Source organism: Vulpes lagopus, chromosome 10 (genome assembly GCF_018345385.1).
Source record: "Vulpes lagopus strain Blue_001 chromosome 10, ASM1834538v1, whole genome shotgun sequence".
Taxonomy (NCBI): domain Eukaryota; kingdom Metazoa; phylum Chordata; class Mammalia; order Carnivora; family Canidae; genus Vulpes; species Vulpes lagopus.
In genome coordinates, this window is record NC_054833.1 from 65,665,741 (window position 1) to 65,809,919 (window position 144,179).

Below are 144,179 nucleotides of genomic sequence, written 5' to 3' on the forward strand. Positions count from 1 at the left end.
AAAGGCAGACACTCAACCACTGAGCCATCCAGGAGTCCCAAGCTCAAAGGATTTCATAAGTGGTTTTCTTCAAGACAACCATCATTCTTTGATTATGAACAGAATTGCTTTATAAATATTTCCTATTTCATTAATTTAGAATTTTAAAAAGTCAAGGCTTGAAATTAATAGAAACATTTTTCAATGAAACTGGCTTTTCCCCCCCCCCCTTAACTGAGAGTACATGGCAGGGAGGACTACCACTGCTAGTAAGTTTGTTGTTATTGTCCTGCTTTGTGCTAAGTCATAAGCAGTTTTACATGATTACTTTTGTAACAGTGTAAATGATAAAACAATGAAAGAGGTAAATAACTTTTAAACATTAAATTGAAAATAGTTTTGAACTTCTGGCTTCCCAGGGGTTTTGGACTGCACTTTGAGATTTCTGCCTCTGCCAGTTGTACATCAAATTATTAGCACTTGTGCTGTGTCAAATTTTTTAGTGGTTTATACTCCTTTAAAGCTTATTAAGGTAGGTGTTGTCATTATTCCTTATGAAGTAGGTACTGTTTTTGCCCATCTTCACATGTAGTGAAAGTGAAATAGAGATTAAATAACTTGTCCCAGGTCACACAGCTGATAAGTGGCAGAGCTGGGATTATATTCATGCATTCTGATTCCATAGTCCATGCTCTCAACCACTATGCTTACCTTGTATGACCTTCTCACCTTGGGGCTTTTTTGTTCATATCATTCCCTCTGTGTGAAATGCTCACCTCCATGCTTTTGTACCGATTAGCTGCAACACTCACCCGAACTCCAATCCTACTTTCATTTCAGCTCAGTGATTTTACTTCCTCAGAGAAGTCACCCCTCATCTCCCTAGATTTTCATCTTATATTTTTTCATAGTGTCATTTGCCTTTTATTTCTCAATACTTAATTACTACAGGTGCATTTTTATATCCATTTGTGAATATTAGACTGAATTCTCTCTCCACTCGTGCATGTGTTTTTCCCCAGTGCCTAGCACAGATCCTAGCATATGGTAGATATTCATTGGATAGCTGTTGAATAAATGAATTAAAGAGTAGCTTCGTGAAGGAATTGAATTCATTTGGCTGTATAGAATGAGGGACAGATCTAACTTAATTTTCTTCTAAATGTGTAATCAGTTGTCATAGCACCATTTGTTGGAAAACAAATTATCTTTTGTTGACTGAAATATCACCTTTGTATTATTTTAATTGTGTATGCTCTATTTAATTTCTGAAGTTGCTCTTCTGTTTCATTGATCTGTCCATTCCTTTTTTTTTTAAAGATTTATTTTTATTTATTTATTTATGATAGAGAGAGAGAGAGAGAGAGAGAGGCAGAGACACAGGCAGAGGGAGAAGCAGGCTCCATGCCGGGAGCCTGACGCGGGACTCGATCCTGGGACTCCAGGATCGCGCCCTGGTCCAAAGGCAGGCGCAAAACCGCTGAGCTACCCAGGGATCCCCGATCTGTCCATTCCTTTGACCCACCATACTCTTTAAATTATTTTAGCTTCATAAAGTAGTTACATATTAGATACAAAAATTTAATATATTAGATATATTTGAGAGGTCTAGCTTCCATCCCTGCCTTCTCTATTCTGATACTTCCCCTATTTTTATTAATACATTTTTAAATTAATATTTCATTAGTCCATGCTTGATTTTTTAAAATATAACCAAATATGTACATATATTTGTATCTCCCCCTCCCCATTTTTTCTACATAAATAGTATCAAACTATACACACTTGCAGCTTGCTGGTTTTTTAAAAATTATTTAATGTATCATGGAGATAACTTCATACTTTTTATTTTTGATAACTTCATACTTATATAGAGATCTTTCTGATTTTTTTTAAAGTTGCATAAGACTCTATTTTATGTCTACATCATTGTATATTTAATCAGTTACCTATAACTACCAGACTTTAGCTATCTCAGTGTTATATAATTTCATATATTTGCCATTGTATCCTCGGGAGATCATAGAAGATTTTTTATTAGAGATGTATTATAAAAACATTGTTAGGGAAGATTAAACTGGAAGTGGAATGCATACTTGGACATGAGTAGGACTGGATGACTGGAAACCTAGAAATCATAACTGTCCTCTACACTAAAATGATAACCAAATATTTAATACAGCAGTAAGTATTCAATTTGTTTCTACCCTCTTCTGATCTAGTGTTCATTTCCTGCTCATCCAGTGATCTATTGCTTCATCTGCATCTCTCCTTGTGTATTACATCTGGTCTTCTTTCCTCTCTTGACTATCCTGAATGAGGTCCACTCATTTTTTTCCACATATATTGTGCATTTGTTTCCTTCCATTTGCTTCCCTTTGAAAATCATCTTACAAAGTCAAATCCACTTAATCCATAAAAGCCTGCTTTATATCTTCAGTAGCTATTACAGAACAGTCATTTGTTGACCGCTGAAAGCGAAGGAAATTTGCATGTCCAATTTCTTTCAGACCTGGAATCTAAACCTGAGGGCAAAGATTCAACATCAGTGCCAGATACTTCTAAAGAAGAATCATGCCAGACTGCAATAATAGACAGACTGACAAGAAATAGTGTCTATGACTCCAACTTGGAAACAACTCTTGAATGTGAAAATTGGTTAGAGAGTCAGCAAGGGAATCAGGAAAGACACTTGAGGGAAATGTTCACCCATGTAAATTCACTCCCTGAAGAAAGAGATCATGAGCATGATATATATTGGAAAAACTTCAGTCAGAAATCTGTTCTTCTCACTCAAGACAGATCTCCCAAAGGACCCTATGCCTTTCATACACTTGAAAAAAGGTTGAAACAGAAATCAAACTTAATGAAAAAGCAAAGAACCTGTAAAGAGAAAAAACCTCATAAATGTAATGATTGTGGTGAACTCTTCACTTACCATTCAGTGCTTATTCGACACCAGAGAGTCCATACTGGAGAGAAGCCCTATAGCTGCAGTGAATGTGGGAAATCTTTTAGCCACAGAGCTAATTTAACTAAACATCAGAGAACTCACACTAGAATTCTCTTTGAATGCAGTGAATGCAAGAAAGCCTTCACAGAAAGCTCATCCCTTGCAATACATCAGCGAATTCACATTGGAGAGAGACCTTATGAATGCAATGAATGTGGAAAAGGTTTTAATCGAAGTACACATCTTGTGCAGCATCAGTTGATTCATACTGGAGTGAAGCCTTATGAATGTAATGAATGTGATAAAGCTTTCATTCATTCGTCAGCTCTCATTAAACATCAAAGAACTCATACTGGAGAGAAACCCTATAAATGTCAGGAATGCGGGAAGGCCTTCAGCCATTGCTCATCCCTTACTAAACATCAGAGAGTTCATACTGGAGAAAAGCCATATGAATGTAGTGAATGTGGAAAAACCTTTAGTCAGAGCACACATCTTGTTCAGCATCAGAGAATTCATACTGGAGAGAAACCCTATGAGTGTAATGAATGTGGGAAAACCTTCAGCCGGAGCTCAAATTTTGCTAAACATCAAAGAATTCATATTGGAAAGAAACCATACAAATGTAATGAATGTGGAAAAGCCTTCATTCATTCATCAGCTCTTATTCAACACCAGAGAACTCATACTGGAGAGAAGCCGTATAGATGTGATGAATGTGGGAAAAGCTTTAAGTGCAGTTCATCCCTCATCAGACATCAAAGAATTCATACTGAAGAGCAACTCTGAAAAATTACTGAATGTGAAGAAATGTAAGTTGACTTTATCACTGTGTTAAATACCTGAATTTTTTATGGAATACCCGTAAAATGCTGCTCAAGGACCAATTCTGTATGTGTCTACTTTTATTTGCATAGCACATAGTTTTGAGCCATAGACAGAATGCTCCTTATATCCACTGATTTGATTATTATGAAAGCTGGTGAGGGATCTCAAATTTTGCTCCCCATCCCTCACCCACCATCACTACCAAGTACCCTTTCATGGAAATTCAAGAAATCCTTGGGAATGGGCAGCAGTATTATATTTGTGAAATTTTATTCCTCCCTCTGTCACATGAAAGCCCTGTTACAACTTTTCATTCTGTAAGAAAAATCTTATTTGTGAAGTTAGGCAGAGGACGCCTATCTTTATCATCAGGAAGACAGAGTTGTTCCTCTTTGGATCCAAAGTAGAGCTCCAGATGGACAGGAAGTGTCATTTTTCCAGAGGTTTTTTTTTTTCTTTTACATTAGCTATAAAATGTAAAGGTTAAGAGTTGAAATATGCTTTGGGTTCCCTGCTTCCCCAAAGGCTCCTGTCTAATTTGATGAACATAAATAGAATGTATTGCAGGTTCTAAGTTATGTTCCCAAGGATTATGTTGGTCATAAGTTTAGATAATTGTTAGCCCTCTGCTATGTAGAGTTTCATTTTCTGCTTCCTTGGAATTGCCCTGAAGTTGAGAGTGGGTCAAAGTCTTAACTGTAGTTTTCAATTAAATGCCTCTTTTCTTATCCTTGGCATTGAAGGAGTCTTTGGTTTTTTCCATAATCAAAGTATTAGGGAGATTTCATTTCTTTACGTTATCCTGCCTTCTGTAAACTATGCTTTGTCAATTTGAGAGAAAGTCCCTAGGATGTTGAGGGTCTGAAAAGTTGATAAGTTCAATGTGTTGTTATATTTAGGGTCCCAGTCAAGAAGGAGAACTGAAGCAACTGTGAGACACAAGGACAAACCTTCATGTCAAATATGGAGAATAGTTCACAGGACAGTGACTCACTGGAGGATAAGCAGCTTCCCTCCATGAAGAAGAGGTTGCCATGCCATTTCTCTGGCTTTCATGTCTAACCACATTTTCTGTTGTTATTGTTCTCTCTATATGTTTGTTGGTCTTTCCCAGAGCCCTAAAGAAGGTAGAAAAGGCATGAAATCTCAATGATAAATTGACATAAGTTACATGGGTGACCAAAAAATCAGTGGTGGTATTGGAAACATGAAAGCAAACGTTCAAATAAATATTTAACAAAACACTATACAAATGTCATTTTTATTGTTATTCTATTTTATGAAGAGTGTAGAAAAGTTAGAAGGAAAATAGTTATAGAGCTCTAATTTTTCTCCTAAATTCTATCCTTTATGAACATTCAGCAATCAGTCCATACTCTTGCCTTCTCTCCATTTTCCCTGTTATTTCTTATAATTCCTTGTGTAAACCTTAGTTGTATTATTGAGGAGAAGTAGAGGAATAGAGTTTAAAGAAGTGGCAGTAGAGGGCAAGATCATTAAGAATAAATGGATTAAAAGAAAATGATAGGAAATGGGGCTGAAAGGACTGGGAAGAGGTTTTGGAAGGAACAAAAAACATGTTGAAGGTGGAGGTGGGTAGGTAGGCTCAGGGTCTAAGAGGTCAGGCTGACAGGAACAAGGGAAAGGCACTCGTTCTCATCACCTTAATACTCCATATTCATGCTCAAAGATAGGAACTGACAGACTGGCCACCACCCACAACCAAGTCCAGGCTTCTGACTGTTTCTCTAAATAATGTTTAGTTAGGTCTTGACCAAACTCATTCATTTACATCTGTTTGTGGTACAATGGCCGTGTCCAGTAGATGCAGCAAAGATTGTATGTCCCCAAAAGCCTAGAATGCTTGATGTTTCTCTATATGCCAAACACTTGAGTGAAAATAAATTCATCATTTGGGGGCCAAAATTTGACTTGCAAAATAAGATCCACTTGGCCTTTTCAAAGCCAAGTTTGAATTTTGCCAACCCCACTTAGCATTTATGTGATCTAACTACTTGCCGTCTCTAAGTCTCAGGGTCTTTATCTATAAGATGGGAATAAATCATCCCTTTCTCATAAGGTTGTGAGGATTAAATAAGACAATGCATATGAAAGACCTCACACACAGTAAGTTATATAGATAGCCTCTATATGTATATGTATATATATATGCATATATGTGTACTTTAATGAAATATCAATCCATTTGGGGTGCTACGACAAAATAACTCAGAGTGAGTGACTGAGTGGCTTATAAACAACATTTTCACAGTTCTGGAGACCAACGAGTCCAAGATCAAGGCCTCAGCAGATTCAGTGTCTGCTGAGGGCCTGCTCCCTGGTTCAGGGACTGCTGCCATCGTATGTCTTTGCATAGTGAAAGGGTAAGGGGGCTCTAGGGCCTCTTTTATAAGGGCAACTAACCCTATTCCTGAGAATTCTGCTCTCATGACCCATTCAGCCTCTAAAGGCCCTGCCTCCTAATACCATCACTCTGGGGATTCGATTTCAAGATAAATTTGGGGAGATACAAACTCAGTCTGCAATAAGTGGCTAAGTATCAATCAAATAGAAATTACTTAAGAATGAATGTATCTTCTGCAGCTTTTGTTTACCGTTCAAGAACTGTCAGTATCCAACTGTCTAGCGCATCATAGAAAAGGGGCTTCTCCTGCTCTTGCTTCTCTCTGGTGCTGCTCCATACACAGCCTCCTTGAGACCTTGGGGAATCTGCTTTTCTCCCTTCTTAGTACCACTTAACCAGGAACTATCTGATAGTTTCAGAGACTCAAGTTACTAATCTAATTGCAGTTTAAGTAGTGTTATGAGACTTGGTCTAAGTTAGTTTCACTGGGAACTCTGGCCCTTTACATTTCATTATTTGTTTTGTTTGTGTTTGATGTTCAGTATGGCTGTACTCCAACATGAATCTTGGAAGTTTTAATGTTCTGCTTTTCAAATGTTTTTGGTTACCTACAAACTAAATTTGACTGCTCTTATTGGTCCACTGTCAATAAAGATGTTGTTTATATATTTATTGTCAGAAATTTTGTAAACGACTTCTAAAGTTTCCTAATTTAAACATTTTTTAAAGATTTTATTCATTTATTTATGAGAGACAGAGGCAGATACTTAGGCAGAGGGGAGCCTGATATGGGACTTGATGCCAGGACCCCAGGATCACAACCTGAGCCAAAGGCAGATGCTCAACCACTGAGCCACCCAGGTTCTCCAAATTCAAGTATATCTTAAGAGGCAAAGATAAACCAACTATAAACTATTTCCATATCATTCAGAGAACCAATCACATTTCTAGTTGTTCATCTGGGCTTCACAACTTCTGAAGACATGGGTTTGGGAATTTCCTCCACAGCCCATGTCTCTGTAAGAAAGTTAAAGAGTAGGGGGATCCCTGGGTGGCGCAGCTGTTTGGCGCCTGCCTTTGGCCCAGGGCGCGATCCTGGAGACCCGGGATCGAATCCCACGTCAGGCTCCCGGTGCATGGAGCCTGCTTCTCCCTCTGCCTGTGTCTCTGCCTCTCTCTCTCTCTCTCTCTCTCTCTCTCTCTCATAAAAAAAATAAAAATTAAAAATTAAAAAAAAAAGAAAGTTAAAGAGTAGAAGAAGGTTGTTTCTACCAAATGGTGTTGAGTCTTCAGGTCAAATGAAGGCATCACTCATTTAAGAGGGGGTAATGGGGGAAAAAAGCACCACTTATTTAGCAGGGGTAACTAAAAAGTACAATTGCAACTAGATAAGATCAGGTCGGCTGATTTAGTGTAAATTTTAAATTACATCTGGCTTTTGGGAGGAAAATGTTACATCACCCAAAGTATTAAAATAGTATGCTGTATAAGAACACGAAACAGTATTCAAATTGGTAAACAATTGACTAGTTCAATTGTCCGTTAAAAGTTTCTAACAACTTTATTTTCCTAGATGAGTTTTCACTTTTTATCACAACAAGACTCAAGTTGGAAGCTCTTTATCCACACTTTCTCTCTTTCCTTACCTAATTCTTTTTAAGTCCCAATGGGGCAGTCTTGGAATCCAGAACCACAAGCTGTCCCTCACCCTAGCTTTTTTTGGCAATGCGGAAGGGTGTGCCATTATGGTAATATATATAATATGTTATCTGTGGATTACCTTGTAGTTCTAATTGATGCCCTCAAAAAAAAAAAAAAATCAGATGTTGTCATTGAATTGTTCTTTATATTTTTTTTACAATGTAACTTGTTATTTTTTAACTTGTTAGTCCATAAACCAGAAAATCTGCCCTTAGATTGAGTTGACTATACATAAAACGTGCATAATTCACTCTCTTCCCTACTCCCTGCCCCATTCACCCATAAACATTACCATAGTGTCAGAAAAGTTCACTTGTCTGAGGAATCAAAGGAGTAAAAACAGAGACCCCAGCATTGCTTGATCAAGGGCTGTTTATCTCCATTTCTGTTCTATTTTTTTCTATATGGGCTATATTCTTATAGCATTTCCAAGTTAGTGTGGTTCTAAGCATTTACAATCCCAAGGAGAATATAATCCTAAGTAGTCCAGCAAAATCCTCAAGGCTATTTCTCAGCTTTGCTTGAAATCATGCTGATCAATCACTGAACCTTTCACTGCTTTGAATTGGGATCCTGTCATTGACCATGCCTGAGTCCCTGTAAAACCCTGAGTAGGGGCAGGTGAAGCCCATCCCACTCAAACAACTCACATTGCAATGAGGAAGGGCTGCTCCCTTAAAAGAAATCCAAAGATGCTGAGAGGGGAAAACAAACATGTCAACTGCAATTGAATAGCAAACTTTAGCATGAATAAGTCTATACAGTCTACTGCTCCCAATCTGTCTCCCCAAAAGAATTGTTTTCCAAAGATGAGTGACACACTGTTAGAAAAAGGCCTAAATCTAAGAAAACACAACATTGACTTCATAGGATTTCAGTGAGGGTTGCATATGTGAAAATGCTTTGTAAGCTATAAACATGTTGCAGAGTCATATTATTAAGATAATAATTATATATAATAAGCATGTACCTCTCATCAGAATGCCAATTCTGAGTGGTAACTTGTGCCATCATGGGTTGGCAGGGAGTCTTTGCTCAATAGTTATATTCCCAAGGTGATACAGAGCAGCCCCATCTTAAGTGTTCCTTTTGCCATAGCAAAAACATGGCTATTTTATGTAAAGTTGACTCAGTTCCCACTCTTACGACCCACGCATCTTATATTGTAGTGATTTAAACTTCCTGGATTATCAAGGACTTTAATTTGTGAAAACAAACCCATTTAAAGCAAGCTTAGGGGATCCCAGGGTGGCTCAGCGGTTTGGCACCTGCCTTTGGCCTAGGGCGTGATCCTGGAGACCCGAGATCGAGTCCCACATCAGGCTCCTGGCATAGAGCCTGCTTCTCCCTCTGCCTGTTTCTCTGCCTGCGTCTCTCTCTCTCTCTCTCTCTCTCTCTCTCTCTTTCATAAATGAATAAATTTTTAAAAATCTTTAAAAAAAAAAAAAAGCAAGCTTAAACCAAAGGGCTACCATAATTTTAGAGAGTTTAAGAGTTAGACATGGCTTCAGATATGACTGCATTCAGGTGTTCAAAGGTGTCATCAGATCTGGTTCTGGCTATCTTAGCTCTTTTTCTCCAGATTGGTTTTATTCCTAGACAGGCAGAATGGCAGAGATGGCCACTGCAGCTTTTGACTTGAATTACCCTGACAGCTAATTGATTCAAAAGACTATTTATTGTCTGCGGTTCCATTAAAAGTTGCAGGGTAGATTCTGATTGAATGGCTTGGATCACATACCCATCGAACTAATCACTATGGCTAGGGGTTTCCCACAAGAATTGTTACCAGAGGGGGAGAAGGCAAAGTGTACTGAGCAGAAAAAACAAACAAAAAAACCCCCAGCTATCTCAGGATCTAGGCCTCCTCAGTGCAGAACAGAGATTTAACTTACTAATAGAGTACAGAATGAGGGCTGAGGATCTCTGGGTGGCTCAGCGGTTTAGTGTCTGCCTTAGGCCCAGGGCGTGATCCTGGAGTCCCAGGATCCGGTCCCACATCAGACTCCCTGCATGGAGCCTGCTTCTTCCTCTGCCTGTGTTTCTGTCTCTCTCTCTCTGTGTCTCTCATGAATGAATAAATAAATAAATAAATACATACATACATACATACATACATAAAATATTTAAAAATAATAATAATGATGAGGGCTTTCTGCCTTCTATAGCCCTGCAAGGAGGAAGATCAAGAAAATAAGTAGTTTAAACATGGATTACCCGACTTGTTTGTCCTTCTTCAGGAATTGAGGTTTCCCTCAGATTAATGGCAACTCAGAAGGGTTGACAAACTTAGCTTTTAATTTCCAGGGATCTTACTTCAAAGGACCTCATGTGCATGTGGACATAAACACCAAGATAGATTTTTAATGCCCACATGGAAAAGGGCAGATTTAAGTGGATTTTAGCACCCTGGTTTCTAAGTCTTTAATTATATCTCCTTTTACATTTAGAGCCATGTATGTGTAACAACTTAGCATGAGTCCCATTCAGTCATATGTGATGGTCATAATTGATGGAGAGGGAAATCATTTTTTTTAAGATTTTATTTATTCATGAGAGACACACAGAGACACAGAGACATAGGCAGAAGGAGAAGCAGGCTCCCTGGAGCCTGATGTGGAACTCGATCCCAGGACCCCAGGATCACAACCTGAGCCAAAGGCAGACGCTCAGCCCCTAAGCCACCCAGGCACCCTGGAGAGGGAAATATCCTGAGGTTTACTTGATGGTGGGGGAGCCTGACTACAGCTACTCCCAGATATCCTAAAGTAGTAGGAGTGCTAAGAAGAGGAAGGTTGTATGTGATATGGTCCACCTGAATTGAGATAAGAGAAAGCTCTCCTATATTTTCTCCATCATGTAATTGGATTGTGAGTTTAGCAAACCATGACTATATCGTTATCTGTTTTGGCCTTCTCCCTACAACATCAATTCTTGATTGCCTGTGTGACCTATTTATTTTGGGCTGGCAAGAACCTTCTCCTCATCATAATCTGATGAAGTGGCCACCATCTCAAACACTGCTTTTGCCATGCTAGAAGGAGAGGAGGAATGTAAAGGGTCTTGCACTGATGCACTTCATTTCCACTCACAATTTTATTCCCCCAAGCATGTCATGTGTCCCTATCCAACCTCAAGTGAGGACCAGGAATAATCATCTCCTTTGCAGCTCTTTGCAGAAAAGGAAACTTGCTCTCCTGCTCTCCACACGTTGTAGAACTAGAAGGTGGTATGGCAACCCTACATTTTTTAGGCCTTCCTCATCACCCCTCATATATAAACACCTTCTCCAAGCCTCTGACTATACCACTTCTTCCCCCTCTTTGCACCATCACCTCCTGACTCCCTGCTCACTTCTCCATACTCATTGAGCCTTTTGGTCTCCTCTATTTTTTGCAATTCCTCTCAATATCTACACCCATGATTATTCAGCAAGTACTTCTGAGTGACTACACTATGTGCTGGGCACTATGTGTTAGGTATGTGCTAGGTACCAAGGGATAAAATTGAGTCAGATGCAGACTCTGCTCTTAAGAGACTTAGCCAAGTCAATAAGCAATCACAATACGGTGTGATAAGAGCTGTTATACAGGTGAATAAGAGACCATAGAAGTAAAAGGACACCCAACCCAGCCTTTCTTGGTCAGAGAAGTTAGCATCCAAAACACCAGGAAGATGCCATCATAGCTGTGTCCCAAGAAAAGGGAATTACATGGTGAAGAAGATAGGTGGGAAGGGGTGATATTGTAGACAGAGAAAGCCATGTCTGAGGTGGAGGGTGATGTATTTCAGGAACTATGTATGGTTTAGCTAATTATGCCTAGAGCTTAGAGAATAAAAGCAACACTGATAACTGAGGATGTAATGATCTCAGATCTTGAAGAGTCTTGTAAGTTAATCTGGAGTTAATTCTGGAAAGTATGGATATGGAAGGGAGGGATCAAAAATTTATTGACCTCATTAATGGGAACTACCAGGTTAATAAGGCTGATTCAAAGATGGTTACCAGAGATTGTGTATATATATAGTCAATGAGGGAAAACATGTTGGGATAAGCTTGCTAAACTAGATACAAACCTGGCTAATGTCCTACAGGGCGATAAAACCACAAACTTTGGAGCTATCTTTTCTACCAAACATAAATCATTTGCGATTTATCACAGTTTTTTGTTTTTAACCAAAAAAAAAAAAAAAAAAGGCTCCAGAGTTTGGCCCTACTGAATATTAAATAGTAAGTTAAACAAAGTTATATTCCCCCAAAGTGTCAGATAACCTTTAAGTGGACTTTTAAATTAAAGTTCCAATTTGATGTTCAAAGTATATGGAATTGAACACCAATGTTGAATTTTTCATAATCTTAAACATGTGGAAGTAATGTAACTGAGCAGATAAGGAAAACTAGAAGTTTAGGTCAACTAAGCCCTCTATGAGAAGGCAAACCCAAGTATTACATTATGATTTATGATAAGAAATATATATATTTAAACTTTGTCCTCATTTCTGGCAGAGTTCCTAAAACCCTTGACATTTCCTAAGTGATAAGACTGGTGATCTTCTGTGGTGTTAATGAGATGACTTTTGGACATTACCTAAGGATGGGGGCTAGATGCTAGGAGAAATATCCTTGTGGTTAGGGACTTGAAACTGTCAGCCCCACCTCCCTGACCTTGGGGGAAGGGGAAAATGGCTAGAGACAACTGGCCATTGAATCAGTCATCAATGGCCAAAAATCTAAGCAATCAAGCCTATGTTAGCAAAGCCTCCATAAAAACTCAAACCCAGGTTGGTGACAATGTGGAGTTTTGGGGAAAGTGGTGTGCCTGCAGGGGAAGAAGGGAGGCTCTATGCTCCTTCCCTACCCCTTGCCCTCTACATCTCTTCCATTTGGCAGTACTTGAGTTATATCCTTCTATAATAAACTGGTGACCTAATAAGTGAAATGTTTCTGAGTTCTGTGAGCTGCTCTAGCAAATTAGTTGAACCCAAGGGTGGGTCCATGGAACCTCCAATCTATGGTGAGTTAGTCTGAAGCACAGGTGACAACCTGGATTTATGACTGGCAACTGGAGCGGGGGGCAGTCTAATAGGACTGAGCCCTTAGCCTCTGGAATCTGAGGCTATCTCCAGGTAATTGCATCAGAATTAAGTTAAATAAGAGAACACCCACCTGGTGTCTGAGAATTTCTTGGATATATATGGAAAAATCCCATATATATGGGATTGGTGATCAGAAACATGCTAAATCTTACAAAATAGAGAATGCATGCCTACAGTATATTCTAAATTAATAAAACTTAGGAAGAAACATCTGGCTCTTTTTAAACCAAAATCATCAAGCCAGTCTTATTTGTTTACAGAACCACCTTGATTATGGGCACTTGGGTTCTTATGTAAAAATCTCTCTATACTAGTGTTTCTATGAGAAGTTTTATTTTTGTTTTCCCAAAAAGGCTACATTCAGAGAATTAGAAGTTAGTCTCTTATTAGAGTCCTAGAGTTTCCTTATATTAATTTTTAAAACTCCTACTACTCTCTTTAAATTAATCAGAACTCCTTTACCTTAAGTGTTTATAACCTAATTTATTAATCCCTTCCAATTGTAGAGAAATATTTGAAAAACATACAGTAAGATAAAGGTCAGTGTGTCTCATTTACAGATATAGATACACAGATAGATTTCAGCTTCATTTCACCAACATTAATCACAAGTCAGAAGCTTACCTGTGCAGGTCTCATAGGACTGTTCTCCTTTTTGGTGGATAGGAGACATTTTCTTGAGTTATATGAAGTCACATAAAAACAAAGCAGAGTTTCTGTCTTCTCCCACACATCAGAGAATAGATTCATCCCCCATCACCTGCCCAAGAGATCTTATCTGAGGAATTTTCTAAAGCAGAAAAAAAACCTAGGGGTATAACGGAAGATTTATATAATGCTGTCAAAAGTTCACTGTGGAAAAGTCCTAGGAACATGAAGACTTGTCAAAAAGGTAGCTAGATAACAAGGGGTATCGTCTGATGTCAAGTTGACTTTTTTTTTTACAAAATAATTCAAACAGGAAAAGCAGCTTCAGATCAAAGTTTATTTTACTACAGAGCTTTCAGAAAAGAGTCCACATATAAACGCACATGAAATGAAGATCACAAAGAATTCTGATTTAATCATCCATATGAAAAATTACTCCAGAAAGATAGTTTTATTTTAATTAATGTTAAAGAACCACAGACCATAACTAACATTTTATTTTATATAAGAACATTTGCACTATAGAGAAAATGTGACAGTTAATTTTATGTGTCAACTTTCTGGGCCATGGGGTGTCCAGACTTTTGGTCAAACATTATTCTGGGTGTGTCTGAGAGGATATTTCTGGATGAGATGAATACTTGAATCTGCAGAGTGAGTAAAGGAGACTTGAATCTAGAGTGAGTAAAGGAGACTGCCCTCTCTAAAGTAGATGGGCTCCATTCTATCCATTGAAGATGTGAACTGAATAAAAAGGCTGAGTAGTTGGGAACTCCTGCCTGACTGTTGAGCCGGAACATTGGTCTTTTCTGGCCTTCAAACTTGGACAGAAATATCAGCTCTCCCAGGTCTCAAGCCTGCCAATTTTCAGATGGGAACTTAAACCATTGGCTCTCCTGGTTCTTAAGCATTCAGACCCAGACTGGGACTCTAGCTTGCCAATTATAGATCTTGGGACTTTTCAGCTTCCATAGTTGTATGAGCCAATTTTTAAAATAATCAATGAATGGACTTCCTTCTCTCTCTCTATTCCTTTTTTAAAAATAGATTTTTAAATAATTTCTACACCCATCATGGGGCTCAAACTCACAACCTGGAGATCAAGAGTCACATGCTCTACTGACTGAGCCATCTAGGTGCCCATTTCTCTGCTTTCTCACTGGAGCTATTTCACATCCTGTTGGCTCTGCTTCTCTGGAGAACCCTAATACAGAAAGGGGTCCTAGGATCGAGTCCCGTATCAGGCTCCCCTCAGGGAGCCTGCTTCTCCCTCTGCCTGTGTCTCTGCCTCTCTCTGTGTCTCTCATGAATAAATAAAATCTTTTTAAAAAATCATTATGATGGGTCTAGAACTCTAGTTTGAACTATAGATAGCAATACAGCAGTTGTCTACATGTTAATGACTACTGATGATATGCAAGGAACAGAGCAAAAGAGAACACCAGGAGGAGTGGATCCAAAAGAGGACACGAGCTATGAGGGTGGCAGATGGAGAACCTGCAGCCCCCAGGCTGGAAAACAGTCTTAGAGAGAGACTGCCTTCTCCTGCTTAAGGGGAGCAGCTTCAAAGAACCTGAATGTCTCCCAACTTAACCAAGGAGCTGGAAAATACTTTTCTAAGTATTGAGAACAGAACTGCGGCAGCGCCAGCAGGAATACGTGGCCCAACAGCCAAGGAAGTCCCATTTTAGAGCATGGGATGCAGACAGGGAGGGCTTTCACTCCAGGATCTGCAGGAAGGACGAGCTAAGGTCTGGGCACCATGTGCCACCACTGCCAGGAATCAAAGGCTTTACGTACGTTACAAAGGCTCTTGAAGTCTGTGTTGGTTTCCTCGGCGCCTGCCACCTTCAAGGACATCCCACGCCACACGCAGCCTGGGAGCCCAGAGGGCCAGAAGCGCCTCACCGAAACCGGAAGTAGAACAAAGCCCCGCGCTCAGGCGGGAGCGCGGTACTGCGCACGCGCACTGGGCACCCTCCGCCACCCTCGCCAGCGCCATTGTGACGAACATGGCGCCAAGTTCTGTGGATCCCATTGGTTTCCTGGGAGCCGGGTTGCCGTTTCCCGCCACCCTGCCTCTCCTGGGGCTGGACAAGCCTCTTGCCCTGCGTTGGCCGGCCACTGACGAGCGGGGCCGAGGCGCTAGAGCGGAAGTATAGGTGACTACCGTCGGGAACACCCGGAGCTCGGCGACTTCAAGGCCGGGGTGGGAGCCCAGTCCCCCAGAAGGCCTTGCGCGTCGGCCCCTGTGTGTATGGACGTTCAGCCCCAGGTAGCCGGGGCCCCCCTAGACCCAGAAGGAGGAGGAGGCTGATAGGGGAATCTCGTGGGGTCCTCTAAAGTGCAGAGGGCGGTGCGAGTGGTTGCCCTTAGAGTATCCCATGTCCAGACATGTGCTACCTAACAGGTGGTATTCTCTCTGGTGCGAATCAAGTCACCTTTCTTTCTTTCTTTCTTTCTTTCTTTCTCTTTCTTTCTTTCTTTCTTTCTCTTTTATTTCCTTCCTTCCTTCCTTCCTTCCTTCCTTCCTTCCTTCCTTCATTTTATTTATTCATGAGAGACACAAAGAGAGAGAGGCAGAGACACAGGCAGAGGGAGAAGCAGGCTCCATGCAGGGAGCCCGACGTGGGACTGGATCCCTGGTCTCCAGGATCACACCATGAGCTGAAGCGGCGCTAAACCGCTGAGCCCCGCCCCGGGCTGCCCCTCGAGTCACTTTTCTATAAGCTCATTTTAATGCAGAGTCAGGCTTCAGATAACCCCTTTTAGTTTAGTTTTTTTTTTTTTTAAGTTTTTATTCATGAGAGAGAGACATAGGCAGAAGGAGAAGCAGGCTCCCTCTGAGGAGTCCGATGTGGGACTCGATTCCAGGTCCTCCGGATCACGACCTCAGTGGAAGGCAGAGGCTCAACCAGTGAGCCACCAACATGTCCCCAGACAGTCGCCTTTAAATCTCTGTTCTGGGCATATTTATGATTGCATATACTGGGTGTTGCTGCATTGGGCTGTGGCCATGAAGATGACACAAGGGATAATCTCTTGTATTTTAGATAGCAATTCAGGTTTATGCATCACCTGATCTTGGTCATCTTGCTTTGTGAGATCAAGACTTATAAAGTTACAACACCCTAAAATATCCTGGGAAAAGAATCTGACACAGGAGAAGGAAGTAGCTGGTCATTTAGCTGGTGATTGGCAGAGGACTCTTCCTGTTAGAGGGAGAAAGAGAAACAGAATGATTTGCCCTGTTTAAAATAAGTTAACCAAAACCCCAAAACTGAAGGAAGTTAGTTGCCCAAATCCCTTTACCGGGCATCAGCACACACATTCAAGTCACTGACTGAATCACTGAGTCAAAAGCATAAGTCTTTAAACATATTTACCACCAAATTGTCTTTACAGTTGTTATACCCTTATATGTTTTCTTTTTCTTTATTATTTGTCTAGACTCACCAGCAATATTTTTTCTTTTCTTTTTTTAAGATTTTATTCATGAGAGACACAGAGAGAGGCAGAGACATAGGCAAAGGGAGTAGCAGGCTCCCTGTGGGCAGCTCCATGCTGGACTTGATCCCAGGATCCTGCTGGGGATCACAATCTGAACCAAAGGCAGATGTTCAACCACTGAGCACCCAGGTACCCCCTCACTTCCCCACATCCTGTCACATCTGGTATTGTTAGAACTTTTTATTATATCACTTCCTTAAATTAATGAATGAAATTGATTTTTATTTCACTGATGATTGCTGATACCACCTTTTCATGTTTATTGAGCATTGCATTTCCTGTTGTGAAATTTTGTATTTTTTTGCCCACTTTTCTTTAATCATTGTATTTTATACAAGATAAAAATAAAATATAAATCAGTTTTCAATTGAAACAAAACCACAGGCTTCACAGGTAAATCTAAAGACTTCTTTGATAACCACCCTTAAAATAATTTCCTTATCTTCCTCTGTGGAACTACTGTTGTCACTAGAGTATATATTTTTAGAATTTTCCAAAATAGTTTTACAGCCTGAACCTACTGATAAATCTTAGCACCGAGAAAAGACAACTAGAAATTAACCTTATGATATGCAGTAGGAAGTACACAGCATCATCTAAGAAGAATTCTGTCTAAAAACTTGATCCTAAATATGATTAGGCCTTTCTAGATTCAATTACCAGTTTACAGGAAATCCTGGAGGATAACAGCACAATGTAAACAGTAGGAAAAAGCAAAATCAGCCATATCAGAATGTGAGATATTCTTTTTTTTTTTTTTTTAAAGATTTATTTATTTAATCATGAGAGACAGAGAGGCAGAGACACAGGCAGAAGGAGAAGCAGGCTCCCTGCAGGGAGCCCAATGCGGGACTACATCCCGGATCCTGAGATCACACCCTGAGCTGAAGGCCCACGCTCAACTGTTGAGTCACCCAGGTGTCCCATAATGTGGGATATTCTACAGTAAAATGACACTCTCTCCAACAAATGATTGTCGAGGAGGGAAAAAAAGAAGAGATGATTGCAGAATAAATGAGGCTTAAGAGACATAAAAAAATGAAACTCTGTGTGAACCTGCTTTGGATTTAAATAACCAACTGTAAAAGATAACTTTGAGATAATCCGGAAGAGATATTAAAATACTAATTAAGAGAATTATATTAGGAATTGTTGATTTTGTTAGATGTGATAATGGCATGGTAATTACATTGAAGTTTTTACATCTTTATAATTTAAAGATTCATTCTCAAGTATTTACAAGTGATACAATGTCTTATAAAAATAATGGGAAAAGGATAAATAAAACAAAATTGGCAAAATGTTATTGATGTTATTGTTATTGGTACATGGAGGTTCATTTGATTATTTACTCAACTCTTGTATATCATTAAAATTTTCTATAACGAAGTATAAAAAATACTTTTACATATACTTACTCCAAAAAACACATAATATTGCATTTTGCATATAGATATATTTTTATAAAACAGTATTATACTGTGTCTAATTTGCAACTTTTTTATTTTCAAAAAACAAATTAAAAAAATTTTTTTAAGTAGGCTCCAAGATCAAGAGTCGCTTGTGTCACTGACTGAGCCAGACAGGAGTCTCTTAACTTGTTTTTTATTTTTAATATATTTTTGAGAATCACCCATGTCGACACATTTAATTTTAACATTTCTTTAGGTACAGTATGGTGTTTCACTATATGACTACACCATAATTTATTTATTCCTTCTCCTATTGACATACATTTAGTATGTTTCCATTTTTAGCCTAGTACAAACAAACTAGCCTAGCCTAGTACAGTGAACACAGGATAATGTTTCTACAGAGGTAGAAATGCAAATTAAAAGGATATACTAAAAAAAAAATAAATAGATAGATAGATAGATAGATAGATAGATAGATATACTTATGTTTGGTTTTAATAAATATTGCCAAATTTCTTGTAGACTATAACCAATTCACAAAATAAATAGCTACCTGTTCCCTTTCTAAAAAGGTAAAAAAAAAGAATAAATCTGAGGTTACCAGACTTTGTAATTTACCAGGTGATGATATCTTGTTTTAATTTTCATTATTGAATGTATTTTCAGACATTTATGGTTTTATTTCCTATTATGAGTTAGAATAGTTAAAAATAACTCTTTTCCTTACTTCCCCTAAAATATAAAATGGTAGCTATAGATACCACTATCAACCAAACAGACAAAAAAAATTAAGAGTAGCAATGGTAATATCACATATCATAGAATTAAAGACATTATAGGCATATCTTGGAGATATGGGATGCTAAGTTTCAGACAACTTCAATAAAATGAATGTTCCAATTAAGTGAATCCAATGAATTTTTTGGTTTTTGAATACATATAAATTTATGCTTACACTATAGTCTATTAAGTGTGCAATAGCATTATTTCTAAAAAAGCAGTGCAAATAGCCATCATCTGAGCTGTCAGCAAGTCCCTATCATTTTGCTGGTGGAGGGTCTTGCCTCAGTGCTGATGGCTGCTGACAAGTCAGGGTGGAGGTTGCTGAAGATTGGGGTGGCTGAGGCAATTTCTTAAAATAAGACAACAATGAAGTTGACGATATGGGTTGACTCTTCCTTTCACAATTTCATTTTGACATATAATACTATTTGATAGCATTTTACCCACTGTAGAACTTCTATCAGAAGTGGAATGGGGCACTTAGGTGGCTCACCATCTGCCTTCAGCTCAGTCCTGGGATCAAGCTCTGCAACAGGCTCCCTTCTCAGTGAGGGGCCTGCTTCATGCTCTCCCTCTGCTGCTCCCTCCTTGTGCTCTCTCTCTATCAAATAAATGGGGGATCCCTGGGTGGCTCAGCAGTTTAGCGCCTGCCTTTGGTCCAGGGCACGATCCTGGAGTCCCGGGATCAAGTCCCATGTCGGGCTTCCAGCATGGAGCCTGCTTCTCCCTCCTCCTGTGTCTCTGCCTCTCTCTCTCTCTCTCTCTCTCTCTCTCTCTCTATGTCTATCATAAATAAATGAATCTTTTAAAAAATTAAATAAATAAATAAATAAAATCTTTTTTAAAAAAAGTGGAATCAATCGTCTCCACCCTGCCACTGCTTTACCAGCTAAGTTCATGTAATATTCTAAATCTTTTGGTGTCCTCTCAACAATTTTCACAGCATCTTCATCAGGATAGATTCCACCTCAGGAAACCACTTTCTTTGTTTATCCATAGGAAGCAAAGCCACTTCTCAACTGTTAAAAGTTTTATCATGATCTCAGGGTTGTGAGATCGAGCCCTGAGTTGGCTTCCACACTGAGTGTAGAGCCTGCTTAAGATTCTCTCTCCCTCTGCCCTCCTCTTGCTCACTCTTGCTCACTCTCTTTCTCAAAATAAAATAAAATAAAATAAAATAAAATTTTATCATGAGATTACATGTTTAGGCTCTACTTCTAATTCTAGTTCTCTTGCAATTCACTCACATGTTTAGGCTCTACTTCTAATTCTAGTTCTCTTGCTGTTTCTATCTTAAGTTACTTCCCCCACTGAAGTCTGGAGTCCCTCAAAGTCATCCATATGGGTTGGAATCAACTTCTTCCAAACTCCTGTTCTTGTTGATATTTTGACCTCTTCCCATAAATGATGAATGTTCTTAATGGAATCTAAAATGGTGAATCTTTTCCAGAAGGTTTCCAATTTACTTTGCCCAGATTCATCAGAGCAATAACTATCTATAGCAGCTATAATCTTATAAAAGGTTAAATTACTCCTTGATCCATGGGCTGCAGAATGGATGTTGTGTTAGCAGGCCTGGAAACAACATAAATCTCACTGTACATCTCCATCAGAACTCTCGGGTGACCAGATGCATTGTCAGTGAGCAGTAATATTTTGAAAGATATCTTTTTTTCTGAGCAGTAGGTCTTCAACAGTGGGCTTAAAATAGTCATTCAATAAACTATGTTGTGTGAATGTGACTAGATCACCCTTTTTTTAAATCACCCTTCTTTTAAATGATTGTATATTGCATCATGTTTGTACCATAATTTATTCATCTATTCCCCTTTGATGGCAGACTTCCTTGCTTTTACACATCATGCTACAGCAAAAATTCTTCCACAAATATTTTACAAACTTGTGTTAATGTGATATAGATCATAAGATTTTTCACATTAAAGATTTTGATAGATTCTTCAAAATTTCCTTTTGGAAGATTCTCATTGAAAGTGATTAAGAATGAAAATACCAATTTCCAGTACGTGTAAATATCAACATTAAATGCTGTCAAGCTTTATCATTTTTGCCAGGCATATATTGATAAGAAAAAGTATCACATTGTGGAATTTATTTTTGGGGATCAATGAGGTAAAGACCTATTTTTCCAAGCGAGTAGCCAAATGCCTGTGCAATATTTTCTCAAAGAGTTATGTTTTCCTCAGTTATCTAAAATGCTGCCCTTATTATAAACCAAATTGATAAGATACCAGAAACATATTCTACTAGATACCTGCTAGTGCTTTAAATCTCTATTAATCAGGACAGTATGATCCTGGTGCACAAATGTGTAAATAAATGAGCCAAACAGAATAAAGAATAAAGAAACAGTACCAGGTACATAGGTTTCTGATATTTTTCTTTTTTGAATGTTTGACTATTCTAGCACACTGGCTTTACTAGAACTTTAGGTAACCCCCATACAAGTACTAACCAGGCCCAACCCTGCCTAGCTTCCCAGATCATACAAGATCGGGCGCGTTCAGGGTGGTATGGCCATAGACACTAGAACTTTATAATCAACTTATCAAGTTTTAGAAAATATGCCATTATAATTGGAATCATATTGGATTTATATTATTTTAATCTATAGATTAATTTGGAGATGATTGATATACATTAAGTCTGCACATTTGGAAACATGGTATGGGTTTCCATTTTTCAAGTTTTAATGTCCTTTTTTTTTTTTCCAATTAAAAGGTCTCATATTTTTTACTGAACCAACCTACTGGTGTAGAAGCTTAGTAACAGAAAAATCATTTCCCTGATAAAAACAAGTCTAAGTAAGGATGTTTACAGTGATAGTACAGGAGCACATGACCTTCATGCAACATAAATATGTGTGCCTTCTTATGTGCCATTCTTTTAGACCCAAGTTGGTTCTTCTCTAGTGCCTCTTCTTGGAATTGTATCTGATTTTATCACCAGTTTTCATCTGAATCCACTGTGGAATGGGATGATCCTGCTTTTATTCCTTGGCTGGGAATCACTTGATCCTAAAAGCCATGTGAGAAAACATGACAAGGAACAGTCAACCATACTCACCATGATGGCAGAGAAAAGGAAAGAGAGCTCAAGTTTTTAATGTCCTTTTTAAAAAGTATTGTAGCTTTCTACCTATATATCTTAAGATTTTTGCTGTTTTAGTATAGTCTTTGTACCTGTAGAAATTGGATCTTTCTAAAAGTTCATTTTGAGAATGGTTATTGATATTATAAATCACTAATTTTATATATATGTCCTACTGCTTTCCTGGGTCCCAGGAGTAGTCATTGCTATTGGGCTGCCACTACATCTAGGCCTATTCATGCAGAGCTATAAAGTAGCTATATTTTTTAGTTTTTTAAATTCCAGTATAATTAACATACTGTACTATGTTAGTTTCAGGTGTACAATATACTGACTCAACAAGTCTATTCATTACTAAGTGCTCATCAAGATAAAGGTCCTCCTAATTCCCTTCACCTGTTTGACCCACCCACCTCTCCTCTGGTAACCACCAGTATGTTCTCTCTAATTTAGAGTCTGGTGTTTTTGTCTTTTTTTTCTTTGTCTTGTTTCCTAAATTCCTCAGATGAGTGGAATTATATGGTATTCGTCTTTCGCCAACTGACTTATTTCACTTAGCATAATGGTCTCTAGATACAGCCTGTTACTAATAACAAGATTTCATTCTTGTATGGCTGAATAATATTCCATTGTATATATGTACCACATATTTATCCATTCATCTGTTGATGGGACACTTGGGTTGCCTCCATAATTTGACTGTTGTAAATAATGCTACAATAAACCTAAGGTTGTATATATCTTTTCAAATTAGTGTTTTCATTTTTTTCAGTAAATACCTAGTGGTGGAATTACTGGATCATATGGTAATTGTTTTTAATTTTTTGAGGAACTTCCATAATGTTTTCCGCAGTGGCCACACGAGTTTGCATTCCTACCAGCAGTGCAAGAGAGTTCCTTTTTCTCCACATCCTCACCAACCCTTGTTGTTTCTTGTGATGATTTTGATTTTAGCCATTTTGACAGGTTTGAGGTAATACCTCATTGTGGTTTTGATTTGCATTTCCCTGATGATTAGTGATGTTGAGCATTTTTTCATGTGTCTATTGGCCATTTGAATCTCTTTTTTGGAGAAATGTCTGCTCATGTCTTCTGCCCATTTTTAGTAGGGTTATGTGGGTTTTTTGAGTGTTGTTATCAGTTCTTTATATATTTTGGATACTAACTCCTTATTAGACACATCATTTGCAAGTATCTTCTCCCATTCAGTAGATTGTCTTTTGGTTTTGTTGATTATTTCCTTTGCTGTGCAGAAGCTTTTTATTTTGATGTAGTCTCAATAGTTTAGTTTTGGTTTTGTTTCCCTTGCCTCAGGAGATCTATTTTTAAAAATGTTACTATGGCTGATGTCAGAGAAATTATTGCCTATGCTGTCTTATAGGATTTTTGATTTCAGTTCTCACATTTAAGTCTTTAATCCTTTTTTAGTTTGTTTTTGTATATGGTGAAAGAAAGAGGTCCAGTTTCATTCTTTTGCACTAGCTATCCAGTTTCCCCAACACTATTTGGTGAAGGCTCTTTTTCCTATTGCATATTCTTGCCTCCTTTGTCAAAGATGAATTGGCCATATTTTTGTGGGTTTATTCCTGGGCTTCCTACTCTGTTCCGTTGTTCTATGTGTCTATTTTTGTGCCAACTGTTTTGATCACTACAGTTTTGTAGTATATCTTGAAATCTGGGATTGTGACACTTCCAGTTTTGTTCTTTTTTGAGATTGCCATTCAGGATCTTTTGTGGTTCCATACAGATTTTAGGATGATTTGTTATAGTTCTGTGAAAAATGCTGTTGGTATTTTGGTAGGGATTGCATGAGTCTGTAGATTGCTATGGGCATAGTATGGACATTTTAACAATATTTGTTCTCCCTCTCCATGAGCATGAAATATCCTTCCATTTCTTTGTGTGATCTTTATTTTTTTTTAAGATTTTATTTATTTATTCATGAAAGACACAGATTGAGTGAGGCAGAGACACAGGCAGAAGGAGAAGCAGGCTCCATGCAAGGAGCCCGACATGGGACTCGATTCCGGGTCCCTGGGATCACACTCTGGACGGAAGGCGGTGCTAAACCGCTGAGCCACCTGGCTGCCCTGTTTGTGTGATCTTTAATTTCCTCAATCAATGTTTCATAGTTTTCGGAGTACAGGTCTTTAACCTCCTTGGTTAAGTTTATCCCTAGATTTTTTTTGTGTGTGTGGTATAATTGAAAATGGGATTTTCTTAATTTCTCTTTCTGCTACTTCATTATTGGTGCATAAAAGTACAATGGATTTCTGTATATAGATTTTGTATCCTACAATTTTACTAAACTCATTTATCAATTCTAGTAATTTTTTGGTGGAATCTTTAGGGTTTTCTATATATAGTATGCCATCTACAAATAGTGAAAGTTTTACATCTTCTTTACCAATTTGGATACCTTTTATTTCTTCTTGTCTGATTTCTGTGACTAGGGCTTCTAGGACCATATTGAATAAAAGTGATGAGAGTGGACATCCTTGTCTTATTCCTGATCTTAGGGGAAATGCTCTATTTTTCACCAATGAGATGATGTTAGCTGTGGGTATTTTATACATGGCTTTGTTATGTTGAAGTATGTTCCCTCCAAACCTACTTTTTGAGGGATTTCATCATAAATGGTTGTTTGTACTTGGTTAAATGCTTTTTCTGCATTTATCGAAATGATCATGTGGTTTTTATCCTTTCTCTTGCTGATGTGATGCATTCCACTGATTGATCTGTGAATACTGAACCACCTTTGCATCCTTAAATCCCAGTTGATCATGGTGAATGATTTTTTAAATGTGTTATTGGATTTAGTTTACTAATATTCTGTTGAGGATTTTTGCATCAGAGATATCAGCATGAAGTTCTTTTTGCAATGTCTTTTCTGGTTTTAGTATCAGGGTAATGCTGGCCTCAAAATATGGATTTGGAAGTTTTCCTTCCTCTTCTCTTTTTTGAAATACTTTGGGAACAATGAGTATTAACTCATCTGTAAATGTTTGGTACAACTCACCTGTGAAGCCATTGGTCCTGGTCTTTTGGTTGTTGGGAGTTTTAAAATTACTGATTCAATTTCATTGCTGATAGACAGTTCAAATTTTCTATTCCTGATTCATTTTAGAAGGTTATATGTTTTTAGGAATTTCTCTCTTCTAGGGTGTCAAATTTGCTGGCATATAGTTTTTCATAATATGCTCTTATAACCATTTATATTTCTGTTTTGGTTATTTCTCATCTTTCATTTCTGATTTTGTTTGAGTACCTCTCCCCCTTTTTTGATGAGTCTGGCTAAACATTTTTCAATTTTGTTGATCTTTTCAAAGAACCAGCTCCTGGTTTCAAAGATCCATTCTATTGTTCTTTTAGTTACTATTTTATGTCTTTCTGTTCTAATCTTTATTTATTTCCTTCTTTCTACTGGTTTTGGGTTTTGTTTGTTCTTCTGTTTCTAATTCCTTTAATCTATAATGCTAGGTTGTTTATGTGAGATGCTTCTTGCTTCTTTTTTATTTTTTAAAAGATTTTATTTATTTATTCATGAGAGACACAGAGAGACATAGGCAGAGGGAGAAGCAGGCACCCTGTACAGAACCTGGTGCAGGACTCGACCTGGGATCATGACCTGAGCCAAAGGCAGACTCTGAACCATTGAGCCACCCAGGCACCCCTGCTTCTTGCTTCTTAATGTAGGCCTGTATTGCTATTAATTTCTGTCTTAGCACAGTTTTTGCTGCATCTTAAAGATTTTGGACCATTGTCTTTTCATTTTCATTTGTGTCTGTGTATTTTTTTTATTTACTCTTTGATTTCTTGGTTGGCCCTTTATTGTGCAGTACCATGTTATTTAACCTCCATATGTTTATGTTCTTCCTAGATTTTTTTCTTGTGGTTTATTTCTAGTTTCACAGCATTATGGTCGGAAAACTTTCATGGTATGACTTCAGTCTTTTTTTACTTGTTGAGACATGTCTTGTGACCTAACATGATCTATTCTGGAGAATGTTCCATGTAAACTTGAAAAGAATGTGTATTCTGCTGTGTCATTCAAAGCTGTTGTTTCCTTTTGATTTTGTTTTTTTGTTTTTTTTTTTAAGATTTTATTATTTATTTATTCATGAAAGACACACACACACAGAGAGAGAGAGAGAGAGAGAGAGAGAGAGGAAAAGACACTGGCAGAGGGAGAAACAAGCTCCATGCTGGGAATCTGACATAGAGGTCCATCCCAGGTCTCCAGGATCATGCCCTGGGCCAAAGGCGGTGCTAAACCAGTGAGCCACCCAGGCTGCCCTGTTTGTCTTTTATGAAAGTTTTTGTTTTAAAGTCTATTTTGTCCAATATAAATATTGCTACTGTGGCTTTCTTTTCACATTCATTTGCACAATAAATCCTTTTCCATCCCTTTGCTTTCAATCTGCATGTGGCGTTAAGCCTGAAAAGAATCTCTTGTAGGTAGCATGTAGCTAGGTCTGTTTTTTTAATCCACTCTGTCATCCTGTGTCTTTTGATTGGAGCATTTAGTTCATTTACATTCAAAGTATTTACTGATAGGTATGTACATTTTATTACTTGTTAGTTTTTTTCTGCAGTTCTCTGTTCCTTTCTTCTCTCATGGTTTGCTGGCTTTCATTTGTGAAATAGATTCCTTTCTTTTTATTTTTTTGCATATCACCACTTTTTGATTTGTGGTTACCATTAGATTTATATATAACGTCTTATGCACATAATAGTGTATATTAAATTGATGGTCATTTAAGTTTGATCTATACAATTGATTTATATAATATTAAAGTAGAAGAAAAATTAATTGGTGTACTGTTTAGAGATACATATACATTTGGTTAAACTATAAAACTATAACGAAAAGCGAGGAAATATTTAACAAAACATTTAGGACAGGTTTTACTTCTGGAAGGATAAAATCCAGGGAGGACACATGGGTGATTTTCAATGTACTGATAATGTTTTATTTTTTTAAGCTAGGTAGGCATACAATACACTGTTGTTCAATTTATAGTGGTTTTTTATAGATATTCTTCTGTGTCTTATATATTTAACAAAATATTAAACTAGTGAAGGAAGAAACTTATACTTTTCAATTTCAAATCATAAGCCAGTGACTAAATGTTACTTGAAGGGAGATTTTTATTCAGATTATAAACATTTATGCTAATCATGAAAAGCTTCTGAGAATGATGTAGGCTGTCTTTAAAAATAACAAGTTTTACTCCTTGGAGCAGTTTAGGTGGAGATTAGGTGACTACTTGCTGAGGATATTCAAATATCTTCTTAGAAATGGGACTAAATGACCTGTATGCTCCCTTCCAAATGAAGGATTTTCTGTTTGCATGAATCTCCCTATTGATACTATATGTATTTTTCTTCCCAATAAGCTATGTAATGGATAGTATTGTATTGTTATAATATACTTGATGTTTAGGAAATCAGTGGCATTCAGGAATGTGGCCATTGCGAAGGATAGAAGTTAATGGACCCTACACAAGGGAATCTATACCTAGGAATCAGGAACCTAGTCTCTCTGGGTAAGAATAGTTTCTTTTCTGTGACTCTTCATCTTCTCCTGGACCAAATGGAGCTTAGGGTCCAGGCTTTGTGATTTCTTATAGATCCTTTATGGACTAATTCTATCCCCCATTTCCAAGTAAAAACTCTGTTCTTCATAGAGTGAAAAATTTAGATTTTCAATGGCTTACCTTGAAAGTCATACCTGAGAATAATCTCAAGACTTAGGACTATCTCTACTAAAATCTCTTGTAAGAAATTTCCATTCTGCCCTTTTGGGGAGTTGACCTATATTCATTCTGTGACACAGTGTATTTCAGCATCCTAGGGAGCATAGTACTCCCCAGATACTTTTGTAATGAAATGGAACTCCTTATACTGGCCACACCTTCCAAAAGATTGATGACCTCACTGAATTCTGGAATGCCTTTTTGTTACCAACATGGTCAAGTCCCATTTCCTTTTTTCCTGAACAAGACTTGCAGTTTCCAAACCAGACATGATTTTCTAGTTGGAGGTAGGAAAAGAACCTTGGATGGTGGTGAGATGGATTTCAAAAAGCCTCTATCCAGGTAAAAAGATGAGAACCAGGATGTTAAGGTTCATTGCAAGTGACACCCTCACTTAGTGTTTAAAAAATCGTCTTTTGGAGAAAATTTTTTTTTATTTTTATTATTTTTTTTATTTTTTGAAAAAAAAAATTAACTCTTGTCATAGCTGTTTCACAGGGAAAGGATCCATCTTTTGATCTTCAATATTCTTTACTTGTCTGTATCTCACTTCATCCCATGCTGCTTTTCCTGGGTCTTTGATTCCTAGCAGAAACCTCAGTCTGATCCTATTCTGGGTATACTTTCCTTTCTGTATTCATACATGCATATAAATGTGGTGGGGTTTTTAAAAAATCTTTTTCTATTTGATGTGACTTTTCTAGTTATTTTTTGAATTTTTCTTTTGGGGGTGCCTAAATCAGTTAAATGTCTGATTTTACTGACATCAGACAATGGCTCAATCAGTTAAATATCTACCTTTAGCTCAAGTCATGATCCTAGGGTCCTGGGATTGAGCCCCATGTCAGACTCCCTGCTTAGCAGAGTCTACTTTCTGCTAACCCTCTGTCCTCTGCCCGCTAGTGCATGCTCTATCTCACATAAATAAAATCTTTTTAAAAAATAAAAACTTTTGGGAGATCCCTGGGTGGCTCAGCGGTTTCACGCCTGCCTTTGGCCCAGGGCGCAATCCAGGAGTCCCAGGATTGGGTCCCGCGTCGGGCTCCCGGCATGGAGCCTGCTTCTCCCTCTGCCTGTGTCTCTGCCTCTCTCTCTCTCTCTCTATCATAAATAAATAAATAAAAATAAATTTAAAAAAATAAAAACTTTTTAGTGTCAGGCTTCATAAGCTTACAATTTGTATCTACATTTCTGGATGTTGAGCTCCTATTCATCGTCCTGGTGTGTATTTTAATTTTTCCTTGCAACTGTTCTAAAACTCCTCTGTCTTAAAAGCCATGACTTTTCAACCAAAAGCCATTGAGCTTTACTCCTTCAAGTTTTTACCAACTTTGACTACTATGTTTCATTTTCCCTTCTCTTTTTAATTACTTTTATCTGATTATACAAATGCAAATAATTTTTTTAAAGATTTTATTTATTCATGAGAGACACAGAGTGAGGCAGAGACATAGGCAGAGAGAGAAGCAGGCTCCATACAGGGAGCCCAAAGTGGGACTCCATCCTGGATCCCAGGATCGATCACTCCCTGGGCCAAAGGCATATGCTCAAACACTGAGCCACCCAGGTGTCCCCACAAATAAATTTTTTTTTTAATATTTATTTATTTACTTATTTATTTATTTATGATAGACATAGAGAGAGAGGCAGAGACACAGGCAGAGGGAGAAGCAGGCTCCATGCCTGGAGCCTGACGTGGGACTTGATCCTGGGACTCCAGGATCATGCCCTGGGCCAAAGGCAGGCACTAAACTGTTGAGCCACCCAGGGATCCCCAATAAATTTTTTTAAAGATTTTATTTATTTATTCATGAGAGACAGAGAGCGAGAGAGGCAGAGACACAGGCAGAGGGAGAGGCAGGCTCCATGGAGGGAGCCCGACTCAGTCCCAGGTCTCTAGGATCATGCCCTGGGCCGCAGGCAGGCGCTAAACTGCTGAGCCGCCCAGGCATCCTCTGTATCTTTTATCTCAAGTGCCTCACTCTCCAAATTTTCTCATACTTGCCTTGAAGTTTCTACATCCAGAGCCACTGGTCAGTTCTTCCTTCTCCTACTAGAAATGGGGGCCTTCATAGCATCCAGACTTAACTATGCCAGACTGTGGAGTAAGAGGTGCTTCACCAAATACTCATTTGGAAGGTGTAAGTTGGTTTATACCCCTAGCCCCTGTTCTTTCAACCATTTCTTTCCCATAATATGTCATTAACTTATACTTTCAGCTTCTTCTGCTGCTGCTTTGTCTTCACTGCCTTCATTTACTGCTTTTGCACAAGCCCTTCCCTCAGACTGCTTTCTCAGAATGCTCATTTTTCTTCAAACTTTTTCTATCTCTACTGCTACTCATATTAAGTGCCAAGCAGGCACATATTTCCAGGCATTTTGTTCCTTCTGCCTGTAGCACTCTTTCCCACCAATATATTCTTGTTGGCTCCCTCACTTCCTCTGGGTCTCTGCTTCAAGGTTACCTTCTCAGGCCTCCCCTGATGATTTCGTTTAAAATTGCCAACTCTTAAGCCTCCCCACCACTCCATATTCTCTTCTTCTTCTTTATTTTTCTCCATAGTGCTTATCACCTTCTGCCATACTAGATATATTCTTGTTTGTACATTTGTTTTTGAACTCCCTTCACTAGAATGTAAGCTCATGAGAGCAAGATCTTTATTCATTTTGTTCATTGTCCTATCCCTAACACTTAGATACTGTCTGGCATATAGTAGGCACTCAATAAACAAATATTTGGTGAACGAATGAATCCTTTTAATGATCTCTCCTGTTAGGGGATGAGAGAAATGCTAGTCTTTCCCATCTTTTTTTTTTTTAACCCATGTGCAGCTCTTCCATCTTTTTTGTTTTTCTCTCTTCTGTCATTTTCTTTATGACTCATATGTAGCCCTTCATGATGACAAATTTTTCCTGTAGTCAAATACACACATATATATGTACATAAATATTTGCATGTGGGGACAATGGTCATTGTTTTAAAGAAATGGAATTATATTTTATATACCTTCATATATTGCTTTTATCTTATTTTTTAAACCTTAAAATATCAAGTATAATACTTAGGTCTTTTAAAAATATTTTGTGGCTATATTATATTCCGTGTGTAGGTGGATGTGGGAGAAAAGCTAATAAAATAAAAATTCATTGTGATGTTTCTATGCTTTAAACAGATGATTGGAAGTCATTTTAATAATAACTGTGTAGTAGAAAGCTGATCCTTTTCATTTTCATGATCATGTTTACACTACAGCAGTTAACTTTCCCCTTTGCATTGGAAATAATCTGCTTTTTCCATCTCTTTCAGGCTGGAAGATCAACCCCCAAACTAAGCAACTTGTTCCTACAACAGATACTTGTGAAGAAGAAACTTGCTAGGGGACCATAATAGGAAGATTCATTAAAAATGACCCATGGGACTCTATTTTAAGAGAATCGCAGAAAAGAGATAACAGATTATTGAGACAAAATAGTTGAGAAAATTTAGGGATGCTGGGTGGCTCAGCGGGTGAGCGTCTGCCTTCTGCCCAGGGTGTGATCTTGGGGTCAGGGGGTCGAGTCCCCCATTGGGCTCCCTGTATGGAGCCTGCTTCTCCCTCTGCCTTTGTCTCTGCCTCTCTCTGTGTCTCTAATGAATAAATAAATAAATAAAATTTTAAAAAATAGTTGAGAAAATTTAAATGGAAGAATAATCACCCATGGAAAAAAATACTCTCACTGGAGAAAGTTACTTCTTGTTGAAGTCTATTCTCTCTCAAGAACAGAGAATTCTTACAGAAGACAGTCATCACAAAAGCGATCTATGTGGACAAAGTTGTAAAGAAAACTCTAAGCTAATTATTCAATCAGGAATCTACTTGGGCAAGACAATTTTCAAGACTACTAAAGGTAGCAGAGATATGGAACCGGCCTAGACTTAAAATAGATAAGATAATTAATGGTAAAGAGGAATCTTAAAAATATAATACATGGGGAATTACTTTTAAGTTATCACTTACTCAACACCAGAGAATGCATACTAAAGAGAAACCATATGAATGTGATAAAAGTGGGAAAGTTGTCAGTCAACCAGCATACCTTAATCAATATAAGAAAACCCTATAAATGTAATGAATGTGAGGAAACCTTCACTGTTTCTTCAACATTAATTGCATATCAGCAAATTCATGCTGAAAACAACCCTTATCAGTACACTGCGGAAAAGCCTTCAGCTGATGTGTCCACCTTACCCAACATCTGAGAATTGATAATGGAGAGAAACCTTATATACCTCATGAATGTGTTAAAGCCTTCAGTCAAACCTCAAAACTTACCAAGCATCAAAGAATTCACACTGGAGAGAAGCCCTACAAAAGTAGTGATTGTGCAAAAACTTTTAGTAATAATTCATACCTTACTGTGCATGTGGACCCATTCTGAAGAAAGGCCATTATAAATGTAGTGAATGTGGGAAAGCATTCAGGAGTATCCCAGATTTTACAATACATCAGAGAATTCATACTGGAGAGAAACCCAATAGATGTAACAATGTGGGAAAGTCTTCAGGAGTAACTCAAGCCTTGCTCTGCATGTTAGAGTGCACACTGGAGAGAAACTCTATGAATGTAATGAATATGGTAAGTCATTTTGTTGTACAGAAAACCTAATAGAACATCAGAGAATCCATGCAAAGGAGAAGCCATATAAATGTAATGAATGTGGGAGAGCCTTTAGAAATAAATCAAGACTTACTGTACGTCAAAGAATTCATACTAGAGAAAAACCATATAAATGCAGTGGATGTGGAAATGCTTTCTTGTATTCCTCATCTCTTATTATTCATAATCAAATTCATACAGAAGAGAAACCATAAGGCTAAAATGAATGGAAGGAATCATTCAGGCTAAAATCATACCTAATTTTTCACCACAGAATTTGTACTGGGAGAAACCATACATACCAATGTACTGAATGTAAGAAAGCATTCACTCAAATGGTAAGTCTCACAGAACATGCGAAAGTTCACACTGGATTGAAACCATGTAAATGCACCTATTGTGGGAAATCTTTCAGGAGTAATTGTACATTAGAAGACCCATAATGAAGAAAAACCATAAATATAATGAATGTAGGAAATCTCTCACTAACATGTCTCAGCTCAGTCTGCATAAATTATCTCATACCAATGAGAAACCTTACAAATGTAATAAATGTGATAGTCTTCGCTGATAATTCAGGCCTCTATGCCCATCAAAGAATACAAATGCAGGAGAAACCACTTATATGTAATGACTATGGGAAGTGCATTCAGCCAGATGATATATGTTATAGAATATCAGAGAATTCAAACAAGAGAAACCCCACAAATGTGATGAATGTGGAAAGGCCTCCAGAAGAGGTTCTTACCTTGCTATGCATTTGAGAACACACAGTGAAGAGAAGGAATATCAGGAAAGTTTTATCAGTGTATTACAGCTTACATTTGTTGGAGAGTTTATACCAGTGAGAAGCCATATGCATGAAAGGAATGTGGGAACACCTTCAGGAGTAATTCTGACTTTACATTATAGAGTACATACTAGAGGAAAATCTTATAAATGAATGTGAAAAAGCTTTCAGATGTAGCTCAAGCCTTACCATACATCAGCAAACATAGCAAAGAGTATGAATGTAAGGAATACAAGATGTCATACGATGTCAGTTCCCAGAGAATACATGCTAACATATATTCTGTACATTTAATTACCATGGAAAGGTAAATCTTCAGGAATTATTTACAACTGATATTCATCAAAAAAAATTCTGGAGATGGGACACCTGGGTGGCTCAGTGGTTGAGCATCAGCCTTTGGCTCAGGTCATGATCCTGGGGTCCTGGGATCGAGTCCCATATAGGGAGCCTGCCTCTCCCTCTGCCTATGTCTCTGCTTCTCTCTCTGTATCTCTCATAAGTAAAATCTTTTTTAAAAATTCTGGAGAGCAAAACTTAACAACTATAACAAAGATGGGAAATTAATTATATATCAGGTTTTATGGCTTACCAGAAATTTTAGAGTTAAGAGATTAACCATAATTGACATGGAATTTTTTTCCTAATATCATTCTTTAAGTTTTCACTGAATACCAAAAACGTTTTGGAAATCAATTTTTTAGTACAACAAATGTAGCAGAGTGAACTGTGGAAGTAAGTATTCAACTTCAAAATTGAGAATTAAAATAAAAGCCTTTGGCTCATCAATCTCTTAAAGAATTACATTAATTTGAAAAATAAAAACTAGTAGATAATCTAACATGTATAGAAAAAATAAAATGTGCAAAATTTTTAAAAATTAATTTTATCTTCTAAAATCAATATAATTAAAAAAAATAAAATCTATATAATTATATTGCTAGATTCTAAGGAAGATAGAAAAAAGAAAGCATTCCCTGTAACCGAACCACCCTAATAATCACTTTATTTTTTTTTTAAGATTTTATTTATTCATGGGAGACACGGAGAGAGAGAGAGAGGCAGAGACACAGGCAGAGGTAGGAGAAGCAGGCCCCATGCAAGAAGCCTGATATGGGACTCAATCCTGGAAATCTGGGATCACGCCCTGAGCCAAAGGCAGATTCTCAACCACTGAGCCACCAGGCGTCCCCTAATAATCACTTTGTAATTTTTGTTTATTCCAAGTCTTTATAAAAATTAAAATAGCCTTGTGTTTTATTGTAGAAATAACATTCCTATTGTAATAAGTGTAAAAATAGAGAAAAATGTTAAGTAAACAATCTAAATCTTGCCACCTAGGAACAAGAGATATAACATGTTTATTCTGGGCCATATATATATGTCTTAATCTCATTACACAGATGGGGAGGCACCTGACTGGCTCCATGCTCAAGCAGGAGCATCTGCTTCCCCCTCTCCTTCTGCCCCTCCCGACCCATGCTCTCTCTTTCTCAAATAAATAACATCTTTTTTTAAAAAAAATAACAGTGATATCTAAAATAGCTTTCAAGCAAAAATTAAAAAGTCAAAATAATGTCTACTCTGAGGAAGATAAAGACTAGACAAAGCACTAAGTCTAAAGATTTTTTCATATTCTTCCATCTAGAACAAAACTCAATACATGAAGATAAATTTATGAAATATATAGACACATTTGAAGATGAAAACTTGTATTTCATTTTCAAAATGTTTATAATGGTGTACCGTTTTAAAAAGAAGATTCATTTAAAATCATCTTCAGTATTGCCTTCTTTAAACTCATAGATCCATATTAAGACAATACTTGAACATCATGGTAATGCTGCACACAGATTATTTTTGTTAAAAAAAAAAGATTATTTTTGTTACATTATGCCTAAATGCAGCTGTAGTTTGCATTAGGCCAAGAACTAATGTAACTTAAAATGATCTCATTCTAACCTTATATGAAAATATGGAATTCTTAGAGATTATTTTTTATTATATTCAAGAGTTCTGTTCATTTAAGTTCAAGAACAACAAGGCTGAGTAAGAAAACAATCTGTAAATAAAAATAAAATTTTTTAAATTCCAATTTCAGTCAAAGTAAAGAAAGATTTTTACACAAAAACAGACACATAGATCAATGGAACAGAATACAGGACCCAGAAGTGGACCCTGAAATGTATGGTCAACTAATATTCGATAAAGGAGGAAAGACTATCCATTGGAAGAAAGACAGTCTCTTCAATAAATGGTGTTGGGAAAATTGGACATCCACATGCAGAAGAATGAAACTGGACCACTCTCTTTCACCATACACAAAGATAAACTCAAAATGGATGAGAGATCTAAATGTGAGACAAGAGTCCATCAAAATCATAGAAGAGAACACAGGCAACACCCTTTTTGAACTTGGCCACAGTAACTTCTTGCAAGATACATCCACAAAGGCAAAAGAAACAGAAGCAAAAATGAACTATTGGGACTTCATCAAGATAAGAAGCTTTTGCACAGCAAAAGATACAGTCAACAAAACTAAAAGACAACCTACAGAATGGGAGAAGATATTTGCAAATGACGTATCAGATAAAGGGCTAGTTTCCAAAATCTATAAAGAACTTATTAAACTCAACACCAAAGAAACAAACAATCCAATCATGAAATGGGCAAAAGACATGAAGAGAAATCTCACAGAGGAAGACATGGACATGGCCAACATGCACATGAGAAAATGCTCCGCATCACTTGCCATCAGGGAAATACAAATCAAAACCACAATGAGATACCACCTCACACCAGTGAGAATGGGGAAAATTAACAAGGCAGGAAACAACAAATGTTGGAGAGGATGCAACCTCTCTTACACTGTTGGTGGGAATGTGAACTGGTGCAGCCACTCTGGAAAACTGGGTGGAGGTTCCTCAAAGAGTTAAAAATAAACCTGCCCTACGACCCAGCAATTGCACTGTTGGGGATTTACCCCAAAGATTCAGATGCAATGAAACGCCGGGACAACTGCACCCCGATGTTTCTAGCAGCAATGTCCACAATAGCCAAACTGTGGAAGGAGCCTCGGTGTCCATCGAAAGATGAATGGATAAAGAAGATGTGGTTTATGTATACAATGGAATATTACTCAGCAATTAGAAACGACAAATACCCACCATTTGCTTCAACGTGGATGGAACTGGAGGGCATTATGCTGAGTGAAATAAGTCAATCGGAGAAGGACAAACAGTGTATGTTCTCATTCATTTGGGGAATATAAAAAATAGTGAAAGGGATATAAAGGAAGGGAAAAGAAATGTTGGGAAATATCAGGAAGGGAGACAGAACATAAAGACTCCTGACTCTGGGAAACGAACTAGGGGTGGTGGAAGGGGAGGAGGGTGGGGGGTGGGGGGGAAATGGGTGACGGGCACTGAGGCGGACACTTGACGGGATGAGCACTGGGTGTTTCTCTGTATGTTGGTAAATTGAACACCAATAAAAATTAATTTAAAAAAAATAATAATTTTTCAGGGGGGGCACCAGGGTGGCTCAGTGGTTGACTATCTTCCTTTGGCTCAGGTTGCAATCCCAGTGTCCTGGAATTGAGTTCCACATCTGGCTCCCCTCGGGGAGCCTTCTCCCGCTGCCTATGTGTTCCTCTCTGTGCCTGTCATGAATAAATAAAATCTTTAAAAAATATTAATAAAATAAAACTTTCAGAGGTACCTGGGTGGCTCAGTCAGTTAAGTATCTGCCTTCAGCTCAGGTCATGATCCCAGGTTCCTGAGATTGAGCCCCACATTGGGTTCCCTGCTCAGCGAGGAACCTACTTCTCTGTCTCCTCCCCCATCGTGCTCTCTCTCGTTCTGTCTCTCTCAAAAGCTTTTGAATAAATAACTACTTTTTTTCTAACTCTCTTACTCCTGAAATCCTGGTGCTATATGAAAGAGTTAGAAACAAGTAATTGGATATGCATAAAAGATGTTGGACATGGTATATATACATGTATGTCATTAACAAAAGTAAAGAAATACTCTAAAAAAGAATGGTAGCTAAGGATTGCCACATTACTTTTTCCAATGAGTTCTGTTAGAACACAAAAGAAATTCCTATCATGTTTTTAATGCTGGTAACAATCATGTGGAAATAACTTCCAGGATTGTAAAGTCTTAAATGTGCAGTAATTTTTAAAGTGTACCTTTGAAAATTTTACATTGTACATTTAAAGGTAATGCAAATGGTTTTTTTTTTTCAATGTTTAAAGGTAGACTTTAAAAAGTACTGATATCATAGAACCATCTTTTTTAAGTTGTTAAAAATTCCATTTGGGGGAACATTAAGATGATGACCAGGTTGCTTTTCTATAGCTCTGATTAAGTGAAATATTCTTAAGAATATGCGGGGGTTGGGGCACCTGGCTGGCTCAGTGGTTGAGCATCTGCCTTCAGCTCAGGTCATGATTCTGGAGTCCCGGGATCAAGTCCCGCGTAGGGCTCCCTGCATGGTGCCTGCTTCTCCCTCTGCCTGTGTCTCTGTCTCTCTCTCTGTATCTCTCATGAATAAATAAATAAAATCTTTAAAAAATAAAGAATATGCTGTGGTTATAATGACACCATCGCTCAATAAAGGTGGTGAAATACTTATGAAAATGAAATCTGATAATTCACTACTTTTTGAATACCTAATTTTGAGCTAATGCAGAAATTTCTTTTTCCTATGGAACTAGGATGAAGAAAACTGACTTTCAAGCGTAACTGATTTGTATAGCATAAAAAAAGTATGTATTTTTCTACAGAATCCAGGGGGGGGCGGAAATGCATCCCCATGGCCTGATATATTCCACCATGAAAATCTAATGCCTATCTGGGAAATCAGCTTAGCAACTCTGCTGTGAGCATCCAAGGTTTCCTTGGCTAGGCATATTCTGAGCCAGCTCTGACTGCCAGGATACAAGAGAGGACAATCCTTCTGAACCTTCTGTGCCTGGCAAACCTCTTCATGCACTATCTTAACATGTTCACATCTTCAAGTAAAGACCATCCTGTCATCACTGCAATCAGAAGGCACTTGCTTGACTATATACTACCTATTGGGTATTTTTTTTCTAGATCATCTATTTTAACCCATGCTGCTTCTCATTCTTTCACTTTTAGCTTCTGTTCCAGTGTCTCTGCTTTAAATTGTTGACTGTTATCATCAAATAGTTTTTGATTCATCTTCAAAATGAATTTTATATCGACGTATTTTCTCATTCCGATGTACCTTTAAATTGCAGTACAAGGGTAGAAACATGATGGGAAGAATTTTCATTGCATTGTCACAGATTAAATTCAAATTCTGGGTTTACAGTTACTTTCATCACTTGAAAAATTTTGTTTCAGCTCCTTCTGGCCTCTTTTCTTTTTAAAGATTTCACTTATTTATTCATGAGAGACACAGGCAGAGACATAGGCAGAGGGAGGCCGGGAGCCTGACGTGGGACTCGATCCCAGGACCCCAGGATCATGACCCGAGCCAAAGGCAGATGTTCAACCACTGAGCCACCCAGGTGCCCCTGGCCTCCACAGTTTTTTAAGAGAAGTCTGCTGTCATTCGAATTGTTTTTCTGCTGCTGGTCTGTTGTCCTTTATCTTTTGCTGCTTCCAGGATCTTTTTCATCTTTAGTTTTCAGGAGTTTGATTATCATCTTAGACTACACATCTTCGTGTTTATCCTAGTTAGCATTTTCTTAGCTTCTTGAATGTGAAGATTTATGTCTTTAGTCACATTTGGAGACACTTTGAGGACTATGACACTCTAGATTTTCATCTGAATCTTATGTTTTAGCAGACCTTCCCTGACACCACTCTGGTGGCAGAAAGAAGTTCACTACTGTACTATTCTGTACAAATGGGAGTCCAAGGGACTCAGCTTCTGTTGATAGCTCTGGGGATGGGAATTTCTTGCTACTGCTGGGCAGGGGTAGAATTTCAGGCTCCCCACTAGGCCATCACCATTAAAAATACCTTGTCTAGGAGGGGAGAGTCATTCCCTTAATACTTCCATATAGCTGTTACTGACACTGTGTGTGAGGAGGCTCAATACTAGGTGGGTGGGAATAAAAGTTGCAGCTTCCCACACTGCCTTCTCTGACACTATCCCTGCAGGGAGAGGGGGGCCCATTTCAGTCTATGATGTTGGGGATAAGGTGGGACCAGTTTTTTCTTAAAGGTTTTCTGATATTCTAGGCTGCCCTTTTCTTGGTCTTTTGGTTGGAGAAAGACAGGCTTCCTCAGAGTTTGCTTTTTGTCTTTCTTTGTGTTTTGTTTTGTTTGTTTTGTTTTGTTTTGTTTTGTCTGTGCCCATTAGCATATTGGGTTGCCAGCTCCTCCAGCACCCAGGTCGGGGTATATGAGGCAAAACAAAAATGAAGAAAACTTACAACTGCGTCTTTCCTCAGGTTGCAAGATCCCTAGCTGGGCTGCTTTCTGTCTAACCTTAATATGCCTTCTCAATTTGTATTACATATATAACATCAAGAGCTTTTAGCTGTAATTAGTGGGAGATACAAAAAGAAGTGTGCCTTTTCCATCTCACCCAACTATCATTTATGACAATATTTTGGTGGGTATCAATTTCTGGGCTGACAGGTTTTTTTTTTTTTTCTTTCAGTACTTTAAAAGTGCTCCATTGTCCTCTGGCTTTCTTTCTTTCTTTTTTCTGATAAATTATCTTTGAATGCAATAAACAGATATCTTTGTTCCTCTAGCTGTTTTTAAGATTTTCCTTTATTACTGATTTGTAGCAACATGATTGTGATGTGCCTTGGTGTAATTTTATTTATGTGTTTTCTTTGAATTTCTCTGAGCTTTTTAGATCTGTGGATTTATAATTTTCATTAAATTTGGAAATATTGGGGCAGCCCGGGTGGCTCAGCGGTTTAGCGCCACCTTCAGTCCAGGGCCTGATCCTGGAGACCCAGGATCGAATCCCACCTCAGGCTCCCTGCATGGAGCCAGCTTCTCCCTCTGCCTGTGTCTCTGCCTCTCTCTCTCCTTTCTGTGTGTCTCTCATGAATAAATAAAATAAAATCTTAAAAAAAAATTGGAAGTATTTAGTTATTTCCTCAAATATTTTTCTACTTCCTCACTCTCTCCCCTCCTTCTAGGATTTTAGCTACACATAATTAGGCTACTTAATATTGTTCCATAACTCACTGTTGCTCTGTTCAGTCATTCTTTTTTTCTCCCTGTTTTTCATTTCGAACAGTTTTTATTTCTGCATCTTTGAATACATGATTCTTTTGCAGTGTTGAATCTGCTCTTAATCTAATCTAGTGGGGTTCTTTTTGTTGTTTCAGATATATTTGTTATCTCTAGTAGTTTGAAACCCAACATATTATTTTCCTTTCATAGTTCAGGAGTCACTGGGTTATGTAATACTTTCTCCTTTAAAGGTATCCACTGGCTCTTTATAATCCCAAGAGCCCAGTTTGACAATGTTCAGTTTCACTGAGCTTTCCTCCCAAATCATACAAAGAGTTAGAGTCTGCAGAGGAACAGTGTGAACAAGAGTAGAAAGACTTGGAGTTTGCCAAGGAGATAGTAGAAGATGATGATGACAGATTCCTTGAGCTCAGTGGCTGGGGAGAGGTGAGATGAGTGAGGACTGGCTCTTTATCTTTCCCCCTTGGGGTCCCCTGCCCAGGAAACTGGCCCTTTTCTGTATGTGTCTCACAGACTATGTACGCAGGTGAGGGGTGCAGGGAGCCAGCCACCCCTACCTTCACACCAAGACCCTTCTCCAGCCAATGACAAAGCACAGGGTGGGCAGGAGGGTGGGCAGGTCGCCTCCCCATGGCAGGGTCCTGGCTAGTGGTAGCCATAGGTAGGGGGCTCACTCAATGTGGGTCTCATACACAATTACAGCAGCAGACAATCCAAGGCACACAGAGTAGGAGTGGGTTAGGGAGGAAATGGTTTCATTGAGGGAAACTGCCCTAGAGCCCTTACAGAGTCTGTTTCACTATGGAAAGTATGGCCTGGATATTAAAACCTGGAATTAAAAAAATAATAATAAAAATAAAATAAATTTAAAATAAATGAATAAATAAATATCAGGGAATTGAGGCAAAGGAAAATATGCTTTATAATATATAATATGTAATAAGATAATAAATATCAATATAAACATTAAAATATCAGTATAAATTAATATAAATATTAATTATGTTTTAATCTGGATGAGCTGAGGGAAGAAACTTCTAGTTCAAAACCCCAGAGATTGGGACGCCTGGGTGGCTCAGTGGTTGGGCATCTGCCTTTGGCCTAGGGCGTGATCCTGAGTCATGGGATCGAGTCCTGTGTCGGGTTCCCTGCGTGGGGCTTGCTTCTCCCTCTGCCCGTGTCTCTGCCTCTCTCTGTGTGTGTCTCTCACTAATAAATAAATGAAGTCTTAAAAAAAAAAAAACATTATCATGAAAGCATTATTGATTTTTCAGTCAAGAACTTGAAAGACCCGCATAAGTGTGCACACGCTCTAACCAGGTCTACTGGCATCCGAGACTTTAGATAATTTACAGACAGCCTGTGTCTTCCATCAATGACTTTACGTCTGTACTCACACTGAAATGTTCAGTGTCAAGGGATAGTGTCATCCTATGCGCTGCTCCTACCTCATGCTAGTGCTTGATATATAAATGTTGCCTCTCCATACAAGTTTGCCAACTTGATTGTATTTTTTAGGTCGCCCAAATTGTCGATAAACACAGACAATTCCCTCTTAAATGCAGACAAAAAGGGAGAAAAAAATAAATGAAAAAGGAAAAAAACAAAAACCTCCGCGCTGAGGATTCTGGGCGCTGTAGTTCGGCCGCCCCGGCTGCGCAGGCGCACTGGCTTGCCTGGAGGCCAGCCCCGCCGAGCCGGCGCCATCGCTGGAAGCGTTCCCGCCCTGCTCTGCGAGTGCCCTCAGTTGTCCTCAGTTCGGCAGCCAGGTACTCGTGGCCCCCGGCGCCAGGCCCCGGTTCCCCGCCGCCCCTCCCACGGCGCTGGGCTCCTGGCGGCGTCCGGGGCGTGGCCGTTCCCTGCAGCGCCCGGGTCCCCGAGCCGACACGCCCACCCGAGAGGCGACTGGGGCTGGGCCTCCTGCCTGGCCGGCGGCGGGGGCTCGCCCTGGCCTGGCTCCCGGGCGGTCTGTGCGCTGGGCGGCGGCGCGGCGCTGGGGTCGGGGAGCCTCGGGAGCGGGGCCCCCGCCTAGGAGGGGTCGACCAGCGCCGGCTGGCCCCTGGCCTGCCTCTTCCCGGTCCCGCGCCTGGGATGGAGGGAGGGGGGTGCCCCCGGAGCGCACTTAGGGGAAGGGGGCGAGGCTGGAGGGAGGAGAGTCTCCGTCCCGGCGTCTGAACCGGCAGGGATGGCTTCACACTTGGTGACCCGACAGGTGGATGAGCGCCTGTCCTTCGGTAACGCAGGCAGCTTTTTTGTTCCCCCCTGCCTCTTTTTATAGCATGTCAGAGAGTCACTTTTAAATCGCTCGTCTCCCCTGGACGGAATAATGGCATCATTGCTGTCATTGGGAGATGCCGGACGGGTCCAGGGCGTTGAAGTTCTCAGCAAGAACGTGGACCCCCTTCATTATTTTAAAACCACAAAGCTGGCTTAGGATCCACCCCCAAGTGTAATTTCTCGTCTTGGGAAGACGGGGTTGGGGGTCGGGGGGAAGGGTAGGGGAGAGTCACACTATCCAGAAAAAAAAAAAAGTATCTCGGAAATTACGACTTTGGAGAAGTGTTGGCCTGTAGAAAGATACCTGCATGATGTTAGAGGTGGAATGAGAAAACAGTGTGGTAAGCGTCGTTTGCTAATAGCTTGTGTTCAAGTGATTTGCCGATGGATGTATTTCCAAAGTAGCCAAACCAAAGTTAGAACCTGGTGATGCGGACAGCCACTGCGGAATTTATTCCTACACCAAACTCCTATGTATACATAGATCCTTCTACTTGTCTACTTGGAAAATGCAGAAAAGTAGAAGAAAGTGTAAACATCACAGACCCAGGTCTCAGAGGTCATAGTAGAGTTTTGGCTTATTCACTTTTTTTTTTCTTTTTCTTCATGCATTATTCTTACATAGTTGAGACCAAGCTGAATATTTTAAATAGCGTTGGTTATTCTGATTATACAATTTGAAAAGATGTTTATTGCAGTTTGGTGTTAAACATATTTGGCTAGCATTATCTATATAGCATATTGCCAGGGAGGAGTTTATTAATCTTTACAAATTTATTTTAAGATTTTATTTATTTATTTATGAGAGATACAGAGACAGAGGCAGAGGGAGAAGCAGGCTCCTTATGGGGAGCCCGATGCAGGACTCAATCCCAGGATACTGGGACCATGGCCTGAGCCAAAGGCAGATGGTGAGCTACCCAGGTGCCCCAATCTTTGCAAATTTAAAAAGAAATGATAACTCAGGTCATCCTTAATTCATTTTAAAGATGCAGAAAGTGACTACTATAGTTCTTTGAAATTGAAAATGTCTTGGGGATCCTTGGGTGGCTCAGCGGTGTGGCACCTGCCTTCAGCCCAGGGCATATCCTGCAGTTCCAGGATCGAGTCCCATGTTGGGTTCATTGCATGGAGCCTGCTTCTCCCTCTGCCTGTGTATCTGCCTCTCTCTCTCTCTCTCTCTCTCTGTGTATGTCTCTCATGAATGAATGAATAAAATCTTTTTAAAAAAAAAATGTCTGAAGTCAGTCTTTATAGGTCCACTTTTGTGTTTTGGGAAAAAATGGTTTTATTTATTATTTCTCTTAGCCTATTTTTCTTTCGGCCTTGTAAAACTGGATTTCTTGACTTGAGGTTGAGTATGGGTTGGTTGGAGGTGGAAGTCAAATCTTCAAACTCCCTGAAATACTATGCAACATCATATACATGTGCATTATTCTGTGGTCAAGGTCAAATTCTTTTTTTTTTTTTTAATTTTTTTTTTAATTTAATTATGATAGTCACAGAGAGAGAGAGAGAGGCAGAGACATAGGCAGAAGGAGAAGCAGGCTCCATGCACCGGGAGCCTGATGTGGGATTCGATCCTGGGTCTCCAGGATCGCGCCCTGGGCCAAAGGCAGGCGCCAAACCGCTGCGCCACCCAGGGATCCCTCAAATTCTGAAATAGATCTGTAACTCCCAAAGTTAAGATCTACAGGTGTTGATGTGCAGTCATTGTTACTATTTGTTAGAATAGTTTGTTTTTCTTCCTTTTGTTTTTTTGGGTTTGTTTTTTTTTTTAAAGAGAGAGGGAGAGTAGGGGAGGAACAATGGAATGGGGTAAGGAACACAGAGAGAGGAAGAGAGAATCTCAAGTGGACTCCCCACGAAGCACAATCTCATGACCCTGAGACCCTTGACCTGAGCCGAAATCAAGAGTCACATGCTTAATGGACTGAGCCACACAGGCTCCCCAGAAGTTTCAATTACTGTTTTAAAACTGTGTTGGAATTTGCCACAAGTGTTGTTTGTTTGTTTCTTTCTTTCTTTCTTTCTTTTTTTTTTTTTTTTTAAGATTTTATCTATTTATTTGAGAGAGAGCACAGCAGGGGGAGAGGAAGAGGCAGACATGGGGCTGGATCCCAGGACCCTGGGATCACCAGCTGAACCAAAGGCAGATGCTGAACCTACTGAGCCACCCAAGTGCCTTACAGATGTTTCTAAACTGAAGTGAAGAGTGGTTTAAGAAGTACCAGGTTTGAGACACCTGAGTGGGTCAGTGGTTGAGCATTTGCCTTCAGCTCAGGGCGTGATCCTGGAGTCCCGGGATCGAGTCCCACATCGGGCTCCCTGCATGGAGCCTGCTTCTCTCTCTGCCTGTGTCACTGCCTCTCTCTGTGTGTCTCTCATGAATGAATGAAATCTTAAAAAAAAAAAAAAAAAAGGAAGTACCAGGCTTGAAGCAGAAACTCAGCTAAGGGAACTAGTAATAGGGCCAGCTTTGCCTGGGCTCTAGAATCGCTTTGGTGAAACATTTCAATTGTATTTTCACATGTCAAAGGAAGACTCTTTAATGTGGGGTTTGGAAGGTAGCTTTAGAACAATATTTCTCAAGGTAAAAACTTTAGGTACTTGTTGACAATGTTGACAAAGGATTTCCTTTTTTTTTTTTTTTTTTTTTTTTAGATTTTATTTTTGTATTCATGAGAGAGACACACACACACAGAGGCAGAGACACACACAGAGAAGAAGCAGGCTCCACACAGGGAGCCCGATGTGGGACTTGATGTGGGACTTGATCCCGGGACTCCAGGATCACACCCTAAGCGAAAGGCAAAGGCTCAACCACTGAGCCACCCAGGCGTCCCCAAGGGTTTTCTTTTCTAAAAGCATGCCTCGGGGCACCTGGAAGGCTCAGTTGGTTAAGTGTCTGAGTCTTGATTTTGGCTCAGGTCATGATCTCAGGCTCATGAGATCAAGCCTGGTATTGGCTCTATGCTTGGGCTCCTAGCCTACTTAAATTCTCTCTCTCCCTCTGCCCCTCGGGTCTCCACCCCCCCCCCCCCCACTCTAGCATACTCTCTCCCTCTCTCTAAAAAAAAAATAACAATAAAATAAAAATTTTAAAAAGCATGCCTAGTGATCTTTTTGCATCCTCAAATATAATTAAGATACAGGAGTTTTCTAATTATATTTAGAAGTTTTCTTTTTTCTTTTCTTTTTTTTTTTTTTTTATTTATGATAGTCACAGAGAGAGAGAGAGAGGCAGAGACACAGGCAGAGGGAGAAGCAGGCTCCATGCACCGGGAGCCCGACGTGGGATTCGATCCTGGGTCTCCAGGATTGCGCCCTGGGCCAAAGGCAGGCGCCAAACCGCTGTGCCACCCAGGGATCCCTATATTTAGAAGTTTTCTGGTAGAAGAGTCATTTTCATTAGATCTGCAAAGGAATTCATGACCTAAAACAATGTAGAGAAACACTGGTAAAAAAAAAAAAAAAAAGAAAAGAAAAGAAAAGAAAGAAACACTGGTTATTAGTAACTCTTGAGACTTCGGTATAAGAATCCTCTCAGATTTTTCATTCTTTATTCAAGTCTTCTCTTCGCAGTACACCATGTTTTTCCTCCTTCAACTTCTTATTTCTTTCTCACCAAAAAAATCTTTTCATTGTGCATAGTGAAACCCCAGGGTCATGGAACAAATTACATGTGAGGGTCTCCTGATAGGGGGATAGGGGGAGCCACCAAATGTGGGGTGACCTGATCAGGTGGAGGCCAGCTGTGAGGCCATGAAAGAATTCATCCAAGGTGGAACGAAGGAGATAGAAGTTTACTGAATGCATTGCAAAGGAGCCTGGGCAGGCAGGACAGCAAAGGGGAGACTGTCTTCCCCCCCGGGGGGTGGGTATAGTTAATGGGGAATGTGAGGGGGGATGGGAATGTATGGAATGTTCCTTTACTGGTACCTGTATCCAGGTGTAAGTACCCCATTCATCAGCCATTATTTATGGATATTTTGAAGTGGGCTGTCTATTAGGCCTGTCGGAATTCAGCCCCATGGTCACTGTGGGCTCTTATATCTCACTCAGGTTTCCATTGTTCAAGTTGGTTACCTAAAAATGGTCTACATTACAGTCTTAAGATAATCATGTTTTTCTTTTTTTAAGATTTTATTTGTTAGAGCACACACGAACGGGTACGAGCAAGAGTGGGGTGAGGGTGAGAAAATCTGAACCATACTCTGTCCTGAGTGCAGAGCCCTACTCAGGGACTTACTCTCATGACCCTGAGATCACAACCTGAGCTGAAACCAAGAGTTGGATGCTTAGCCTACTGAGCCATCCAGGCACCCTGATAATCACATGTTTTCTTGATTTAACTAATCCTTACTCTCCCCTCCTTACCTGAGAACTTCACATTTTTCTTGCATGACCTTTCATTCTACTAATTGGGAATTCAACTTTTCAGATTTAGTAGAGTCCATGTCATTTGAACAAGAAAGACATTTCTTTCTCATATAAAAGTCTGAGTTGTTAGGTTGTGGGCAGTGATAAGGGTAGGCGACTTTCATCCATTAGGTCATCTAGAAACCCAGGGTCCATTCACATTTTTGCTTCACCACCTGCTGGGGGTGTTATCTTTACTATGGTAGAAGCTGGCTCACTCTAGTCTCCTTGCATTCCAGGCCTTTGGAAGGGGAAATGAAGATCTGGAAGCCAGGCAGCTCCCTTGTAAAGATGTAACATCACCTCTCTTACTCAAATCCCTTTCACTATAATTTGGTCGCATGGGCATACCTGCCTGCATGGTGGCTGGGAAATGTCTCTAGCTGGGTGACCTTATGTCTGGCTGAGATTTCAAGCCTTTGTCAAGTGGAAGAGGAGACTGGCTATTGGAAGGCAATCTGCTACATTGGCCTACTTATGTTTCCTACTGCTTGAGTCAGTCTTAGGAAATTTTTAAGCAAAAATTGTTCTTTGGGAAATTTTATTTTATAGGCATACAGTTTCAAGATGATTTATATGTTATAGCCCCTTTCTTGTTTCTAATTTTGGTTTATTCTGTTTTTTCTTCTTTAGCCAGTGGCTTATATATTTCATTATTTAGAGAATCAGCTCCTGCTTTTGTCAACTGTTTTCTTATTTATTAGTTTCTTTATTATTTCCAATTTATGGTTTGCTTGTTAATTATTTTTCTTACTTGAATATTTAAAATTTTTATTCTTTTAAAAATGTTCGTTGAATATATTTAGAGATACAAATTTTATCTTTTTAAAGTTTTGGCATTGACCCATGAATTTTTAATCTATAATTCTTCCATTTTCTAATTTATTGGCAATTTAAGTTCTCTCTTTGACTTAATAAGTTCTCAGGAGGGTCTGTTTTAATTCCCTGGTGATTGGCTTTTTTCCCTCTCCCTCCAGACATACATTTATAATTCTACTACATCATGGTTGGTTAGAGAATGTCATGAATCCAGTTTTTCCTTCTTTTTTTTAATATTTTATTTATTTTATTTTAGAAAGAGTATGTGAGAACAGGGAGAGGGGCAGAGAGGGAGAGAGAGAACCACAAGCATACTCCCCTCTGAGCACAGAACCCCACATGGGGCTCAATCCCAGGACCCTGAGATCATGACCTGGGCCAAAACCAAGAGTTAGACACTCAACCAACTGAGCCACCCAGGCAACCCACTGGCATGATGATTTATTTTTGTGTATTTGTAGTGAGAGCTAGCTTTATTTTTTTTATCCACAAAGATACTTATTATTTCACTTTTAATTGAAATATGATTAACACATAAGTTTAGGGTATACAACATGGTTCAATATATGTATATATTGCAAAGTGATCATGGAAAATCTAGTTAACATGGATATCACCACACATAGTTACAAATTTTTCTCTTGTGATGAAAACTTTTAGGTTTTATTCTTATTAACTTATATAATACAGTATTGTTAACTATAGTCACTGTTCTGTACATTACATCTCCAGGACTTATTTTATAACTGGAAATTTATAGCTTTTGACCACAATTGCCCATCTTGCCCACTGGTCAACCTTGCCTCTGGCAACCATCTCTAACCATCTTTTCTCTGTATCTACGAGTTCAAGTTTCAGGGGTAGGGTGGCTTTTTTTTTTTTTTTTTAAGATTCCACATAACAGTAAGATGATACTTATCTACAGATGTTTGACTTGTTTGACCTAACATAATGCCTTCTTCGTCCATTCATGTTTTTACAAATGTCAAGATTTCCTTCTGTTTTGTGGCTGAATAATAATCCTGTGTGTATCACATTATCCATTCATCTGTCAACAAACACTTCAATTCCTTGGCTATTATAATTAATGCTACTGTGAACATATAGCTGTGGATATCTTTTTGAATTCATTTTTTTTTTGTTTCCTTCAAATAAATGCCAGAAGAATTGCTGGAAAATATAGTAATATTTTTAATTTTTTAAGGAAACTTTCAAGAAGTTTTAGTATGATTTGTTTTAGTTTTGTAAAAAAAAACGTTGTTGGTACTTTATAGGGATTGTATTAAATTTGTAAATTGCTTTGGGTAGTATGGACATTTTAACAATTCTAATTCTTCCAATCCATGATCACAGAATATCTTTCCATTTAATGTCTTTTGGTTTCAATGTACAGGTCTTTCACCTCCTTGGTTAAATTTATCCCTAGGTATTTTATTCTTTTTTTTATTCATGATGCAATTGTAAATGAGATTATTTTCTTAATTTCTCTTTCTTACAGTTCATTATTAGTGTATAGAAACAACTTGTTTTTATAAGTTGATTCTGTATCCTGCAACTTTATTGAATTTGTTTATTCTAATAGTTTTTTTGGCAGAGTTTTTAGGAGTTTCTATATATAATATTATGTCATCTGCAAATAGTAACAGTTCTTTTCCAATTTGGATGCCTTTTATTTTTTTTTCTTGCCTAATTGTTCTGGCTAAGACCTCTAATATTATGCTCTATATAATGATAAGAATGGGCATCCTTGTCTTATTCTGTTCCTGATCTTAGAAAAAAAAATTATCATTTCACCATTGACTATACATGGCTTTGTTGAAAGTTTTCATCATGAAAGGATACTGAATTTTGCCAGATGCTTTTTTTTTTGCATCTTGTGAGATGATCATAGAATTTTTATTCTTCATTTTTTAAAATATTTTATTTATTTGAGAGAGAGAAAGCAATAAAGAGAACATGAGGGGGGTGAGGAGCAAAAGGAGAAGCAGACTCCCCGCTGAACAAGAAACCCGATATAGGGCTCAATCCCAGGACTCTGGGATCATGACCTGAGCCAAAGGCAGACACTTAACTGAGCCACCCAGGCACCCCTATTCTTCATTTTGTTAACATGGCATATATCACATTGGTTAGCTAGCAGATACTGAATCATTTTCGCATCCTTGTAATAAATCCCACGTTGATTATTGTATATGATCCTTTCATATATTGTTGAATTCGGTTTGCTAATATTTTGTTGAGGAATTTTGCATCTATGTTCAACATTGACTTCTAATTTTTTTTTTCTTGTGGTGTCCTCGCCTGGTTTTGGTATTAAGATGGTGGCATTGTAAAATGAGTTTGGAAGTGTTCCTTCTCTATGATTTTTAGAAGAGTTTGAGAAGGATTGGTATTAATTCTTCTCAAATGTTTGATAGAATTCACCAATGAAGCTACCTAGTCCAGGACTTTGTTTTTTGATGGATTTATTATTATTATTATTATTGATTCAATCTCCTTACTAGTAACCAGTCTGTCAAATATTCTCTTTCTTCATGATTCAATCTTGGTAGTTTGTATGTTTTAGGAATTTACTCATTTCTCTAGGATGCCCATTTGTTGGCATGATCTTTTTTAGATCCATATTGTCTTAAACTTTAATATGTTCATATGAATCAGCTAGGGGGATCTTATTAAAAAGCTGATTTTGATTCAATAGGTTCTGTAGTTTGTACCTCAGATTTTGCATTTTTCACAAGTTCTCAGTAATGTTTGTACTACTGTTTTTCAGACTACACTTTTGAATACAAAGCTCTTGGATGTGAATTCCTCATAGATGTAAATTATCTATGTAAGGCAGAGACAGATTCAGCATAATCTTGCATAGATTCTTTTGGGCCCCAAAAGCCCTACTGCATGGTGAGAATGTCAGACTTCCTAGGAAACTGTCATTAAAAAGAATTTCTCAAAATCTGGGAAGCTTAATTCTTACTGCTCCACTGCCCTTTTATGTGTCTTACAGCATCATTCTGCGATTATGCACTTATTTACAAACATAACAGTCTTATTTTGTAACCAAACTCAGCACTTTTTTTTTTCCTGCTTCCTTTTTCTTTGGATTTGCCTGCTATAGAATGAGTAGATAGATCTATTTGAATATGAGATTGAGGGAGGCATGTCAGAGCTTCTTCTGAGAGTTGTGGTGTTCTCTTTACATGAAGCTGAAATCTCTGAAAATGTTACAAATTGATCATCAATGAAAGACAGGAAAAGAGGTTCTTAGAATGTTTCATTTTTAGATGAGTAGGTGATTGTGGCAAAGAAAGATTGAATTATTTTCTTTCACATCACACAGCAAGTTGATTTAATGGAAAAGTGGGCATTGGAATTAGACCAATTTGGGGTCATACCTGGCCTTGGCTAATAGTGTAATTTTTCTAAGCCTCATTTTCCTGATCAGTGGAATGAGAATATAATTTCCATTAGATTAATGTGAAGTTCAAACTAAAAGCTCCTTATACAATGTCTGGCCTGCTAGCTGTGACCACACTTAATTAAAAAGCCAAAATTTCCAGGAACAAAGATGTCTTTTTCCTCACTGATCTTGGAGTTTAATCTTGTATTCTTTAGGGAAGTCATACTTACTTGTAATGTCAGGATTGCAACTAGATAAGGCTGAGATTTCCAAGGCAGGATTGATTTTCACAGCTTATTTCTCTTTCTCAGAATGCCTTTGTAGGACTCCACTCTTGCCAGAGAGGGGAACACAGAGGAAGAGACTATGGCTGCTATGGTTTTTTCAGTTGGACCTCTGGTAAGTTGGGGTTTCCTCAGGTCCTCACCTGCCTCTTGTTTTAAGAGCATGTCCATTTTTCCTGAAGTCTGTGATTTCCATATCTTACCCACATCCCTTCTGGTATCTGAATCAAATTGTTTCACCCTTGAAAATTGGGCTCATCATAGTAAAGCTTATAATCTATAAGAAGATTCATTATACATGTTGAACCAAATATCAAGACACATAATCTTTCAAAAAATACTTTTGCTATTTTTGATAAATAGGCAGTCTAGGAAATTTACTTTTGATGTTAAATTTGTATTGTTCCCAGAAATTTCAGTTATTTGTGGGGTAGAAGAATGGAATATTTTAAATTGGAAATTTTGTGTAGGAAATTTTGGGAAAAATATATACATATGCACATAGACTCACCCACCACACACCCTCTTTAATTAAGAGGGACCCTTCCCCTTGTGCCCACTCTCAGTGATCTTTTTACTACCCATTAAGAAGTGACCAAACTTAATAGATGACATGGAGAGAAAGAAGATGTTTAAGTCACAGTGCTTGGATGTAGGGAGCTTAGTCTCATTGAGGTAAAGCATATACAAAAGAAAGAGTTACATAATTTATTTAGGTGAATGATAGTTACTTAGCCATATGATAAAGTGCTATGGAAGAAAAGAAATAGGACATGAGTATGGGCAAAATTTGTCACAGAAAGTCCATGAGGAGGCAGCCCCGGTGGCCCAGTGGTTTAGCACCACCTTCAGCGGGGGTGTGATCCTGGAGACCCGGGATCGAGTCCCACATCAGGCTCCCTGCATGGAACCTGCTTCTCCCTCTGCCTGTGTGTGTCTCTCTCTCTGTGATGAATAAGTAAAATCTTAAAAAAAAAAAAAAAAAAAAAAGACAGAAAGCCCATGAGGACAGTTGGACTTAAGGTGGTATCCAGTTACAAGTGGGATTTAAATTGTCATAAAGTATTTATGAGGGTGCTTCAGGCGAGAAGGGAGTTCAAGGGCAAGGTTCTGTGGCAGAGAACAGTGGGGTAAGCTAGGGATTCCAGTTAGAAAGTTATGAAAGACAGGACTGGGATATTTAAGCTGAATTGTTTAATGTTTCCCTGAAGACATTTCAGTATATGTGTGTGTGTGTGTGTGTGTGTGTGTGTGTGTGTGAATGTGTTTGAGATAGGTGTTAACATGATAAAAGCTGTATTTTAGCAGTGATTTTCTGAAATAGGAGATTCCAAAGAACGATGATAGCAACAAATATCATTTGTTCTAATAATAATCTGCAGTAACCTGCAGTTGTGATCTTCTACTCTTTCTAGTTGGGATGTACAATGTAAATAGTCCTTAAAACATACCCTTGAAAGATAAATACAGGGCGCCTGGCTGGCTCATTCAGTTGAGCATCCAACTCTTGATCTCAGCTCAAATATTGATCTCAAGATCTTGGGTTTGGGCCCCACGTTGGGGTCCATGCTGGGTGTGGAGCCTACTTTAATAAAAGAGAGAGAGAGAGAGAGAGAGAAAATAAGAACCAAAAAAAAAAAAGAACCAAAACGTTGCACTTGATCAGTAGATCCAAAGTGTTTGTCTAGTATTGACATGGTCAAACTCATCCCTAATTACCACATTTTCTGGAAGCTGTATATTTGTATTTTTTAGATAAGAACTTGGGAGAACTAAGGTAGCATTTTTTTCTCAATGAGCTTTTAATAGTTGTATTACCCATAGTTTTTAAAATGGCACACACAAAACCTAAAATTGTTAAATACTAATAGAAGGATAGCATAAGAGACACCTGGGTGGCTCAGTGGTTGAGCATCTGCCTTTGGCTCCGGGTGTGATCCCAGGTCCTAGGATCAAGTCCCACATCGGGCTCTCTGCATGGAGCCTGCTTCTCCCTCTGCCTGTGTCTCTGCCTCTCTCTGTGTGTCTCTCATGAATGAATAAATAAAATATTTAAAAAAAAACAAGGTCAAAGATTAGAATTAGATGTTATTATGAGACCTTAATTCAGCCCTAAGTAAAACAATAAAAGAGGTTATTTCATATATGCCACATCCACGGTGGACTGATGTTGCTTGATGAGACTCTGCTGTAAATCATGGGCAGCCTGTCACTGAATGATCTTATCCTGTATCCCCTCAGAATCCTGAAGATTCCCAGCCAGAAGAAGATTTTCACCTTAAGGCAGAAGAACCAGAACTGGTAAAGGTAATACTTAACATGTATGTAAGGGGAACGAGAAGGGCCACTTAAACTGACCCTGGTTCTTAATGTTCCTAGTTGATTGCAGGTTCACAGTGAATACCATCATGCTAAATAGCTGTAGTAACCCCAGGGTGGTACCATCAGTTTGGCAGATTTCATTTCTCTCGGTGGTGACAAGCCTAATGTGGCAGATAGTCACAGCATAATTTCTAATTGATAAAGTATCCAATATCACATCCTCTGATTTTTGCTTTGCATTATAAGACTCAATGCCATTAAAAATACCAAGAATGCATCAGTGTGAGTGGAAACATTCCTAAGATGTGTTAAAATTAGCTTAGCTATTTTTATTTCATTATATTTGTTAAGCTTACTTTTTTATTTGTGAGTATAGTATCTACCTGATTTGTCCATAAAATATCAAAGTTAGAAATTTATGAATTATGTTAAGAAAAAATATCTAAAACTTAGAAATAAGGCAAGAGATAAATGTATGCCTTTTCAGTGTCATATTAGACATGTATTATTCTGGCATTCCTTTTTCTGCTATCAATAGACAGCTGTTTTTCAATCTCCCTTGAACCAACTTTGTCAAGCAGTTAATCTCCCATTAATGACTTAAACAAATCTTCTGCATGTGTTGACAATAACTTTTAGAATTGTGGTTTAAAGAGTTTTTGAAATATAATTGACATATAAGGTTACATTAGTTTCAGGTGTATAGCATAGTAATTGGACAGCTCTATACATTACAGTGTTCACCACAGTAAGTGTAGTTATTACAATATTGGGACGCCTGGGTGGCTCAGCGGTTGAGCGTCTGCCTTTGGCTCACGGTGTGATCCTAGAGTCCCAGAATTGAGTCCCACATCGGGCTTCCTGCATGGAGCCTGCTTCTCCCTCTGCCTGTGTCTCTGCCTCTCTCTCTCTGTGTCTCTGCCTCTCTCTCTGTGTGTGTCTCTCATGAATAAATAAATAAAATCTTTTAAAAAAAGTTATTACAATATTATTGACTATACTCCCGATGCTATACTTTTTATCTTATTTTATTTTATAATTAGAAGACTTATTTATTTTATAATAAGAAGTTTCTCCATCCTAATCCCCTTCACCTATTTCACTCATCCCCCTCCCTTCCAAGCAACCACCAGTTATGAAGTTTGATTTTGCTTTTTGTTTGTTCATGTTTTATTTTTTAGATTTCACATATAAGTGAAATCATATGGTATTTGTCTTTCATTTATTTCATTTAGGATAATACCCTCTAGATCCATCAATGTTACCATGAATTACAAGATTTTTTTTCCTTTTTTTGGATGAGTAGTATATGTAGTATATCTCTTCTTTATGCATTCACCTATTGATACGTGTGTTGCTTCTATATCTTGGCTATTGTAAATAATGCTGCAATAATCAGGAGTGTGTATATCTTTTTGAATTAGTATTTTCATTTTCTTTGGTTAAATAGCCAGCAGTGGAATTACTAAGTCATATGATAATTCTATTTTTAATTTTTTGAGGAACTCCATATGATTTCCATTGCAGCTGCACCTGCTTGCATTCTCATTGGCAGTGCCCAAGTGTCCCCTTTTTTCCATACCTTTGCCAATTCTTGCTATTTCTTTTCTTTTTTTATTTTGGCCAGTCTGACAACTATAAATTTCTCATTGTGGTTTGGTTTGCATTTCTTTGATAATTAACGATAAGCATCCCTTCATTTATCTGTTGGCCATCCATATGTCCTCTGTGGCAAAATGTATATTCAGGTCCTCTGCCCACTTTTCAATTGGATTATTTGTTTTGTTGTTGTTGTTGTTGTTGTTGCATTGTGTGCGTTTTTATATTTTGGATATTAACCCCTTATCAGTTATACCATTTGCAAATACCTCCTCCCATTTTTGTGTTGTTGATGGTTTCTTCCATCGTATAAAAGCGCTTAAGTTTCCAGTTGTTTATTTTTGCTTTTGTTTTCCTTGCCTGAGGAGACATATCTGGAAAACTGTTGCTAAGGCCAATGTCCAAGAGTTTACTGCATATGATTTCTTTTAGGTGTTTTATGGTTTCAGGTCTTACATTTAGCTCTCTAATTCATTGTTACTTTTTTTGTGTATGGTATAAGAAAGTGATCCAGTTTTATTCTTTTGCATGGAGCTGTCAAGTTTTCCCAACACCATTTGTTGAAGAAACTATCTTTTCCCCCATTTATATTCTTGCCTCCTCTCTTGTAGATAATTATGGTTTTTAAAAAAAAGAGTATGTTGAAGTTCAGCTTTTTTTTTTAAGAATTATGTTTTAAGTTTCTTAAAATTACACTTTGGAAGTTGGTTTTATTCCAAAAATATTTTGTGTAAAGCTGGGCTTTTCTTTTTGCTTTTATAAGAAAATACATTCTGAGACTCAGTCTTACACATAATTTTTATATAGTTTTTTTGAAATTTAATGTTGAGCCAGTCATTCTTAAAATTGTCCTTTAACATATGACAGTTTAGACTTAAAATTTTAAGGTGAAAATAATAGTTTCAGACTTTGAATCATGAACTGTAGGAAAGTACCATTATTTTTGACATGATGAATAATTCATGTGATTTATTTTTGTTCTGACAGAAAGTCCTTGGCAGAAGATTAATTCTGTCTGGCTCTTTCTTAAATTCTGCATCCTGTTTATAAGTACTGAGCTCAGTTTTGTTTAATTTTTTTTTTTTTTTAAGTAGTCTCCATGCCTAGCATGGGCTTGAACTCACAACCCTGAGATCAAGACTTGAGCTGAGATCAAGAGTTGGGTCCTTAACTGAGCTACCCAGGTGCCCCTAGTTTTGTTTAATTTTGATTTGAGTAGAACCAATGTTTTAATGGTAATATTTAACATTTCTATGTCTACAAAAAAAGGCAGAATTTTCATAGGGCTTGTGTTGAAACTGTTGATCAATTTGGGAAGAGTTACTGCGTTAATATTAAGTTTTCTAATCCGAAGAATATAGAATGTCTTATTTAGTTATTCTTTAGTTTCTTTCAGTGATGTTTTATCATTTTTTCTCTATGTATCTTGAATATCTTTTGTTAAATTTATTTCTAAGTGTTTTATTCTTTAAATGTATTTTTTGCTAATTTAAATGGATTTTTTCCTTATTTTTTTTTTTGGAATGTTCATTGCTAATGTATAGAAATAGTCGACTTACGTATATTGATCTTGTGGCCTAAACCTTGCTGAACTGGTTTCATTGTAGAAGGGATTGTGGTTTTTTTACACTTGCATGTGTGTGGATTCTTCAGGGTTTTCTGTATGCAAGATAATATCATCTGTAAATAGAGATTTTGTCATTTCCAAATAGAAATTTACTTCTTTTCCCATCTAGATACCTTCTATTTGTTTTCTTTCTCTAGTATCTCTTGCTAAAACTCATAGTAGTACAGTGTTGAATGGAAGTGAGGAGAGAGGACATTTTGTGAGGTTTGTGATCATAAGAAGAATGCATATGGCCATTCACCATTAAGTATGATGCTAGATTTGTGTTTTTATAGATGGTCATTATCATGTTGATGAAGTTTACTTCTATTTCTTGTTTGTTGGGTTGTCACATAATTTTTTTTTTAGTCTGTTAAGATAATTGTGTGGGTCTTGTTCATTATTCTATTAATATGGTATATAGCTTTGATTAATTTTAAGATATTAAGTGAACTTTGTATTCCTGGGATAAATCCCATTTGGCTGTGGCATATATTATGTTTTCTTTGTTGCTGAATTCAAATTGAATCAGACTGAATTAATTTGTCTGACTTTTCCTTAAATTTTACATCTATCTTGCTTTCATAATACTGGCCTCAGAGAATGAGTTGAGAATTGTTTCCTTTTATTTTTTGGAAGAGTTAATGAAAGATTGGTATTAACTCTTCTTGAAATGTTTGCTGGAATTCAGTGAAGACATCTGAACCTGGGTTTTTATTGGAGCGGAGGTTGTTATAGATCTATTCATATTTTCTATGTCATCTTGAGTCAGTTTTGGTAGTTTGTGTCTTTCTAGGAATCTGCCCATTTTGCCTAGATTTTCTAACTTGTTGGCTTACAGTTGTTCCTAGTATTCTCTTATAATCCTTTTATTTCTGTAAGGTCAGTGGTAATGTCTCCTTTTTCATTCCTGATTTTAGCAATTTGAGTCTTTTCTCTTTTCTAGCTAAGGGTTTATAATTTGGTAATCTTTTCAAGAAATCAACTTTTGCATTTGTTGATTTTCTCTATTGTTTTTCTATTCTGTATTTTATTTTCATTTTAATATTTGTTATTTCCTTTTGCTTTAGAAAAATTTTAATTAACTCCTCCTTTTCTAGTTCTCCTTAAGGTACATATTTATTTTGTATTTTTTATTTTAGTTCCAGTATAGTATATACAATGTTATGTTATCTTCAGGTGTTCAATAGAGTGATTCAACAATTCTGTACATTACTCAGTGCTCATCAGGATAATTGTACTCTTATGCTCCATCACCGATTCCCTTATCTCCCACCCAGCTCCCCTCTGCTAACCATCAGTTTGTTTTCTATAGTTAAGAATCTGTTTCTTGGTTTGTCTCTTTCTCTTTTTTCTTTTGATCAATTGTTTTGTTTCTTAAATTCCACATAATGAGTGAAATTGTATGGTATTTGTCCTTCTCTAACTGACTTATTTCGCTCAGCATTTTACTCTCTAGATACATCCATGTTGTTGCAAATGGCAAGATTTCATTTTTTATGACTGAATGACATTCCATTGTATGTATATATACACCAGATATTCTTTGTCCAGTAATCTTTTGATGGACACTTGGGTTGCTTCCATAATTTACCTATTGTAAATAATGCTGCAGTAATCATAGGAGTGCATATATGTTTGGTAAATAACCAGTAGTATAATTCCTGGGTCATAGGTAGTTCTATTTTTAACTTTTTGAAAAACTTCTATAGTGTTTTTCACACTGGCTGCACCAGTTTGGATTCCCAACAGTACACGAATATTCCTTTTTCTCCACATCTTCACCAGCAGTTGTTTTTTGTATTTTTTATTTTAGCCATTCTGACAGGTCAAGGTGATATCTCATTGTAATTTTGATTTGCATTTCTCTAATGATGAATGGTATTGAGCATCTTTTAATGAGTCTGTTGGCCATCTGTCTTCTTTTTTTTTTTAAGATTTTATTTATTTATTCATGAGAGAGGCAGAGACACAGACAGAGGGAGAAGCAGACTTCATACAGGAAGCCCAATGTGTGACTCAATCCTGGGACTCCAGGATCACACCCTGGGCGAAAGACCACTGAGCGGTTAGATCCCAAGCCATCTGTCTTTTTTTTTTTTCTGTCTTTTCTTTTAAATATTTTATGTATTTATTCATGAGAGACACAGAGAGAGAGAGGCAGAGACACAAGCAGAGGAAGAAGCAGGCTCCATGCAGGGAGCCTGACATGGGACTCGATCCTGGGTCTCTAGGATCAGGCCCTGGACTGAAGGGGACACTAAACCACTGAGCCACCCGGGCTGCCCGCTATCTGTCTTCTTTTTTTTTTTTTTTTTTTTTTTTTTTTTTTTTTTTTTTTGCTATCTGTCTTCTTTAGAGAAATGTCTATTCATGTATTCTGCCCATTTTTATTTTTATTTTTTTAAGATTTTATTTATTTATTCATGAGAGACACACAGAGACAGAGACACAGGCAGAGGGAGGAACAGGCTTCATGCAAGGAGCCCGATGTGGGACTTGATCCCAAAATTCCGGGATCACGACCTGAGCCAAAGGCAGATGCTCAACCACTGAGCCACCCAGACGTGAGGTTTGTGATCCTATTCTGCCTATTTTTAAATTGGATTATTTGATTTTTGGGTGTTGAGTTGTTAGTTCTTTATATATTTTAAATATTAATGCTTTATCAGATAGGTCATTTACACATATCTTCTCCCATTCAGTAGGTTGTCTTTTAGGTTGTTGGTTGTTTCCTTCTCTTTGCAGAAGCTTTTTATTTTGATGTAGCCCCAATAGTTTATTTTCACTTTTATTTCCCTTGACTCAGGAGACCTATCTAGAAAAATGTTACTGTAGCCAGTGTCGGAGAAATTACTGCCTGTGCTCTCTTCTGAGATTTTTATTGTTTCAGGTCTCACATTTAGATCTTTAATCCATTTTGAGTTTATTTTTCTATATGGTGTGAGTAGTCGTCCAGTTTCATTCATCTGCAAGTAGCTGTCCAGTTATCCCAACACCCTTTATTAAAGACACTTTTTTTCCATTGTATCTTCTTTCCTCTTTTGTTGAAGATTAGTTGACCATGTAATTGTGGGGTTATTTCTGTGTTTTCTATTCTGTTCTATTGATCTATGTGTCTGTATTTACACCAGTACCATAGTGTTTTGGTTACCATAGTTTTGTAACATAACTTGAAGTCTGGAATTGTGATACCTCATTTTGTTTTTCTTTTTCAAGATTTCTTTGGCTATTCCAAGTCTTCTGTGGGTCCATACAAATTTTAGAATTCTTTTTTCTAGTTCTGTGAAAAATGCTTTTGGTATTTCAACAAGGATTGCATTAATCTGTACATTGCTTTGGGTAGTATAGATATTTAACAGTATTTGTTCATCCAGTCCATAAACATGGAATGTCTTTCCATTTCTTTGTGTTGTCTTCAGTTTTTTTTTTCATCAAAGTTGTATAGTTTTCACAGAACGGGTGTAGTACAGTACCTGCTTCCATAAGGTATAAATTTAGATTACTGATTTGATATCTTCCTTTTTTTTTTCTTTTTTCTTTTTTTTCTAAGAATTTGTTTATTCATGAGAGATAAGGAGAGAGAGAGAGATTGAGAGAGAGAGAGGCAGAGGCACAGGCAGAGGGAGAAGCAGGCTTCATGCAGGGAGCCCGAGGTAGGACTTGATCCCGATCTCTAGGATCACACCCTGGGCCGAAGGCGGCGCTAAATCGCAGAGCCACCGGGGCTGCCCCAATATCTTTCTTTTTTCTAACCTAGGCATTCACAGCTCTACATTTCTAACTGAGCAGTGCTTTTACCGTCTCCCACAAGTTTTGATAGAGTGATTTATTTTCATTTGTCTTAAAGTATTTTCTAAATTACCTAATGATTTCTTTGACTCATTAGTTTTATAAGAGTCTGTTGTTTAATTCTTACATATTTTTGAATTTTCTAGTTTTTTTCTTAGTGATTTGTAGTTTCATTTTGTTGTGATCAGAAGTGATACTTTGTATGATCCTAGTCTTTTAAAATTTATTAAGATTTGTTTTGTGGCCTCACATATGGTCAATCTTAGAGAATATTCCATGTACACTTGAGAAGAATATATGTTCTGCTATTACTGGGTACCTCCATGTTCTAGAGATGTCTGTTCAAATCATGTTTCCTTGTTGATCGTCTGCCTTGTTGTTCTATCCAGTATTGAAGTCTCTATTTTTGAATTATCTTTTTGTTTCTTCAATTCTATAAATTTTGGTTCTTGTATTTTGAGATTCTTTTAAGTGAATATATGTTTAAGTTTTTTTCTGTCTTACTGATAAATTAACAGTTTATCATTAAAAATACCTTTGCCTCTAAGAATAATTTTTGTCTATTTTGTCTGTTAGTAATACAGCTAATCTAGCTCTCTTTTGTGTACTGTTTACATAGTATGTTTTTTCTATATTTTACATTCAACCTATTTGTGTCTTTGGCTTTAAAGTGTGTCTTCTGTAGATAGCATTTATTTGTATCACTTTAAGAAAACTCTCTTCTGCCAATCTCTGCCTTTTGATTAGAGTGTTTGGTTTATTACTTTTAATTTAATGACAGATAAGGTAGGATTTGATGTCCTCCTTTTTGCTATTTTCTCTATGTCTTATAGCTTTTTAAAATTTCCTTTTCCTTTATTGTTTTGTTTTGTGTTAGATATTTTGTAGTATCCCTTTATCTTTTTTAATACTTGTTTATTTTTATCTAATTCTTTCCCTGGGGATTACAATTAACATCTTGACATAAAACTATGTATTTCAGATTTTTTTTTAATTTTTATTTATTTATGATAGTCACACAGAGAGAGAGAGAGAGAGGCAGAGACACAGGCAGAGGGAGAAGCAGGCTCCATGCACCGGGAGCCCAACGTGGGATTCGATCCCGGGTCTCCGGGATCGCGCCCTGGGCCAAAGGCAGGCGCCAAACCGCTGCGCCACCCAGGGATCCCTGTATTTCAGATTAATGACAATTTAACTTTAATAGTATATAAGTCTTTGCTCCAATATAGCTTCATTCCCTCGATCTCCTATATACTCTTATTGTCATACAAATTATACAAATTTGTATGTCATACAAATTATCCGTGCTGTTGGGCTCAATAGAGCATGTGACTCTTGATCTCAGAGTTGTGAGTTCAAGCCCCACATTGGGTACAGCAACTATTTACAAATAAAATCTTTAAAAAAAAATTAAAAACAGGGGCACCTAGATGGTACAGTTGATTAAGCATCTGACTGTTTTGGCTCAGATAGTGATCTCAAAGTCGTAAGATCCAGGCCCTGGTCAGGCTCTGTGATCAGCATGGATCTACTTGAGTTTCTTTCCTCCTCTCCATCTGCTCTTTCCCCTGCCTTCTCCCACCTCTGCATGCATGTACATGCACACTCTCTCTCAAATAAATAAATCTTTTTAAAGAAATCAAAAACAAATTATACCTTATAAGGCCATTAACACAATTTTATGATTAATGTTGTATGCAGTTGTCTTTTTTTTTAAAGATTTTATCCATTTATTCATGAAAGACAGGAGAGAGAGAGAGAGAGAGAGAGAGGCACAGACACAGGCAGAGGGACAAGCAGGCTCCATGAAGGGAGCCTGATGTGGGACTTGATCCCAGTCTCTAGGACCACACCCTAGGCTGAAGGCGGCACCAAACTGCTGAGCCACCTGGGCTGCCCGTGCAATTGTCTTTTGAAATAAGAAGAAAGGTGCCTAGGTGGCTCAGTTGGTTAAGGTCCAACTCTGGATTTCAGCTTAGGTCATGATCTGAGGGTTGTGAGATGGCATGCTCAGTGGGGAGTCTGCTTAAGATTCTCTTTCTCCCTCCCTCAACCTCTCCTTCCCCCACATCCGTGCTCTCTCAAGTAAGTAAATCTTTTAAAAAAATAAAATAAGGTAAAAGAAAAATTATATAGATAAAAATACATTTATATTGTTATCTGCAAAGTTATGTTTACTGGTGTTTGTTAGTTCTTTATGTGGACTTGTGTTACTGTCTAATGTCCTTTCATTTTACTTGAAAGATAATGTTTAGAATTTACTGTGGGCCAGATGTGCTAACAATGAACTCTCTCATTTTTTGTATATCATTTTTGAAGGATAGTTTTTCTGACTATAGAATTCTTTGTTAACTTTTTCTTTCAGCATTCTGAATATGTCATAACACAACCTTCTAACTTTATTGATTTCTGATTAGAAGTCAACTGACATTGTTACTGAGGATCCCTTGTATATAAGGTGTCCCATTTGTTTTGCTGCTTTCAAGATTCTCTTTGTTTTTCATTCATTTGACTATGACATATCTAGGCATGTGTCTCTGATTTTATTTTACTTGGTGTTCCTTGAGCTTCTTCTCAATTAATGATCATCAAATTTGAGGAGTTTTTTGGCCATAATTTAAATTTTTTTTTTTATTTATTTGAGAGAGAGAGAGCGAGAGACCATGAGTGGGGGAGGAGGGGCAGAGGGCGAGGTGAAAACATGCTCCCCACTGAGCAAGAAGTGCAATCCTGGGCTGTGTCCCAGGATCCTCGGATCACAAGCTGAGCTGAAAGCACTCAACAGACTAAGCCACTCAGACGCCCCAGCCATTACTTATTTAAATATTCTATCTGCCTCTTTCTCCCCTCTCCTTTCTGGACTCCCATTATGCATATATTGTTATTCTCATTGTCCCACAGATCTTTGCCATTATGTTCACTTTTTTCATTCTTTTTTTGCTGTGTTCCTCAGTCTAGATAATCTCATTTTATCTATTTTAAAGTTCACCTTTTTTTTTTTTTTTGCCTGCTTATTTTAGTCTATTTGGACTTCTTTAGACAAATGCAACAGACTGGGTGGCTTGTAAACAACAGAAATTTACTTATCATATTTCTAGAGACTGGATGTCTGAAACCAGGGTGCCAGTGTGGCCAGATAAAGGCTCTCTTCTGGGTCACAGTCTCATTGTATTGTCAGCAGAAGGAGCTAGGGATCTCTCTGGAGCCACTTTTATAAGGCACTAATCCCATTCATGAGGGCACCCTCATGACTTAAGCATCACCCAGAGGCCCCACTGCCTAATGTCATCACATTGGGCATTATGATTTCAGCATATGCATGGGTGCATGGGGTGGAGGAAAAGGAGACACAAACATTCAGAATATACTGCTGCTCAATTGCTGTTTCACTAAAGCTTTCTAGTGGATTTTTTTTCAATTATGAAAAACTATGGAATTTCTATTTAGTGAGATACCATTTTCACAATTTTGTCTCATTCTTTAGATTTGTTTTTCTTTAGGTTTTTGAATATGTTTGTAATACTCATTTAATGTACTCATTTAGTAAATACAACTTCTTGACTTCCTTAAGGACACTTTTCATTGACTGTTTTTTAACTCTGTCCCATGCTTTCTTGTTTCTTTATGTATGTTGAAACTTTTTCTCAGGACAAATATTTTAAATAAAACAATACGGCAACTCTGGAAATCAGATTCAACATTCCCCAAGGTTTGTTCTTGCTGCTACTGCTGTGCTTTGTTTATTTAGTGACTTTTCTGGACTAATTCAATCACATTTGTATTCTTTGTTATATACATTCTCTGAAATCTCTGCTTGGTCAACATAGTGATTAATGACTGGACATAGATTCCCTTAAGGGACGTCTCGGTGGCTCAGCAGTTTAGCATCTGCCTTCAGCTCAGGATGTGATCACAGGGTCCTGGGATCAAGTCCTGCATCAGGCTCCCCACAGGAAGCCTGCTTCTTTCTCTCTCTGCCTCTCTCTGTGTGTCTCTCATGAATAAATAAATAAAATCTTAAAAAAAAAAAAAAAAGATTCCCTTAAATGCCTTAATCCGGCAAGTCTTCTAGCATTTGCCAAGAGGTTTTTGTATGTGGTGGGCATACCTTCTATTCCTAGCCTTAAGTAGGCAGTTCATAACTCTTGCTTGCACAGACCTTCAAGGTAAGCCAAAGATAAGAGCTGACAGCCTTCTTATGTTTTTCCTGGGACTTAGCTCTTGATGGAAAAAGAAAATAAAACCCAGTAACTTCATTATAATATGAGTGACATGAGAAGTGATTAACAGTAAAGTTTATGTACTGTCATTATCTCCCATATTAGCCATATTTTATTCTTAGCAGAATGAAAGTTTGCTTCATGAACTTTCAGGTACAAATAGATAAAAAGGTTTAAGCGATCTGACAAGCATTCGTATCTATATGGCAGGAAAACACCCCAGAGGAAATCTGTCTCTTATGCTATAGAGCAAATCTTAGCCAAATATAATATAACTTGAGACCTTTGCCTGCCTAGTCAGCTAATTAGGATTTTTAGTTTACTAAGTCATAGAGTTAGTGATTATGAGTTTGAATTCTGGAACCAAGCTGAATTTGAACCTACACTTTACCTTTTCTGAGAACTTGGGCAAGATGTGGAAGATGCCTCACTTTTCTTATTAGCACCTTGTCATTACATAACAAGCTGTTAGATCATACCTGATAAATATGCACTATAGGTATACAAAAGGAAAGAGTAGTTTTATGAATCCCTTTGTACCTAATGCCTATATTCAGCAATTATCAGCCCCTGGATAATCATATTTCATTTAGGTTTTTTTTAAGATTTTATTTATTTATTCATGAGAGACACAGAGAGGCAAAGACACAGGCAGAGGGAGAAGCAGGCTCCATGCAGGGGGCCCAATGTGAGACTTGATCCCGGAATTCCAGGATCACACCCTGAGCCAAAGGCAGATAGATGCTCAACTGCTGAGCCACCCAGGAATCCCAATCATATTTCATTTGTAATCTTACACTCTCTCATTAATTATTTTGAATCTGTATAAGACATTATATTATTTCATCTATAAATATCTCATTATATATCTATAACATATTTTTTGATGTAAAATATATTGCCATGGTTTCAGCTAAAAAATCAGTGGAAAGTCTTAATATCAACAAATGTTGACTTGGTATTTGTTTCACTAGTTGATTCTTATGTTACGATTAGTTAGTATTGTCTCTTAGGTCACTTTTAAGCTAAAGTTTTCCCCCTCCCTCTTTTTTTCCCCTTGTAATAATTCATTGAAGAAACCAAGTTATTTGTAGTTTCAAGCTGTGTTGTCCAATATAGTAGCCACTAGCTACATATGGCTCTTGAGCACTGGATATATAACTGTAGTCCAAACTGAGATGCACTGTAAATTTAAAATGCACATCATATTTCAAAGACTTAGTACAAAAGATAGTGCCTCATTAATAATTTTTACATTTAGTGTATGTTCACATTATAATATTGCACATATATTAGGCTAAATAATATTATTTCACTTGTTTTTGGCAGTAGTATTTTATGTATCTGATGTGTACCACCAGAAGGCACATAATGCCTAGTTGAGGCCTCTTTGATATATTAGCAGCTATTGATGACTCTTTAATTCATTAGAGATTGCAAAATGATGATATTCTAATTTTTTAAGTTCTTTTCATGCATTAGTTGGAATCCTTCCTTAAAGAGAAATCTCTCATTAACTATGTGATGACACTTGATTACTATACAAGCCCTATATATTTTACATAGGAAAAGGACAAAAGGTTAACTCTGTTTATTTACTAGTTTCCAGGCATCCTCTTAAAAAAAAAATCAATGAGTATTTTTATAGTAGTATTATGAAATCATGAATTTAAATGTGTGTTTCTGAAACCCATTGTATGTATTATCCTCACTGATGTTCAAATTGTCCCATTATTATTAACTAGTGGGAGCCTCTTTAAGTTGTCTCTTATGTCTTAGGTATGATCTTAGTAGTCTTTGATAGCTTCCTTGCCTTTTGGTATCACAGAATGTTCCAGGCCCTGATTCCTTTTAGTGAAAAGTAATAATTAGAGGCTATAGTCTAGCTTGCATAGTGTTACCTTACTAATTATTGTTTTTCTTTTTTGGCCTTTTCCATGGATGAAACTAGAAAATTCATTTTTTTTCCCTTAAATAATTAATGAGTTTATACTGATACTTCCAATTCAAATTTGGATCTGTGGAGTTATTACATAATCTCACCAATATTGCATTTATATCTTATTTATATCTTATTCTTCCTGCCACATTTATTTGATCTCAGTGGCATTGATATACTTAATTTGCCTTATCAAACACTACATGCACAGCAGTTACAAAATAGCATTTTTATCACTACCACCAACAGTATGATAATTCATTGAAAACATAGTTTTTGGTTTTTTGCAGTTCTCTTTCTTTTTGGGGCATGTTTCACAAAGAAAATACACAAAATTATTATGTTATAAAGTCACTTAAAATATTTCATCTTTGATGAATGCCTATGCTTAAACTTGGTTTCATTTTCCTTTTAATTTTTAGGGATGACTTTTTATTTTAATTTTTCTTTTATAACATATTTACATGGCTCAAAACTAAAATCCACAAAATAAGAAATATCCAAAAGAGTCTAGCTTCTAATTCCAGTCTTCTCCTTTCTCTCTACTCCCTCTTTCCTCTAACAGGTAACCACTAAAAAATTTTATGGCTCATTCTTACATTTTATTATACAAGCTCATATATAATTCATATCTTGACCAAAGTAGTTCTCCAAAGTCCCTATGATTTCTTATTTTTCTTGCTCAAAGACAGAGATTACAATATCCTTTATCTACAATCTGAAGGATAAACTGTATTTTCTATTAAGTCATATTCTGTAGATTTGGAACTGAGGAAGAGCAGATATTATAGATAAGCCAGTTTGAGGCAGAAAGGATGATTTGGGTAGAAACTACTGGCTGTTACCAAATGTTAAGACTTTCTAGCGAAGGAATAAACCATGCTCTTTGACTCCTGATAATATAGGAAGACCAATATTTCAAAGTTAGAGAAAGCCAGATTTGAATTAGTCTGAAAAGAAAATCCTACTTCAAGTAAAACTCAGGAAATGGAATAGGCTTTCTCTTATGGTTTTAAGTTCTTATCACTGGAGGGATTCATTCATCCATAAAGAGTTGAACTGATTGACTTCTGTGGTCATTTGATGATTCTGATTTCTGGAGTATTCCTCCAGCTTTATAAGTATTATTCTGCCCAACAGGTCTCATTGTATATAGTCCCTGGGTGATCACAGTGTATTTATTTTAGGATTCTGTGACATTTAAAGATGTGGCTATAGACTTCACTTTAGAAGAGTGGAGGTTGATGGACCCTTCACAGAGGAACCTACACAAGGACGTGATGCTAGAGAATTATAGGAATCTTGCCTCCCTGGGTAAGAATAACTTGTGTCCATATATCTATCCATTTGAGCAGGTTTGCTGAAGATCTAGAGCCTCTAAAGTACTTAACTGAGCTTGGAGTTAGAGTTCAGGCATTAAAATCTCTTTTTAGGTGTATGTTGTTGGGAGTCATGCTATCCCTTGCTCTTAATTAAGTGGCCCACCCATTGTAGAGTAAGAAATACATATTTCATTGGAATCTTGGAGATTGTTAACAGTCCACCACATTTAGGACTAAAGTTTTTTCTGATCACTTTTACAAATGGGAGTTATAAGTACCTCCAGAAAGAAAAGGACAAATGTGTTCATTTTCTTTCTAAACTCAGATTATTCCGATGATCTATTATCCTAGAAGACCTGCAGTCATAGTGTTGAGCTTCTCTGTAATCGTCTGTAACACCACCATACAATAGAATGTTCTGCTGTACTGTGAACGTTCTGTATCTATGCTGTCCAATATGGCAGGCACTAGCCCCTTGAGGCTACTGACAACTTGAAATCTGGCTAGTCCAACTGAAGAACTGAATTTTAAGTTTTATAAAGTTTTAACTAATTTAAATAGCCTCATTGGGCTGTTGACAACTGTATTAGACAATGCATCTCTAGAGCTTCCCAAAAATAGCCACTCTGCACAGAAGATTAAAAGCTGAGACTGAATTTGGCAATAGTTCTTACTCAGACACAGTCAAGTCTTACTGATTTTTATCTGCACAGGCCTTGCAGTTTCCAAACCAGACATGATATCTCATTTGGAGGATGGAAAAGGACCATGGGTGGTAGTAAGAGAACTTGCAAGAACCCCTTATCCAGGTGAGTTAATAAGAACCAAGAGGGCTGGATTTATTTCAAGTTCATAGGTTATGGATGGAGCAAAACATCTGAAATATTTTGAGGAGTATCCTTGTTCAAAACTATCTCAGAAAAATTCACTCCCTCCCTTGCTCTCTCATCTGTTTTCCTTCTCCTGTTGCTTCTCCTCTCTCTATTCTCTACTTTTAATTCCCATTCCATCCTACTTTGCTTTCTTGAGGACATGATCTTCATAATTAGTCTTTCATTCAAACATGCATAAATCTTTAAAAAAAAAAAAGATAAGTGTACTCTTAATCCCCCTCACCTATTTCACCCATCCTTCACCTACCTCCTCACTGATTACCACCAGTTTGTTCTATTTAAGAGTCCAGGGGTTTTTTAATCTTTTTTTCTTTGTTCATTTGCTTTGTTTCCTATATTACATTCAGACAGACTTATTTCACTTAGCATAAGACCCTCCAGTGCCATCCATGTTGTTGCAAATGGCAAGATTTCATTCTTGATTGTGGCCAAGTAATATTCTCCTGTATATACATACCACCTCTTTATCCATTCACCTGTCACTGGACACTTAGGTGGCTTCTATATCTCAGCTATTGTAAATAATGCTGCAATAAACATAGGGGTACATGTATCTTTTCAAATTAGTGTTTTTGTTTTATTTGGGTAAATACCCAGAAATGGAATTACTGGATCATATGATAATTGTTTTTAATTTTTTGAGGAATCTCTATAGTTTTCCTCAATGGCTGCACCAATTTACGTTCCCACCAACAGTGCACGAGGGTTCCTTTTACTTCACATACTCACCAACATTTTTAATTTTTTGTATTTTTATTTCAGCCTTTCTGACAGGTGTGAGGTGATACCTCATTGTGGTTTTAATTTGCATTTCCCTGATAAGTAGTGATGTTGACCATCTTACCCTGTCTCTGTTGGCCATTCTGTATGTCTTCAGAAGAATGTCTTTTCATGTCTTCTACCCATTTTTAAAAATATTTTATTTATTTATTCATGAGAGACACAGAGAGAGAGAGAGAGGCAGAGACACAGGCAGAGGGAGAAGCAGGCTGCATGGAGGGAGCCTGATGCGGAACCCGATCCTGGGTCCCCAGGGTCATGCCCCGGGTCGAAGGTGGCGCTAAACCACTGAGCCACCCAGGTTGCCCGATCTATGTCTATTTTTGAGCCAGTGCCATACTGTTTTGATTATTGCCACATTGTAATATATCATGAAATCTGAGTTGTGAAACTCCCAGCTTTGTTCTCTTGCCTTTTTTTTTTTTTTTTAAGAAAGAGGATGGAGATCATGACAGTTGAAATCAAGAGTCAGACACTTAACTGACTGAGCAACCCAGGCATCCCTGTTCTTCTTTAAGATTGCTTTGGCTATTTGGGGTCTTCTGTGGTTCCATACAAATTTTAGGACTATTTGTTCTAATTCTATGAAATATGTTGTTGGTATTTTGATAGGAATTACATTGAATCTGTAGATTGGGCAGTATGAACATTTTAACAATATTGGTTCTTCCAGTCCATGAACATGAAGTATGTTTAAATTCATTTGTATCATCTTCAGTCCTTTTCATTAACATTGAATGTTGAAAATATTATATATTTTTAAGAGAGTGAATGAAAAGTAGGCATTGGAGACAGTTTTAGAGGACTCTTTAGAGAAGGCTCCCCACCCCCATGAAGAGGGAAAGACAAATGGGGCAGTAGCTACAGGAAAGTATGCAATGAAGAACAAAACTCTTTTGTTTTATATTTGAAATGGGAGTTTTTATGGCATATTTGAGTGCTGATAAGAATGATGCCACAATGAAGAGGCAGAAATTACGTTGCAAGACCAAGATGGGATCACTGAAGAGCTAAAACTAAAGTGTGTAAGAAGGTTAAACGGAATAAACTCAAGAAAGGAAAAGGAAAGATTCACCATTGATAAGGAGAGAGGCCACTTCGCTATAACCCTAGGAAAGGTGGAGAACGCGGGTGCAGATAATAGGTCAACCAATGGTGGGAAGATCAAGGCATTCTATTATAATAGCTTCTGAATTGAAAGTAAAATATGAAGCAAAGCCATCAGTTTATATTGAGGAGAAGAAAGAGTTGTGAGAGAGGGAAAGATACATATTTTAAGATACATAGATTTCACTGTAGAAGCCATGTTGGCCTTATGCTTTTATTTTGGAACTTGTTTATAGCTTCTGTTCTTTCTGTTGTTATAAGACTATTAATATTTTTTGTTGTTTCAGTTTAGTAAATTATGTTTATCTGGCAATTGATCCATTTTATCTAAAATTTAAATTAATGGCATACTACCTATCCTCTCTTTTAAGTGTCTGTATGGATCTGAAGTGATGTCTCTGTTTTCATTCCTCTATTGATTTTTTTTTCTCTCTTTTTAATCAGTCTTGCCTAGGGCTTGTCAATCTTATTTAGCTTTTAAAGAATCTTTTTTGGGGACCTGGGTGGCTCAGCGGTTTAGCACCTGCCTTTGGCGCAGGGCGCGGTCCTGGAGTCCCAGGATAGAGTCCCACATCGGGCTCCCTGCATGGAGCTTGCTTTTCCCTCTGCCTATGTCTCTGTCTCTCTCTCTCTCTCTCTCTCTCTCTCTCTGTCTTTCATGAATGAATGAATGAATGAATGAATAAATAAATAAATAAATAAATAAAATCTAAAAAAAAAATAAATAAAAAATAAATAAAAAATAAAATAAAATAAAATAAAATAAAAAATCTTAAAAAGTAAAATAAATGACCTTTTTTTACCTTTGATTTCTATATCATTACTTTCTTCTCTTTATTTTCTTTTTAACCTTTTTTACCATTTAATTTGCTGATCTTTTTTAACTTCCTGAGTTGGATATCAGGAAGTTATATCACTTGATTTTCAGCCATTCTTTTTTTATAACTCATTCAAAGCAATCTAGACCACATCACACCCCATAAATGACCAAAAATAAATAAATAAATAAATAACAACAATAAGCAAAAAATAAACCTGTATCTCACTTTTTTTTATGTAACAACTTCAAAATTATTGAGTTCAAAGCATTTGATAATTTCCATCATGATGTCTTTGTCCCTCATGTTATTTAGAAGTATTTTTCTTAATTCTGTACCATCTGGGGATTTTCTAGTAATCTTGCCATCTTAATTTTTCCTGTGGTCAGAGATGCTGTGTATGATTTCAGTCTTTATAAATTTAAACTTTGCTTCACCACATGGACAATTTTTGAAGACATTTTGTGTGCACTTGTGTATCCTATAAATATTATAGAGTGCAGTTTTACATATATCAAGTTTTTGTTTTAAGGTTTTCTTTATTTATTTATTTGAGAGAGACCATGCAAGCACGGGGAGGAATGGAGGAAGAAGGAAAGAATTGCAAGCAGACTGCACCTGGCATGGAGCCCTATGCAGGGCTCAGTATCACGACCCCAAGATCATGACTTGAGCCAAGATCAAGAGTCAGAGGCTTAGCTGATTGAGCCACCCAGGCACCCTAGATGTATCAAGTTCTTTAGGTTGTTAAAATATATACTTATTGTCAGCTTATTCTGTCAGTTATTGAAAAATATTTTTTTAATGTTTTGCAGTAAGACTGTAGATTGGTCTGTTCCTTGTTTTCGTTACTTTCATTTTTGCTTTATGTATTTTGAGGCTGTGTTATTAGGTAAATACAAAGTTATATCTTTCTGTTGAATTGTACCTTTTATTCCTCTGAAGTGTCTTCTTCATCTCCATAATGGTTTTTGCCTTATTTTTTTTTAAGATTTTATTTATTTATTTATAAGATACAGAGAGAGAGAGAGGCAGAGACATAGGCAGAGAGAGAAGCAGGCTCCATGCAGGGAGTTTGATGTGGGGCTAGACCCCAGGACTCCACGATCATGCCCTGGGCCAAAGGCAGACGCTCAGCCGCTAAGCCACCCAGGCGTCCCATGGCTTTTGCCCTAAAGTCTATTCTGCCTTGTACTAGTAACACTGTAGCACCTTTAAGTTATTGTTTATATGGCACCTCATTTTAGTTCTGTTCACTGTCATCTTTTATATATCCTTGTATCTTTTTTCTCTTATAAGTAGCATATTATTATTATTAGATTTTTGCTTTAAACAGTTGTTAGATTTTTGTTTTAAACAGATTTTGTTCGTAACCCAGATGGTACAAAATTACTTCTAAATAACCTGAGAGACAGTCCATATCTTTCAGAGTATTTAGTGCATATTTACATAATATAGTAACATAATGTTTAAATCTGTCATCTAACTTTGAAAGTGTCTTGCCTGTTCCATGTTTTCTTCTTCCCCATTCATGCATTTAGTTTTATTATCTTTTATTTTTTTGTGTCCCCCTCTAATCACTTGGTAATCATAAATTTCTAAAATTATTTGCATAGTGGTTAACTTTGCGATTAAAGCATTCATCATTGATACAGCAGTCTTAGATTTTCTCTTTTCCCAAACAACACTAGGATCTTAGAACAACTTATTGAACCTAATTTATATGTTGTTGAAATTATGTATTTTAATCCTATCTGTTGAATTACGTATTTTAATCCTATCTGTATGTCATATCTCTTAGACTATGTTCTATGCAGTCAACATTCATTTAGATTTTTTTGCCCAAACTTTCTCTTCATTTTTTTTCTTATTTTCTAAGCTTCTCCTTAGGATTATTTTTCTTCTGCTTAAAGAATACCCTCTAATATTTAACATTATTTGCATCTGCCAGTATCATATTCTCTCCATTTTTCTTTTCATCTAAAAATATTTTTAATCTTCATTTTTGAATAATATTTTGGCAAGTTTGACTTCTAGGTTTGTGTTATATTCTTTCAGTATTTCAAAAGTATCATTCCATTGTTTTTTGTCTTACATCAAATCTGTTGACAAGTCAACCATCTGTTTAATTCAGGAGTCAGAAAATCTTTTCTGTAAAAGGTAAGATAAGTAGATATTTTTGGCTTTGTGGAAACATGGTAGGTCTGTCACAACTATCCCATCTAGCAATTATAAGCACAAAAGCATCCAAAGACAAAATACTAGCCAACGAGTGTGGTTTTTTTAAAGATTTTATTTACTTATTCATGAGAGACAGAGAGAAAGGCAGAGACATAGGCAGAGGGAGAAGCAGGCTCCATGCAGGGAGCCTGATGTGGGACTCGATCCTAAGACTCCAAGATCACTCCCTGGGCCAAAGGCAGACACTTAACCACCAAGCCACCCAGGCGTCCCCAAAGAATGTGATTATATTCCACTAAAACCTTTATGGACAATAAAATTTGAAGTCCATATAATTTTAGTATGTCACAACGTATTAGCCTTTTAGTATATTTTTCAACCATTTAAAAATGTGTATTCTTATTCTCACTGGTAATACAAAAACATGTAGTAGAACAGATTTGGCTGTAGTTTGCAACCTGTGATCTGATTGTTGCTCCTTGATGGAAATCTTTTAGTTTCTTCTATATTTACTTTGTATTTCTCCTACTTGGAATTCATTTGGCTCCTAACATATGTGGCTTGGTATTTTTTATCTGTTTTGGAAAATGCTTGGTGTTATGTCTTTGAATTTGATTTCATCTCATTCTGTCTCACTTCTCTTTCTAGACTTCTGGGACTTTTACATCTGTGATAGACCTTTTCATGCTATCCTATATGTCTCTAATATTTTTAAATAATTTTTCAAGTTTTTCATTATTGTGTACTTCATATGCATATTTTCTACTGACCTATTTTCCATTCTGTTGACACTCCCGTGTCATACCTACTGTGATTTTAGTTTTTGAGTTCTTACTTTCCAGTTTAAAATTACCATTTAGTTATTTTACACTTTTCAATTATTTGGTGAAATTATTGGTCTTATTTTCTTGAGTACTAATCATGATTATTTTAAGCTTATGTCTAAGACCTCAACTATCTGGATACCTTTTAGGTCTGTTTCTATTATGTTTTTTTTTTCTCTTGAGTTTTTTCTTTTCTTTTTTCTCTCTCTTTTTTAAAATGATTTATTTGACAGAGAGAGAAAGAGAGTGCAGGAGGGAGGGGAGAGGAAGAGAGAAATTTAAGCAGACTCCATACTCAGCATGGAGTTCAACAAAGGGTTCAATCTTGTGACCCTGAGATCATGACCTTCAGGAATGTTAAGACATAAAAAGGTTGTAAATGACGAATACCCACCGTGTGTTTCAGCGTGGATAGAACTGGAGGGTATTATGCTGAGTGAAGTAAGTCAATGAGAGACTCCTAACTCTGGGAAACGAACAGGGATTAGTGGAAAGGGAGGTGGACGGGGGGACTGGGTGATGGGTACCGGGTACCAAGAGGGGCACTGGACAGGATGAGCACTGGGTGTTATACTGTGTGTTGGTAAATCGAACTCCAATAAAAAAAATGTACAGAAAAAAACATAAAAAGGTTGCAAAACTATCATTGATAATCACTATTTGAAATATTAGTAACTAAATATTAATTTTGACTAATATGCTGTTCAACATACTTTCTGAAAAATCAAAATGTTTTTTCCATAAACGTTTGATTAAAAACTACAGGGCAGCCAGGGTGGCTCAGTGGTTAAGCGCCACCTTCAGCCTCGGGCCTGATCCTGGAGACCCGGGATCAAGTTCCACGTCAGGCTTCCTGCATGGAGCCTGCTTCTCCCTCTACCTGTGTCTCTGCCTCTCTCTGTCTCTCTCTCTCTCTGTCTCTCATGAATAAGTAAATAAAATCTTTTTAAAATAAAAGTATATACAAAGACTTCAGTAAGCTGATCTGACAGGGAAATTTGAGAAAGCCCTCATACAAAAATCTAGCAAAGAATGAGAACAAATAGAAAGTATGGTTGGGAACAAATGCCTGGTTTGTAGAGTAAATGAGAAGCAAGGAAGGAGTCACAACTTATGAAGAGTGGTCTGGAAAAAAATATTAACTGTAAAGGGGATGAGAAAAGTATTTGAGATACTTGGGTTCTAGGAGGGTTACTATAAATGATTTTTTTTCTCTGAATTTACTACTTTGATTCTTGGTTCAATCAGCCTCCCTCAACCCTACCACTTTCTTCTTAGAAAATAAGGCCAAGTTTGCAAGCAGTTAAAACTTTATATTCATTATCAGCTGAGGTTTCCCTTTTACTATCCTGTTTAGTGAGATCTTCCTAACTTAGGAAATAGAAATCATTTGATTTGATTTATCTCTTTCCCCACCAGAAATGGAGACCATACCTGCAACCAAGAATGCTGTATCAACAGAGGATATTTCTGAAAATGTATCACAAGAGACTATAATAGATAAGCTCACAGAGAATGGTCTGTGGAACTCCAGAATAGGAGGATTATGGAAATGGAATGAAAGGATATTGGGATTGCAAAATAGTCAGGAAAATCATTTGAATCAAAGAATAGTTACTCACAAGAAAATTCCCTCTGGTCAAAGAGGCTTTAGATTTGAATCTATTCTTTTTCCTGAAGCAGGAGTTATCACAGAAGAACTCCACAGCAAATGCCAAACACATGACGATTTCACTGAGAATTTAGATTTGATTACAGATCCCCATCTGGGGAAGAAAATTTGCAAGGATACAGAGAGCAGCAAAGCCGTAAGGCCTACTTCAGAACTTACTTTAGGGAAAAAATACAATAATAGAGAAAAACCCTATAAATGTAGCACTTGTGAAAAGTCCTTTCGTTATAGATCATTACTCATTCAACATCAGAGAACTCACACTAAGGAAAAACCTTATGAATGTAATGAATGTGGAAAGATGTTCAGCCAACCTTCATATCTTAGTCAACATAAAAAAATTCACACTGGAGAAAAACCCTATAAATGTAATGAATGTGGAAAAGCTTTCATTGCTTCTTCATCACTTATGGTGCATCAGAGAATTCATACTAAGGAGAAACCTTATCAATGCAATGTCTGTGGAAAATCTTTTAGCCAGTGTGCTCGCCTTAATCAACACCAGAGAATTCAAACCGGAGAGAAACCCTATAAATGTAGTGAATGTGGGAAAGCCTTCAGTGATAAGTCAAAACTTGCAAGACATCAGGAAACTCACAATGGAGAGAAACCCTACAAATGTAATGATTGTGGGAAAGCCTTCAGGAATAAGTCATATCTTAGTGTACATCAGAAGACCCATACTGAAGAGAAACCATATAAATGCAATGAGTGTGGGAAATCTTTCAAGAATACCACAATTTTTAATGTCCATCAGAGAATTCATACTGGAGAGAAACCCTTTAGGTGTAATGAATGTGGGAAAGCCTATAGAAGTAATTCAAGCCTTATTGTACATATAAGAACTCATACTGGAGAAAAACCCTATGAATGTAATGAATGTGGGAAAGCATTCAATCGTATAGCAAATTTCACAGAACATCAAAGAATTCATACAGGGGAAAAACCCTATAAGTGTAATGAATGTGGGAAAGCATTCATTAATTATTCATGCCTTACTGTACACCACAGAATGCATACAGGGGAGAAACCTTATAAATGTAATGAATGTGGAAAGGCCTTCATGCGTTCTTCATCCCTAATTATACATCAGCGAATTCATACTGAAGAGAAACCTTACCTATGTAATGAATGTGGGGAATCTTTCAGAATAAAGTCACACTTAACTGTACATCAGAGGATTCATACTGGAGAGAAACCATATAAATGTACTGACTGTGAGAGGGCATTTACCAAAATGGTAAATCTCAAAGAGCATCAGAAAATTCATACTGGAGTGAAACCTTATAAATGCTATGATTGTGAAAAATCTTTCAGGACTAAGTCATACCTTATTGTACATCAAAGGACCCATACTGGAGAAAAACCGTATAAGTGTAATGAATGTGAGAGAGCTTTCACTAATACATCACAACTTACTGTACATCAAAGAAGGCATACTGGAGAAAAACCTTATAAATGTAATGAGTGTGGGAAGGTTTTCACAAGTAACTCAGGCTTTAATACCCATCAGAGAACACATACTGGAGAAAAACCATTTAAATGTAATGACTGTGGGAAAGCATTTAGCCAGATGGTACATGTCACAGAACATCAGAAGATTCATAGTGGAGAGAAACCCTATAAATGTGATGTCTGTGGAAAAGCCTTTAGGAGGGGTTCATACCTTACAGTGCATTGGAGAACACATACTGGAGAAAAACCCTATACATGTAAGGAATGTGGCAAAGGTTGTATCACTCTATCGCAGCTAACTCTACATCAGAGAATTCATACTGGGGAAAGGCCCTATAAATGTGAAGAATGTGGAAAAGCCTTCAGAACCAACTCAGACTTCACTGTACATCTGAGGATGCATACTGGAGAAAAACCCTATAAATGTAATGAATGTGGAAAAGCCTTTAGGAGTAGCTCAAGCCTTACAGTACATCAAAGAATACATCAAAGAGAAACTCAGCTAATATAAAGATTAATAAATCATTCATCCAGATGCTAACTCCACAGGAGGAATCATAAACTGTGTCTTTTATGAATGTGGGAAAACCTTCATGTGTAATTCACCAGAAAATACACACTTAAGAGTTACTTGAGAGGGAGCACCTGGATAGCTCAGTCAGTTAAGCATCTGCCTTTCGCTCAGGTCATGATCCCGGGGTCCTGGGATTGAGCCCCAGAGCAGGCTCCCTGCTCAGCATGGAGTCAGCTTCTCCCTCTGCCCCTCCCCCTGCTCGTACTCTCATACTCTCAAATTTTTTTGGAAAAGATACTTTAGAAATATAAGAATGTGGTAAAGCATACAGTCATATAAATGTTAGTTCTAATAAAATTCACGATAGAGAAAAATAATAGACAAATGAAAGTCTTCATCCAGATTTCGTACTTTATTCACTTAAAAAGTTATCTTCAAAGAATTACCTATATATTTTTTGCCTGTTTTCTATTGGTTTGTCTTTCTTATAAATCTGGAGGTGCTTTTTATATATTTGAAATATTAATCCTTTGTCATGTGTGTTGCCAATTTTTTAATCTAGTGATTGTCTTTATGCTTTTTTATATAGTAAAAGAAATTAACATTTTAATTTTTCATAATGAGATATTTATATATTTTCCTTTTTAGATTGTTAATTTGCTCTTTTAGTTAAAAGGCTCTCCTTAATCCCTAGGCTATACAATAATCTCCTAAATTTGTTTCTAAGATTTTGGTTATTTTTTATATTAAAGTCTAATCTGTCTGGACTAGATGGCTAATCATAGAAGAGTAAATGGCCATTCATCTCTGAAAATGTTATGAACCTAAGTAGTACTAAGGGAAATGCAAATTAAAACAACCAATAAGATGTAACTTCCACTTCATGGAGTTGGCAGAAATGAAGTGATCTTTTGCTAGTGGATTTGGGGAAAACCTCTTATAAAAAGGTTATATCAACTCTTATTTTTTTAAAAAACTCATAAAAAGGTTATTTATATCAACTTGTATTTCCACCAGCAATTCAGTAGTATATATTTAAAATTTTTTAACTTTAAAATTAAAATACTTTGGCCTAGCAGTCTCACTTTGGGAATCTGCCCCCACAGAAATAACATCATCAGTACACAAAAATACACACAATAAGGAGTTTTGTTGAAGTGTCATTTACAGAGGCAAAGTTGAAAATCAAGTGGAGATAAAGTGAATGCCAAATAATGGGATAATGGTTGAATAAGTTGTGATATAGCCACTCTGGAACAGCATGAGAGTAATTTTTAAAATTAGTTATATTTACACTATTGATCTCAAGGTATCTTAACAATTTTTGATAACCAATTGCTTTATTACAGAACTTTATGTGTACAAGATTTCATTTTTGTTGATGATCACACCCACTTATGTATATATGTGCGTCTGTGATGAGCATGGAAACAAGTATATATACCAGAAGAATATATACCAGGCTGTTGTTATTGGTTACCTTAAGAGAGGGAAAAGAGGAGTAGAGAGAGAAGTGGGGGGAAAGACTGGAATTTTTTTTAATGTAAGTGCAGCATGTATGATACAAAACTCTATGTAAAACTATTTGTTTAGACTTTTGAGAACCATGAATGAAAGGATGGTCTTCAAAAAGTTAATGATTGTTTTAGAGTTGGTGGAGTATCCAGTATTTTTTGTCTGACTTCTGCACTTTTCTGTATTTCAAAAGTTTTTTTCCAATGAGCATGTGATATTTACATAAACAGGAAAAGCCTATTTTACTTGTGGAAATAATTTACTGGATACCTGTTATGTACCAAGAATTACCCTGATATATTGTCAGGGTAGGGACAGTCATGGGAATCTAAGAGCATGGGAATTGGTTCTGATGGTTCTGATGATTCCAAAGAAGTTATCCAGCACCTCATTCCCCCCCCACCCTCTTGGTTTCATTTGGAGAAGGAAGTAATTTCAGAGTATCCAAGGGTATCTGGAACTTGTGTCCAGGATATAGACCAGAAGCTTGTAAGCCTCAAGAGAAATTCCACCTTCAACATGGCACTGAGAAAAAGGTCACAATGGTGAAAAGTTCCATGTACAGCCTCACAGAATGTTGCATGATGGATTGATTATAGGGGAGACAGCCAAAGATACCCAAGTCCATAAATTAAGTCTGAAGTTCTGGAAATACTAAGAGTCCTAGAACAGAAATGAGAACCTAGAGGCTGCAGCCCTGATACCAGAAAACCCTAACAGACCATGGACCTGATATCCAAAAAGGACAAGACAATGAGCTATGTTTCAGTGGAGGCTGAAGAAAAGAGAATCCAGTACCCCTCCCATAATGTTAGAATATATGTATCTATTTAATATTGGGATAGGGATATTGGAAAAAGATACAAGCTACCTCCCATTACAAGTTAATAATTTGATGCTTTAAAATGACCATTTCTGGTTGAATTTTAATAGTGGAATATATGAACTATTACCAAGAGACTTTCCTCCTTTGGATGTAATATACCAGTTTCTGATTGGAAAGTTTGAGAGTTAAATCGTGAAATACTACCCATAAGAGACTCTGCTGTTAAAGAGTTGACATGATTTGATGCCTACTCTATTATCTGCTCCTTTCTACCTCCTAACCCTCACTATATGTAAAACTCTCTTCCCTGCCTTAAAGCCAAGCATTTCAAGAGGAGCATGGTCAGCAAGTTCAAATGACATAACTGAAGACTGTCCACAGGGTTAGGGGATGGAGATGACAGAGACCACCTTTACTAGAGCAATTTCAATGGAGAGGAAAGGCGAAAAAACCTGATTCTGGTGTGTAGCAATATCTCGTTATAGGTTTAATTTTAATTTCCTTTGTGGCTAATGATACTGAATCTCCTTTTAGGTGCTTATTGGCTTTTTGAATATCCTCTTTTGAGAAGTGCCTTTTCGAGACTTTGGTCCATGTTTTTTTCATTGGAAACTCTTTGTTCATTTATAGTATTCTTTCTGTATTCTGGATGCAAGGTATTTTTTAGATACTTGTGTTGTAAACATCACCTCTCCATCTCCAGCTTGCCTTTTCACTCTCTCGTGATATCCTTTGATGAATAGAAACCTTTAATTTTAATGAAGAACAACTGGTCAACTTTTATGATTAGTGTTTTCTGTGCTCAGTTTAAGAAATTTTTTCCTAATCCAAAGTCATAAAGATATTTTCCTACATTTTCTTCTGTATGTCCACTGTTTTACTTTTCACTTTTAGGTCTATAATCCATCTAAAGTTAATTTTTATGTGTGGTGTGGGGTAGAGGTTAAATTAATATTTTCCATACAAATACATAATGTATTTGACATCATTAATTGAAAAGACCATTTTCTCCCCTCTCCCTTGTGTTGCAGTGATATTCTTATGATAAGTCAGATGATAATATGTGGGACTGTATTTCTAAACTATTCTGTTATCCCATTTAACACCAAATGTTCTTAGTGTAAACAGATTTATAGTAAGTCTTGGCATCTGGTGGTATGCATCATCTAATTTTCTTGTTCAAAATTGTCACTGAAATTTTAGGTCCTTGACATTTTCACATATATTTTTTAATCTTTTTTTTTTCAATTCTTCCATACTGAAAAAGTTGAGATTTTAATGGGCATTACATCAAATATATAATTTTGGAATAATGAACACTTTAACAATATTAGACATCCAGCCTATGAGCATGCTACATCTTTTCATTTAGATACATCTTTTAATCAGGAATTTTTGTATTTTTTGAATGTAGAAATTTTTAACATTTTTGTTAAGTTAGTCCTATGTATTTAGTGTTTTGATGTTATAAATGCTATTAATTTAGTTTACTGATTTCTACCAACATATTCAATTTATTTGAATTTCAAATATATTTCAAATATATACAGTTGATCCTTGAGCAACACAGGTTTGAACTGTACAGATCCACTTATACACGGATTTTTTTCAATAAATACATTGGAAAACTTACTGAAGATTTGCAACAATTTGAAAAACAGTGAACCACGTAGGCTAGAAATATTGAAAATTTAGGGAAAGTATATCATGAATGCACAAAATTTATGTAGATAATAGTCTATCACTACCGTAAGACATACACAAACCTATTATAAAAAGTTAAAATTTGTCAAAACTTATGCATGCAAGCAAGCAGAGCATACGTGACACCATTTGCACTTGAGACAAATGTAAACAAAGATGCAGCAGTAAATGAAAATTAACTGTAGTACATACTGTACTATAATAATTTTGTAGCCATGTTGCTTTTGCCTTAAGTTCAAGTGTTGTGTCCACTTAAAACACTGTGTGACACTGATCATCAAGGAGCAGTTCATCTCTGATAAATTGTATATTACAGTAAAAAGTCATCCATCAACAGTTAACATATTTTTCATGTTTAATGAAATACTATAAACCTCAAATAACACCACAGGATCCATATGAAATGCCACTAATGATGATGGAAGTGCTCCCTAGGAGCAGAGGATTTGTGATAATATAAGAAAAATTATAATTGGGACGCTTGGGTAGTTCAGTGGTTGAGCATCTGCCTTTGGCTCAGGGCATGATCCCAGGGTCTTGGGATCAAGTTCTGCATTGGGCTCCCCATAAGGAGCCTGCTTCTCCCTCTGCCTGTGTCTCTGCCAGTCTCTCTGTGTCTCTCATGAATAAATCAATAAAATCTTAAAAAAAAAAAAGAAAAAAAGTTGAATTGCTTGATATGTACCATAGATTGAGGTCTATAGTTGTTGCCTGCCATTTCAAGATAAATGAATCCAGTATAAAGATCATTGTTTTAAAAAAAAAAATAGGAAGCCATTACTGCAGCTAACTAAATGAGCAGGCATGAAAATTTTGCACTTTATGAACTACTCTTTTATCATACTGAAAATGCAGCTTTTATGCAGGTGCAGAACTGTTATAAGTAAGGCATACCTATAGACTAATATGATTTGAGAAAAAGTGAAGTCTATATGGCAACTGTAAAAGAAAAAGAAGATGAAGTATCTAAAGCTGGAGGATTTAATGCCACCAGTGTCTGGTTTGATAATTTTAGAGGTTTGGCTTTTAAAATGTCAACAGAAGCAGCTTCTGCTCACTGTGAGGTAGCAAATTAGTTCCCAGACACCATTAAGGAAATCATTAAGAAGAAAGACTATCAGTCTGAAAAAGGTTTTAGTGCAGACAAAAGTGCCTCATTCCAGAAGAAAAAAAAAATGCCACAAAGGACGTTTATAAAATGTAAGGCATCAAGGGATAAAGCTAGCTACCATTTTGTGCAAATGTAGTTGGGTTTTTGGTCTCAGGCTGCCCTTCTCTATAAAGCTGCTAACTCACGATCCCTGGGTGGCACAGTGGTTTGGCGCCGGCCTTTGGCCCAGGGCGCGATCCTGCGGACCCAGGATCGAATCCCCGTCGGGCTCCTGGTGCATGGAGCCTGCTTCTCCCTCTGCCTGTGTCTCTGCCCCTCTCTCTCTGTGTGTGTGACTATCATAAATAAATAAAAATTAAAAAAAAATAAAGCTGCTAACTCTTGAAAAGCTATTTAACAGCTGCCAGTCTTTTGGGCTATACAAGAAGGCCTAGACAACAAGAACTGCCAACTATGCCCCACAACCACCACCACCCCCAACCGCCCCGCTGTTTTTTAGAAACTTTGTTTCCATTGGTTCCAACAATGCTTTGTCCCTGAAGTCAGGAAATACCTTGCAAGTAAGGAACTGCCTTTTAAAGTTCTGGACAATGTCCCTGGCCACCCAGAACCTCATGAGTTCAACACCGAATGTGTCAAAGTGGTCTGTTTGCCCCACACAGTATCTCTAATTCAGCCTCTAGATCACAGGGTCATAAGGACCTTTAACTCTCACTTCACATAGTACTCTATGGAAAGAATGATCAAATCGATGGGAGAGCCCTGACAGATTATTAAAAAAGTCTGGAACAATTACACCACTGAAGATGCCATTATTGTTATGGAAAAAGCTGTGGAAGCCATCACTCCTGAAATGATAAAGTCCTGCTGGAGAAACTGCCTATCAGTTTATCATCATAGGTAAGTAATTTTTCAAAAAATTTAACAATGTTTCCAATACTGCATTATGAATATGACTGTAATATAGTATGCCATAAAAATGTTATAACAATTTATTCATTGGTATATAGACTAGGCTACCATAAAGCAATCATATTGCTCCTTTTTTTGTTTTCAATGAGTGATGTGTAATACCTGTAAATAAATGTACATTTTTTTCACAGTATCTTTTCATTGCTGAGATCTACTGTTAAGTAATATATATAGCACCACAGTATTTTGTATCATAAGACAGTAATGATGTAGGTACTGACAGATAATTCATCTTGTAAACAGACTATGTAAACTTAGAGTATCAATAATTATCGTACAGTTCTCTAAAATGTATTTTCTTTTCCTTATGATTTTATTAACACTTTATTTTCTCTATCTAGCTTTATTATAAGAATATAGTATGTAATGCATATAATATATAAAATATGTGTTAAATGACAGTTTATCTTATCAGCAAAGCTTCTGGTCAATAAAAGACTATTATTAGTTAAGTTCTTGGGGAGTTAAAAGTTATGTGTAGGTTTTTTACTGGGGAACATCAGTACCCCTAACAACCACATTGTTCAGGGGCCAACTGTATTAAATTATACACATATTTTATATTTTCTAGGGTATAATATATGTATTCTACTATAGTATTATATATTAACATATAATGGATATATATCATACCCAAAGAAATGAACAAACTTTATAATACAAACTGACCTATCCATTGGCCTTGATAAATTCACTTGTTAATTATAATAGTTTATTTTATTGGACTTTGTATACAAAATGTCATCTTCAAAAAAGTAAAATTCTTTACTTCATCCTTTCCAATTTTTATACCATTTTTTCCTCGCATTTTTGCACTGGCAAAGACCTCCAGAGGTAGTGATTGTAGACATCCTTACCTTTTCCCCAGAATCTAAAAGAAAACCCTAAATATTTTACCATTAGGTGTGATATGAGGTGTAATTTTGTTTGTAGGTAATCTCTAACAGATTAAGAAAGTTTTCCTCAAATCCTACTTTGCTGAGATTTGTTATAATGAAAAGGTGTTGAATTTCACCAAATACATATTTTGCATCTATTGAGATGACCATATATATGGCTTTTCTCATTCTGTTAATGTGGTTGAATTATATGAATTGATTTTTTTCACTTAAAAAATTGTGGTAAAATACACATAACATAAAATTTATCCTGTCAACCATTTTTAAGTGTGCAGTTCAGTGAAATTAAATACATGGATATTCAGAAAGGGAGACAAAACATGAAAGACTCCTAACTCTGAGAAACGAACTAGGGGTGGTGGAAGGGGAGGTGGGCAGGGTGGGGGTGACTGGGTGATGGGCACTGAGGTGGGCACTTGACGGGATGAGCACTGGGTATTATTCTATACGTTGGCAAATTGAACACCAATAAAAAAATAAATTTATAAATACATGGATATTGTTGTGCAACCATCACCACCATCCATCTCCAAAACCCTTTTCATCTTTCTAAGCTGAAACTCAATACCCATTAAACAATAACTTCCCATCCCCTCTCCCCTCAGCCCCTGAGAACTACTATTCTATTTTCTTTATTTGTGAATTTGTTAGGTACCTTATATAAATATTTGTTCTTTGGTGACTGGCTTATTTCATGTAGCATAATGTTCTGAAGCTCATCTGAAGGATTGATTTTTGAAAATTAAGGCAGCCTTCCACTCCTAGAATAGATTCCATTTAGGCATTGCATATTATCTTTTTAATATATTATTGACTTCCATTTTTAAATGTTTATATAGGATTTTATGTCTGTGTCCATGTTGTTTTGTATGTTTCCATTCTTGTAGTAGCCTTTTCAGGGATTATTATCAGAATAATGCTGGTCTTTTAAAATTAACTGAGAATCACTTCCCCTTTTTCTCCCTCAGAAGAGTTTGTCTAAGATTATGCATTATTGGTATTATTTTTCCATAAGTGTTTTCTATGAAAATCACCAGTAAAACTATCTGAGCTAGGAGTTTTCTATGTAGGAAAATTTTAAATAATAGATTCAATTACTTTGATAGACCTAGAACTATTGATATTTTCTATCTCTTTTGTCAGTTTTAGTATTTTTCATTTATCCATATCATTTCATTGAAATATCTAAATATTACCTTTAAATTATTTGTATCTGCTTGTTGTGTTTTTAATATCTGTAGAATTTAAAGCAATATTCTCTTTTCTGTCTCAGTATTGATAATTTGTGTAGCCTCTGTTTTCTTGATTAGGCATTTTCAGGATTTAACACTTGATTAATCTTTTCAAAAGGACACCTCTTTACTATATAGCTGATTTCCTTTTCACTGGTTCATGCTCTTTTATAACAGCAACCTAATTTAAATGAGCAAAAATTTTGAACAAATATTTCACAAAAGAGTTAGAAGTGACCACTAAACACCTGAAAGAGGGCACCTGGGTGGCTCAGTGGTCAAGCATCTGCCTTTGGCTCAGGTCGTGATCCCAGGATCCTGGGATCTAGTCCAACATTGGGCTCCCCAGAGAGAACCTGCTTCTCCCTCTGCCTGTGTCTCTGCCTCTCTCTGTCTCTCATGAAAAAATAAAATCTTTTAAAAAATAAACACATGAAAGACTGTTTCTATCTACTTTATTTGAATTTAATCCATTGGGGTTTTTTTCTAGCTTCTTGAAATTAAATCTTAGATAACTGATTTTTTTTCAACCTTTGTTTTTGGCTAATATTTTCATTTAACAGTCTGAATTTCTCATAAGAACCCATCAAACTGCATCCAGTAGGGGTTTTTATCACCTTTATTCAGACATGATTTACATACAGTAAGTTGCACTAAATTTAACTTTACATTTTTTATGTGTTTGGGTAAATATACAATCTAATATAATTACTGCTAAAATCAAGAAGTATAACATTTTCATCACTCCAAAAATGTCCTGTATCCATTCCCAGACAATTTTCCTCACCTCTGACTCCAAGAAACCATTAATCTACTTTCTGTCACTGTATGTGAGAATTGTCTTTTCTAGAATTTTTACCAGTGGAATTACATTGTATATACTGTTCTGTGCCTACCTTCTTTCTCTCAGCTTAAATTTTGAGATTTATTTATTGTGTGTATTATGTTGCAACCTATTGTATTAATATATCACTATTTATTTATGTGTCCATTGATGAACATTTGGTGTATTTCCAGTTTGTTGAGACTGTTATGAATAAACCTGCTATGAACATTCATGCATAAGTTTTTGTGTAAATATTTTCATTTTTATTGTATAAATACCTAGGTTTGAAATTACTGGGTCATATGGTAAATGCATGTATATCTTTATAAGAAACCACCAAGTTGTTTTCCCCGGTGCTTGGTAGCATTTTGCAAGCCACCAACAATGTATGTGTGTTTCAGTTACTCCTAGTCTTGCAACTTGTGGCATTGTCATTCTTTAATTTTACTGATTCTAATGTCCCTAGTACTACTTCATGGTGGTTTTAGTTTGCATTTTTCTGATTTAATTGTGTTGGACATCTTTCATGTGGTTAACAGATATCTCTCTCTTGTGAAGTATTTGTTTAAACTTTTGCCCCCCCCTCCTTTTTTTTTGGAGGCAGGGAGGGAAGGGACAGAGAGAGGAAGAGAGAGATTTGCAAGCAGGCTCTATGCCCAGTGCAGAGCCCGACACCAGGCTTAACCTCACAACCTTGAGCTCATGACCTGAGCTGAAATCAAGAGTCAGTTGCTCAACCAACTGAGCCACCTAGGTGCCCCAACCTTTTTCCCATTTAAATTAAGTTGTTGTTATAATAATAATATTGTTATATTTATTATCATTCTGTAGTTTAGATACAAGTCCTGTATGAGATGTATGTGTCGCAAATATTTTCTCCCAGTCTTTAGCTTCTCTTTTTAATTTTTCTTAGTGTTGTCTTTTGAAGATCAGATATTTTTTATATTGGAGGATATTAGCTTTCTTTTTTATAGGTCATGTTTCTTGGATCCTATGTAAGAAATATTCACCTACTCTAAGGTCCTTAAGTTTTCTTTCCTATGTTTTCTTCTAGAAGTTGTATCACTTAGATTTTATACATAGGACTATGATTGATTTTGAGTTAATTTTTCTGTGCACAAATTTTGCTGTGTTGTATTTTTATTATCCTTCAGTTAAAAAGATTTCCTATGGGGTGCCTCAGTGGCTCAGTGGTTGAGCCCCTGCCTTTGGTTCAGGTCATGATCCCGAGGTCCTGGGATCAAGACCTGCATCAGACTCCCAGCGGGGAGACTGCCTCTCCCTCTGCCTGTGTCTCTGCTCTCTCTCTCTGTGTGTCTCTCATGAATAAATAAAATAATATATTTTTAAAAAATATTTCCTAAGCTTCAATGTAACTTCTGCCTTTACAATTGGGTTATTTATAAATATATTGTTTAATTTTAAAGAATTTGTGGATTATTTATTTATCTACTTTGGATTTCTAGTTTAATTCCACCATGACTAAGGAACGCACTGTATTACTTCAATCACTGGAAATTTGTTGATACTTTCTGGCCCAGCCTGTGATCTATTTTGGTAAATGCTCGATGATCACATGAAAATTGTGTGGAAATAAGAGTTTTCACTTGAAACTCCTGCAGTTAGGTGTAATGTTCTATAAATACTAGTTAGATTAAGGTGGTTAGTAGTGTTCTTCAACTTAGGACACCTGGGTGGCTCAGCGGCTGAGCGTCTGCCTTTGGCTCAGGGCTTGATCCTGGGATCCTGGGATCGAGTCCCACATTGGGCTCCCTGTGAGGAACCTGCTTCTTCCTCTGCCTTTGTCTCTGCCTCTCCCTATATGTCTCTCATGAATAAATAATTTTTTTTTAATCTTAAAAAAGTAGTGTTCTTCAACTCTATATTCTGACTTTTTCTGCTTGTTCTATCAACTACTAAGAATGTTGTCTTCAGATCTCTGATTGGGAACTCATCTCTTTTATTTCTATCAATGTTTGACTTATATATTTTGAAGTTATAGTATTCACTACATATAAACTTAGCATTGTTATACATTCTTGAGTTTACCCTAGTGTATCCATCTCTATCCCTAGTAATTCTTTGTTATAAATTCTACTTTTTTGATATTAATATAGTTTTGATTAGTGATTTCATGGTATGGTAGACAGGATTTTAAAATGATCCCCAGATGCCCAGCCCCTCATATACAAGCAGTTCCCAGTTATTCAGTTAAACACCAATCTAGGTGATTTTTGTGAAAAGATTTTGCAGATATAATTAAGGTCCCAAATCAGTTGACTCAAAGATAAAGAAATTACCCTGAGTGGGACTGACCTAATCAGGTGAGACCTTAAAAAGCATAGGGCTCTTCCCGGTGAAAAAGTTTTGATATGTGGGAATTCAATATGAGAAAAATTCTACATTGCTGGCTTTGAAGATAAACGGGTATGTTACAAGGAATGTGGCCATTCTTTAGGAACAGCAAGCATTTTGTGGCTGATAGCTACCATGAAAAGATACCTCAGTCCTATAACTTCAAGGAACTGAATTTTGCTAACAAGTTGAGTGAGTTTGGAAATTGATTCTTCTCCAGTCTCCATACACACTCAACTCATTTGACTCCTTGATTTCAAACTTTGAAACCTGAGTGGAGAATCCATTATGCTATACTTGAACTTCTGATCTACAGAACACTAAGCTAATAAATAGTTGTTGTTGTAAGCTGTTGTTTGCATTAATGTGTTATGTAGCAGTAGAAAACAAATCCACATGGAATAGCTCTTTTTTATTCTTTAAACTTTTCTGTGTCCATATATTTAAAATGTATCTCTTATAAGCATTACATATTTTGGTCTTATTTTTATCTATATGGCAATCTTTGTATTTAATTGGAGTGTTTAATCCACTTATAGTTAACATAATTACATATTTAGGTGTATCTATCATTTTGTTATTTATTTTTTTATTCTATCTGTTTCTTTTATTTTTCTTTTCTTTGATTTCTTTGGGCTAATCAAATACTTTTCATTATCTCATCTTCACTCTATTCAATTTAATTATAAATTCACTTATCATTTTGGTGGCTACCTAGAGCCATGTTTCTCATAACTATTTTCATAACAATTCTAAGACATTATTTACCTCTGTTACTCTCATTTTTCTCATGAGTTTAGATTGGTGTTTTTCAGAAGCTACATGATGTGATGTTACAAATAACTTAATACAAAAAGAGATCTGAGTGATAATACAAATCACCTAATGTAAAAAGATCTGAGAGTTTGGCTATCCTCTATTAAGCCATTGTTACTGACTCAATTGTGTGCCCCCAAAATTTGTATGCTGAAGTCCTAACACCCAGTACCTAAGAATGTGGCTATATTTCAAGATAGAGTCTTTAAAGAAATGATAAGTTAAAATGAGGCTGTTAAGGTGGGCCCGAATCACATCTCAGTGGTATACTTCTAAGAGGAAATTTGGATTTACAGAGAGACACAAGGAATGCACATATACAGAGGAACAGCTATGCAAAGAGGAAACAAGATACTGGCTATCAGCAAGCCAAGGAGATGGGCTTCAACATACCTTGATGTTGGACTTCTTACCTCCAGAACTGTGAGAAAGTTAATATCTCCTGTTAAAACCACCTCTGGTATCTTGTTATAGCAGTTCTAGCAAACTAATACAGTCAAACATTAAGGAGATTTGCAAAAATGTAGAATCGTACCACTCTGCACTGATTTTGTTTTGAAAATATTTTTACTGAAATATGATTTTTTCACTATCATGTCATTATATCCAATTTTAATACATTAATAAATATTTTTATTTTTCAATTTTTAATTTCAAATATGGTAAATATAAATAGATATAACCTATATAAATAAAAGCTTTTTGGGGTGCTTGGGTGGCTCAGTCAAGCATCTGCCATCAGCTCAAGTCATGATCCGTGATCCCGGGGTCCTGGGATTGAGCCTCACATTAGGCTCCCTGCTCAGTGAGGAGCCTTCTTCTCCCTCTCTGCCCTTCCCCCTCACTTGTGCTCTCTCTCTCTCTCTCTCAAAATAATTTTTTTGTAAATATCCCTTCCCCTCTCCCTCTGCCCCCACCTCTCTCTCTTAAATTTTTTTTCTTAAATAAATAAAAGCTCTTTGGTTTCCTCAATAATTTTTAAAATTATAAGGGTGTCTTGAGACTAAAATGTTTGGATACCATTGCCCTTAAAATTTCCTATGGATCTTTGACTTAATAGAACACTCTTGAAATTAATATTTTAACATTTCAAAGCAATGAAGAAACTAAGTTTAATTCCATTTACTCCTTGACTTTTGTCCCATTGTTACATATTTTATTTCAACATATATTTTAAACTCCAAAATATATTACTGTTATTGTGTAAGCAATATTTATTGATATTTACACACATATTCACCTGGTTTTCTTCATTCTTTCCTGAAGGATCATTTCCCTTCTGTCTAGTTAATTCCTTTTGACATTTATTATAGTTTTCCAGTGGGTTATCTTAGTTTTTGTCTGAAATATTTGTTTTTGCATTAATTTAGAAAGGATATTTTCCCGTGGATTAAGATTCTAGGCTGGCATTTTGTTTTTTGTTGTTCTTTTGTTTTTATTTTTTGTATTTTTCTTTCATCACCTAAAATAAAATGATATCACATTATTATCTGGCTTCCACAGTTCCTATTAAAATTAAAAAGTCAATTATACATTTGGTCTTTTTTTTATCTTTCTATACCTGCTTTTAAGATATTTTATCTTTGCCCTTGGTTTTTATAAGTTTTTTAGAGAACATTTTATTTTAAGTAAACTCTACACCCAACATGGGGCTCAAACTCATGAACTCAAGATCAAGAGTTTCATGCTCTACTGACTGAGCCAGCCAAGTGCCCCATTTTCATAAGTTTTAATGTGATGTGCCTAGATGGGAAGGACTTTTGGTTTATGTTCAAATAGTTTGTAGTGCTTCTGGAGACTGTGCTACGATGTTGTTCATTAGTATGAGGAAATTCTTAGTGTTTCCTTAAATATTGCTTCTATCCCATTTTTTCTCTCCCTCATTCTAGGATTCTAATTATGTATAAATTAGACCTTTTATATCTTCCAGATGTCTTTTAAGGTTTTCCGTATTTCCTAACCTTTTCTTCTCTCTCTGCATCAAACTGGATACTTTCCATTGACTTGCCTTTCCATTAGCTAAAATCTATTGTGCTATTTTTATTTTGTTTTTATTTTTTAAATTTTTATTTACATTCAGTTAATTAACATATAGTATGTCATTTGTTTCAGAGGTAGAGTTCAGTGATTCATCACTTGCATATAATACCCAGTACTCATTACAAGTACCCTCTTTAATTCCCATCACCCAGTTACCCCATCCATCCACCCAGCTCCCCTCCAGCAACCCTCAGTTTGTTTCTGATAGTTGAGTCTTTTATGGTTTGTCTCCCTCTCTAAGTTCATCTTAGTTTATTTTTTCCTCCCTTCCCCTGTGATCCTCTGTTTTGTTTCTTAAATTCCACATATGAGTGAAATCATATGATGATTATCCTTCTCTGATTGACTTATTTTGCTTAGGATTATACCCTCTAGTTCCATCCATGTCATTGCAAATGGTAAGATTTCTTTTTTGATGGCTGAGTAATATTCCATTGTATTATTCTGTTGTTTTTAATATTCTATTAAACCCATGTCTTAAATTCTTAATTTTAGTCAAATTTTTGTGTTTCTGGAATTCTTATTGTCTTTATATAGATGCTATGTATTTGCTGAAATTCTCCATTCTTTTCTCAGATTTCTTAAATCTTTTCAAATGTTTACTTTAAAGTCACTGACTATTAACTGCATTAGTTGAATCGCTTCTGGGTATGCTCCTATGTCTGTTGTTTTTCTTGCTATCTGGTCAGCAGATCTTTCTTTCTTTCTTTCTTTCTTTCTTTCTTTCTTTCTTTCTTCCTTTCTTTCTTTCTTTCTTTCTTTCTTTCTTTCTTTTTAGCTGCCTTCTAATATTCTATTTGATGCCAGACATTATAGATGAGAAAAATCCTATTGATCTCTGATTTATCTTCTTCTAAAGAGGAGGGGGGTCAAGTTTTATTGTAGCAGACAGCTAGAGTACTAATGGATCACCCTGACCCCACTTATGATTGACTCTAGGCTTTATTAAAGTTGATCTATCTCAGTTTTGCCTCTTACTTCTAGATGCCTCTTACTTCTAGAGTCCCTTATTTCTTCTAGAGTCTCAATGGAAACTCCAAAGTGTTTACTTGGTAAGGCTTGATCTTGAACAATAATCTCCATCTTTCCAGTGTTGGACAGATGTTAAAATCTCAGGTGCTGCTCTTTTATGGAGTTTTTCCTCTTTTCACCATCCACAGCTCAGAATTCAACTAAATATTTGAGGAAAATTATGTGCAAGTTTTAGGGCTATCTCCTATAGAATATTGCCCTTAATATTCCAGTGACACCCCTAAATTCTGACAGTAAAAGGGTAATTTTCTGCCTGGGCTCCATGAACTAGAAATTGCTCATAGAGGAAAATCTAGGTAAACATGAAGCTCACACTTTACATTTCATTTCTATCAAAGATCTTAATTGATGTCAGTCAGCTTCTAGCATTAGTCACCCAATGCTGACAAAAATATAAAGATTAGTGAAGTATCCATGGTGACAGAGATGGAAGTTATACATCTACCCAACATCACAGGCTGCCTCTTTCCAAGATTTATTTAGTTACTGCAACTGCTGAATATCCAATCTTCCAGCAACAGAGTCTCCAGTGCTAAATCTTCAGTATGGCTACCATTTCACTAGGAAATCAATGACTAGGAAAACAATCAGCTAGTTAGCTATATTGGACCCTTCTCTTTTGGATAGCATATGCAGAAATGGATATGACCGGAATCAACCCATATTGTAGGTTATATGTTTGCCTCTCCTGTTGGCAAGGCCTCAGACAAAACCACTGACTATTCTTGGGCTTATAAAATGCTTGATTCACTGGCATGAGGTCCTATATAATGTCACATGAAACCAAGGAACCTACTTTATAGCAGAGGAAGTAAATGGATGTGCATATCATCATGGGATCCACTAATCTTACCACATCCCCCAAAAGCTTCCAGGCTGATTAAGTGATGAAGATGGAAGGGCTGTTAAAGACACAACTGAGGTGCTAGCCTGAGGCAAGGATGGGACACGATATTTCGATTTCAGTGGATATTTTAAATCCACTACCTGCTTATAATTGTGTTTCCAAAGATAGAATACATAAAACTGGGAACCAAGGAGTAGAAGCAGGAGAGACTTTGCTTACCATCACTCCCAGTGACTCAACTGAGGAATATACATTTCAATTTCTCAAACCTGGGTGCTGAAGGCCTAGAAGATTTGTTTCCCAAGGCAGAAGATTTTGTTCAGAAAACATCAATTTTGAGCTCTAAGCTATAGCTGCTGCTAAGAGACCAGCCAGCAAGAAGAGCCACCATTATGAGAAGGATATTTGGTCCTGATCGTTAGGAAAAGGTAGGGCTGTTGCTACACAGCAGAAGTGAGGAATATGTTTGACACCCAAATTATCCACTAGAGTACCACTTGGTACTATCTTATTCATTTTCGTAGTAAACAGATATGTACACATAGCCCGAGAAGCCCATTGATGACCAAGGCCTCAGAGATGAGTATCTGAGTATCCTGCCAACTGCTAAGCCACCCAGACCAGCAGAGGTGCTAGCTGAGGTAGGTTAAGAATCATCCAGAATGGATGCTAGAGGAGAGCGACATCGAATATAGTTTGCAGCCCTCGAACAGCACAGGGGGAGGGGAGGCTATAGTTCAATCCTCTTCTAAGTTTCTTCCAGAAGAGACCCACCAGAATCCGGGAGTTGCTTCTCCAAAAACTTTCATGAAGAACTGAGTCCAAGTTGTGAAAGATGAGGGCTTTTGGGGTGCCTGGGTAGCTCAGTGGGTTAAGCATCTTCCTTCAGCTCCAGTTATGATCCCCTGGAATCATACCCTGCCCCAAGCCTGCTTCTCCCTCTCCTCCCTGCTCATGCTCTCTCCTGCTATCTCTGCCACTATCTCTGTCTCTCTCAAATAATAAAATCTTAAAAAAAAAAGAAAAGAAAGGAAGAAAAGAAAGGTGAGGGCTATAATGGATGCTGCCTTGGGCCACCCAGTCCACTTTTCTGCACTGAAGAATCTTCTCCAGGGGCTGGGAGCACTGGCATGCTGTGCCCCCGTTAAGACAGTCTCCCTACTCAACAGTACAGCCCATTCCTAGGACAGCCAAGGAACATTGGAGTAAAGAACTGGCTCTTCTATGCAATACTGGGGCAGTTTTGAGGGGCCACCTCAGGTCCAGGGCACGTTGAAGGGTCAGCTATGCCTGAGATGACATGGCAGCCCAACTTCTCTGTCTACCCAGTCCTGTTGCTTTCTCTTCTATGTGTGTGAGCCTCCATGCAAATGTCCACCTCAGAGTTGGCTTCCTGGGGAACCGAACCTGGGATGGTCAGCTTCCCTGCCTCTCATATTTATTTTGAAAATCTAGACTCTAATTTTGGAACAGAGCAGCCAAGATTTCTAATTTTTCACTATTACAAGCACAATTTTGATAACCCTGCTGGAAAATCTTTCCAAACATCCTTAATTGCTTCCATGGTGTCATTAAAAACTGGATTTCTGGGGCAAAGTACACGTATTGATAAAGCCTTTTAATACACATGCTGGGGTGCCTGGATGGCTTGGTTGAGTGCCTGCCTTTGGCTTAGGTCATCATCTGGGGTCCTGGGATTGAGTCTTGAATCAGGATCACTGCTCAGTGGAGAGTCTGCTGCTCCCTCTGCTCCTCCCCCTGTTTGTGCTGTCTCTCACAAATAAATAAATAAAAATAAAATCCTTAATACACATACCATAAGCCTTCCAAAAGCTTTGGACTCTTCACCAGTTGTGTATGACAGTTCTTCCTGCCCCAACATGTTTGTCAATGTAATTAATTTATTTAAAAAAAAAACTTCCATGATGAAAAGATAAAAAAGAAAATTAAATAATTTTAAAATTAAAAAAATAAAAATAAAAATAAATAAAAATAAAAAAATGTTTGTCAATGGTGGGCAATCACATCCTTTTTAATAACTGCTAATTCAACATCACCTTTCCTAAGTTTGAGGATTTTGTATCCCATAGAAATTGGGAAAAGGAACTTTATTCTTTCCATAAAGAAATGAGTTTGGGGGGGAGATATCAAAATAACTGAGGTGAGCAGGATTCAAATTTTTGAGAGAAAACTTTCAACTCCTGCCATCCCATCTGCACCAGGAGTTTCTCTGGTCATCTGTTCATCTAAGCAGAAGTCCACACTGTCATTTTAGGTGATATTATTGCCACAGAAAATCCTGATGTTCCCTATCCTCAGGAAGTAGGTATCTCAGGAAAACCCATATGTATCTCAGAATTTGAAGATGGAATTGGTGTGACACTATCACTCTTCAGTAGGAAACTGGACTCTGAACTCATGTTTTCTGAGGGAAAAGTAATCGCCCCTAAAGTGGCTTTTCTGTGAGGCCAATGCTCATGGCTTTACATGAGCGAAAGGGAAGCATGTTAGAGTGAATCCAGACCACAGACTTGTGGCCCTTTATCCCTTTCTTATTCTCTGGTAGCTCTGTATCCAGTGAGGTTAAGTGACAAGTGAAGCCAGAGTCAGCACAGAGCAAAAGCAATGAGAAAATGAGACGTCTGTAACCACTCTGCCCAAGGTGATAAGAGCCTGGAAGGTCCCCCCAGAACATTCCTGGAATTCCCACTGTACTGGAGCTCTGTGTCTGAAGTGGATAGTGACAGCGAGATCAGCACATTCATATCCACAGGAGCCCTTTGGAGAAGAAAGACACCTTCATGAATCAAAGGATTCCAATCTAATGCCAGGATTTCAGACACGGGGGTTTTTGATGTAAGAAATATTTGAGGAAAGAGGCTTCTTTCTCTAAACCTCTTAAATTTCCTTCTTGAGAAATTATTACACCTCTGGGCTGATTGATTTGTACAAGGTCGGCATGGATGGCATGTTCTTCCTGGTGACATCGCAAGACTGGAAACAGCAAAGAGACTTCATCAGGCCCAAGAGAAATCCAGTAGCTGTTCTGTGCTAATACAGCATGGAAAGATGACAGGGTCTTTGGTAATAATATAAATAAGAACACAGGAGGCATGGACCAGTTGACTGGGAGACTCTCAGGAGATGCAACTGGCCATGTGATCTTCCCTACATCATGGGAATTAGGCAATGTCCCAGATCCAATTGGACTCAGGGTTATAAAGATTTTATGACTCCAAATATAACTCCACACATCCTCTCACCAATGCCACTCCCCCTCAACCAGGGCCACAACAAACCACATTCACACACTATTGCACTTTCTCCCCCTTCGCCATCTGTGTATATAACCTTATTAGCAGGAGGGTGGTATTGAGTCCAAGATAATAGGCAGCCTTACTTAACAGAGCCTTTAGAATGGCCTGAGCTGGTACGAAAGACAACGTGCATACACATGGTGCACATACATGATCATTTGAGGCCCTCCGTTAACACCCCCAGAATGAACTCAATAGAAGAGACTCAGGTCTACCTGCCCTGCTCCCTAGAACTGCCTTTCTAACCAGGCCCTGTGCTCAGCTAAGATTTTCTGTCTGAGGACAAGAATCAGTCTTCTGGATCTTTCTTTCTTTCTTCTTCTCCCCCTGCTCCAGCCACCCATTCTTGTTTTTCTCTTGGCAACAGAGTGGTCATGCTACAGCTCCCCATACCGGGGATGACAGATAATCAAACAACCTGGGGACAAATGGGGCCACATTCAATCAAGATAGAAGCCTCAGAAACTCTGGGGTGGAAGGAAGGGAAGAGGGAGTGTTACCACCCACTGCCTCAGACAGACCTTCCCTCTTCTTCTGCATGACCTGAGCCTAGTCCTGGGTTTTTTCCTCCACCAGAGCTCTTCCAACCCAGCTCTGCTCCACTCTCCTGGGGCGTATATAAAGCTTCAGTACCTTTTTTTTTTAAGATTTTATTTCTTTATTCATGAGAGACACACAGAGAGAAAGAGGCAGAAGGAGAAGCAGGCTCCATGCAGGGAGCCCGATGGGGGACTTTTTTTTTTTTTTTTTCCGACGGAGGACTTGATCTCAGAACCCGGTGATCACACCCTGGGCTGAAGGCGGCGCTAAACCGCTGAGCCACCGGGGCTGCCCGCTTCAGTACCTTTTAAAAATACTTTATTTATTAAATGATGATTGAATGAAATGATTCCCATTTGTAAAAAGCAGGTGAAACTCACAATTTTTTTTTAATTTTTTTGCTTAATTTAATTTACATATGCTGTATTATTAGTTTTTGAGGTAGAACTTAGTGATCATGAGTTGCATCTAATGCCCAGTGTTCATTATATCAAGTGCCCTCTTTAATGCCCATCACCTAGTTACCCCATCCCCCAAAACGTGTCCCCCCGCCCAGCAACCCTCAGTTTGTCTCTTATGGTTTATCTCCCTCTCTGTTTTTGTCTTACTTTATTTTTCCTTCCCTTCTCCTATGTTCATCTGTTTTGTTTCTTAAATTCCACATTAGTGAAATCATACAATATTTGTCTTTCTCTGACAGATTTTGCTTAGCATAATGCCCTCTAGTTCCATCCACATCGTTGCAAATGACAAGATTTCATTCTATGTCATGGCTGAGTAATATTCATATATATATATCACTTCTTTATCCATTCATCTGTGGATGAACATCTGGGCTCTTTCCATAATAGTAAAAATGAGAAGTAACAACTATAATGATGGAGACCAAGGCCTTGAGTAAAATACTGGGATCCATAAAATGGCCATCAAAACATTAGAAATTATGTCACAAAAAGATATTTAATGATTTCCCTACAGTGTTAAGTGAAAAAAATTAACAGGAGTATGTAATATGTTATTCCATTAACAGTATATGCAAACACCCAGTCTGTTTCCAGTTTGGAAGTCATTATTAAACTTCTATGAATATTTGTGTACAAGTGTTTTTGTTAACATAGAATGTCATTTGTCATAAGTAAATATTTAGAAACAAAATTTCTGGTGTATGGTTAGAAACTGCATTTTTACATCCTACCAACAGTGTAGGTTGTACACTGTTTACACTGGTTCTAGTTGTACCGCATCCTCACTATTAATAATTTTAGCTATTCTGATGAACTCATAGTGATAGCTTTTTGTGGCTTTAATTTTCATTTACTTGATAAATTATGATATCAAAAACTTTTTCATGTGCTTATGTGTTTAAAGTTTTTGCTCATTATTATTGAATTGTTAGTCCCTTTAATTATTAATTCGTAGAAGTTCTCGATGCCAGGTCTTTGTCAAATATACCAGATCTTTGTCAAATATACATTTAAAAGTATTATCTCCAACTCTGCAGTTTGCTTATTCATTTTGGTCATAGTGCCTTATTATGTGCAGAAGATTTTACTTTTTTTATAATGGTGATTCTTTTATTTTTTTAAAGTAATCTCTACACCCAATGTGGGGCTGGAACTCATGATCCTGACGTCAAAAGTAGGATTTTCTGCTGACAGAGCCAGCCAGGCACCCTAGAAGATTTTACTTTTGTGAAGGATCAATTGGTAATTTTTTTTCTCTCATTGCTTTCTGTGATCTGAGAAACCTTAACCTATGCCCAAATCATGAAGATGTTCTCTAGTATTTCCCTCTAAATATTTCAGGGTTTTTGCTTCCCCCTCCCCAGGGTGTTAGCTTTTATGTTTCAATGTATCATACATATAAAATTAAATTTTTCAGTATGGTGAGAGGTGATAGGCAATAATCACCTTTATCTCCATATGAACTTCCACTATCTCAATAGTTTTTACTCTAGAAATTCCTTTCCCCCGTTAGATGACTGTGTTTGTTGAAAATCAAATGAACATAGGGGCACCTGGTTGGCTCAGTTGATTGGGTGTCCAACTCTTGATTTCAGCTCAGGTCATGATCTCAGGGTCATGAGAATGAACCCACATTGGCTCTGTGCTCAGTACACAATCTGCTTGTCCTCCTCCCTCTGCTCCTCCCCTGGATAGCATGCTTTCTCTGTCTAATAAATAAATAAATAAATATCTTTTTTAAAAAAAGAAAATCAAATGACCATGTAAGTGTGGGTGTGTTTCTAATCCATGGTGTATTCTGTTCTATTGATCTATTTGCCAATACTTATGACAGTATAAATCGTTTTGATTACACAATCAAGGTTTCCATCAATAGGAGAATTGATAACGTCCTTTCCTTCTGGTTCCCCCTACCCCCCATTTCATTCTTTTAAAAAAAATATATTTTATTTATTTTATTTATTTATTCATGAGAGACACAGAGAGAGAGAGAGGCAGAGACACAGGCAGAGGGAGAAGCAGGCTCCACGCAGGGAGCCCAACATGGGACCCAATCCCAGGACCCCAGGATCACTCAACAAGCCAAAGGCAAATGCCCAACCGCAGAGCCCCCCAGGCGCTCCCCAACATTGCATTCTAAATAAAGTTTCCTTTTATTAATTTTCACAGTCTATATACTGAAGTATTTAGAAGCAAGTGTACTAATGTGTGCAATTTTCTTTGAAGTCCATCAAAAAGTAAAATGGATTGATGGATGGATAAATGAATAAATATGTGATAAGTATAGTATACCTGGGTGTTGGGCACTGAGGAGGGCACTTGATGGGATGAGCACTGGGTATTAAACTATATGCTGGCAAATTGAACTTCAATAAAAACAAAAATAAAAAAAAATAAGTAAATAAATAAATAAATAAAAATTAAAAAGGAATACTAAAGGTAACATTGGAATATCAAAATATTTGAAAAATCCACAAAATATTTTATATTCTTAATGGGAACTATTTGTGTCATTCAAAAACATCTGTTAATAAACTAAAACAAAATGATTTTTTTATTTATGATAGTCACAGAGAGAGAGAGAGAGAGGCAGAGACACAGGCGGAGGGAGAAGCAGGCTCCATGCACCGGGAGCCCGATGTGGGACTCGATCCCGGGTCTCCAGGATCGCGCCCTGGGCCAAAGGCAGGCGCCAAACCGCTGCGCCACCCAGGGATCCCACAAAATGATTTTTTTAAAAAGTAAGTATATTAGGGACACCTGGGTGGCTCAGCAGTTGAGCATCTGCCTTTGGCTCAGGGCGTAATCCCGGAGTTCCAGGATGGAGGCCCACACTGGCCTCCCCCCAGGGAGCCTGCTTCTCCCTCTGCCTGTGTTTGTTTGTTTTTAAAGACTTTATTTACCATTCATGAGAGACAGAGAGAGAGGCAGAGACACAGGCAGAGGGAGAAGCAGGCTCCATGCAGGGAGCCCGATGTGGGACTCAATCCTGGGTCTCCAGGATCATGCCCTGGGCTGAAGGCAGCACTAACCCACTGGGCCACAGGGGCTGTCTGTGCCTGTGTCTTTGACTTTCTGTGTCTCTCATGAATAAATAAACAAAATATTTTTTTAAAATAAATAATTAAGTATAGTAAAATGCTGGTAAGAGAATCTAGGTGCAAATATAGGAGTCTACGGCAAATATTTCAACTTGGATGTACGTTAGCAATTTTTCCTTATAAGATATTCGAAAAAATATAACGGAGTTTTTGGTGCTAGCCACAGTGGAGTAGCTGGTATCAACTATAAACCCATACAAAATATAATAAAAAGCTGGTTGAAGGCACTAGACAACAATTAATTCAGGGCTATGATCCCTTTTTTCAGCTAAATATTTATTTGTTTGTTTGTTTTTATTTATTTATTTTAGAGAGAAAGCATGTGAGAGTGGTAGGGAAAGGGCAGAGGAGGACGGAGACAGAGAATCTTAAGCAGGCCCATGCTCAGCGTGGAACCCAATGCGGGGCTTGATCTCACAACCCTGAAATCAGGACCCGAACTGAAATCAAGAGTTGGATGCTTAATCGATTGAGCCATTGAGCCACCCAGGCATCCCTAAAATTGTAAGATATTTAAAGTGTACAATGGATAGATACATCATGAAAAGATTCCTCGAGTTAATGAACACATCCATCACTTCACATATTTAACTTTTTTTTCTTTTGTAAGAACATTTAAGTCCTACTCTCTTAGCAAATTTCAATTATACAATACAGTCTTAACTATAATCACCTGTTATACATTAGATCCTCAATCTTACTCATTCTATAACTGAAACTTTGTATCCTTTTACCAATCTCTCTCTATTTCCTCCAACCATACACCCCTGATAACCACTTTGGGCTGTGATCCCTGGTAAAAGGAAGACATATAAGTTGAGCCCACATCTTTCCTGGCTTTCATCCTGGTGACATTTCTTAAATCAGTAGAGAAAATTGGAGCCCAAAAGAGAACAGCACTTCTCTGGAGAGAAAAAGCAAAGACCAAAGTTTAGGAATTGTGACTTGGATTTAAGAGATACAGTGACAGAAAAGGGAGGACCACAGAGAGGCCATTTCTGAAATATGTGTGGAAAATTGCCCTTGGGTCCACAGCAACTACTGCACTGAATCTGTAGGAGATTAGACTCCAAGAGGCCTGGTGGAGAGTACTTGTCAGGACCCTGAGAAGTGGATAGAGATTCTGGAGAACACACATGAGGAAACATGATCCAACTTGGGCCCAACCAGAATAATAGACTTTAGTGAACACTCTGGGCATGGAGACCCCTGAAAGCCCACACCCAGTAAGTAAGGACCATATTACTAGAATAAAGGCTATGCCCAAGTGATAAAGACAAACCTAAATTAGACGCAGCCTAATAAAAACTGAAACCAACATTTGGCCAGATTTAGGTGATCCACTGTAACTGAATTGTCTGCCAGAATAAAAGTCTTGAGAGGAAGATAACTTTTAAAGCTTCTACAATTTATTTTTGTCATCCACACTGCCTAGGAAAAAAAATAACCAAAGTGTACAAAAGAGAAAAAATAGGTGAGTGATAATAAAGAAAGAGAATAGCAGGACACCTGGATGGCTCATTGGTTGAGCATCTGCCTTCAGCTCAGAGTGTGATCCCGGGATCATGGGATCAAGTCCCATGAGTTGAGCGTCTGCCTTTGGCTCAGGTCATGACCCCAGGGTTCTGGGATGGAGTTTCATATTGGGCTCCTCGCAGGGAGCCTGCTTCTCCCTCTGCCTATGTATCTGCCTCTCCCTCAGTGTCGCTCATGAATAAATAAAATTTTCTTAAAAAGAAAGAAAGAGAATAGCGATAAATCCAGAAATGATCCACATAGTGGAGTTCGCAGTCAAGAGCTTCAAAATTGTTATAATTCATATGTTTTTAAAAAACAGAAGAAAAAAGAGTGATGATTTATTTAAAATGTGGGATAGAGTATCTTACAACAAACGCAAAAAAATTTTAAATAATGAAAAACAACTGAGGTGTGTATGCACGTGTGAACCAGAAATGGAATACAAAAAATGGAATACAAAATACAAAAGTAACCACCTGGGGATCCCTGGGTGGCTCAGCGGTTTGGCGCCTGCCTTTGGCTCAGGGCAGGATCCTGGAGTCCCGGGATCGGGTCCTGCATTGGGCTTCCTGCATGGAGCCTGCTTCTTCCTCTGCCTGTGTCTCTGCCTCTCTCTCTGTGTGTGTCTATCATAAATAAATCTTTTTTAAAAAAAAAGTAACCACCTAACTATTACAAATAAATGGCATAACCAAGAGTGAGGGGTTTGGAGAAGAGATCTAACCTAAATTATTTTTGCAAAAACAATATTCTGACTATAAAGCCAAAGACAAAAATAAAACATGTAATCCTCTTAATGAATCTTTCCTTACAAGTATATAGTTTAGTAATTCTGAAACACACACAGATACACACATAGGCACACACATACTATACACATGCTACATTTATATTGACAGCAAATACATATAACTATGGAGAGTTTGGTTTTTAGTGATCCGAGAGAGAAATTACAGATAAGGAAAAGGGAAATGACACCACATTGGAATGAGCACACCTAACATCCAGATCTTGATTGCAAACACCAGTTTCCAACAACAGGAACCAGGGCTCCTTGAAGAAATGGTTGATTCCAGGACCCACATGGGAACAATACAAGATGAACCTGGTACATCTTGTGCCAGAAGGTAAAAAAGTGCTCGAAAGAAGATGGTAAAATGTCAAAAACGTCATGAGCTAACCTGAAGGAGCTCATGATGGCCAAAGCTGGAACAATTTTGGAAACAATATAAGAAATTATATTCTATGGATTAAACCCATATAATTAAAAAATACCTATGAGAAAGGTGCTTGGGTGGCCAGTGAGTTAAGCATAGGACTCAATTTCAGCTCAGGTTGTGATTTCCGGGTTGTGGGATCCATCCCTGCAACAGGCTCCAAGGTCAGCCTGGTGTCCTTGAGACTTGACACCCTGAGACAAGGTGCTTGAGACTCTCCCTCTCCCTCTGCCCCTCCTCACCCTCACGCTGTCCCTCTCTCTCTCTCTCTCTCTAAAATAAATAAATAATCTAGGGGTGGCTGGGTAGCTTGGTGGTGGAGTGTGGGCCTTTGGCTCAGGTCATGATCCCGGGGTCCTGGGATAGAGTCTGGGATCCTGCTCCCCACAGGGAGCCTGCTTCTCCCTCTGCCTGTGTCTCTTCTCTGTGTGTGTCTCTCATGAATAAATAAATAAAATAAAATAAATAATCTAAAAAAATGATATTCTATGGACTAAATCCATAGAATTTAAAAATCCCATGAGTCTATTGATGCAAATGAGTGACTAAATATGTAATATATAAATAAATTGGAAGAGCCAGCTCTTTCCTACAGAAGGATTATGATGATAAATGTAGAAGGAAAAAGGAAACAAAATCACCATAAGCCAAACACTACAGTAATACTTGTTGCAGGCAAGATGGATGCTAAAATTAGTAGGTGCAAGTTTGAGGAGAAACGGGATATTTGCATGGTTTCAAAGCATTTACCCCCAGATGTTTAACTACAAAGCAAGAAACAGCATTACAAAGGAAAAACAGCAGAAACCATGTTAAGTAAATGATCTAAGTTAACATCACCAATCATAAGACACGCTGACAACACGAACCTCCAAGGGTGACATCACCCTGGGAAGGTCACATCATTTCATTGGGGTTGCGGAGACGCTGTGAAGGAAAAAGAGAAGAATGGAGAACCACCAGCAGATGACAAGTGACTTTTACAAAAGGAAACTATAGTGTTTATGGATGCACGTTTGGGTGATAAAACTATTTTGAAAAAAAGGGGGGTGGGGAGAGAGAGAAGACAAGAAAAAAGGAAGAAAGAAAAGAAAAAAGAAAAAGAGTGGGGGGCATCTGGGTGGCTCAGTCTGTCAAGTGATCCACTCTGACCTCAGCTCGCGCGAGGATCTCAGGGTCCCGAGTTCAAGCCCCTCCCTGGGCTACACGCTCCGGCAGCGCCTACTTAAAAAAAGATACAAGAAGAAAAAGAAAAAGAAAAAGAAAAAGAAAAAGAAAAAGAAAAAGAAAGAAACCCAGGGAAGCCATTAGCATAAAGGTGGAGGGTGGTGGCCACTGCGGAGAGGAGGGCAGTGGGCCGGGGGGGTGGGGGCGAGCGGTGGGCAAGTCTGTTTCTTGACCGGGCTGGGGGTGGCTCATTATGCTAATGAAGACTCTGGAACTTATTTTATACCTTTTCGTTTTCTGCAGTTTTTTTCTGAAACTGTGTTGTTCTTAAGAGTCACGAAGCTTTACAGTTGGACACCTGTGAATACCCGGGAGGAAGGGAAATGTGGAAATACACCAAAATCCAATCAAAGAAATCACTGATTTCCAGTTTTATTCTTCTATAATATCCACATTTTCAAATTTTTGTTTTAGTTTTAAAACCGAGGGGGGTTGGGGGAGGGGCTCACGATCATCCTATTTTTATGCGAAGTTCCAAAGTCACTTGGGGTTCTTTCCCCTCGACCACTGTCCGTGGGGACGAGCATGCTCCCACCCGTCAGTCACTGGCGCCGATCGGGGTGCGGGTTCGGCGGCCGCTTCCTCCCGGCCGCGGCCTCCCGCGGACCGAGCGCCCCCGGCTCCCCGACCCCGGCGTCCCCGGGCCGCTCCGGGGCCCCTGGGGCCGCGGCGCCCGGCCTGGAGCCCGCGTCCCGCAGGTGTTGGCGGCGGCGCGGGGGGCACCGGCCCTGCGGCGGGAGCCCCGGGCCTCGGGGGCGCAGCCCCGCCTCCCCGCCCCGCCTCCCCGCCCCGCCCCGCGGCTCACGCGCGCAGCGCCGGAGCGAGGCCAGGACGCGGCGGGGATGCAGGATGGAAGAGTCTTAAAAGATCAAAAGTCGCGCTGGGCTCAGTGACCTCGTGGCGCAATGGTAGCGCGTCTGACTCCAGATCAGAAGGTTGCGTGTTCAAGTCACGTCGGGGTCACGGCCCCCGTTTTCTCTCCCCCCCAAAGGGAAGGGAAGGTTGAGGTCGTTCCTAATTTCAACCCCGGCGTCCCGCTCCGACCCTTGCGGCAAACGAGCCGGAGAGAGCTGAGCTGCGGGGACCCGCGGTGTCGTTTTCGTAGCCGGCGGCGCCGACTTGGGGAACACCAGGGGGCGCTGCTTCCAGCCTGGGCGCCTGCGTGGGGCTCCCACCCCCTCGCCGCGACCAGGGCCCTGCCCACCTACCCGGGCAGCTCGCCCACCCCGCGTGGGTCGCGAAACTGGCCGCCAGAGGAGCGGTTTCTAAAAATGACCAACCACGGGCGCCTGCGTGGCTCAGCGGTTGAGCATCTGCCTTCGGCCCAGGGCGTGATCCGGGGTCCTGGGACCGAGGCCCACGTCGGGCTCCCCGCAGGGACGCTGCTTCTCTTCTCCCTCTGCCCTGTGTTGTGTCTCTGCCTCTCAGGAGTAAATAAATAAAATCTTTAAAGCAAAAAAGTAAAATAAATTAGTTGCATAGCTCACGGCCTTAAAGTAGAGAAGGAGAACCAGTTTATAAGCCCAGGAATGGAGGAAACTGAAATAGTTATAAAAGTTTATTTTTCACTCAAGCACTTTAGAGAAGTTTTCCGGTGTATTTTTCAATCTTGCTTCGGTTCTTCTGGTTCTAGACTTTTTCCAGGACTGCTATGTACCCTTCCATATGGTGGATAATTACCACCAAGTGGACGGATAATTATGCTTCTCTGTACCCTGCATCTATAATCTCTCAAATTGTTTCCTGTGTTTTCCCATTTTCCCTGCATTTGGGGGCATGTTCTCAAGTTTGTCCATCATGTGGGATTCCATTGTCTAGGACTTCAGTCCTGCTCTTTAAATAGAGGGCATGGCGGGGGCACCTGGGTTGGCGCCGAGGGCTAAGCGTCTGCCTTTGGCTCAGGTCGTGGTCCCAGGGTCCTGGGATCAAGCCCTACATCGGGCTCCCTGCTCAGTGGAGAGTCTGCTTCTCCCTCTCCCCCTGCTTATAGTCTCTGGCTATCTCTCTCTATTGCTCTCTCTCTCTCTCTCTCAAATAAATAAATAGAATCTTTAAAAAAAAAAATAGATTAGGGATCGCTGGGTGTCTCAGTGGTTTGGCACCTGCCTTTGGCCCAGGGCGTGATCCTGGAGCCTCGGGATCGGGATCAAGTCCCACGTCCGGCTCCCGGCATGGAGCCTGCTTCTCCCTCCCTCTGCCTCTCTCTCTCTCTATCATAAAAAAATAAATCTTAAAAAAAAAAAAAAAAGTTTAAATAGAGGTCATCATAATCCTGCCACTGGCATCTTTTTAGTTCCCCTTGTATTTTCCTCTCTTTCAAATGCAGCCACTTGCTCCATAAAGCTCTTCACGCCTCATTTCAAAGAGGCTATGTCTTTGGAGGATGCCTCATACTACTTTTCTGGAAAAAAAAAAAATCTGAACCCTTTGATCATTTTCAGTGGTATGTTTTTCTTCTGCCAGAATGCTTCTCTCTTCCTGGTTCTGCAGAATTCAAAACAAAACAAAATCAAAAACAAATGAAACTTGCTTTTACCTCTTCCTCATCTGAAATTCGACTCAGCTAGTCCGCTGGGAATGCGGGTAGCCTGGTCCTGCTCTCCAGGCACTGGTGGTCAAATCCTTTCTCAAACTGATTAGCCAGACAGGTTGGGGCATAGCTCTCACCTCCATTTCCAGAGTTTAGAAGCAATGACATTTTCTCCCCATTTCCTATGTGGTCCGGTCCCTTGCTGTTGTGAGCCGATGCACAACCATGAAATTAGTACTCAACACTAGAGATCCCACATTTCAGTGTGAGTTCCAACTTGAATGTCTGAAATGGATCTTACTTCCTTGGCTAGGACAGAAAACACCTCTCTAGTCACTTAAATCTTCTATAATTAACGCTTTTGGGTTTTTATTTATTTTTTTAAAGATTTTTATTTAGTCATGAGAGACACACACACACACAGACAGAGAAAGAGAGAGAGGGAGGCAGAGACACAGGCAGAGGGAGAAGCAGGCTCCATGCAGGGAGCCCGACGTGGGACTCAATCCCGGGTCTCCAGGATCAGGCCCTTGGCAGAAGGCAGCGCTAAACCGCTGAGACACCCGGGCTGCCCAGATTTTATTTATTTATTCACGCGAAACGGATGGGAGACTTGATCTGATCCCAGGACCCGGGGATCACCACCTGAGCCAAAGGCCGATGCTCAACCACTGAGCCACCCAGGCGTCCCTCCTATAATATTTTTTTCCTTTTTTAAAAATTTGTTTATGAGAGACACACACACACACACACAGAGAGGCAGAGACACAGGCAGAGGGAGAAGCAGGCTCCCCACAGGGAGCCCAATGCGGGACTCATCAGGGACTCCAGGATCACGCCCTGAACCAAACGCAGATGGCTCAACCACTGTGCCACCCAGGGATAGTGTCCCTCCTATAATTAACATTTTAATGTAATGTCAAACAAAGCTTGGAAATCCCTTACATTCTTCCACCTTTCAAAAATTTCATAAAGAATCTATTGTGAGGTGTGACAGCCTAAAAATTAGTCCTGTGCAAACTTTATTAATCTTTAAATTTTAATAATGCCCTTTGAGTTTATGTGACTTAATAAAATTCTCTTTTCGTATATTCATAAACCAGATTTTTAAAGTTCTCCCTGTGAGATAATATTTTACCATTACAATCTCCTTTATCTTTATTTTCAATTATCAGTTTGAACCCTCAGCTCCTTTATTTCAGATAAATAAGCACTTGTTCTTCCCACACTGAGGAAACGAAGTCAGCATACCTTTTTAGAGAAACCAAGACGAGTATTTTTTTGTTCTGGGCAAAATATCATCACTTATAAAGAAAAGTAATGGAATGGTAGAAAGGCAAAGTTAGGGTAATTGCCTTATAGTTAGTTTCAAAGGTTTGTCCCACCTGAGCCAATGCATCAGATTTTATATATATATATTTAAATTCCTATTGATTAATCTGTTCTAGTAATTGATTTGCATATTCCTGCTCCACACCAAACTGGTGGTATTGCTTTGTTTTAAAAGGAAAGTAGGTGGGTGCCTGGGTAGCTCAGCGGTTGAGCATCTGCCTTGGCTCAGATCATGATCCAGGTTCTGAGATCAAGTTCCGCATCAGGCTCCCTACAGGGAGCCTGCTTCTCCCTCTGCCTGGGTCTCTGCCTCTCTGTGCCTCTCATGGGTAAATAAAATCTTTAAAAAAAAATTTTTTTTTAAGGAAAATAAAAGTTAAAAATGGCAGAGCTCTGCACACACAGCACTTGATACAATTTGTGGCCTCATTGTCGTCCCCCCCACCCCCCGCCCCCCGGGTGCTTCCTTAGCTCCAGGCAGCCTGGGACTCCAGACTGCTTCTCATGCCAAAGAGATGTTCTCCTGATAGAACCTGAGCCAACTGCTTTTTATCTCCAAGGAATTTGGACTGGAATCAAATGGAGCCCAGTGTTTGTGTTGGAGAGCATTAAACAAATACAAGTATGAGATGAAATCGGAAAGTGACTTTGTTTCTTATCAACCCTTAAAATAGGTATTGTTTGCTGCTTCTCCTTCTCATGGACGAGGGAGCTGAAGGGGGTGGGTGGAAGGAGACAGGGACAGTTCCTAGGACTTTTCCTGGTCGCTTTTTGATGAGAGATGCTCCCCAGGCTGTAATCACAGCATCCATCCTGTGTAATAGTCAAGTCTCTGAACATGAGCTCAAGTCGAGGCTCTCCTTTCCTCCTGCCCTTATCCTGCTGCCTCCCTGCCCACAGCTTGCTAATTGTGTCTCTGATCCCTTCAGAGTCAGAGCAGGGGAGGAGGAGACACAAAGGGGCAGAAAAGTCTTCGTGGTAGGCAGTATCATCAGTATGGGATCATCCTACTCTTGAGGACTCATGGGATGTTGAGAGATTCCCCTCACACACACCTCAGCACCGAGGATCCTTCTGCATTTCCCTTAGCCCTGATGGATATATGTTTATTTCAGCTGGGTGCTCTGTGTTGAATCAAGATCTAGGATTGTCTCTGTGGAAAAACACCTTGATATCTCTCCATTGTCAGATGGTTATTTTGCAGTGTATGACTTTTTACACCTTAATATACAGGACGATAGTGGTACACTTAAAGTTCTAAATTTAAATTTTGGCTTGTTTTCCCCTGCTTCATTGAGGTATCATTGACAAATCATTTAGCCAAGTTTTTTTTTTTTTTAAGATCCTTTAAAAAAAAAGATTTTATTTATTCATGAAAGACACACAGAGAGAGAGGCAGAGACACAGGCAGAGGGAGAAACAGGCTCCTCGCAGGAAGCCCGACATGGGACTCAATCCTGGGACTCCAGGATCGCGCCCTGGGCCAAAGGCAGGTGCTAAACCACTGAGCCACCCAGGGATCCCCTTTTTTAAAGATCTTTTTTTATTTGTTCATGAGAGACATAGGGAGAGAGACAGAGACAAAAGCAGGCTCCCTGTGGGGAGTCCGATGTGAGATCCAATCCCAGGACCCTGGGATCACGACCTGAGCCAAAGGCAGACGCTCAACCACTGAGCCACCCAGGTGGCCCTAGCCAAGTTTTTAACAGCAATTTTAGTTAAATGCTTGGTGATGTTATTCAGCAATTTCATGACATGAATAATCATAAAATTTAAATAAAATTAACATAAACAGGCATACCTTGGAGATGTTGCGGGTTTCGTTCTAGACCACAGCAGCAAAGTGAGTCAAATTATTTTTTTGGTTTCCCAGTGCAAATAAAAGTCTTATTATTATTATATTGTAGCCTTTTAAGTGTGCAATAGCATTGTCTTTAAAAACAATATATAATAATAATATTATCTATACAATCTTATTTCTGACTCTTACTGATGTAATAAAAATTACATATAATTCTAAAAAATAAAATAAGTAAAAACAATGTACATACCTTAATTTAAAACTATTGCTAAAAAATGCTAACCATCATCTGAGCAAGTCATAACCACTGACTGCAGATCACCATAACAAACAATAATGAAAAAGTTTGAAATATTGCAAGAATTACCAGAAAGTGACACTGAGACCCAAAATGAGCAAATGCTGTTGGAAAAATGATGTTGTTAAATGTGCTTTGGTGTGGGGTTGCCACAAACCTTCAATTTGTGAAAAAACACAGTATCACGAAGTGCAATGAAATGAAATATGCCTATAGTGGTATTTCCATCACTGTTTTGTTTCATTTTCCTTGGTTTATAAGGATTTTAAAGTTTGAAATGGCATTTAGTAAATCAACACTTTATTAAGTACTAAGGTTTGGCTTCTTTTTTTTTTTTTAAAGATTTTATTTATTTATTCATGAGAGACACACACAGAGAAGAGAGAGAGGCAGAGACACAGGCAGAGGGAGAAGCAGGCTCCATGCAGGGAGCCTGATGTGGGACTTGATTCCGGGTCTCCAGGATCACACCCCGGGCTGAAGGCGGTGCTAAACCGCTAAGCCACCTGGGCTGCCCAGCTGAGCCACCCGAGCTGCCCTGGCTTCTTCTTTTTTAAAGTATCTCTACTCCTTTCAATTTGGTTTTGCCTGGTGTAATCATCCCCTCTGTACCCCAAATTTCTCTTGGGATATCTGGCGGCACTCTGCTATAGTGACAGGGTGCCTGAGATGGGCAGGACCATGTAACTCTGAGTTTGTTCCTTGCATGCAGTGAGTTCACTGTGGTCCCGATGTTTCTAGATTCTGGTATATTAACTACCAACCCTGACCCCTGTCAGTCAGTGCCTGGGTCTGTAGATCAGAAACACCAAGCCAAGGGTGCCTGGCTGATTCAGCCAACCATGTGTATAACTCTTGATCTCAGGATTGTGAGTTTGAGCCCCACACTTGATGTAGAAATTACTTAAAAATAAATTCTAAAAAAAGAAAAGACAAGACCAGGCCAACAGGTGCACTGCATTCACAGACCTGGCTAAGAGGATGGAACCAGGGCCCTCACATGCATTTTTGGTACCTGTGGGAATGGCTTGGCAGTCTGCAATGCTAGATGCTGATTTAAAGTTTACGGTGCAACAGTTCTCAGCACATTTTATTGAGTTTGTTCTGTGGAGTGTTAAGAATGAAGAAAACTCAAAAACATTTTAAATGCATTGAAGGATTGAGCAAATGGGTAGTGGGATGTTGCTGGGAGCCAGGACTGTCACTGAGAAGAACGGATTTTCAAAAGATTCCAAAGTTGGAATAAATGAAGGCAAGAAAAGACTCTAAGGTACAGAACATTTAAAAGGATTTGTATGGGGGCACCTGGGTGGCTCAGTTGGTTAAACGTCTGCCTTCAGCTCAGGTCATAGGCTCAGATCATAATCTCAGGATCCTGGGATGGAGCTCCACATTGGGCTCTCTCATGCTCACTCACTCTCTCTCAAGTAAATATTTTTTAAAAAGCATTTGTATGACTCTTATGTTAACGAGGTATACAGACATATGTATTCATGTACATCTGTGCAGATCTAAAAAATGTACAGTGTGCAGATGCATGTGTACATCTATGCACATCATCTACACAAATAGGTATATGCATATATGCTTGCATATTTGTATACATGTGTCTGTACATGCATGTGTATATATTTCCTAGCTCTGCCCACTGTAGAGGAAGACACACAAACACAACCCAGTGGCAATGAGCACACCTAATGACCAGATGGTGGTCTGCAATAGTCCTCACTAATAAGTCAAGGCTCTTAGTTAGCTCAAGGTGCCAGCAGGCTCAAGTCTTCTGGTGTAGACTGTCTTCCTGGCTTTCTGACAACTGCTTTCCTCTTGTGTCCTCACATGGCCTTTCCTCTGTGCGAGAAAGATCTAGTGTCTGTTCCTCTTCTTACAAGGACATCTCAAGGACACCCTTAGGACCTCATTACCTCCTTAAATATCGTCTCACTGGGGTTAGGGTTTCAACTGTGAATTTAGGGGGATGCAACTCAGTAACACAGTGTGGCTAATTTCAGAACTAGATCACAGTGGGTAATAGAGAGCCCTGTTTTCTGTTTCGAATTGTTCTATTTCTAAATGTTTTCTTTAGAGAAAAAGAAAAAAAATTATTAAGGCAAGGAAGCCAGCCAGCCTAAAGGGACATGAAGTAGCCTCAGCTAGAACAATTTGAACATAAAACTAAAACTAATGAGGGGTGCCTGGTTGGCTCAGTTGGTTAAGCATCTGCCTTCAGCTCAGGTCATGGTCCCAGGGTTCTGGGGTCAAGTCTCCCATCAGGCTCCCCACACAGCTGGAGTCTGCTTCTCCCTCTCCCTCTGCCTGCCACTCCCCCCTGTTTGTGCTCTCTCCCTCTTTCTCTCTACCAAATAAATAAACAAAATCTTTAAAAAAAATACTGAGCCCAGGTGGCTCAGCGGTTTAGTGCCACCTTCAGCTCAGGGCGTGATCCTGCAGTCCCAGGATCGAGTCCCACATCAGGCTCCCTGCATGGAGCCTGCTTCTCCCTCTGCCTGTGTCTCTGCGCCTCTCTCTCTGTCTCTGTGAATAAATAAATAAATAAATAATCTTTAAAAAAAAATAAAATAAAGGACAATACCAAGGGCCAACTTTTAAAGGTGAGGAGATTGCTAGTGTTGGAAAATTATCATTTGCCATCATCACAGTAAACATGGGTCATGCTAGAATCCATCCATGAATGTTAAACATTAGGGAACTGGGGGAAATTATACTGAGGAATGTTGATGTTTGTATTGTTTTGAAGTATCTCCCTCACACAGTTCTATTAATTGAGGGTAAAAAAGACATTATATCTTATAGGTGTGGGATAAAACCTTCACTGGGTAATCAAAATTATTACCAATGATTTTTTTTTCTTTTTATCAACGACCATAAGGAACAGGCAGACATTGTGGGCCTCTGCAGGGGAAGCAAAACTTTACCTCTACCCTCTTAGGTTCTTTGGCTGAGCCTGAGAATTAAATTTACACGAGACAAATTAGCAGGAGGAAAACCCCCACAGATTCTCGTAATGTAAATTTCTTTTTTTAAAACTTTTTATTTATTTATGATAGTCACAGAGAGAGAGAGAGGCAGAGACACAGGCAGAGGGAGAAGCAGGCTCCATGCACCAGGAGCCCAATGTGGGATTCGATCCCAGGTCTCCAGGATCGCGCCCTGGGCCAAAGGCAGGCTCCAAACCACTGCGCCACCCAGGGATCCCACATAATGTAAATTTCACATGGTGCCAAAGCTCTCATAAGGGAATTAAGACCAAAGAAGTGGCAAAACCTAAATGCTGCTTAACCAGGTTGAACAATGACAAGCAATTGTGGAAAAGTAGCTAAAATATATGGGGATACCAAAGAAAGACAAGAATTATAACAAGGTCTGTTGACACAGAATTCTTGCAGCCTTGACTCCCAGTCTCTGGTGATCAAAATGTTTCTTTCCTCTTGGTATAAGGAGGATATTTTTCACATGGGTTTTATCATCCATTTCCAGGAAGACAAAAACCTGATGTTTTTTAGGTGTCTTTAGCTCAAAATATGCCAAAGCAGCATATTTTTCTGCCCCCCTTCACCTCCAATTGTCAAACCTTGACAAAGGCACAGGATCCCTCATGTAGTCTTTCTACTAAAAATGAATAAACTGAATCAAATTATGAGTGACCTGAGAGAAATCTAAATCCTGCAATCTTCTTTTTAAAAGTGGGGAGAAGGGTGTGTATTATTGAAATATGTGCATGCCAAAATTGACACCAAAGAGCTATGGAAATGCCCCAGACTAAAGAAAACAAAAGACACTTAGTGATTAAAAGTAGGCTAGGTCTTATACCATAGAGAGGAGGAAGAAAGATACCTGAAGTCATTTGATAAAATTACAATATGGATAGTGGGATATATGAAACTATTTTGTCAAAGTCAAATATATGGCTAAGAAGTCCATCAATGAAAATTAATTAATTAATTAATTAATTAATTAAGAAGTCCATCAATGGCGCCTGGGTGGCTCAGTTGGTTAAGCATCTGCCTTCAGCACAGGTCAGGATCCCAGGGTCCTGGGATGGAGCCCCGTATCAGTCCATCAACCTCACCTCTTTACTGTGTGTATAAGAACACGTGGGTTTTACACTCTTAGCAAATTTCAATCATACAATACGGTATCATCAACTACAGTCACCATGTCCTGCAGACCATATCCATCTCATAACTCCAAATGTGGATCATCTTACCAGCATTCCCCTATTTCCTCACCCCTCAGCCCCAGCAACCACCATTCTATTCTGGGTTTCTATGAGTTCAGTTGTGAGTTTGTAAATATCCTAGGTATAAGTGACACCATGCAGTGGTTTCTCAGTCTGGCTAATTTCACTAATGCCCTCAAGTTTCATTCATGTTGTTGCAAATGGCAGGATTCCCTTGTTTTTAAAGGCTGAATAACATTCCATCGATGCATATGTACCACATTTTCTTTGTCCATTCATGCATGTGTGGACGCATGGCTGTCTCCACACCCTGGTTTTTCCAAATCATGCTGTAATGAACATGCAAATGCAGATAGCTCATCGATATGGTAATTTTCTTTCCTTTGGATACATACTTAGAAGTGAGATTGCTGGATCTTATGGTATTTCTATTTTTAACTTTTTGAGGGACGTCTATACTGTTTTCCGGAGTGGCTGAACTGATTTACTTTCTCTTTTCACTACACTGCCACCAGCATTTGCTGTCCTTTGTCTTTTTGGTAATGGACATCCTAATGGGTATAAAGTGGATAGCTCATTGTGGTTTTGATTTGCGTTTCCCTGATGACTCTGAGCATCTTTTCATGACCCTGTTGGCCATTTGCATGTCTTCTTTGAAAAAAATGTCTGTTCAGATCCTTTTCCTATTTTATTTTTAGTATAGTTGGCACACAATGTTATCTTAGTTTTAGGTGTATGACACAGTGATTGACAGGCAGTAATTTCTCTGACAGAGGCCATAACAACATTTTTCTAGCTATATGTCCTAAAGCAAAGGAAACGAAAGCAAAAATCAACTATGGGGCGGGTCCCTGGGTGGCTCAGCAGTTTAGGGCCTGCCTTCGGCCTGGGGCATGGTCCCAGAGTCCCAGGATCAAGTCCTGCATCAGGCTCCCTGCATGGAGCCTGCTTCTCCCTCTGCCTGTGTCTCTGGCTATCTCTCTCTCTCCCTCTGTCTCTCATGAATACATAAAATCTTTTTTAAAAAATCAACTATTGGGGCTACATCAAAGTAAAAGGTTTTACACAGCAAAGGAAACCTTCAAGAAAACAAAAAGGCAGCTGCTGAATGGGAGAAGATATTTGCAAGTGATACATCCAATAAGGGGTTAAGATCCAAAATATGTAAAGAACTTACACAACTCAGCACCCACCTCCCCCAATAATAATCTGATTAAAAATGGGCAGAGGATCTGAAAAGACATTTTTCCAAAGAAGACATACAGATGGTCAACAGACACATGAAAAGATGTCTTTCCCATTTTTTGAGTCATTTGTTTTTCTGTAATTGAATTGTATGAGTTCCTTGTATATTTGGAGTATTAACCCCTTATTGGATATATGGTTTGCAAATATTTTCTCTCGTTCTGTAGATCACCTCTTCATTTGGTTTGTGGTTTCCTTTGCTGGGCAGAAGCTTTTTGGCTTAATGTAGTCCTGCTTGTTTGTTTTTGCTTTTATTGCTTTTACTTTTGGTGTAAATCCAAAAAATCATCACCAAGACCAGTATCAAGAAGGTTACCCCCTATGTTTTCTTCTAGGAGTTTCATGGTTTCTGGTCTTTTTTTTTCTTTTTTTTAGATTTTATTTATTTATTGAGGGGGGAGGAGATCACAGAGGGTGAGAGAGGTAGAAGCAGACTCCCACTGAGCAGGGAGCCCAATGTGGGCTTGATCCCAGGACCCTGAGATCATGACCTGAGCTGAAGGCAGACACTTTGCTGACAGAGCCACCCAAGTGCCCCTTATGGTTTTTGGTCTTTTTTTTTTTTTTTAAAGATTTTACTTATTTATTCATGAAAGAGAACAGAGAGAGAGAGAGAGAAGCAGAGACACAGGCAGAGGGAGAAGCAGGCTCCCTGCAGGGAGCCCGATGTGGGACTCGATCCCAGGTCTCCGGGATCATGCCCTGGGCGGAAGGCAGGTGCTAAACCACTGAGCCACCAGGCTGCCCGGTTTTCGGTCTTATATTAAAGTCTAATCCATGTTGTGTTGATTGTTGTATATGGTGTAAGATAATGGTTCAGATTCATTCTTTTGTGTGGGGAGTTTCCATCTGGGTTTGGGCTTCTAGTCAAATCCTTCTCTCCTGACCTGGCATCTGCCTTCCATACATATTCACAGAATTACATATACTCTAAAGTACTTTAGATACTTCGTATGAGGGAACCCATACAGTATTTGTCTTCCTGAGACTGGCTTATTTTGCTTAGTATAATATTTTCAAAATTCATCCATGTTGTCACAACGGAATTCCTTCTTTTTCAAGACTGAATGATATTCCCTTGTGTGTATCTATTACATGTTCTTTATCCATTCATCCGTTAATGGACATTTGGGTTGTTTCCATATCTGGAATATCGTGAATAGGCAAGTGGGACTACATCAAACTAAAAAACATGTGCACAGCAAAGGAAACCATCGCAAAAGTGACAAAGCAACCTACTGAATGGAGAAAAATTTGCGAACCATTTCTCTGATAAGAGATTTATATCCAAAATATGTAAGAAACCTCTACAACTCGGAACACCTGGGTGGCTCAGGGTCTGAGTGTCTGCCTTTGGTTCAGGTCATGATCCCGGGATCCTGGGATCAAGTCCTGCATCAGGCTCCCTTACTTCTCCCTCTGCCTCTCTCTGTGTCCTTCTCATGAATAAATAAAATCTTTTTAAAAAAATTAAAAAATTTTAAAATTTAAAAAATAAAAACTCACATCTATATTGCATTCCAGCAGTAGTATCTCTACTCACACGTGTTACAAGAAGTTAAAGTGAAATGTATCTCACACCAAAACCTCAACTTTCTTGGCAAATCAGAGTTACTTCTCCTCATCTCCAATCTCAATAGCTGCCCAAGATGTCCAGTAAATTAATGCTTGCCCAACCCCTCAAACTACACAAATACAATCCAGCACTGCTGTTACCTCTACACAAAGCCCTGTTATCAACCATTCATTTCCACAAGGACACCCACACAGTACTCCCACCCCATAGACATAAGCCTTCCCCCTCAATTTAAATGTCAGTTCCTCAAACAGTGCAATCGTTGGTATTCAAATATAAGAGATAATATTTCAATCTCCAAAAACCAGTTGACAAACGTCACTGACTTCTTTTTCACATTAGGAAATAGACTTAATAATGTAATTTCCAGCCACCACCCTATGGCAATGGGGCCCTGCAAGAGAGAAAGCTGACGTTAATGAACAAGAGTAAAGTAAGACTTGCTACTGGGTCATGAGCAATCATCAAACATGTCAATTATCTCAAGTGAAAACGAGATCAGGTAAGATGCATTTTTTTAAAGATTTTATTTATTCACGAGGGACACAGAGAGAGCGAGAGAGAGAGGCAGAGACATAGGCAGAGGGAGAAGCAGGCTCCCTGATGCAGGACTCGATACCAGGACCCCGGGATCACCACCTGTGCCAAAGGCAGATGCTCAACCACTGAGCAACCCAGAAGCATACTTTTAAAGTATGCGTTGATGACTTTGCTTCCATTAAAGCCAGGAGAGTCCATTTATAATCCAATTTCTTTTGCTATAAGCTGAACTTAAAATAATGTGATTTTTTTTAACACCACTTCCCCACCCCCCAAATCTTTGCAATGTTTCCATCCGTTTCCAACCGCCGCAGCGACCCATGTCCTGCGAGGGCTCGGCCCCCCTCTGGCTGGGCCCCACCTGGGACCGCAGGGCACGCACGCGGCCCCCGCCCCCCCCCCTCCGCATTTTGCAAACACTCGCTCACTTCAAAGGGCTCGGTGAGCGGCTGCTATGGGAAAGCAATACTGGTCAAGCATTACACGGGGAGGTCAACAACAGAACACACGGAGGCACTCCAGAAAGTGAAAGCTTCTGCCTAAGCTATTTAAGAAAAACGTCCCTGGAGACGCTGTGGACAACCCCCCCCCCCGGGGTCACCCAGCGCTTTCCTTCCCGCCACCCAATCCCCACGCCAAGTCCCCGGCCGAACGCGCAGGCGCGCTACGCGGATCAGGACGGCAGGTTCGCGCGCCCTCTTGTGGTCACTGGGGAGCAGCGCACGGAGTTTATACCGCTCACGTGTGCCCCCTACTGGCCGTCTGCTGAACCACTGGAAGCGGATTTTCCATTTCCTCTAGATTACCTTCTTTGTAGGTGCGCATTGTTCACCTTCTTCTTATAATCCCTTATCTTTTTGTGAAGTGGATGACAAGGTCTCCACTTCCAATTTTGCTACTTGGTGTCTTTCCTCTTTTTTCCTTTGGGCTGTCAACGTAAAGTTTGTCAATTTTGTTGATTTTTTTTTTTTTTTAAGATTTTATTAGGGGGCAGCCCTGGTGGCGCAGCGGTCTGGCGCCGCCTGCAGCCCAGGGCGTGATCCTGGGGACCCTGGATCGAGTCCCACATCGGGTTCTCTGCATGGAGCCTGTTCTCCCTCTGCCTGTGTCTCTGCGCGTCTCTCTCTCTCTCTCTCTCTCTGTCTCTATGAATAAATAAATAAAATTAAAAAAAAAAAAAGATTTTATTAGGGCAGCCCGGGTGGCTCAGCGGTTTAGCGCCGCCTTCAGCCCAGGGCCTGATCCTGGAGACCTGGAATCCAGTCCCACTTTGGGCCCCTGCCTGGAGCCTGCTTCTCCCTCTGCCTGTGTCTCTGCCTCTTTCTCTGTGTCTCTCATGAATAAATGGTGCCCCACACGTCTTTCATAGCCACACCCACTTCCCTCCTGCCGCCATCCCCACCTTTACCCCTGTATGTACTTTTATTTACAAAAGATTTTATTTACTTATTCATGAGAGACACAGAGACAGAGAGAGGCCTGTATATGAGGCTCACTGTGTGGCAAGGGTACCTCGATAAATCTGGCTTTTAAAAATTCACACCAGATCTGCTGATCATACATAGCAGGCACTTTCATGAACATTTTGACATAAGATGTGTTTATATAAAAGATAAATCAAATAATTATTCTCAGGCAAAAAACAAGATGAAGAAAGATAATTTTATAGGGCAAAGCCAATTCAGACCCCTGGGTGTCCTCCCCTGAGTAGTGGGGGGGGGGACTTCCTGAGCCCCCAAGGAGCCTGAACTCCCAGCAGCCAGTACTTTCTCCACAGCTGTGAGCACTTTGAGGGATTTTCTGTAAAGGAAGTGTTGCTAGGGACACCTGGATGGCTCAGTGGTTGATGTTTGCCTTTGGCTCAGGGTGTAATCCTGGGATCCCAGGATGGAGTCCTGTACTGTGCTCTCCACGGGGAGCCTACTTCTCCCTCTGCCTGTGTCTCTCATGAATAAATAAATAAAATCTTAAAAAAACAAAAACAAAAACAGAAGTGTTGCTATTTGAGCTGACTTTAGAACTTAGTCTTCATAAATCAGCATAATGCAGCATTTCCTAGAAAAACAAATTTCAACACCGTGACTGTTGGGGTCACTCCACAGACAATTGCTGAGAGCAGTAAGGATATCTTAACTCTTCTCCCTTTCCTATTTCAGGCTGTCTGTTAGCCCCTGGATCCTGGTTACCCAGGAACACAGACCCCCTCCTACGGCTGTACACAGCTGGCAAGAGATCATGGCTCCAGACACCCCCAGACTGGTTGGTGGCCTTGCCACTGCTGCTGTGTGGCCATAGGAAAGTCCTCAACCTCTCTGGGCCTCCTGTATAAAATGGGGAGCATTCCACCCACATTGCAGGGTTGATGTCAGAATAAGGAAAACCATTAGTGAGAACTTGGCAGAGGCACAAATGCCACCACCTGAGCCAGTCAAGCTGAAGCCTTCCCACTGCATCCAGGGTAATGCTCATAACCTAATATATTAAAAGACAGTTTTAAAAGAGAGCAGGACTGGAAAAGCATCACTTGAACCGACTTTTGAGTTGGAATATTTCCATTTTTCATCATTACATCATTTTCCAGAGCCCCCTGGATTTTTTTTAAGATTTTATTTATTTATTCATGAGAGACAGAGAGAAGCAGAGACAGGTACAAGGAGAAGCAGGCTCCACGCCGGGAGCCCAACGTGGGACTCCATCCCGGGTCTCCAGGATCACGCCCTGGGCTGAAGGCGGCGCTAAACCGCTGAGCCACCCGGGCTGCCCTGGATTTTTTTTTTTTTTTAAATTGCTCTCCAAGTATTCTAGCATCTCCTCTGACCCCTCTTTTCATGAGTGCTACTAATTTACCTCCCCTTCCAACTGAAGACATGATAACTAGGTGTGAAGATTCCAAGGCCATCATGTTTGTATAGTATGGGTAACCAAAAACAGAACAGGGCTATGCTTGGAAGTAGTACTGCAGGGTTCAAGGTCGGGCTCTCCCCCAACCCCTGGAGCGCTTGGCTAAGTCACATTATTTCTCTGAGTGTTCCTTTCCTCATCTACAAATGGGACCAGTGCCCTCGGCCTAGAGCATGGAAGAAAATGCATGGATGGAATCAGTCTCATTACTGCGCAGACCTCAGAGGGAAAATACTTTGTGCCCAGGTAGCCTCACCTCCCTGGTCTCGAGCTTCCCTCCTGGGAGTTGGGCTAAGGCTGCACCCCGTTTCCACCGCACCTCCATCCAATCTCTCTCTCTCTCTCTGTGTGATTATCATAAATAAATTTTAAAAATTAAAAAATAAATAAATAAATCCTGTACCACAAGAGTGTGCTCCTTTTCTCAGTCTTTTAATAACAAAGCAGCATTTCTTTTCATTGATATAGCCCGCTTGAGATTCTCTCTCCCTCTGCCCCTGCCAGCCCCTGCAAGTGTGCTCTTGCTGTTTCTCTAAAATAAATAAGTAAATCTTAAAAAAAAAAAAAAAAGGTAAAAAAGATGCTAAGAGAATAGATCTTAAAATTTCTCATCACAAGGAAAAGGTTGTAATTTTGTGGTGATGAATGTTAACTAGACGTACTATCTAGTTTTTGTGAAATACAAATATCAAATCATTATGTTGTACACCTGAAACTAATATATTATTTTAAAATTTAGAGAGAAAAAAAATTTATAAAGAGAGCATGCACAGGGGCTGGGAGGGGCAGAAGGAGAGAGGATCTCAAGGAGACTCTTTACTGAGCACGCCCAACATGGTGCTGGATCTCAGACCCTGAGATCATGACCTGAGCCAAAACCAAAACCAGCTGAGCCACTCAGGCCCCCCCCCTCTTAGCAGCTTTCAAATATACAACACAGTATAGTTATACAACACAGTATAGTTAGTCACAGCCACCATGCTGTACTCACATCTCCAGGACTTGTTTATTTTATAACTGGAAGCTTGTGCCTTTTGACCACCTTCACCCATGTTGCCCATCCCCACCTCCACCCACTACCCCTGGCCACCACCAATCTGTTCTCTGTATCTATGAGTTCAGATTTTTGTTTTTGCTTTTTAGATGCCAAATGTAAGTGAAATTATATAGTATTTGTCTTTCCTTGTTTGACTTACTTTGCTTAACATAATGCCCTCAGGATCCATTCATCTTGTCACAAATGGCAAGATTTCACTCTTTTGGTTTTTCATTCTAATGCCTGAAAAATATTCCACTGTTTTCTATGTTTATAACATATATACACATGTATACCTATATACTGCAACTTCTCTATTCATTGGACACTTAGGTTGTTCCTGTGTCTTGGTGATTGTAATTAACGCTGCAATGAATCTGGGGGTATATATATCTTTTTGAGTTAGTGGTTTCATTTATGTTGGGTAAATACAGAAGTGGAATTGCTGGATCATGTCATAGCTCTGCTTTTAAGTTTTTGAGGAACCTCCATTCTGTTTTCCATAGTGACTGCACGAGTTCATATTTCCACCAGCAAGGCACAAGGGTTCTCTTCTCCACATCCTTACCAATGCTTATTTCTTGTCTTTTTGATAATAGTCCTTCTAACAGGTGTGACATAATAATCTCATTGTGGGTTTGATTTCCATTTCCCTGATGATTAGTGATGTTGAGTCTCTTTTCATGTGCCTGTTGGCTATCTGGATATCTTGGGGTAAAATGTCTCTTCAGGTCCTCTGCCCATATTTTAATTGGATTGTTTGTTTCTTTGCTATTGAGTTGTATTAATTCCTCGCACATTTTGGATATCAGGTCCTTATCAGATATATGATTTGCCAGTATAATATCCCATTATATCAGATATAAGGGGAACCTTATCTCCTATTCACTATGTTGACTTTTCATTTGGCTTATGGTTTCCTTTGCTGATGCAGAAGCTTCTTAGATTGATGTCATTTTGCTTGTTCGTTTTTGCTTTTGTTGCCTTTATTTTGGTATTAGATCAAAAAAAAAATCATTGTCAAGACCAATATCAAAGAACTTAACTATCTATGTTTTCTCCTAGGAGTTTTGTGGTTTCAGGTCTTATGTTCAAGTCTTTAATCCATTTGAGTTAATTTTTATGTATGGTGTAGGATAGTGGCCACTTTTATTCTTTTGCATGTGGCTGTCCAGTTGTCCCAACACCATTTATTAAACAGACTTTTCTGTTCTCATTGTACATTCTTGGCTGTTTTGTTGAAAATTAGTTGACCATATATGTGTGTGTTCCTTTTCAAGAAATTCTCCAGTACTCACTATATGTTCTGTTCTCTTTGCGACAGCATCCTCAGGATCCAGACCCATACACTCTCCTGTTCCTGCAGAGACAGGTTGGCAAAGGCCTGCAGCAAATTCAGGAAATATTTGTTATCCTACCTTATCAGAACCAGCATTTCTCCTGTTGGGTTTTGTGGTGACTTGACCCTATTAATGGATCTAATGGTCAGGAGGGAAGGAAAGAATGAATCCTCAGAGGAGCTCGGGATTTATTGCAAAGGAGAAGCCTCTGTGTGCATCATCTTCAAGCAGAACTGGACAGAATGGGCCACTTTTGCAGGCCCAGAGAACTCAGAGGGATTAGTATTTCAAGGTGTTTGCCTGAATCAATCCAAATGTCCCATCTTCAGTCTCAGGGTTCTATAGGGGTATTGTGAGGTAATGTTCTCTAGAAAAGTACCAGTAAAGGAATGATGTAAGTAAGGAGGATTGGGCCCCAGGAAAAAGTTGAAATGCTGTACAATTGCAACAGAGACCTCATCGGATCGTACGGGGAATTCAAGCCAGGACATCCCTTGAGAAAAGTTGCAAGTTGAAGCAAGGGGTCTTAGGTCTTTGAATCCCTGCAGTGACACCACTGGATATGGACAGCTCTGGGGAGGAGAAGAAATCTGTGAGATGCAGCTCCCTTCAGCCAGGACAATTCCCAAGGAAGTAGTTAGACAGGAGCTGTCAGCAGGCAAACACAAGCATGAGGGAACAGGTGCCCAGCCCTGACAGGGATCCCAGCAGCTCAGCACAGTGCACTCTAGAGGGTGTATTAAAGTTTCCAGCTTCAGTAGTTAATTTCTGTTTTACTCCCTGCAGTTATCAGTTATTGCTCAGTATTTCTTGAGGCCTTATTATTAGGGATACATAGTTATGGAGGATGTATATAGTCTTTGTCAATTTCTTTTTTTATAAGTGGGTACTATGCTTATTTATTCCCTCCTGATTGTTTAAAATTCCATTTTGTCCATTATATTAGGAGGGTTACCTGTATCAGTCAGGGTTCAGCCAGAGCAGCAGAACGTATGTATTAGATTTTTACAGGGGGGGCACCTGGATGGCTCAGTGGTTGAGCATCTGCCTTTGGCTTAGGTGGTGATCCAGGGTCATGGGATCGAGTCCCACATCAGGCTCCTTGCTCAGTGGGGAGCCTGTTTCTCCCTCTGCCTGTGTCTCTGCCTCTCTCTATATATGTCTCTCATGAATAAAAAAAAAAATCTTAAAAAAAATTTTTTACAAGGAATTGGCTTAATGGTGAGGGCTGACGAGGCATGATCAAAATCCATAGGGCAATCTGTCAGGAAGCAGGCTGGAAGCTTTGTTCACAGTTTCTTCTTCATCAGAGAAGCCTTGATTCTGTTCTTAAGGACTTTCAACCGATTTAATCAGGCCCACCCAAGTTATCTAGGATTAATCTTCCCAACTTAATTCAACTGAGCTTATGCACTTTAACCATATCTAGAAAATACCTTCCCAGCAACACCTAAATTCATGCTTCACTGAATGGCAGGACACTATTGCCTAGCCACGTGGACACATCAAAGACCTTCACACTGCCCAATTTATTCTTGTTCAAATTTGCCTATTGTAGTAATATTAAGACTATGACACCCCTCCCATCAAGAAAGAGAGTCAACATTTGCCTCACCTTGATTCTGCACAGACTTGTGAGTGCTTTGATCAAATGTATGATGGCATGATGCATTGTGACTTCCAAAGCTATGTCATGAGCCACGAAGCTTCTTTCCTTTTTTTTTATTTATAAATTAATTTTTATTGGTGTTCAATTTACCAACATACAGAAAAACACCCAGTGCTCATCGCGTCAAGTGTCCGCCTCAGTGCCCGTCACCCAGTCACCCCCACCCCCCGTCCTCCTCCCCTTCCACCACCCCTCGAAGCTTCTTTCCTATTCACTAGAATATCTGCTCTTGAAGCCCCAGAGATGCCGTGTGAGAAGTCCAACTGGCCTGAGTCCCTCACGTGGAAAAGGCCCCTCTGCTAAAATCCAAGCTGAGCTCATCCTTAAGCCATCTCAGCCCACCCACAAGACATGTGCGTGAGCAGGTCATCTTGGAAATGGGCCCTCCCTGCCCTCAAATCATCTAAACTGAGCCCCCAGACACAATGGAGCAAATTAAGAACCATGCCCACTGTTCCCCTTCCAGATTCCTGACCCACAAAATCCAGGAGCATAATACAGTGGTTGTTCTTTAAGACCATTAAGTTTTGGGTGGTTTGCCAACACAGCAGTAGATAACAGGAGCGCCTAGAATGTTGTTCTTTCCTTTTATTTTCAAGTGTTTTATGTGGGTCAGTTGTATCCCTGTAAACAGCGTGCTATCGGATGTCATCCCTTTTTCCAGTCAGAATCAGATTCCTGAGGGAGGGACTCAGAACCTTTCGTAGTGGATGTGTATGTACAGTAAAGCCGCAAAACGCACTTTGGGTTGTTCAGCCTCTGGGCCCGCATCTTCCCTGCCACTCCTTCCTCTAGAACTCTGGCCCCAGGTTTTCTCTGGTTAATTAGGCGGAGCGTTAACCGCCCCCCAATCCGCATCCCCCTCCCCGAGATGCCAGTAGCTCCCCGACCTCCAGGTCATCCACCAGACCTGCCTCTGGCCGGGGAAACTTTAAAGTTCCCTTAGAACCTTGCAGGCTAACGAGCAAGTCGCAGTGATGGGTGGAGGAGGTTACCATGGAGACAGGTCCTAGGAATGAGGCTCGGCGGGAGGGGGGCCGGGACGCGGCTTCCCATTGGCTGGGCGGGCGCGCAGCGTTCCCCTTGCGCACATGCGCAGTGGCGCTGAGGCGAGGTCGCGGCGGAGCCGAGGCGCGGTGCGTTCCGGACCAGGCTCCTCAGGACCCGGCTGGAAGGTGCGGCTCCCGGCCGAGACACGTCGTGCTTCCCGGGCTAGGGAAGTGGCGGAGCCAGAGGCCCCTGTGCGGCGCGGGGCTGAGCTCGCCACGCAGGCGCCCGCGCCCCCGCCGCCATTGTTGCGTGCCCCGGGCCTCTCGGGCCGCTCCGGGTGCGCGTCCGCCGGCTCCCGGCGACAGGTAACGATGTCGAGGGCGCCGGGGGCGAGTGTCCGCGCGGTCCCCGGCCGGAGCCCCAGCCCGTGCCCGTGCGGCCGTCCGCGCCCGCGGCCTGCTGAGAAGGCGAGCACGGGGCAGGCTGCTGTGGCGGCCGGGTCCCCACTCCCCCGCCGGCCGAGACCCTCCGACTGAAGAGCGAGGGACACCGGACCGGGAAGGGGAGGCGGCGGGCGAGGCCGGCGCATCTCCTCTGCAGGGCCTGCTAAACAGTTGGCTTTGGTTACACGGCTGAGCTTGAGCCCGGCTCGGAGCTGGAACCTGGGGACAGGTGGTGTCAGGTCGCCGGGTCTGGCCTGTTCTAAGCTTTTCTTCGGGAATCTTGGTTTCACATTTATTCATAAAGAATTGTCTGCATGGAAGCATTTAAGAGGGCTTCAAATCATCAGCCTCGTCTACTTTTTTCTAGTACAACCGGCTTGTCTCTCCAGCCCTCAGATAGTGAAAAGCTAGAATAGGTTGGCATTAATATGCAAAGGAGGTAAATGGCTCGCCCTTTTTTCCTTGACAGTTTCCCTGGGAACCTTGAGCGCTTGATTAAGAAAGATTCTCAAAAAAAAAAGAAAAAAAGAAAGATTCTACACCCAGTTTGTTCTAAGTACCTAATAGGTTCACTCTTGTTACTGAGTCAGTCCTTGAATAGCTTCTGTAACATCAGAAAAATACTGAAGCTCCCCTCCCCACCCCCATAAAAGATTGATTTCTTTTTCAACAAGTTAGAAGTTTGATCTGTTGTTTTGCTCATGATTCAGGTCTTTGCTTCTATTACTACCTTTTGATGGCAGTCCCAATCCCTGTCCCCAACAGATTGCATGTATCTCACAAGTCTGAGGATGTAGGAGAGGAAGACCAAGGTAAAGTCTATGTTTATCTGTACACACTGAATAAGCTGTTTCTCTTTGTGTATAGCAGAGAGTATCAGAATTCTTGACTTTATGGTCTGTTTTTGTGTTTCAGAGTCTCTTAACCATCCCTGCAAGTTCTGGGCTCAGAATTTGTAACTGCGGCTGCTAACTCTACCTTGCTCCTCTTGTGCCCCTGACTGCAGCAGCCCTTGATATAATGTCTTTGTGGCTCTAGCATGAGACTTCAAGCAGCTGGCTCACTACTGGAGATCTAAAGGATATTGCCAGATTGACTCTCCTTCTGTAGCCATGTTAGCCTCTTGCAGGAGGATGACCAATTCTTCACGCTCCCAAGTCCTTCTAATGTGGAAGCCAGACAAGGCTCAGAGTGGACCCCACAATGTTGAGAAGGAAACCCTTGCGTCAAGAATCTTGCGTGACACTGAGACCTGTCGACAGAATTTTAGGAATTTTCCATATCCAGACCTAGCTGGTCCTCGAAAGGCATTGAATCAACTCCGAGAACTTTGCCTTAAATGGCTGAGACCTGAGATTCACTCAAAGGAGCAAATCCTGGATCTGCTGGTGCTGGAGCAGTTCCTGACCATCCTGCCTGGGGAGGTTAGGACTTGGGTGAAGTCCCAGTACCCAGAGAGCAGTGAGGAAGTGGTGACTCTGGTGGAGGATTTGACTCAGATTCTAGAAGAGGAAGGTGAGAATTGTAGGGCAGCAAGGGGAGGAATCCTGGGTGGTTAGAGAAGACAACCAGCATACCACAGAGCAGCCCTTTAAAGAAATTGGGGAGAGCAAAGGACAGTGAGTGAGAACAGGCTTTAACAAGAACCCCATCGTGCATGCTGTGCTCCTTCCAGACTGCTTGAGACCAAACACACATTACCTAGTGCCCTAAAACAGTGACCAGACTACAATCCAGTTACCCCCGTGTGAGCCCTCAGGAATTTCACCTGCAGAGGTTTGAACCATTCTGTCAATAAATCATTTCCTTTTTGAATTGGATGTTACAATAACATGCTTCCAAGAAGGTAGAAGAGAGTCCAGAGAATGTTTCTTTATTAGGAGACAACATCCAAAATTGACATCACATGAAGATTTAGTAGAAAATGGGGAATTTGTACGTATCCTTAGCAGTCCCAGAACAGACTTATCTTTGAGGCCTACACAGATATCTTAGGATAAGTCATTGGTCCTTCACTTTGGTTCTTTGAAGTAGGGGTGCTATTTTTGGTTTCTTTCTCATTCCTCACTATAGGAGAGTGTAGGCATCTATTTGGTGAAGAGTTTCCTTGGCTATTCAAACAGGACTAATCATCATGGTCTCCCTTCCCTAGCTGCTACTCAGAACTCTGCCCTTCCCCAAGAGACCCAAGAGGAAGACCCCAAAGGAGACCTGCTTTCCAGGCAGGGTGGTTAAATGACTTGGTGACCAAAGTAAGTGTTAGTTTCTTCTGTGATTTTAAAATGGCTTCTTGGAGGTATTTGTGTGAGGGACGTTTTATGTCCTGGCCCTAAAACTTCTGCATCCCCAAAAGCCCAATCTAGGACTTCATCAGTTTCTGTCTTTAAATCCATGTTGGCCCGTTAAGGTAAGTGACTGCCCTTTATAGGAAATAGGCTTCCATTGCCTTCCCCCAATAGACCCTTCCTCACTGATTTTAAGGCAGCAGCATTGCAGAGAGGTTAAGGGATTGACCTCAAGAGCCAGATGAATCAGGTTTGGTGCCTGATTCTGAACCTATGATTTGGGGCAAAGATAATTGACCACACTTCGCCTGAATTATTAAACTCTAATAAATAGAATTTACCTCTTAGATTGTAAGGATTAAACATTATGAGATTTGTGGTTAGCCTGGATTACAGGAAACCATCAAAAAGCAATAGTTGATAAAATTAGTTTTCTCATTAACAAATGATTAAAGGCCACATGTTGTGTGGTGGTGTGTTGATAGTGTTCTATCAGGCCAGCTTAAGAGAAAGTTTTACTTTCATCTCTCAGATAAAAATATACATCTGAGATGGGTAGAATAAAATTAATATTCATTGGTGATATGATTGTTTAGCTGAAAACCCTAAGAAAATCCAGGGAAAAACTGGGGAACAGTAGTAGAAAATATGAGTAAGGTGATTACTACAGAAAATGACATGAAAATTAATCATTTTCAGGGGTAGCTGGCTCAATTTGGTAGAGCATGTGACTCTTATCTCATGGTCATGAGTTTAAGCCTTCTGTTGGACATAGAGCTTACTTTTTTAAAAAAAAGAAGAGAAGCACTTTCTTACCTATACATTAAAATCAGGAAAATGGGAGTGCCCAGTCAGTTAGGCATCTGCGTTTAGCTCAGGTCGTGATCTCAGGGTCCTGGGATTTGAGCCCCACATCAGGCTCCCTGCTCAACACAGATTCTGCTTCTCCCTCTCCCTGTGCCCTTACTCCCTACTTATGTTCTCCCTCTCAAATAAATAAATAATCTTTAAAAAAATAAAGTCAGACAAATGGTAAAATGCAATAAAAGGTTCCATGCAGTTTTCCTGACCCCCAAAATATAAGACATCTAGGACTAAAAATAATATAAATTCTGCGGTACATCCATGTCATGTATTATACTAAAGCCTTGAATGTTGTAAAATTGTCTATTCTCCCTAAATTATAAACAATATAACTTGAAAACCCAATACAATTTTTTTAAGGAACTTAGTTTATTTGAAAAATATGTAAGAGGAATGTTTATTTCTTTTTTTTAAACAAAGGCAAGAAAAGGAGCAAAGAGACATACTAACCTTACCAGACTGAAATGTATCGAAAAGTCTAACAGTTCATCAGCGTGGTTTCGGTCCCAATTTTATTTTAAAAAGGAAGGAAGGGACGCCTGGGTGGTTTGGCGGTTAGGGCCTTTGCCTTTGGCTCAGGGAGTGATCCTAGAGTCCCGGGATCAAGTCCTGCGTCGGGCTCCCTGCATGGAGTCTGCTTCTGTCTCTGTCTCTCTCTCTGTGTATCTCTCATGAATAAATAAATAAAATCTTAAAAAAAAAAAAAAGTGCTAAAAAGGAAGGAAGGGCTCTGCATTTCATCATAGAGCACACAAATATATCTTAAAATTTCAAATGATAACACATGAATTCTTAAGGCAAAGCTTGAAAAGCACAGCCATTCAACTATGTCATCTGTATGAATCTCTTCTTTAAGACGAAGCCACTAATACACTTGTATCAGCTGAAAAAGCAATTATAAATTCTGTATTTTCAGACTTCCTGTAGGACAATTCACCCATAACTTGGGTGAGGGTTTTAACTAGTTTTAACTATATAACCATTAAGGTCTTACCACAAAAACTCAAGATTCTGATTCCCCACCACCACCACACATGTACCTGGGGTTCTGATGTTGTCACTACCCTCCTACCAGTTCTTGAACCAAGTTATGTTTGATGTTTCAGGAATCAATGACATTCAGAGATGTGGCTGTGGATATCACCCAGGAGGACTGGGAGATAATGCGTCCTGTACAGAAGGAATTGTACAAGACTGTGACATTACAGAACTACTGGAACATGGTTTCTCTGGGTAAGTGTCCTCTGCATCGTCTCCTGCCAGCATACCTTCCATCTTCCTCTCCTCTGTTGTTATGGTAGCCTCTGAAGCACTTTGCTAAGAATGGGGCCTGGGAGGTGTGAGTGTACTCCTCACATTTGGGCATAGAAATGTTGCGTTCTCCATTTTCCCAAATAAAAGGTTTCTAAGTGAAAGATCACTGAAAACTGATGCACAGTTTCCCAGGGCTTCCACACAACACTGCACCTTGCCCACTCCCTACTTTTCCTGTGATCACCTTCTGCCATGATCTCTTTGTGCATATTTCCAGAGTAGCAGGAAATTTTTATCCTAGTTCTGAGAAGGACTGACCTATTCTCCCACTAGATAATGTCCACGAACCATTGTTTTCCCATAGAAGTCTGTCCTCACAGATAGGTAGAAGTCAGGCGATAAAATTTGAACAACTGTTTATCTCCAGGATAAAACTCTTTATATTTCTCCTAAACAGGACTTACAGTGTACCGACCAACTGTGATTCCCATACTGGAAGAACCATGGATGGTGATAAAAGAAATCTTAGAAGGCCCTAGTCCAGGTGAGAGAATAACTGTCATGAGATTGTTTGCACTTAGGAGTGTAAGAGCAGTGAGATAATATTTTCTAAATATGGCCAAGTCATTCTCCACATAGACACCGTGCTTGTCAGGAACACTGAACTGGCGTTGCTTCCTTAACAGAGGCCACCTTCAGGAAGAGTTCCCAAACACCATTGTTCCACCTTTTCCTCTGTGTCTCATCTTATCCTTCTCTGTGAGCCCTGGGTCCCATCCCCAGCTTTGACAGGGGCTTTCACTGTGCCATGGCCCCCTCCTCCTTTTTTAAGCATGCATAAATGTCTCTAAAATTTTAAGTTTTATACCTTCTTCTTTGTTGGTTTCTTTTATTCTATTTACCAACAAACCACTTCTCTAGTTTCCAGCCTCCAATCTCCACTTCTCTAACTCATTCTTTTATTTTCTAATTAAAAAAAAAAAATCTTCAAAAGGTTCAAAAATGTTCTCTTACTGTATAGTGCATTCACCCAGTTCCTGTATCTCCCAGCACCTAACCACTGGTGCTTATTTCTAGTTGTTTCTGTTTGAGTGTTTTGTTTGCATATAAAGCTGATATAAAGATGTTTTTCCCAAAAAATCCTATATTTGGGGTGCTTTCTTTATATCATTTGGGGGAAAAAATGTTTTTTCCTCCTTAAGTAATCTCTACCCCTAATGTAAGACTTAAAAACATATCTTGAGAGATGTTCCAAACAAGATTATAAAGACCTTCCTTGTTCTCTTTTTTTAATATCTGCATCACATTTTATTGTGTATCAGATTATTTATTGAATATGTTTCCTATTGATGGACTTTTTGATTATTCGCATTCCTTTCTTCTTTCCTCCACAAGAACTTCAAACATAAAAAAAAAAAAAAGAACTTCAAACATATAGAAAAGTTAGAGAATCGGTACATTGAACGCCTATATAATTTTCACCTGGAACCACCAGCTACCATCATTTAGTCACCTTTGTTTTATCTCTTTTTGGGAGAAGGGAGGGCAGAGGGAGAGAGAGTATCTGAAGCAGACTCCCCACTAAGCTTGGAGCCTGACACAGGGCTCCATCTCACCAACCCTGGGATGATGACCTCAGCTGAAATCAAGAGTCAGATGCTTAACTGACTGAGCCACTCAGGCACCCCTTTGCTTTATCTCTTTACACACGTGCACACACACTTTGTTTTTGTCTGAACCATTTGAAAGTTAGTTGCAGGGATTGTGACGTCTCACCCCTAAATATTTCTGCCCGTTCTCTCCTAAGACCATGACCATTCTTCCAATTTGGCACATCCTTGTCTCACCCCAAATATTTTTAACATTTATACAGTAACATCATCTGATGTATAGTCAAATACTCAGATTTCCCCACTGTCCCCAAATATTCTACATAGATATTTTTCTCTCCAGTCAGGGATCCTATGCTGCTTATCCTGGTTCTTTAGCCCCTTTTAATCTAGAACTGTTCCTCAGCCTCTTGTCTTTCCTTTTTCTCCTTCCATTCTTCTTTCCTTCTGACATTTTCTGAAGGATCCAGGCCAGGTTTTTTCAGAATGACCCACAATCTAGATTTGCCTGATTGTTTCCGTGTGTTTAGATCCAGATGAAATAGGTTTACCATAAAACATCACAGGTGTGTACTCTCCATTGCCCTTCATCTCATCGTTGGTGAAACTCATTTTAGTTGAGGTGCTATTGACCAGATCTCTCCATTTTAAAGGTGCGTTTTTGTCTTTATAATCAATAAGTGATGAGGCCACCTGACTATTCCATTCCCTGGTGCTATTTTATTTTATTTTTAGACACAGGCAGAGGGAGAAGCAGGCTCCATGCAGGGAGCCTGATGTGTGGGACTCGATCCTGGAGATTCCAGGATCACATCCTGGCCGGAATGCAGGCACCAAACCGCTGAGCCACCTAGGGATCCCTCCAACCTCATGTCTTATGTGAACATGTCACTATGGACCAATGGAATTTTTCAAAATTCAGTGTTATTAGTCCATTAATTCAGTTTTGTTTTGTTTGCTTGTTTTCATGCTCAGTTGTCCCAAGTTTGGGTAATACTACTTGAAAAGCTTGTTCTTTAATTCTTTTAATAATTTATAGCAGAATGACTTATATGTACCTGTAGCACAGACTGTATCTACAGCACAGTAAATTCTCTGTGGAATGATTTTGGCGCACTCTAAACACTGAAGAAACATCCATGATATAACGGACAAGAGCCTGGACTAATGTCAGGATAGGCTTCTGAAAGGCACTGCCAGTCTGGGACTACTTTAATTTGACCCTGAGTAGTTTTTTAGATCATTTGGGCAACAGGCATTGGGGCTGTTGTCCGCAAGAGGGGGCATTTTATGGTTACATATCGTAGGGGGAGAATATTCTGCCTCTAAAGAGCATCAAGACTGAGAAAGACAAGTTCCTTTTTGCCTTCTATAGAAGTGAGATTTTTTTTAGGTTTTGTTGTGTTTTTCTTTTTTCTTAAAGATTTTATTTATTTATTCATAGAGACAGAGAGAGAGAGGCAGAGACACAGGCAGAGGGACAGGCTCCATGCAGAGACCCTGACGTGGGACTCGATCCAGGGTCTCCAGGATCACGCCCTGGGTTGCAGGCGGCGCTAAACCACTGCACCACCAGGGCTACCCTTGTTGTGTTTTTTTAAACAGTCCCTAAAGCAGATGATAATCCTCTAAGCTGAGGAGTCTTGTCAGCCTCACTTCCCTGTTAGAGCACCAGGCTCTGCTTTCTGGCCCCTGGACCCCTTGCACCCTCAAAGTGGAAGTGGAAGGTCATTAAGGTCATTAACCAGAATGAGGAGCTATCTCAATCAGGTCCTGCTGGAGACTTCCTGTCTTCCTGCTTTTGCTTGATTTTTGGCCTCTGAAGATTTTCCTTTCTTACCAGCTTAGAGATACGTAATAAGCCAAATCTTGAGCAGGATATCTAATTAATCATATTTCAGGAAGTGGAAACTTTGATAATTCACACATAGAATAGTAGTATTGGTCCTCAATGGCCATTCCTGTCTCGGAACTTTTCTAGTTCTTTATTTAGGACCTAGCCAGGGACTCCTGGGTGGCTCAGCAGTTGAGTATCTGCGTTTCGCTCAGGGCATGATCCTGGGGTCCAGGATCGAGTCCCACATCGGGCTCCTTGCAAGGAGCCTGCTTCTCCCTCTGCCTGTGTCTCAGTCTCTCTCTGTCAGTGTCTCTAATTAATAAATAAATAAATCTTAAAAGGGGGGTGGGGGATGCCTGGGTGGTTCAACGGTTGGGCATCTGCCTTCCGCTCAGGAAATGATCCCAGAATCCTGGGATCCAGTCCCATATCAGGCTCCCTGCATGGAGCCTGCTTCTCCCTCTGCCTGTGTCTCTGTTTCTCTCCCTCTCTCTCTCTCTCTCTCTATATATATATATATATCTGCCTTTGTGTCTCTCATGAATAAGTAAATAAAATCTTTAAAAAAAAAAAAAAAAAGAAAGAACCTAGCCATTCCTTTAGGTTCAACTCAAATCATCCTCACCCCCACCCCCCACACCCCAAGTAAAGCTTTTTTTGAGTAGCTGAGTCGATACTGATTTCATCTATGAGAAGTATTGTGCCGCTTTTTGGCCCTGTTGACCAGTAGACACTTATATTTCCAACTAATCCTTTTTTTGTTAAATATATATGTTTAAGCACTGCTTAATAATACTAATTTTTGAATTACCAGTAAACTGGTTTAAAAATCTGTCTTTATTGTAGCAATTTCTTCATCGTCAAGGTTTATACTTGTTATTTTAAGCTCGTTATACCTTTAGGACTTCCTTTTTAGGTATATAGTACACTGCCATAGATACATAGAATTGCCATGATTACATAGAATCAGAATTAACAGAGTATCTGAGTGGCTTAGTTGGTTAAGCATCCAGCTCTTGATTTTTGTCTCAGGTCATGATCTCAGGGTCATGAGATTGAGCCCTGCATTGGGCTCCACACTCAGTGCAGAGCCTGCTTAAGATTCTCTCTCTCTGTCTCCCTCTGCCCCTCCCCGCTTTCATATGCTTGGTCTCACGAGAGAGTGTTCTCTTTCTCAAAAAAAATAAATCTTTTAATTTTTTAAAGAGATTTTATTTATTCATAAGAGACACGGAGAGAGGCAGAGACACAGGCAGAGGGAGAAGCAGGCTCCATGCAGGGGGCCTGATGCAGGACTCGATCCCGGGACTCTGGGATCATGCCCTAAGCCAAAGGCTGATGCTCAACCCCTGAGCCACCGAGGCATCCCAAAAATAAATCTTTTTTAAAAAAAGAATTAAACTCAGCTTCTGGTACTGCCTCATTTTGTGCACATACCTCTACCTATACAATTCATTAACATTGTCATTTCGTTCTTCTGGAGGGGAGAGTAACAGATCTTGGTTTGAGAGAGTTTTTAAATATTTTTTTTTAAATATTTATTTATTTATTTATTTATTTATTATTTATGAGAGAGAGAGAGAGAGAGAAAGAGAGGCAGAGACACAGGCAAAGGGAGAAGCAGGCTCCATGCCGGGAGCCTGACATGGGACTTGATCCCGGGACTCCAGGATCGTGCCCTGGGCCAAAAAAACCGCTGAGCCACCCAGGGATCCCCTTAAATATTTTTTTATATAAAAATAATACAACAAAAAAATGCAACTACATTTCTAGTAGTAAGTAGCAAAAAGTTATATGGCCAACATATTGAGAATTAGAAAGTATTTTTTAAAAATCTATAATCTTCGGACAGCCCCAGTGGCTCAGTGGTTTAGTGCCTGCCTTTGGCCCAGGGCCTGATCCTGGAGACTGGGGATCGAGTCCCATGTCAGGCTCCCTGCATGGAGCCTGCTTCTCCCTCTGCCTGTGTCTCTGCCTCTCTCTCTGTGTGTGTCTCTCATGCATAAATAAGTAAAATCTTTAAAAATAATAATAATAAAATAATAAAAATCTATAATCTTCTTAGCACTTTGATGACATTTGGCTCCGGTCATGATCTCAGGGTCATGTCTAGTGTCTAGTCTCTCAGAACAGAAATGTCCACTTGTCTAGTTCCAGTGCACTTTCATGCTAGTTTTATGGGACTACTTTTTTCATTTAATATTACTCCCAACTATTTTCTAATGTCAGCTCTGATTTTTGTATCTGAATCAAAGTAATAAAAGTCATTTGTAAATTCAGTCAGTATAAGGAAGGAAAATGAAATGTATGTCTCCCTCTCTTCCCCCATTACCAGAATCTTCACCCCTTAGATTATTATTTATGTATGTGTATCTATGATACCTATGGCATATCATGGCATTTTGCTCTATATAATGTTAAATACCATTTATTCCGAGTAATATGTCCTACACAACTTCTTATATCAATGTACCTAGTTATTTTTATGTTATCACTATTCAATTATTCCTTACTCTATTTCTTTACTGATAAATGGCAGCTATCACTTTTACTGACTGCACATGATTCTGTGGAATGGATATAAGGTTTTTATACTTAGATCAGCATCTTAGAAAATATCTGAACTGTCCAGTACCATTTTCACTATATTATAAATTCCATATATGATTATATTTCATTATCAGCACTTTTCTTAATATTTGAAAGTCTTGTGTTTTCAACCTAATTTCAAGGAAGAAAGATATTATAATTTAAATTTGTTTTAAACCGTCATACTGGAAACATAATAGGCATCAATAAATACATATTTGATTGCTTTGCAGCCAGGTTTGAAGTCAAGGATTTTTCTGTTTGTTTATTCACCTTTATGTGTACCTGTGTGCTTTCATTTGGTTCTCCTTTTTACAATGAATTATTGTCATTTGTTTTAACAGTTGAGTGGCCACCATATCCAGAGTCTTGGGCCATTTTCTGAAGGAAATGGAAAAGAAACACAAGCTATTCTATTCTCAGTTTGCATCTAAGTTGGAAATACACAAAGTTATGAAGTACTAATGTAAGGCCAATGCTGTCATGGCCCCAACATTTTGTTAGGTTGAATCACATGAGACTGCTGATGTTTCAGCCATATTGACCTACAAAAAGGCAAATTCATATGATTCTGTACTTTAGGATTCTAAGAAAGAAAAGCAAGAGCTGGGCAGCCTGGGTGGCTCAGCGGTTTAGCACCGCCTTTGGCCCAGGGCCTGATCCTGGGGACCTGGGATCGAGTCCCACGTCGGGCTCCCTACATGGAGCCCGCTTCTCCCTCTGCCTGTGTCTCTGCCTCTCTCTCTCTCTCTGTATCTCTCATGAATAAATAAAAAATATTAAAAAAAGAAAAGAAAAGAAAAGCAAGAGCTGAGCCTTAACATATTTTTTTAATAGGTAGAGAAGTTATTTTAAGACAGTGTCTTAAGTCTGGGGTGTTTGGGTGGCTTGGTCAGTTAAGGACTCAATTCTTGGTTTCCACTCAGTCATGATCTCAGGGTCCTGGGATCAAGCCCCGTGTCTGACTCCATGCTTAGCAGGGAGTCTGTTTCTCCCTCCCTCTCTGTCCCTCCCTCAGCTTGTGCTCTCTCTCTCAAATAAAATCTTTTTTTTTTTTTTTAAGATTTTATTTATTCATGAGAGAGGCAGAGACATAGGCAGAGGGAGAAGCAGGCTCCCTGTGGGGAACCTGATGTGTGAGACTTGATCTGAGGACCCAGGGACGTGATCTGAACCATCCAAGCATCCCCAATTAAATAAAATCTTAAAAAAGAGAGAGAGAATGCCTAAATCTGGAATTTGTGTGGCACCTATAGAAGGGTCTGAGGAAGTAGCTTGAAATTATGTGGATAAATTTAAATTTTAAGTTAAATATGTAACTTGTTAGAAGATACAGCAGGATAGGAAAGTCTGGATTATTTGGGGATGGAATATGTTAAGTGGAAGTGTTTTGAACTTTTTAAACTTTTCTCCTTTAAGCCACTGGTGCTCAAACTATAGTGAGCATCAAAACCCCCTGGAGGGCTTCCTAGAACAGATTGCTCAGCCCTATCTCCAAAATTGCTTAAAAAAAACAAAAGGGTTTTATTTATTTATTTGAAAGAGAGCACAGGTAGGGGGAGCAGCAGAGGGAGAGGGAGAAGCAGATCCTCTGCTAAAGCAGGGAGCCCAACGTGGGACTCAGTCCCAGCACTATGAGATCATGACCCGAGCTGAAGGCAGGCACCTGACTGAGCCACCCAGGGGCCCCCAAAATTTCTTTTCTTTTTAATCTTATTTTAATTAAATTCAATTAACATATAGTGTATTATAATTTTCAGAGATAGAGGTCAGTGATTCATCAGTTGTATACAACATTCAGTGCTCATTACATCACATGCCCTCCTTCATGCCCTTCACCCAGTTACCCCATCCACTCACCCTTCTCCCCTCAAGCAACCCTCGGTTTGTTTCTTATAGTTAAGAGTCTCTTATGATTTGTCTCTCTCTCTCTCTGATTTTGTCTCATTTTTCTCTCCCTTCCCCTATGATCCTGTTTTCTTAAAATCTGCATGTGAGTGAAATCATATGATAATGCTTTCTCTGATTGACTTACATTGCTTAGCATATCCTCTGGTTCCATCCATGTCATTGCAAAATGATAAGATTCATTTTTTGATGGCCAAGTAATACTCCATTGTGTACGTATATAGTGTACGTATATTTATATACACACCACATTTTTTTGATTCATTCATCTGTCGATGGACATCTGAGCTCTTTCCATAGTTTGACTATTGTGAACATTGCTGCTATAAACATTGGAATGCAGGTATCACTTGGGATCGCTGTTTGTATCTTTGGGGTAAATACCTAGTAGTGCAACTGCTGGGTCTTAGGGTAGCTCTATTTTTAACTTCTTGAACCTCCATATTGTTTTACAAGTGGCTACACCAGCTTGCATTCCCACCAGCAGTGTTAGAGGGTTCCCTTTTCTCTGCATCCTCACCAACATTTGTTATTTCCTGACTTGTTACTTTTAGCCATTCTGACTAGTGTGAGGTGGTATTTCATTGTGGTTTTGTTTTAAGATTTTATTTATTCATGAGAGAGACAGAGAGGCAGAGATACAGGCAGAGGGAGAAGAAGGCTACCCGGGCATCCCTCATTGTGATTTTGATTTATATTTCCCTGATACCAAGTGATGTTGAGCATTTTTTTATGTCTGTTGGTCATTTATATGTCTTCTTTGGAGAAATGTCTGTTCATATTTTCTGCCCATTTCTTGACTGGATTATTTGTTTTTTGGGTGTTAAGTTTGATAAACTCCTTATAGATCTTGGAGTGCAGCGTTGGTGATATAGTGGTGAGCTTAACTGCCTTCCTTACAGATCTTGGAGACTAGCCCTTTATATGATAAGACATTTGCAAATATCTTCTCCCATTCTGTCAGTTGTCTTTTGGTTTTGTCGACAGTTACCTCTGCTGTGCAAAAGCTTTTTATCTTGATGAAATCCCAATAGTTTATTTTTGCTTTTGCTTCTCTTGCTTTTGGAGACACATCTAACAAGAATTTGCTGCAGCCAGGGTCCATGAGGTTGCTGCCTGCTTGCTCCACTAGGATTTTGGTGGATTCCTGTTCTACATTTAGGTCTTTGATTTGAGTCTATTTTTGTGCATGTGTAAGAAAGTGGTCCAGTTTCATTTTTCTGCATGTGGCTGTCCAATTTTCCCAACATCATTTGTTGAAGAAATGGTCTTTCTTCTGTTGGATATTCTTTCCTGCTCTGTCAAAGATTAGTTGACCATAGAGTTGAGGGTCCATTTCTGGATTCTCTATTCCATTGATCTATGCGTCTGTTTTTGTGCCAATACCGTGCTGTCTTGATGTTTACAGTTTTATAACAGCTTGAAGTCCAGAATTATGATGCCATCAGCTTTGGCTTTCTTTTTCAACATTCCTTTGGCTCTTCAGGGTCTTTTCCCATCAAAGTTTCTGATTCAGTTTGTCCAATAATTTAACACATTCTCAGGTGATAGTGTGTTTATGCATGGGTCTCGGGACTGTACTTTGAGTATTATTACTGTGAGAGATTTACCAGGAATATTTGGGCATGGAGAGCTGTCCTTGAAATTGCTTTCGGAATGCTGTGTGGATTGTGCAGAGTAGGTTGGAAGGATTCAATGAGAGTTAGTGTCTGCTTTCTACAAATCAATCCAGGAAGTCCTCTCATGTTATCCAACGGTGTTTTCACATCTCTTAGTGCTGTCACCTGACCAAGCCTATTTTATTAATCTGTGCCCCTGTTGAGTAGTGAGGAGCCTCTCCTTTTTCAACAGTTTTGCCCTCTGGTTTTCTGCCCCTGTGTTCTCTTTTCCCAAACTTTGAGTACCATGTTATAAAGTTGTTGAAGCCATAGTCTTTTTAGGCATTTTATTCGTGTTCAATATATTGTTTCTGTTTGGACAGTTTCCTTTCTCCAAATAGAGGAAAACTTTCTATATTCTATATTCTTTTTAATCCAGAATGGAAAACAGAACCCCAAGAGTGTATTCCAGTTACAAATATTTCTAAAGTCACAAAGACTGGAACTCAGACCATCAAATTGGAAGAACCCTGTGACTATGATGAAAGATTGGAGAGGCAAGCAGCAGATACCTTCAGGAAAATACCCACTAATGAAAGAAATTTCACTTTGAAGTCAGTCATCTCAAAAGAAGATGACCCTATGGAAGAGTGTTTTAGTAAATATGATATATATAGAAATAATTTTGAAAAGCATTCAAACCTAGTTATTCAGTTCGGTCCCCAATCAGATAATAAAACTATGTATGATGAAGGCAGGGCAACCTTCAATCATGTCTCCTATGGTATTGTACATAGAAAGATATATCCTGGAGAGAAGCCTTATAAATGTAATGTGTGTGGGAAAAAGTTTAGGAAAAACCCATCCTTTGTGAAACACCAAAGTACCCATGCCAAAGAAAAATCTCATGAATGTGAAGAATGTGGGAAAGAGTTTAGGCATATCTCATCCCTTATTGCACATCAGAGAATGCATACTGGGGAGAAACCATATGAATGCCACCAGTGTGGTAAAGCCTTCAGCCAGCGTGCACACCTTACTATACATCAGAGAATTCATACTGGAGAGAAACCCTATAAGTGTGATGACTGTGGAAAAGACTTTAGTCAGCGTGCACATCTTACTATACATCAAAGGACCCATACTGGAGAGAAACCATATAAATGCTTGGAATGTGGTAAAACCTTCAGCCACAGTTCATCGTTGATTAATCATCAGAGAGTTCATACTGGTGAAAAACCTTATATATGCAACGAATGTGGAAAGACCTTCAGCCAGAGTACACACCTTCTTCAACATCAAAAAATACATACTGGAAAGAAACCATATAAATGCAATGAGTGTTGGAAAGTGTTTAGTCAGAGTACTTACCTTATTCGACATCAGAGAATTCATTCTGGAGAAAAGTGTTATAAGTGTAATGAATGTGGAAAAGCCTTTGCTCATTCCTCAACTCTTATTCAACACCAGACTACTCACACTGGAGAGAAATCCTATATATGTAAAATATGTGGAAAAGCCTTCAGCCAGAGTGCAAACCTTACTCAACATCATAGAACACATACTGGGGAGAAACCATACAAATGCAGTGTGTGTGGGAAAGCCTTCAGCCAGAGTGTACACCTTACTCAACATCAAAGGATTCATAATGGAGAAAAACCCTTCAAATGCAATATATGTGGGAAGGCGTATAGACAGGGTGCCAATCTTACTCAACATCAAAGGATTCATACTGGAGAGAAGCCGTATAAGTGTAACGAATGT

General features: G+C 38.9%; 3 protein-coding genes and 1 non-coding gene across 7 annotated transcripts in view; all 4 read left to right on the top strand.

Moving 5' to 3' along the window:
• Positions 1-6,761, top strand: part of ZNF286A (zinc finger protein 286A) — a 19,744-nt gene extending 12,983 nt beyond the window's left edge. Inside the window, exons 6-7 of the mRNA XM_041772949.1 lie at positions 2,490-3,744; positions 4,660-6,761. Of these exons, the coding sequence (XP_041628883.1) occupies positions 2,490-3,721 (1,232 nt within the window). The 3' untranslated portion in view covers positions 3,722-3,744; positions 4,660-6,761. The remainder of the gene's footprint in view (positions 1-2,489; positions 3,745-4,659) is intronic.
• A 35,704-nt stretch (positions 6,762-42,465) lies between these two features.
• Positions 42,466-84,116, top strand: ZNF624 (zinc finger protein 624). Of its 4 annotated transcripts, XM_041772933.1 has the most exons (6): positions 42,466-42,541; positions 51,996-52,083; positions 54,210-54,275; positions 68,634-68,760; positions 69,482-69,577; positions 76,791-84,116. In XM_041772933.1, exons 2-6 carry the CDS (start codon positions 52,051-52,053, stop codon positions 79,007-79,009), a joined length of 2,541 nt encoding a protein of 846 aa, XP_041628867.1. In that variant the 5' UTR covers positions 42,466-42,541; positions 51,996-52,050; the 3' UTR covers positions 79,010-84,116. The 4 variants fall into 4 exon arrangements, with proteins under 4 accessions (XP_041628867.1, XP_041628869.1, XP_041628868.1 ...); XM_041772934.1 differs by lacking the exon at positions 42,466-42,541 and having other exon boundaries at positions 52,032-52,083; positions 54,210-54,289; XM_041772935.1 differs by lacking the exons at positions 42,466-42,541; positions 68,634-68,760 and having other exon boundaries at positions 52,014-52,083.
• Positions 84,117-107,462: 23,346 nt separating this feature from the next.
• TRNAW-CCA lies at positions 107,463-107,534 on the top strand. Its single transcript has one exon. It is a non-coding gene; the product is annotated as a tRNA-Trp (tRNA).
• A 20,609-nt stretch (positions 107,535-128,143) lies between these two features.
• ZNF287 (zinc finger protein 287) overlaps positions 128,144-144,179 on the top strand; it is an 18,832-nt gene continuing 2,796 nt past the window's right edge. Inside the window, 8 exon segments of the mRNA XM_041772582.1 lie at positions 128,144-128,392; positions 129,181-129,282; positions 129,386-129,985; positions 130,623-130,679; positions 130,682-130,722; positions 132,726-132,852; positions 133,331-133,417; positions 142,855-144,179. The exon segment at positions 142,855-144,179 is cut by the window's right edge and continues 2,796 nt beyond it. Coding sequence (XP_041628516.1) covers positions 129,583-129,985; positions 130,623-130,679; positions 130,682-130,722; positions 132,726-132,852; positions 133,331-133,417; positions 142,855-144,179 — 2,040 coding nt within the window. The 5' untranslated portion in view covers positions 128,144-128,392; positions 129,181-129,282; positions 129,386-129,582.

What these genes read in the sequence shown, in the direction of transcription:
- ZNF624 (XM_041772933.1), top strand. Translation starts at nt 52,051, where the DNA reads ATGGCTGCTATGGTTTTTTCAGTTGGACCTCTG. An exon ending in TAGGAATCTTGCCTCCCTGG is followed by an intron (nt 68,761 to 69,481) that starts GTAAGAATAACT and finishes TTATCTGCACAG; the next exon opens with GCCTTGCAGTTTCCAAACCA. An exon ending in TGCAAGAACCCCTTATCCAG is followed by an intron (nt 69,578 to 76,790) that starts GTGAGTTAATAA and finishes TTTCCCCACCAG; the next exon opens with AAATGGAGACCATACCTGCA.